The following is a 104,223-nucleotide window of genomic DNA, read 5'->3' on the forward strand; positions in this document are numbered from 1 at the left end:
GAGAGAGAGAGAGAGAGAGAGAGAGAGAGAGAGAGAGAGAGAGAGAGAGAGAGAGAGAGAGAGAGGGGCCAACCTGTTTGAGTCTAACTGCCAGAAATGAGGAATTTGACTAATTCTTATATGAAAGCCACATGTCATCCTCTAGTGGGAGCCTGCAGAGAGAGAGAGAGAGAGAGAGAGAGAGAGAGAGAGAGAGAGAGAGAGAGAGAGAGAGATAGGGAGAGGGAGAGAGATCTTGGCGAGGTTTCATGTCGTATTTTACCTAGTCATTATTCTGGTCAGACATGTTAGAAGTTACTGTAATGTGGATTAGTCGTGCACTGAGATAATTAATTTCAGGATGATCTACAATGGCTGTCATGTGGCGACCATGTATATTGGACTATTCATGATGAGCTGGCCTGGAGTGCAGCACATTCTCCATACAGCAACTCCTGAAGTATCGTAAGGAATTTGAACTTTCAACAACGATTTCCTGAGTTATATGTTCAGACTGTTCTGTCCCCTACAGAAAAGTTCCCCATTACTCCAAAGTAGCACGGGATTTTGAACACTATTATAACGAACGATAGGTTACAATTATAAGGCTGTGAGTGTTATGGGTTGTTAAAGTGTGTTTGGGGGTGACTCAAGTTGTCCCTCCTTAATGGCCATTGTGCAATTGGTTGTTGGTGGCCAGACACAGGAGTTTTTGCCTGCAGAGGGGCGGGACGTGTTTAAAGTTTGATTCCCACTCTGCAGTAAATTAGAACACAGCAGGGTAATGTCTGTTTATTCCAAATACAGCTGCAAGGGCCTCTCTCCTACCCACCCTCCCTCCCTCCATCCCCACAGCCCTCATGACAGCCTCAGTATCACCTGGACCAGAAGTACACACACAAATAGAACCACACAAAACACGCATTATGCAAACTGCATGCACTTGCATAAACAAACAGTCCAGCGAACACACGCACAGCACGGGCATATAGTACACACACAGGGACAGACAAAACACACTCAAACCAACAAAAAGATGCATGCACAAACACACGCACGTGAGCACGTGGACACACACACACACACACGCACGCACGCACGCGCGCAGCGCGCGCACGCACGCACACACACACACACACACACACACACACACACACACACACACACACACACACACACACACACACACATGCAGGGATGCAAACACTGCATTTGAAGACATACATAACAATAGACATTGTGGAGTAATTGATTGACACCTTTTGTGTTCTGTGCACAAATACAAATTGGTAATTACTAATTACTAATTGGTAAGTACTAATGGTACTTTACTTTCACTGTCGATTTCTATTGAACCAAAGGATTATTTAAATTTTGGTCCATAATAAATGAAAAGATGATGCATTGTTAACAGGCAAATCTTTAAATGTATAATACTGTAAGTGTATAATTGTATAAAACATACAATAATTTTACCACGATTCCATTATTTGTAGTTGTTTGTTCCCTGTTTAGTGGTGTAAAAGGCTGGGTTACTGCTCCAAAGTTGAAATAAACCATAAGGATTGTAATATTCGTATTTCTAGAGGTGTTGTGTGTAGGCCTATGCTACACTCTGGTGGAGGGTCAAGTGAAGCCTGGCTGGTTTATACTTAGTCGTACGACGGTATCCCGTGCCAAAAATAGCCGTTCTACAAGTGCACCACCTTATACTCACGCGTAGCATGCACCTCTACGCGCCAGAGCTTGAAGATCTGTTATTCTAGTCGAGTGAAACTTACACACTGGCATACGACGAAGTCTAAACCGGTATTGAAGCCAAGCCAGCCCCTGTCCTGGTCACATTAATAATCAGTGTTTGTCTCCATCTAGTGGCATAACATGAACAGTGCATTTGACGACCGTCAGTGGCTGCGGGGACGCGCCTTCCTTGCGTCATGATGCTCTGGTAGTTTCTACGTGCGCGCTCACGGGGGAATCCTGTGATCTTGTGCGTCAGCTGTCAAATGATGCACACACACACTCACACTCTTCTGCTATCGTCTCCTCTCCGGCAAGCCGTGTAGACACGGAACTAACGGAATAGAGGTTGTACCAGGACAGGACAGGAGAGAGGAGGGAATGGAAACTAGCACGACCTTTATCCAGCTCGCTCCATGACCGCTGCGAGGTGTCAGTACTGTCGCCGTGTTGTTGTCACCAGGTGGAGGAGAGCCGCAGTACCGACGCACGCACAGGTTTCCTGGTGGCTGGAACGCCAGGGTCTTTAGCCAAGGCTAACCTTAGCTGTTAGCAAGAACGGTTTTCAATGAATTAATTGTTGCCACCCAAACGTAGCGTCGGTGGCTAACTTGCTAATATAAAGCTATTTCACATGTATGCGTCGCGAGGAGAGGGGAGCGTGCCCTGTGTGGATTCTGTGGAACTGGTTCTGTGTATTGATTCGAGCCCTGGCTGGCCAGGCTAGCATGACGGGCTTCTGACGCTGCGTAGATCAGTACGGTAGGTAGCCACACGGGGCTTGCTTGGCTCAGGTGATAGAAGAACATTTGGGTCGCAGATCAGATTCATGCTCAAATAGATATGAGCAGCAGTTTCGCAAACGACGCCTCCGTCATAAGCTCTGACAACAACAGGGGTTCGTCGGTCACGGTCAGCAGCAACAACAACAAGGACTGGGACTTGAGGAACCACGATGGGTACTTGTTCTGTTACGAAAAGGCCATGGGAGAGACTATGCAGGCAGGGATGCCCTCCGTCCAGTCGGGACTGGACGGGCACCTGCCCTTACTGCATGGCCGACACAGTACCCCTCCCAACGGGTTGATGCTCGGCTTGGACGAGGCGTACACGTCAGGGTGTCACAGCCGGAGTGCAACCGCAACCTACCTCGACGACACCACCAGTCCTCTGGACTACAGCCCAGACGACGGGAATAACTCCGGCCCGCTGTTCGAGAGCAGAAAGAGGACGAGGTCCGCTGGTTCAAGAAACCGCTATAATGAAGTGGTCACAGAACTCGGTGCTGAGGAAGTGCGGTGGTTTTACAAAGAGGACAAGAAAACGTGGAAGCCCTTTGTCGGACACGACTCCCTGAAAATTGAGCTCATGTTTCGTAAATTCTGTGAGCTAAACCCCATCATTGCCAAGCATCCAGGTACTGCAGCAGACTCGGACGCATGTAGTGGAGAGGAAGACCATGCAAATGGAACTGAGAGCAAAGGCCTTAATGGTTTGGAGAGAACTGAATCGGTGCCTGTGGAGACGAGAACTAGTAGTGGGCATGGTAGTCGTGGTGGGTCCCTCGACTCCTCATCGGCTGTCTCTTCAGAAGAGAGAGAACTTGATGGAATCAAAATCGATGTAGACCGTGTGTGTGTAAGGGGAGGGCTGTACGAGGTGGATGTCAGAGAAAGTGAATGCTATCCTGTTTATTGGAATCGTAAGTATCAAAAAGCTCTTATTGCCAACTGCCAGTTTATGGCAGATGTTGACAGAATCGTTTCTATAATCTCTAATTCCAGCTGTGTACATGTTTTCTCCAATGAGATGGCTCTACAGCATAGCTAGAGATTACAAACCCACTCCTGAGACTACAATGTATCCATGAAATCACTCTAACATCAGTCACTGCACCTGACTGTGTCCATAATGCAGGACATTCCATGAATATTGAATAGCATTTAACTTTTTTGAGTGGTGTAAACCACTCCTACAACTGGCTTTTGTGTGCATAAAAAAATGACCATGGTTGCTATGTTCAAAATAATTTCTGACGTAATTAAATCACACCCGGGTGAACTGGATGACCGTAGCAACCGTGGTCATTTTCTCTGCGCAAAAAAAGCCAGTTGTGAAATCACATCCAGGTGTGATACATACATTTATCAAAAATGATAGCTTTTTTTACTTAACATATTTTGTGTGATTTCATTACGTCAGACATTACGTCAGACCACAGCTGATCATGCTATATAAAACCTTACACCACTCAGTTCACACGGGTGTGATTTTTTACCTTACTACTACCTTTTCGCTGTTGCTTTTATCCCGAGTGTTTAGGGCAGTGTTCAACGTCTTGCTCAGGTAACACTTAATCTGGACACATGGCTCAGATGTAGAGTCAGACGAAATGCAAAACTTGTCATCCTAGTCACCTTGTAGTACTTGTAGAACAGCACTCACCCTATTGGTTGACCATAGTTCATGCCTCACACTCATATATTTCACTTTGTATGAATACCTAAATTGTAATAGACTTTTCTGTTATCGGACAGTCAAATATCTACTGAGCCACCGTGGTATGCATTTGATGTAGAATACTGCAGCTTGGCTAGCACTACATTATTCATACTGGTTGTTAAAGATGTCGACAGTACATGTATGAATTAGTAATTTGTAAAAAAAAAAAAAAAATGGCCCACTGGCCCCTCTTCTAAACATCGACCCAGTCTGGCCATTAATTCTATTTGAGCTCAGCTGAGACATGATGCTAACTAATTCACAGAGATTTCCAAGAAAAAGCAGCCAAAATGAAAGAGGTGCTGATCATGCAGTTTACTATAGATATAGTGTCTTGGAGATGTCGACCTCCCTAGGGGATCTATCATGATCGGACTGAGCTGTTTTTGAAAGTAACATGATAAGACAAACAATTATTTTACTGGCTTGTTTTTCTGGTCAAGTAGCTATATACAGGTAGATGTAAAGGTAGAACTTTCTCTTGAGTCAATACTTGACTTGTATTACTACTATAGCAGTAATGTGTAACCGAATAATAGTAAACACTCACTTATCTGAGGCCCCATCTTCTCTGACCAGAAGTCATTCAGCAACGTAACATACCGGTACATTGATAAATGATTGTCTATGTACATGAAAGCTAGGGTAAGTGATATTCTTTGCTCAAAACATTTGTTTGTTAAAAGTTCTATATTTTGATGGCAGTCATTGCTATAGAGTGTTTGTTCAGTAACAGGGGTCTCTCCAGCTTTTCAATAAACAGAAAATACATTTTCAGGTGGGCTGCCAATTTTAGCCAATTATAATGGATTGCATTTTTATAGGGCTTTTCTATGCACTATGTGCTTATTCAAAGCGCTTTACAATGGTCCATTCATTCATACATTGGGAGGTGAAGCGGCAATTTGATAGTGTTCCAGTTCTAATTTGGACTGCTAATTTCTTTATCATTAAATCTAATTTCACTAAGTCCTAAATATTTGCTGTTCATTTAATAGCCTGGTTGCCTGATTGCCTTGTCTGCCTATTGTCTGTTCTACAGAGCAGGACAGTATTCCAGTGATGAGGGGGCAGTGGTTCATCGATGGCACCTGGCTCCCATTGGATGAGGAGGAGAGTGACCTCATCGAGCTGGAGCATCTGAGCCGTTTCCGTGGGCAACAAATGCAAGACACCTTTGAGTCTGACGTGGTTGCTAAGACTGTTGATAGCAAAGAAGGTAAGAGCCATGGGAGACTGGGGCTTGAGTAATAAGAATCATATTACTAATTGGTTAATTGCTAGACTGTATAGCAGAAAACTACCTAATGTCAATTATTTAATACAGTTAAGCTATAAAGTACCTGCTCTTTATATAAGAAGAATATACATTTTTCACTTTAGTCACACTTTAACAATCCATGTTAGTGGATTAACTAACATGGATTACCGGTATTAGTAATCCAGCCAGGTAGCCTCTCCTTAAGGAAGCATACAGTATATGCACTGAAAATTTAGGAATATCAACGTGTGTCAAGTGTTCCCTAACAGATCCATTTTGTACTCTCTCAGTTAAATGGACACTCAGGATTCTGCTGTATGTAATGTAGTCCAGTGAGTTGAAATAAAGCAATGTAATTGTTTTAGAGTCCTTGGTCAACCTGCTTGAGAATGAAAAACGTTGTGGAAATAACTTGTGACGAATGTGGCAGCACTGTCTGTGGCATATGATACATTCATTGTAACAGGAAATTAATGCAGCAAGTATTTGTATTGTGCGTGTGCACATTTCTTTGTCAGCCTCACACAAAAGGGTGTGGCACTGTAAGTCTTTGTGTAGCAGGGTTGATTCTGGCACAGTGCAGCTGACTGTAGCCCTTAAAAGGTAAAAGAAGAAGCAGTCTGCAGTCTTCTGAAAGTAGTTATATTTGCAGCCTCTTGAGAAGGCCTTCTTTAGTGATTAATGTGTGAGTTTGTGAAAATGAGGCAGATATGTACGATAGACATACTGTAGAGATTGGTGTGTTAAAAAAGAATGCATCTGTCATATATAATAGTATGTTGCTTGCAAAGTCCCACATTTGAATAACCCACCCTTAAATTAAATAAATAACAGGCTGTTTTTAAATTGTGCCTATACCCTGAGTTCTGGATAAGCCTACCTGCAGTCTCCCATTTGATTGTCTATGACTGCATTCCAACATTTGCATGCCATGGGTAAGCAACACGGCCTGGCAGGGATTTGCACTTTTCTAGTTTATATATAAACTTTCTATTTTTTCCATTTCTTTTCAAATGTGTAACGTTTTTGTTTGTTTCATTAGATAATTATGCACATTGTTGATAAAGATGTTAATTATCTGGTATAATTAAAAACATCACATGTATTTTGAGTGCATTAAAAAATAACATTTCAAGCAGTACCCTTAATGCCTTTTTAAATGAAGCCAAGAGCAGAGCAGAGTAGACCGGCTTCAGTAGGTTGGCCAGTCTCTCCTGCATTATGGCCCTTATGGCCCTTCATGTTATGTACTCACAGCTGCTCTCCCTTGGGGCAGAGACACCTCCCTCACACCGGATCACATGAGCACTGCAGTCAGATGGAGAGGTCAGCACCATTTTATTTTTTAAGAGAGCGCACACACACAGATTGTAAAGGCGTGAGGCATACACATATGCAGACATAAACACTGAGTCACACACTACAGGAAATATGCTAGGCCTGCAGAGCATTTGAAATATGATGCAAAGTCATGCCAATGGTCTGTGGGCTGCGTCACATTTTCATAAAAGGCCATCTCCAAATAATCAACACAACACTTGTCCTTGTCCACGACTCTACACTGTAAAAGCATGAGTGCTAAATTAAATCTGATGGTGTACGTATGTAACCAAACATTCTCACAGTACAAATGGATACTGAGGATTTGACTGTGTAGATTTGACCTTGGCCTGCCCGTTCATCAAGTCAGCATAATGCTCAGGCGCACCTGCTGCTACAACATTGTCATTCATCTTAACAGAACTGATGTAATCAAGGCAAATACAAGGCTGAAATATTGGTACAATTTTGTATTTATATATTTAGTGATTCTTTACAATTGGTAATGGTACATGAACCGACCAACCGAGTAACATTAGTCAGTGCAGCATATCTTGTGAAGAGCGAAGACACTTGACTTATAGAGTACGTTGAGTTATATCACGTCCATCGACATCAAATGGATGATGTATCAAACCGTTCTTCTGCAATACTGAAGTAACCCCCCCCCCCCATGTCTTTCTCTCTCTCTCTTCCTCTCTGTCGCTCTCTCTGGCTTTCCCTCCTCTCCCCTCTATATGCCTCAGCAGCCAGTTTAGATGTTAAAGCTTAATGAGGCAGAAGGCATATGGCAGGCATGCTATGCATTATGTGGGTATAACATCATCGTAATGGAGGAAATTCTTGGGGGAGATGAGCACTAGCATAGCCTGTCTCCTGACGATCCAAGATGACTTATTTTCGGACTGTTAAAGAAACTGGAACACGCAAGAAAGGAGTGACGGTCAAGGCACTTTAGACAAATACTGCCATATTAGTGATCGTTGTATTCTAGTAGGTATTTCACCCTCAATGTATGAGCATCAACAATTGTGTTCACCTTCACAGCTGTTTCGTTCTAACTTGAAATGTTAATTGGTCTTTATAGGTGTGTCTTCACCAGCACTTTGACATTTTGGCTTTTACATTTGGACTTGTGATGGTGTCTTCTAACTAAGTTCCTCATCAGAAAATGTCCACCTATATTGGCCCCCAATTATTATGGTTTGCTAGTTCCTTTGAAGACCAACTGCTACAATTTTAGAGAAATGCCAACCATCGCCACAGATGTTGGTTGAGAAGCTTTCACAGTGTTTTACTGTTTTTTCTGCCATTCTCTTTGAGCAGAAGTGGAAATATCCCCTCTTTGTACTCCAGCAATGTTAACTGTTCGCTCAAAGGCCTTTGTTTAGTGACAAACATGTAGTGTGAGATTGGACAGTGTTGCACGTGTACACACACACACACACACACACACACACACACACACACACACACACACACACACACACGTGTGCAAACTGTCACTAAATAAATTGTAGTCTTTGTCTTTGTAGCCTCTCTAATGGGAATATTAGTGAATGTAATTATTGCACATGTAATTACAACAATTGAATAATCGGAGCACATTTTAATTCTCTGAAGGCCAAAGCATCTCTATGGAACATAAAACACTGTGGCTACATCTATATGCATGTGCATTCATCCCTGATCCTGAATGTGAGAATCTGAATCTATCTATTGTGCACCCGAAGCAGCATGAGACTTGCATGTAACATTTTGCTGCCGAGAGCAGGGTGACCCTGAGGCGTGTGTTGCGTTTCGTGAGGGCCAAACACTGCAGCACCCTGTGGCCAAGCAGGCAGGCACATTGTCACGTACTGTATGGCATGCAACACAGTAGCAGATAGGGGAATGGAGTTAACCAGGGCTCATCTCCAATCCTGTGACAGATATGGCAAGCCAAACTGGTTATTTATTCTTTCAGTATTGCTACACTCGAGGCATTTCAGTAATATACAACTTCATATTTATCTCACCCAGCACATTTATTGTGGAACCTGGTATCAATGAGAACGATGTTCCACAAGCCCCATAAATCAGGCTCCAACTCTGATTGCTAATGGGAACATCACTGATCACTCCATTGATCATGGTTCAACTGGCTTGATCTGACTTCAGGACGACCCCACCAGTATATAGGTTAAACCAGAAACGGTGCTAGAAATACACTGCAAGCTAGCTAGAGGCTTCCACACTGATGAGTGACCGTTTCTCTGTTATCCAAATGATGGGACATAGTAATGAGGATTTTGCTAACTTAGATAATGGATCTATATGGGTACATTTTTACTCCAGAGTTAAATTGGGTATTGCAGATAGTTGACTGGCTGTCAGGGTTAAGCTTGTTTATGGCTCGGTTCAACCGATATTCATCGATATTTCCACAACTTATTACTTACTAACACTGCTCTCAGCATCTCCTTGTCTGCTTCGTGCCACTGCTGACATTTGCAAGTCTGATGTCGATGCAATCCCTGAGCGAATCAATCAGTCAGATTTTAGCTGTACTCATTCGGAGTGAGGTTTCTTTTCATTTGATTGTCAAATTGCTGATGGTGCCTTCTCCAATGCCAGGCCCCAGGTCCCCAGTCTGACAATGCATGTTTTGAAAAATGTTCAGTCTACAGTTTATAATTAAAATAGAACATGGTACATTTTGACAATGCAAGACATGGTACTATATTATTATAGTATGTGACATCTGCCTATTTAGATATTTCACCCTGGCCTGAATTCATGAAAACGTGAATGAAACTACTTCTGAAACGTGTTCGGTCAGTATTGCAGATCTGCACAGGATCTTCTGTAGCGCCATTAGTCGAATATCATTTCCAAGTAAGGATTTTGAAACAAATACCATAGTTAATTAACAGACAGTTAATTGTACTCGGGCCTGCCCTGTATACAACAAAGAAATTAATTTGTTTGCAAGATTTAAGAATCTACACATACTAGTTAGCTATTTTGTTTTTACAGGTCTTGAAATTGTCACACCAGTATGTATTGTATTCTTACTACTTTGATAGCTTTCCTGCATTTTAAAGTGGTTTGTAGTTTCCAGTAACTGACTCTCCTGGAAGCTTGTTTATCTATTCATAAATTCAAATGTTTGTTTCTTTTAATAAGCCTTTTTTTGTTATTGCCTAAAGTATTATCACATACCCTACTTTAAGTAAAGTATTTATACATTTACCTAATGTTCCACAAATTAAAGGCAATAGAATCAGGAAATGCAATAAGTATAATCCAGACGCTACCTCAGTCATCATCTGCATATTTCATCACTGACATATTTCAAGTAGCGTTGCATTTTGGGTGTCTTACCTCATCTTCATCTTAATGCTAGACTAAAATTAAGGCCTTGTCTTAACATTATTTGTAACAGCATCCTGTTATAATGATCTAAAGCCACCACCTTTTGTCCATGTTGCTGGACGTTCTCCGTGTCCAAGACCTTGAGTTACCTGATAGCAGCGCTACTTGATCGATGGCTCTGTCCAAAGTGATGACATTGGTAGCCTCTGTGACTGACACCACAGCCATTCCCATTATACTCACTGTTTATTGGTTGTTAGTTCTCTCCCACCTGCCCCCTTTCTACCTCCCCTTTCTGTTCAAATGGAGTGGATATCAGACGAGTGCTAGAACAACATGTCACAAGCGCAAACGCTGTCAAGGTACTGTAAAACGCCAACATTTTTTTTTCTTTTGCTATTGTACTGCTGCTGCAGTATATTAGATCTGCGCACAGCCTTTTCTCCCTGTAGATTTTAGCTCTGCGTGAAACTAGATCTTCTTCCTGTGGCTCATACCTAGCACAATCCATTTAGAAGTAGACCTGGGCCCAGTGAGACATGGTTCTGTTAGATCTGGATCTAGACCACTAGACCTGGGCCCAGTGACACATGGTTCTGTTAGATCTGGATCTAGACCACTACCCCATACCTCAATATTGTCGCCAAACTGGGCCTAGTTGCTTGAAATACTCCCTCTGTGCTGTGGCTTGCTGCTATTATTGCAACCGGCACACAAAAAACGGCCATGTATGGTGACATGTATGGTGAGGGGAAGTCAATCACTTCTAAACCCTTAAACATACCTCAAATAAATTGATCTGAGCTAAATAATCTGGTTCTCCTAAAAGTGTCCCTATTTTACCCATCTTATTCTCTCCAACCCCAGCCCGCCTTCTTTGTCTGTCCATTCTTCCCTTGTTTCGCAGTTTGACCGTGTCTTTAATGAACCGTTATCAACAGCTCCTTCTCTGTGAGCAGTGAACAAAGCTCTCTGTTGAGAGGCAAACGGAGGCGGTGAGCAAAACAGAGAAGCCTTTGTGGCCCCTGTTGCACCCTGACATGTTGCGCCGTGTAGAATCGGCATCTTTGAGGTCTAGCAACTGTCCCAGTTCTGGGTGCGCTAGACCTCATCAAAATGGTCCGAGCGTAGTGGTTACAGAGGCCCATTGACCTAGCGTCAACAACAGACTCCTGCACAAGCATGTACAAGACACATTTTGGGGTGATTCTCATACATTCTATGTGCCATTCTTTAAAATTGGTGCCACTTAGGTGCCACTTATACAAATATGACATTAGTGTACTACTGTACTTCATCCAATCTGACATTTATGTGGAAAACAGGCAAAGTATTTGATAGGTCTTTTCGAGAAAAAAAAAGAAACCCACAAGAAGTCTCAGCAGTAGCCCTAACAATAGCCAGTTTCAGCTCAGCGCATTTGTAAATAATGGGTAACGTCCTAGTGATAAATCCCCCTTTCTCCTCAGCCTTGTTCTATCTCCACTTCCCCATTTCACCTTGGTTTTGCCAACTCCTCACATCTCATATCCCTTCCCACTCCCATACTGTACTTCCTCCGCTTTGTTCCTCCCTTTCTCTCCGTCAGACTCTTTCTCTCTCTTCATGTCTCCCCTGCCTGTACGTATGCCCCTCTGTTGTTCTTTAGGCCAGGGCCGGAGTGTTAGAGAGAGAGATGCCTGCGTGAACCTCTTTTACTGCCAGATCCAATCACACATTTCTTTTGATCCATTTCCCCCCTGTCCACTCTCCACTTCCTCCAACAGCTCTCCACTGCTTCCTTGCACTGTAAAATGGGAAGTGTTTTTGTACTGTACAGCCCCCTTGGCATCACTCCATCTTATTGGATACATGTTCCACCAACCTATAACTCAACATTCATTATTCATATGTTTGGCCAACTGGATAAGCTTCAAGAACAACCCCCAACATACAGTACACCCAACTTAAATATGTTATATGTTTCAAAGACGACCTGTTTTACAGTGGACTCTCAACAATGGGCATAGCTCATCAGTTTGAAGTGGCTTTGTTTGTCTTTTCACGATCATCCATTATCCTCACATGACAACAAAGTGGACAGGTGTCATCGTGGTGTTGTATGGCTGCTGTCCTTTCCCAGGCCACTTTAATACTGATTGAGACTCATCCCAAACTCAGTAGTGAGAGGTGCTTTTCTTCTCCTCGGAAGCTACCCCCCCCTTCTGCTACTGTAGTACCAATGTGTGCTGTGTGGTGGTAGATTATGTTATAAGCATGTGACTAATCTTGTTCTCAACCGGTTTTCCGGTTGAGAAACTGCAGTGATAAATGAGAAATGTGTGACGTGTGAGGAATCTTTCCCCGCAGGTTTCTCCAGTGTAATGGCATGGCATTGTCGTGTTTTCTGTATTTTCTCTGACCAAATGTAGCATTTCGATCCTAAATCATTCCAAATGTGGGGATGTCCCCAGCATTCAAAGTTATTATTAAATGTGGGGATGTCCCCAGCATTCAAAGTTATTAGCAAGGATATCTGCACAAGCTGTTGCATTTAGATGTAATCTTGACATGATCAAAGGAAATGAGAGCAGTGGAAGGATTCCCATCTGTATCATTTAACACTATATGACCAACAGTCAGTGGATACCCTTTCTAATTGATGGTGTTAATTATCGAGAAGTAGAAAAAAATTGAATCCCACGAATTTACAGCATTTTATTGAGCAACGTTCAGACCTTCATCAGGCATGAGCTGTTAATTCTCACCTATGGTGGCAGCGTAAAGTCTGTTGCATCTCAGATCCTAATGAGACGTGCATTTGCATTCAGATATAACCCCACCGGTTAATGTCTGGATAACATCCAGGTTACAATGCATGTGTGGAAGGCAATACATTTAATTATCCCCTTTAGTCCAGTGAATGATAATCAGCTGAAGATCATTAAAGTCGGACACTTGATTTTGGGCGTTTAAGCCTGTATCGCTTTTGGAGTTCCAATTCATACCAAACCAATACCATCTCTGTATGGGGGAGCGTGGGGGGCACAGATTTCAGATTTTATTGAAGGGATAGCCCCAGCCCACAGGGAGATTGTCATTCTGTGACTGGAAACAGCCTTCTGCTAAAACAAAGCACACAATTGTCAAGAATGTCATTAGCATTAAGATTTCCATTCACTGGAACTAAGGGTACTAATTACAATTAGAAACATAAATTAGAAGGGGTGTCCACTGCCTGACAGTTTATGATGATAAATGATACTTTGTGGTCTGAGAGGTAGTATCTGGTGAGGTAGGTAACATAGTTTTGTTGGTCAAAATAGAAGCTTCAAGCTTCAAGCTAACACAAAGATCCCCCCCCCCCAAGTTCCTCACCGTGCTTTAGGCTTTTCATGTTATCCCCTGATTGATTCAGAACAGTACAAGGAACCATACATGATGTCAAAGGCTCCTGGTCACCTATTGTACTGTCCTGCGAGGGACAGTGAGGACAAGCTACGGGGACAAGAGATCCTCTCAAGTCAACCACTTTCATTTATTATGTTTTTCTTTTTCTTTTAGTATGAAATAGTGTCTCCTCTCCAGCCATACCTCTGCTCTTATTTGCCCTTGTTGCTGAGTCCCATCAGGCAATTTACATTTTTGACTAGTTTAATGTGGCACTAGCACAACATCTCAAAGTACTGCGCTAGTGCCATGCACTAGGTCTGCAACTATTTACTAATTCATTTATTAGCGATTATTTTATCGATTACTTTATCAGTTAATCAAATAATCTTGAAACACCTTCTTATAATGACAAAAAAAGAAAATGTATATATCAATGAATCAACGCAAATACATTTGAATATATCGATTTGACTAAATCCATTAATGTTATTAACCACTTAAGCCCTATACGCCACGGTATCGCACACAAATAGGCAACAATATGTTGTAACGCATTGTGAGCTTGCCTGCTTTTTTCTGTATTTTGGATTTATGTTTATTTTTTAGAATCGATTAAATCCTTTGAACTGCTGCGTCCCTCTGGCACTATGCTTCTACACTGACAATGACCAAGCAATGATGGACAAGCAAGAGCTGAAATATGCTGATGTGATGTTACCGTGTGATGTGTGTTTTATTTCTGATGATGCAGATCAATGCTCCCATCTGTATTTGATCGAGCGTCCCCAGGCTAGATACTGTAGATGTTAAGCTTTCACTATGTTGTATTTGATTCAGAATGATATATAGTTTACGTTTACAGTTTTTGAATGTGTTCTTTCTCTCTACTCTCTACTTTCACAGGGCCTCATTTGTTAAAGGAATGATCACACAGAGACGCATTGCTAGCAACACTTTTTAGTGGCAGTTTATAGACGCACATAGCCACATAAAGGTTCAAATATTGTGAACTTTTCTGTGCTAGGCATGGAATCGCTCCATTCCTTCCTGTTTTGATGTCGGTATGTGGTAGAAACGGTGGGACAATGACTAATGCAGACTAGCCCTGTCACAAAATTATATAATCGCCTAATCACAATTATTTGAGATAATCGCTTTTTTAAGCTTTTTTCTTTTGCATAATCGAAGATTAATATCTTTTCAAACATTTAAAAAAATAGTCAAAATAACAGTCCAGTATTCATGTTTTTTATTTTATTTTTTTGTACCGGTATAAAGTTATTAAATTATGTAAGTTATTTGTCAAACAGCCCTAGGTAGGAATGGTGGGACAATTGCTATTGCAGACAATGTTTATATTATACTGTCACCGTGATTTGTTATTTCATCACCCGGGTTCCGCATGCACGCCTGCTCCACAGGCGCACAATGCTGTTTTGACTAATGCAGTGTTTTGCCATGGTGTTTTTGAAGTGTCTGCGCCTGTAATGACGCATCTCGGTGTGATCACTCCTTAACTAGCTCCCTCACCTATTCCCTGAAACATCCATCTCTTATCTCCATTTACCAATCTGTTCCCCCCCCCCGCAGCTGTCCACAGTCTGAAGCTGAGTCGGACCCATATCGACTGGCACAGTGTGGATGAGGTCTATCTCTACAGTGATGCCACCACTTCCAAAATTGCACGCACGGTCACTCAGAAACTGGGCTTTTCCAAAGGTCAGTCAACTGCAACTATCACCATTCTGGGCAAAGAGCACCCTCCCAGAGTAAACTATATGATACGAGTCTGAGATGAAGTTACCATTAAGGTGATGAATATAGCATGTTTGATTAGTCAAGGTGTAGTTGCACTTATATCTGTGCAAATTGAATGTTATCGTTTTCAGCGATTGAATTAAGTGAAAATTAACTCACAAGAACCCACTGCAGCCTACTGCCCATCTGGCATTTTAAGCCTGGCTCAAACAAAACGTATAGAAAAGACTGCATTTACAATTTGACAACTTAGGTCTGAGTTGAATTCATCTTTCTATATAAAATGGATTACTCCGTATCTCTCTCCAATCTGCTGCAGCCTATTTTCGCTCTCCATAGCTCCCAGATTACAAGGAGAATCTGGCTTTGGTTATCTCAATCTTCCCTGACAAACAAATCTCCTTACTGCCATCCAGACAGTAGCAAATCCCATTGGCCCCCGATGCTTTGGCATGCAGCACATGACTTTAGTGAGAGACTGTGGCCATGCGTTCAGCCCTCTTCTGCAATCTCAGCCACACGGGAGGAGGCCTACAGTTGTAGTCTCAGCAACTAAGTCGTACTGACCCCTTTTAACAGGGCATTCCCTTTCCAAAGGGGTCAGCCTAATATTGTTTGCGGTTTACATATTGTCTGAATAAATGTTACGTTCCTGAGATCTATGGGATGCACGTGCAGATTAGACACATCAACGGCATGCGGAAACAACGGTCAGACATGCGGTCGAACATGCGCTGCTCCGTGCTTTCGGTTAGGTTAGGGTGTGAGGTTAGGTTAGGTCTAATGACAGTCGGACCAATATTATGTCTAAACTAAAGCCTGTACCCAAGATCTATATTCTTTATTTTGATAATAAATATAAAACTAGAAGCCTGTGGATGGTCGAGCTCTAGCACCAATGGGAAAAAAGTGTAACGCAGAAACCTGTGGCCTATAGAATGATGTTACCATAGGTTGCTGTTTGATGACGTTGCGTAGAGTGGTCCTAATGGGCAAAAGAGGTGGCTGAAATGTGCCTGAATAATGTGCCTGCCCTGAACGTTTTATATTAACTGTACAATATGTGAAGACATTGAGGGCGGGATAATAAGTCCCAAGGCAGAGTACTTATGAATAGACTGGGGAAAGTTGGGAGGCAATTGGAGTGGCGGTAAGCTCGATCCTAGCAAACAGACACCACGTCGACCCTATTCTGATTCTGGTAGTGGGATACTACCTGAAAGTCATCAGTCTCGGTATACAATATATCTAAACATGGATTGTATCATCAAAGACATAACCATCATGCAGTAGAGGTCTTAAGTGTTCCTTCTCACAATGGTCCCCCAGCCTCCAGCAGTGGAACACGGCTGCATCGAGGCTACGTGGAGGAGGCCTCCCTGGAGGACAGGCCCCCTCAGACAACACACATTGTCTTTGTGGTACACGGCATTGGGCAGAAGATGGACCAAGGTCGCATCATCAAGAACACTGGCATGTGAGTGTCTCTACAGTCCCCCACTTCATTCAACCTTCTGTCACAGTCGCAGCTGACATACGTACTTCTGTTTCAACTTAGTAAGGGTATACATTTGTCCTCCAGCATAGGGATCGTGTAAAAAAGGTTTTTGTAATTTTTATTTTTTTTAAATCTAGTATTCATTTCTGATCGTACATTACATAGTATAAAGCATGATTGCCCTGCCTTTTTCCCAGCATGTTGTTTACACTTGGACCACATACGATCTATTCTAGGCCGATACAACCACACTAAGAATGGACTTTCTAAGGAATGTAACTATAATGTATTAGTGTACTACTGATTGATAGGCTATACAGGAACACATGATAAACTCATGACCTGAGCGCTAAGCCTGTAATGACAATATTTTCTTTTTCACTCTCAGTTCCTCTGTCTGTTTCTCTCTTAATATATATTTCTTCTTTCTCTATCTTTCTATTTCTATCTATGTGTATGATTGTATCTGTGGCTGTGGTACTCCACCTCTCCCTTAATGACTCAGCACATGCACACAAATCTCAGTACTATCTTGTTGCCACCATACTGAGCATGGAATGTGCCACAATCTTATCTTATTTCATTTGACAAAAATGTGCGCCAGTTCAGATCGCAAAGTCGTAGACAGCGACTAAGGAGAAACTGCCGTTCCCTACTGGACTTTCTGTTCCTCATACGTCACTGGCTTCCTCTTTGGCTTCCGCTTTCTGTTCCTCATACGTCACTGGCTTCCGCCTTGCATTCTACCAGTTCTATCTCCACACACGATGGCACTCGCTCCACGCCCCTATTGCGACATTAATCTGTCCTCTGGCACCAACATAGACTCCTTTCACCATCTTCAATGTGCTTGCATTCTTTTATTTACTTTAATTTTGCCAATAGTACCCCCTCCCACTAGCATCGCGCCTGCTTCTATTTCTGAAAGCTGCCATTAGTCACTCTGTACATCTAATAACGTCTATTTCGCTTCAGAAGCGTTAACATTGTAACCTTGACGCAGCATAACATCCAAAATGATCCCAGAACGTCTGCGCTCTGTTAAATGCCGCGGATGCCACCTACATTAAAAAAAACACACCCGTGTGAACTGAGTGGTGCAAGGTTTTATATAGCCTGATCGGCTGTGGTCTGACGTAATGTCAGTGACCATGGTAACCATGCTCACCTGTGCACGGACACGTACACAGGTACACAAACATAGATACAGACAAAGCTGGTTGTTGGAGTGGTTTGCACCACTCAAAAAACAGCCTTTAGCAATGGCCCACGAACAGGTACTTGGCTCCTGTGTTTCCTTCTTCCGATTAGCTACGGCCGATCACATGACACGCGCGACACAGTGCAAGGCATGATGGGAAGCAGAGTTCTTTTTTCCCCCTTTTTTTTTAAGTTGGAGGTGCATGAACCTCTAGTAATGTACACTACTGCCTCCCCAAAATGTGTTTTTCTAGTTTCTTCATCCTACACTGTTTGCCATTCATTTACAGTTTGTTGGATGTAGTCCTTCTGACTGGTTCTACCAATCACTGACTGACTGATAACATTTGTATCACAAATGACTTTCTGAAGCTATTTATGGAACTTAAGAAATTAGATACTATTTGACACATACAGGTAATCACCAGTACACTGCGAATGTTAAATGTGTCCTCCTTGTGTCGACACAATTTTGTAATGTGTTTGAATATTAAGTGAGTTTGATGCCCCCACCTGTTCCAACCAGCATCTTTATGACGTCAATCAATTCAAGCATTCCTCCCATGACATTTTCAGCGTACAATCATTCCAGCTGCACACCCCTTGCCTTTGGTTCTCCTCCCCTCCCATTCATTCCTTCCTTCCGTCCATGCCTCGCTTTTGTCTTTTGTCCTCCCCTGCTATCTTAAAAATAGGGTTTAATCTTTTTGACAAACTCTTTCAATAGGAGATAATTCACCTGTTCACTGTGAGGACTGAGGAGTCCACAGGGTTTCCTAGTAATGCAATTGCTAATGATACCAATGACATGGTGGAGAAAATATAGCCTTACCTTTAAAAATATATGTACATCTCTTCTATACTGGAAAAATCACTGCAGATTAAACATATTCATATTATAGTAATAGTTATTATTTGTACTAGATCGGTGCCTGTTGGGCACTGGCCTACTTGGAACAATGCAAGTTGGAAATGAATGCCCATATTATGCCTTTTATACCCATATATGGAGTTATTTGTCAGGCATGCCTAAATATGGAGTCTATGCAGATGTCAGAACACTGGATTCCACATAGACCGGTGTAGATGATCAATGGTCACTGGACACTGTAATTTGCATAGTAGTAGCAGCACAAAGCATACAGGGTAAATCCTTGTTATTCTGTGTTACAAGGTAAGCAACTTTTCCAGGGGATTAGACCAGCTAAGCAGGCAAAGTATACCAAGTCAGGCCAGCTTTTGACACTAAGCTTACTCACCACTCCCTGTGGATTACAGAGAACAGCCCTCCTTCAGTCACAAAAGGAAATATGGTCCATGGGCTGCCATGTCTAGCACACACCAACCCCTCCCAAACCTGGTCCTTTCCTGCTCCTTCTTCAGAACTCTCTGACCTATTGTTCCCTCCTATGTCTCTCACCTACTTTTGTCTGGAGCACCATTCAAAGCTTCCACTACCCCAGCCTCTATCCCTTAAACCAGGGCGTCTTCAATGTTTTTCAATTTCTTTTGACCCCTTAGCTGAGAGAGAGATGAAGCAGGGACCCCCACCCCCCCAAATTGCATTAAACCTTTTAGCTTGTTGACAGCACTTTCATCAGTGTTGAATGTTTGTCTGTCTGTTTGTTTGTTTACACATTATCTTATATATTAATATGTTGGATTCATGTTAATGTGTATTTCCAGACATTTAACCACCTAAACCCTCAATACTTAGGAAACTTGACCTTTGGCTCTGTGCTTGGTCTGCTCTTTTTTCCTTCTACACCAAACTACTTTGCCGAAATAGGGCTGCGTTGTGAGCATGTAGATCTGCTACTTTTTGGCTAATGTTTCCCTCAGAATAGGGATGCTAGGGTTCAAGTGGTTGATGTAAAAACAAACCAAAAGACATACTATCTCACAAAGATGTGGCGGCCCAGTGACTCCCTAGTCCATACATGCGTTCTGTTTGTTTATGGTTGTTTCTTCCGCTTGTGTAGTAATGCAGTGCATATAACAGAGTTCCCTGGGCGTTTAAAGGAGGAAGGAAGGCAGTTCATCCTTAGCTGAAAGGAACGTGTGAGAACCATAGTAGATCATGTGGATATTACTAGTTGTTCTTTCCGTCATAAAGCAAACACCGCTCCCAGGATTGACAAGAAACAACAAACACAGTGAACTGTTCTGCAAGTGGTTTCCAGGTCAATCTCTGTAGAATGTAGTCTTATGTTGTCTCAGAGAGACAACATGGAAGGCTCTTGGTTGCTGTAAAGCTACACTGGAAAGCTACACTCCACATCAGAAGCATCAAGGCTGCACTGCAGTGAAATCGATCTGTGCCATGATGCCAAGAAATCATCATTTCACGCTGATAGTCAAGATATGGGACGTGTTATTCTCCACCAGAGGTCTGCAGTCTCTGCAAATTCTTCACCTCAAGAAGTCTTATTCATAACAATGTTACTTATGTTCAGTAGAAATCAGGTTGGGGTGTTACGTTTCTCTGAAAGATGATTTAACGGTTCCATTAATGATGCTGAGATATAGAAATATAGAAATCTTTACAGTCACTGGGAAAGTGTAAAGGAGGCAGTGTTTGTGTTTATGTAACATCAGACATACATAGTAAGTCTTGTCAAAGCCTGCATTAGCCTGTATCCCATTTGCAGACTAGTTCACTTAAAGGCCAATTTCACTCTCCATTTGCCCCTGTCAACAGCTGCCACTTTCCTCTCCTGCTTGTATATTTGGTGTATCCTGGAAGTGAAACGCTGCCCTATATGTATACAAAGGACTAGTTGCAGGCAGCATAGCATCCTAATTTGTGTGGACTGTTTTGAGTAGGATGCTGTATCCATGAGCAGTAAATGGACCCTCTCTGCCTGACAGTCATTAGAGAGAGCAAACATGCAGTACATTATGCTCTCTTGTTGACCTGTAGCGGGGGGATTGTAGAGAGATGAAGCACTCAGGACCAGGTCGTCATTATGGTGCACTACAGATACCATAGAGATCTAGCTATGTTACTGTGAGACAAAACAATGAGCTCCATAGAATAGTAAAACTTGTTTTTCTGAACACTGAAAGCACCAGATGAAGGTCTACCTCCAACATAAAGTGTGAGACCAACAGTATATTATTGGTTTTATATCATCAACAGGCAATGCCTAATTTTGCCTATAAGAAAGGATTTAGCAACAGCTATGGTGTGCCATAGCAGTCGGGGACTACTTTCTTGTAGAAGTAGAAATAACATTTTAATTAAAGACGTTTGAAGTTTTCATTGGGACTTGTCAGTGATTATTTTGCATTTAGGATTTACATTAAGCCCTAACCACACCAAAGGGTCACCATGCAACTCCTTGGGTCCAAACGGTTGCAAGGAGTTAACGCTAAAACCGTCTTGAACCTTTGGTGTGGTTTGGGCCATTGAATTCCATGCGTTCAATCACTTGGGTCAACGTGCAACAATACATATCACGCCGCAGGGACAACGCTAAAACCGTCTTGACCCTTTGGTGTGGTTATGGCTTTAAACAGGGTGTCCTGAGCGCCTAGGGCATCCTCCTCAGGTACTACAGACGGTCTGCCAAATTTTACATTAACCACTTGAACCCTAGTATCCCTAGTCACCCCTATTCACTGAAAATGGCAGATCTACAAGCTCACAATGTGCCGCACTGAGATGTGCTATGATCTTGTAGATCTGCTATTTTAGTGTAGAGGGAAAATATAGCACATCAAGTGCAGATCCAAAGGTCAAGTGTGCTTGACTGTGCTGTGGGTTTAAGTGGTAAATGTCTGAAAACCCACATTAACATGAATCCAAAATATTACTAGAAAAGAGTGTGTAAACTAAAGTGTAAACAAAATACATTGATTTATATTAGATAGTGCAAATATTTTAATCTTTTAATGTGTGTGTGTGTGTGTGTGTGTGTGTGTGTGTGTGTGCGCGTGTGTGCGCGCGTGTGTGCGTGCGTGCGTGTGTGTCAGGCTGAGGGAGGCGGTGAGGAAGATGGAGGAGAAGCACTACTCTGAGCACAATGATGAGCATGTGGAGTTCCTGCCTGTGGAGTGGCGCTCCAAACTGGCTCTGGATGGCGGTTAGTATGTGTGCACTAGGGTGCTGTTCCTCAACCAGGGATCTGGACCCTACATGAGCCCATGTCTGTTTTTTTATGTAGTTAATCATTTTCATCGATTTATACAATCTATTGAATAATATTTATTAATTATTTGTTTAAGTCACCTTACTGAGCCTGTGGCCTGATAGGTCTCCTGTTTCTGTAGCGTGAGGCGTCTTGATGTACAACTACACCCACTGGACATGATACTAGTTAGTATGTCGCAGGGACTAACCGCCAAAAGTGAGGCATTGGGTCCCATTTTTAATCTCTTTGAATTTAACCCCTACCTCCCAAACTGCTCCTCATTACTGATAACTTGAAAAAGTAATTAATAGAATTATCATTGATTACTTGAACAAGTAATTGATAGAAACATCGCTAAGAAAATAATCAATAGTTGCAGTCCAGTCTGGGCGCGTCAACACACATGCCGGACGTGTGTCCTGCCCTCCTCGAGATATTGCTGAATGAGCAGAGCTGACATTGTTCCATTGTATCATTTACGAGGCAACATGTGAAAGCCTGGGAGATTTAGGGCAGGTTTTGTTTTTGGAGCTGCAGGCAGTTTGATGTTTCTTACTGACTCCATAATTGTCCTAAAATTTGCCTAGATATAGGCATATAGTCCTGTAATTATGTACAGTGGAAGTAGAAGTTAGTTAGTTTAAAACTGCAATTCTGCACTCCAAATGCTTTAAAAAAGCATCTAAGAACATCTTTAAGTGCCCAAATAGTTTGGAACTTGCAGATTAATGAATAGACGACAATGTAACATTGAATTCATAACATGAAATGTTTTGGGAACATGGGTGTGTGCTTGTAGATACCGTAGACTGAATGTTTTGGGAACATGGGTATGTGCTTGTAGATACCGTAGACTATATAACATGGGTATGTGCTTGTAGATACCGTAGACTATATAACATGGGTATGTGCTTGTAGATACCGTAGACTAACATGGGTATGTGCTTGTAGATACCGTAGACTAACATGGGTATGTGCTTGTAGATACCGTAGACTAACATGGGTATGTGCTTGTAGATACCGTAGACTAACATGGGTATGTGCTTGTAGATACCGTAGACTATATAACATGGGTATGTGCTTGTAGATACCGTAGACTCCATCACTCCAGACAAAGTGAGAGGACTGAGAGACCTTCTTAACAGCAGTGCCATGGACATCATGTATTACACCAGCCCCCTTTACCGGGATGAGGTAAAAACACACACACACACACACACACACACACACACACACACACACACACACACACACACACACACACACACACACACACACACACACACACACACACACACACACACACACACACACACACACACACACACACACACACACACACACACACACACACACACACACACACACACACACGCACGCAGTACAGCACAATATGTTCCCAGAACATCCTCCTTCAATCTGTCTCAGTGTTTCTTTCTGCTTCTAAAAGCCTGTTCACTTCTCTGTTGTAGATCACCAAGGGCCTGACGTCAGAGCTGAACCGACTCTACTCGCTCTTCTGCTCCCGGAACCCCGAGTTCGAGGAGAAGGGTGGCAAGGTGTCCATCGTCTCCCATTCCCTGGGCTGCGTCATCACCTTCGACATTATGACAGGCTGGGACCCGGTGCGCTTCTGCCTGCAGGAGCATCACGCCATGGAGGAGGAGCTGGACCTGCCCTGGATCTCCTACCAGGAGAAGCACCTGCTGGAGCAGCTCCGCCTCACAAGGATCAGGTAAGGGCAGTTGGGTGAACGGACGGCATGCTAGAGTCTGAGCCGCTTAAAAAGGGTTAACATACTTAATGTAAGGCAAAGGACGGAAGCAGAGAAGCATAACTCAGGGATTTATTTGTATTATGGAATCAAACCATATTCTCCAGTGCTGTTAGTAAAATAACTAATGCAGCTGTCACTGAACCCATTTCTCAGTGTATTCGGTGGCTTGAAAATTACGATTTATGTGCTTCTCAAAGTCCCCACTTAAACTGATGGAACACAAACTGTATCAGAGCATCAAACTGTATCTGAAGATTTATGGAGACCTTGGGGAAATAATTATTTTGTAGATGAGGCGACTCTGACAAGTTCTGGATGTCTTGGGGTCACAAGTGTTGATATGCAAGTAACTGTGCCATGATGGATAAAATGGGTTGAATGCTGTAATTTGATTATTTATTGTTCTTGTGGCTGCAAAAGGAATAGCCTCAACAAAGATGTTAGTGAACTAAAACTATAATAGGAGGCCACTAAATATTGTGTTCACACTGTAACGCTCTTGGTTTCTATTTCTCACAGGTTACGAGAATTGGAAGATCAACTTCTTGGCTTGGAGGCCACTAAACCATCAACACGTCCACCCCTCAAATTTAAGGTACAGCTTGCGCGGTCGCATCAAGGTGTGTGAATTCCTACAATGCCACTTTCTTACAGAAGGATAAATATAGACTTGTGGCATACTGAGTGAGTCATCTGAATTGATGTTGCTGAAGCCATAGACGTTAGAGGGCGAGTTTGGAAAAAGCTAGAAAGCATCCCATACAAACAGAATTGCAGGATTGAATTTCAGTGCTATTTCTGTCTACTGTAAGAGTTGGTTGAGTCCGTACCAGAGACTTCTGTTTTAGATGTTTCTTAATGATTTCCACAGAACACATCTCTTTTGTTTGCCTCTTTCCTTTGCCCATCCATTGATTTTGTTTTAAGTTTTACATTGTGGTTTATTGTCTCCACCAGGCCGAGAGAGTATGTTTTGCACTCCGTCCGTGTGTGTGTGTGTCCTTCCGTCCGTCCTTCTGTCCGTCCGTTATCAGCTAATCTCCGGCACCGTTGGCCCGATCAATGCCAAACTTTGCACACACACTCCCTGGATGCCAACGATGAACCTCTGCCCCACATTTTCCAGAACGGCCTGTTATAGCGCCACCATGAGGCAGCTTTTCACATTGTTTACCTAAAACTGCACCGATCTGCGTGATACGTTGCATGCACACTCCCTAGAGGCCAAGGACAAACCTTTGACCTGCATTTTCCGCATCTGCCTTTTATAGCGCCACCAGGAGGCCGACTTTTGTAAAACACATTTTTTGATATTACTCCTCCAGATTCTGTCCAAAAATCTCACAAATCGTTACACAGTATCTCTATGGTCATGTGCTCAAGTCGGATCTGTCCGATATTTCATATTCCATCCTAATTGGCTATAATAGGCTTTCACAGTTTGCAAGATTGCCCCGTTTTGAACAAAAGCCTCAAATCATGAACGCAGCATGCAATTTACGTGAAATCTTTCACACATTTTCTTACTAGGCTGAGGAATATATCCCACCCTTTTCACATTGGCCTGTTATAGCGCCACCAACAGGTTGATTTTTGCAAAACACATTTTTGGAACAAAATGCTTAAAAAACATGTTTATATTAATCCTAAACATTTTGCCAAACATCTCACACAGTCCTATCCTCCTGGTGGAGACCTGTGCCCAGAAGGGCACTTTTTCTAGTTTTTACTCTTGTCTTACTGTGTGTGTGTGTGTGTGTGTGTGTGTGTGTGTGTGTGTGTGTGTGTGTGTGTGTGTGTGTGTGTGTGTGTGTGTGTGTGTGTGTGTGTGTGTGTGTGTGTGTGTGTGTGTGTGTGTGTGTGTGTGTGTGTGTGTGTGTGTGTGTGTGTGTGTGTGTGTGTGTGTGTGTGTGTGTGTGTGTGTGTGTGTGTGTGTGTGTGTGTGTGTGTGTGTGTGTGTGTGTGTGTGTGTGTGTGTGTGTGTGTGTGTGTGTGTGTGTGTGTGTGTGTGTGTCAGGTGGAAAACTTCTTCTGTATGGGTTCACCTCTGGCAGTGTTCTTGGCCCTGAGAGGGATCCGCCCAGGGACAAGCTGTCACCAGGACCACATACTGCCTACCTCCATCTGCACCAGGCTCTTCAATGTCTTCCATCCCACGGACCCTGTGGTCAGTCTCCTTGGCTAACCCTGCCTGTGCCTACGCAGCAGTGCACTATTGCTCAGGGTTACTATAGCAGACTTTCTATTTGTTTTCTTTTCCATTGCTGACTTAGCCCACACAGTGTGTTTTTTTACTTCACCCTTCCTTTTATTCTTTTTTTCCCCTCTACTGAGCTTACTAGCTAGTGTTGCAATTCACTACAAAAAGGTCTGGAAACTCCTGCAAAACAAAGGGAAAACAGTGCCTCTTACTACTAAACTGAATGAGGTGCTCCTACTAAATATAGTAGTGTATATGACTTCTTCCGACTAACTCCTCCTGGCTAATGTGGTAGAGCGGCCATTTAAGAACCTGAAGGTTCCCAGGTCGATCCCCGCTCCTCCTGTCTTGGTGTAAAAGTGTCATTGAGCAAGATGTTGAACCTGGCCTTGCGTAGTTTCCGCTGTCGTTGGTGTGTGAATGTAATGCTTAAAGGTAACAAACATTATCAAAGCAAACCTGGACATTATTAATATTGTGATTGTGTTTCATCCTGCAGGCCTACAGACTGGAGCCCCTCATTCTCAAGCATTACAGCAACATTTCACCTGCCCAAATACACTGGTAAGAACTTAAATCTCTTTCAAGGTCATGAACTTTTCAGTTAATGTACTGACCTCGCTCTCTTGGCGCTGATAAATCTGCACTCCAGCCTATGTAAAATGACATATTGCATAGGCCCGCAGCAATTGGCCAGTGCGAGCCCTCGTCACACAAAACTCACTGAAGTGTTTGACCTTTTTCTATTTATTTTTCTTTATTTAACAGGTGCCATGCACAACAGAACTATTACGCCAGAGCTATTTAGCTAACTCTGCGGTCCCTGGCCAGGAAGATGTTAAAAATAAAACAAAAATATTGCGTTGCATTTGATAACTAAAATCGCCTGGCTGGTGATTGTTCCTTTTTGTAACACAGTTATTATATGATGCAATCTAAGATGTCCCAGGGGCAGTGACTCTATACAGACACGTCAGACAGTTAAAAACAATACAGTTAACAAGGTTTACAAACAATTCATCACCTATTAAACAAAATCATGCATTACATACATACTCATCTATGATTTTCACATGGCTGTAATAAATGTCTCTCTCTGTATCTAAAAAAAATCTGTAAAAATTGTAGTATTGTCAAAGATCCACTTACAATCTCATAGTTATTTTGAAATGATTTTCATACTGTATGTCATCATTAAACCATAATTTATTTATTTTTAAGCTGAGCTGAGCTGTGTCGAAGATTATGCCAGTGCAATAAATTGCTATAGGTGTTAAATATTTTGTGCTTTCTCCATCAGGTTTAGTGCCACCTCCCCAACACCATATGATGACATCCGGCCTGTCTTCTTAAACCCAGTAAAAGACACAGCATCAGACACAGAAAGCATCCCCAGCCCCAGCACATCCCCTGTCCTTCCCCGAAGGCACTATGGAGAGTCTATCACCAGCCTGGGCAAGGCCAGCATACTGGGTAAAGCTCTTTTCAATGGCATTCAATGTTTGTGTTAACACAATGTTTGTGTTTGCAAACCCTCAAAGCTGGACATAAAAGGGGCAACAAAAATGTAGTCTAGGCCTTTTTTCTTTTCTTTTTTTTCTTTCCTTTTTTTTGTTCATGCTGAAATGATGCAATTGCCATTGATGTGTTATGACTCCCCGTGGATAGTCACTGATGCAGACAGTGGGTGGTGGAGAGAATGACATCTCTTTCTAAAGATTGAGCTCACTCTGTAGCTGAAATAATGTCTTTGTGACTAGATGACACAGTTACAACCTGAGATCTCTCTGAGATCATGCAACAAAGGCTGCTAGTTCACTAACTATTAGACTAGATGACACAGTTACAACCTGAGATCTCTCTGAGATCATGCAACAAAGGCTGCTAGTTCACTAACTATTAGATGAACACCTGTGTCTAACATGGGGTGTGTCCAGGGTTGCTTTGTGTACACTACAGCACAATATCATCACAGGGTGTCGCATACTAATAGTTTGTATGCTGTATCTGCTGTAGATTTGTGCCAGCATAGAATAGAGATGTTTAGAGATGTTTAGAAGACTTAAGCAACTGGACTAGATTTGATGTCTCCTTATGTGTTTTTTTGTTATTGCCGTTTGTTTATTATGCTTAATTGCTAACCTTTTTATATTTTCAAAACCCATAGCACCCGGCTCACCTCTGTCTATCCACCTTTTCACCGTCTCTCCCTTTAGGAGCAGCCAGCATTGGAAAGGGCATTGGAGGCATCCTATTCTCTCGCTTCTCTCGCTCCAACAGCCAGCCCTCTGTATCTCTAGTGGAGGGAGGGGCCACGTCTGAGGGGGAAGAGCAGAAGAGGACAGACAGCCAATCAGCATACGGGCTCTCCACAATGGCCCAGTCCGCCTCCACCATCACTGACGCAACCTGTTAGTTTACCTACATGCTCTACATTAAATATTATCGTATCTACAGGAAAAACCCCATTTGTTATCTGTTAGAAATTTACCATGACATAAACTTGAAAATGACCTTATTTGAAATTGTACGTATTTTTGCTGGGTCATTGCCCTGTCGTTAACACAGCCTCTGTCTCTGTCTTCCAGTGGAGCTTGAGCGGCGCATTGACTTTGAGCTCCGAGAGGGTATGGTGGAGAGCCGTTATTGGTCAGCGGTGACCTCACACACAGGCTACTGGTGCTCTCATGATGTAGCCCTGTTCCTGTTGACCTTCATATACACGCAGAAAGAGATGCTTCCTGAACCAGCAGATGACAACCTGGAGCCTGATTGAGGCAGCATGTCTCACACACAAACACTTTCTCTCTCTCTCACACTTACACACACACACTTGAGCCTGGTTCATGGTGGAAGTGCGCGGGCGTGTTCCGCCGCCGTGCTGTGCACGAGCTGAAATGTTCATACTCCCAGTGCATGCCTGAAATCTGTGGGTCGATAATCACTGTCACTAGGAGTGTTGCTGTAGTGAAAATAGACAAAACAAATACCTCTAAAGACGAATCAAATGGTAAGTAATTTCCGGTTCAAACTGTGGGCTCTAGAAAAGACAATTTCTTGTTTATTGCTTTAAAACACAAAGGAAGACTATATGACATGAAAGCGACAGGAATATTCTCTTCGTTTTGTCTCACATACGTAGATAGATGAAGAAATAATTTCATTATCGTAGGATGTCTGCAAATAGTTTTGACAATTTAGGGCATTACATTTCTCAATCTTTTGCACATGCAAATAAACACATGGCCCTAGTAGAAATGCAAATAGTAATAATGCAAATAGAAATAGAATAAGATAGGTGGAAGCTAGATGTAAAAGTGTTTCTCGGCTCTTTCTCATGTATGTAACATGGATCATTCGTGACAGCAGCATCAATGTAAATAAGCCAATGATAATTGATGGGATTTGTCACATTAACATGAATGGACATCAGTCAGAGACTACAATATATTACAGAAGTGCTTTGCAGCTATTAACTTGTTATTTACACAAATACTTAACCATAGTTTTGCGGTAGGACATAAACATGGTCTACATTTAAGCCTGTATACAGCTCTAATGGTGGATTGGCAACACCCAAAAAGTGTCTCAAAGGCTGCAACTCAGGTCCTTATTATGCTTGCATATAACATTCATGCACATTCAAATTGACATTTGAAGTCACAAAATACAGACTGTTCTTATTCTGCAGCTGTCTGTGTCAGGACAACATCTCCAGATAAAGTTTCTATATCAAATAAAACAAAAACAAAAAACTAAGTGAGTCTCAGACAAAAACATACCAAATTTCCATTTTTGGGGGGATAAATAAATAAATAAAATCTATTGGTCCATATCACAATACTTTCATGACCTACTTTTATCACTTTGCTTCAGTAAAAGATACAAATCTTTCTAGGATGTATGTCTTGAGATTCACTTCAACTTTGGGTCTACCACCAGTCACCAGGTGGTTCAAAACGTTTAAATGACATTTGTACAAAGCATTCAACAAGCGTTGCGAGCCTCCTTTTTTTTTAATTGAACTTCTGTGTTTCACAGCATGGCTCCACGCCAAAAAAGGGGGATATACAAATGTATCACAAACACTTGTTGAACCAATAATTGATTGAGGCACCAAGGTTAATTAAGGTTAGGAAGCGAAGACCGTACGGTGGACTCCATGTGGACTCCATGTGGATTCCCTGGAAGGAAAGAAACATGCGCAATTGAGACCAAGGAAGCTGAACGCTAAAGTGTTGGCTGCATATAGCCCATTGCGCATGTTTTTTTTCTTCCATGGAGCAACATGGAGTCCACCGTACGGTCTTCGCTTCCTAACCTTATTTAATTAACCTTACCAGGCACGCAACCCCCTCCGTGACCACTGATGATGTCATGCTCGCAAAAACAGGCTGCACAGGGAAGTATGAACCAGGCCTTACTGACGCACGCACATACACCTTGCTTGGCATTTTTCCTCTCTATCTCTGGTTTTAACCTTTAACTCCTGTGAATGATAATGACTCCTACCTGTGCTCTTAACGCACGCAGATGTTTCTCTGTATTATGGATATACAGATTTACTCACCCCAAGGGTGATGGTGTTGAATCAGGCACCCCTAAGGAGGTGATGCCTGTGCCATGGTTCAGCCCTGCCCAAAGTTATCTCACCTCTCCCACAGACTCTGCATGGAGCTTTGTGATGCACAACACTCAACGTCCGTCGGTCGACCTCGCCGATGCTGTCGGCTCCATCTTCATCCTTCCACGTTTTCTTATGAAATGACTCCGGTAATCATCTGAAATCAGAGACTTGAACTAAATCGGAACTTTTGAGTGCTGCTACACCTCATCAACATTGTTAGAATGCAAATACAGATACAGCAGCCTTTCGAAGGTAGTCAATGTCATTTATGTCAAATATTACAGGAACACTCCATAACTTTTCAAGCGTATTTTATTAAGTGCACAGCTATATTTGTCCATGATCTCTGTATCGCTGCAAGAACTTTCTCTCGATCAATCAGTGAATACTACAATACACAGAAGAATGCTTCATTCTAGCTAGTAGACCTTCAATGAGAGGCAGAGGTGCAGGCAGCTGTCACTGCTGCCTTGGCTGAGGGAGAGATTGCCAGAGAGGAAGAATCTATCTTCTAAGGTCACAGGAGCGAACTCGCAGCCATACATTTCATTCATGACATGGCATTTGTTCTAACAGCTACAGAGAGATCAAGTTGGAAAACAGCAGAGTGCTCCTTTAATATATTTCCCTTTTTTATATATATATATATGGCATAGTTTTATTCTTTCCCTTTAAATATTTTGGAGGGAAATGTATAGTAAAGGCTGAATAAATAACCTGTTTATTAATTTTTACTTTTCATTTCTCAAGAACATGGTATTTAAGTGTTGAGTTAGATTATGTTTTGTTTTGTTAGTTTTTTTTTTTAAAACCATTGAGTGACTTTTTCCATGTCGCTGTCATTCTGGAATAGTGTAACCAGCAATTCAAAAGCCATTTCCTTTTTTACATATAATAAAACACTGTTAAAAGTTCACTAAAACGGCACTTATTTATGTAATTATTTTTTCAAAGTGATGTGGTGCGCCAATTTTTATTTTACACTTTCATACTGGAAGTGTCTGTCTCTGAGAGAACAATAAGGTTTGACACCCAAAAGACATCATAATTAAACTCTATATGAGGTTAACAACGGGTTCATACTGTATGACGGGGTCATGTTCTTTTCTCAGCTTGAGCCTTCACCATCTATGAAACCTTAATTTATGATGTCATGGAAGACAGTTTTAAAGCCTTGCAGGAGTAATTTAAGCAGCCATAAAAGCTTGTAAATATATTCTTATTTTCTTACAGAGGAATTTATAATTCGAACAATGAGACAAATTTTCATCTTTCTATGATGTGGTCTGAAAAGCTCTTGTCTGAATATTCAGTCATATATGGTCTTTTCTTCACCCAGAATCCACACTTCAAACCATTTTCCTCTGTTGAGACATTATTGGAGAGACCTTTCCGCACATGTTTACATTGATATCCAACTAAAATGAATAAAACCACCATAAAACTATTTTTTACAAAAACAAAAATAACATACTAAATCAAATTTGCTTTCCGCCCCCAGTTGGCTAAATTTATGATATAAACTTGGATATTTTCTTGGGCAGTAGGGCTCCACCTAGTGGTCAATTCTTTTTTTGTTCTTTTCGGAATTAATCTGAATAATGAATAGCTAAAGACAGCTGGGAAATATGAAACTTGCCTTAGAATTAAGAGGGCATTTTACAGTAAACGGCTAGTAAAGGTTTAATGAGGATTGTTTTCTGCATGCTCCGGTTGTTTTGAAATTTGTTGGAGACAAACTTTGAAAAGTCATAGACGTTAATCGTGACAGTATCATGTTAATGGTAAATAGACATTAGAACAGGAAGATGTTGTAAAGGGTGCCAACTGCCAACACACATCTAAGAAAACATTTTATGTTCATCGCTTAAGAATCTAAAGTTAGTTAAAACAAAATTAGTTGTTAGTGGACTTACTATTTTTCTTTTTCTTTTTTCAGTGGCTCTAATATAATCACACAAAGTCTGCATGACATACGGTCTTTGTGGAATTGTAATTGTCAAATTTAATTATTGTCAGTGTCAAATGTTATTTCTTTACTGTTATTTTAATGTATTTTATTGTCATCAAAGCCTAGCCTGATTTGATATGGTGCAAGCCACTGCTTTACTATGTCATACTCAGTCAAGGGCTGTGGAGTTGACCACCAATGAATGGATTCAATTTATTGGTATTTAATGCACTTAGGAGGACCACTGCAGATACATGCATGTGTGTGGTATGTGATATGAGAGGGGACCCAATTGTCTGAAGAAAACCCAGATCAGACAGACTTTTTTAGAGGACTATACAAGTGGCTGGGAAGTTGTGAAACATATTTGAAAGGAGAGAAAAGTATATACGTGGAAGTGTTTCTGTAAATGTGATCCTTGCTCATACTCATCAGCTATGAATGGCACAGAATGCTTTAGAAAAGGCTCTTGTGTTGCATTTATTTGTTCAGGCTGTAAGTAACAAAGCTATGGCAGGTAGGAGGTCAATGAGGTCAATGATTGTAGCTCTTGTTTCAACATAAGTTGTTACACAGAGCCAGGCATTGAACTGACCTTGAGGACCTGATATGTTTGTCCTATAATGCGAGCACCTCTGCTACATACATTTTTATTTTAAATGGCACTGTTCCATTGTTGGAATATGGCTGTTTCCTAAAGTGTGTGAAATATGACATTTTTAAATCAATACAAATCCTCACAAGGTGTTAACCCTCAACTATTAATCAAGCACAGAATCCTAATTATGTTCAGTTTCAACTTGCTCTCAGAACTTTAGCGTCTCGTCTTTTAACTGGATGCAATAAGAGGGCAACATCATCTAAACATGTAGAGGATTTGTTTTGATTATGCATATTAGCATCTATGGTGCAGCTATGTAAGTTCTTGAGGTGATGAAGGGTATTCTGTCCTCTGCTTAAGGGCATAAGTAAATGTTTGCTGTTGCAAGTATATTCAACATTGTGGGTGAGAGCACGGCGAAGCCACGGGCTGATTGAGTTAAAATCAGGTGCTGTTATAGTTTTGTCTGCAGTTAATTTAAATATTAATAATGAATCTTTAATTTCTGTTATTTTCTTGAGGACTGTTACTTTAATATTGAAAGGATGTGCTGGAACGTGTTTTAATTGTTTGTCTCTAGAGCTGCTGTGCAATAACCCATGCCTGTAATGATTCAAACTGCCATCTGAAGCAATGTATTTATTTCCTTTTATTAAAACATTTCTTTTCGATACAATGACTACTTTTTCTTCTCAGAATATTTGTTAGGAACGGAGTAGCAGGATATTACAGAGACATTATGAGGCAGCTAGCTTTATAATATTCAGGATTATTTATTTGGAGAACAATAGAGCTGTTCATCTAAACCTTGGATCAAATTCTTTCCGAGGCACCCCAAGGCATACATGAATGACAAAGCTAATTGGTAGTGCATGAATAAGCCTATTGTAACTCTCCACCAGTCCACCATGGTTCCAATATGAGATACTAATGCAGTCATGTAACATCTGCAGATGTCAGGCTCACAGATGGGACCAGTTATATTGTGTATTCGATTCTGCTCTTCTGTGTTTGGCCAGTAGAGGTCAGTCACCAATAGGGAACAATGGCCCCATTTGACCATCTGCTGCTTGCTGCCTTAATAGTTCATGTCCATAGATGAGTGCTTTATTGTGACAGTTAGCAATATGCCCAGCTGTGGTCTTTTGTTTTGCCAATTGAGTAGCAAATGGGGGGATACATGTATTTTGACAGTGTGTTACTAACTTACTGTTGATCCTATTATATTATCATCCAAACTAGATGCAGTAGGCTAATTGCATGTCTACTATTTAACTTACCATACACATAATAGGTTTTCTGAGATCATAAGGTCACACACACACACCCACACACACACACACACACACACACACACACACACACACACACACACACACACACACACACACACACACACACACACACACACACACAGTGACAGCCTCTACTACGTTTCTTGTCTCCTTCCCTCAATCTGACTCCCCTGCTCTGCATCTGACTCTAATGTTTACCCTGCAATTAAAACACAGCCTATAAAAGGCAATGGGTCCGCTGCCAGACACTGACGAGGGGGGTCAGAACTGCAGGGAGAGAGGTTATAAATTGCTTTGATGCAGACCATAGTCTGAAGGCCCAAATTCCTGGGCTTGGAAGCCTGGAGCTCTTGAGCTGGAGGCTTGAGACTTGGAGCTAGTGAGTGCACCAGGGGTCCAAGCCAGAAACCCTGATGATTCATGATTCTTCATCACCGCCAACCGTCCAGTGTGTTCTGCCTCTGCTGTGAGGAGTAATGCAATGGAAAGAAAGGAGACAGCAGCCTTTCTCTTTTCTTGCCAATCTGGCCATTTGTATACGTGCTTTTGACTGTATTGGATCATAAATATTTCATTCTCCATCTGAAGCAGTGCAGGAATTTGTGGCCTCTGGGTTTCTTGTTCTGTTTAAAGTAGAAAGATGTGAAATTCCACACACTGATGATATGTCATTCCATTGTTAACACAGATTACCAATCCTCTCTGTCTTCACAGATATGGGTGATTTACTGGGCTTTTAGTTTTCGTTTCATGCCTGGAGATCTTCTCAAACCATTTCAGGGGATAAACTTGTTGACCCCTGCGAGATTGTTTTGCTTTAATTTGTTTATTGATTAGATTAAATGGAAGACGCATGCAAAACTATATTAGTTTAACATTATATTTTTTAGCAAATCATAGAGTTACAAAGTTTAATACAGATGCAATCTGTCTGATTTTGGGGCCATTTTTGTTCTATGCCTGGAGCTCTTCTCGAACCATTTATAGTATGTTGGGGGTGATGATTAGTAATTAGTTTATTGGTTTATAATGGAAGACTGGTGTATTTACATTAGTATAACAATTGTCTTTAGTTTTAATATTCAGCCTTTTTACACACACACACACACACACACACACACACACACAACATTAGATAATTTGTCAGAACATTATTTAGTGATGATATTAAACCCTTTATTATGGTGATTTATAACTAGGCTGAATGCAGTGGCACTGCAGTTCAGTTGCAGTCTCTCTCTGCTTATTTCCATAAAAGGCAGTGATATTGTATGTTCTTTTTCCTTTTCTCCAGCCCCAAATTGTTGATTGTTCTCCTTGGGGAGTTTTGAGAAAATGGGGAAGAAAACAGAGTCTATTTGTGGGCATATACTGTCGAACATATGGCTGAATTTCTGGAGACGGAGAGACCCACGTATAGACCACTGACAAAGAGGGGGACACATCACACATGGGCAAACGAACGAATTGAAAGAAATAAACCACTGTTCTCGACTCGAGTCGTGCGCAATATTCGTGCGTCACGTAGTAGAGGTTTTAAGAATAAAGTGCAGGGGGACAGGGGGAGCCACTAGGCTCGCAGTATGAAAGGAAAAGTGGGATTGGAGCAGTGACGTTATCTGACTGCTGGAAAGAGGGAGGGAGAAAGAGGGACGGCTGGACTCCATTAGCCGAAGCCTGCCTGCCTGGGGAAACAGTTTGGGATACTTCACTTCACCGAGTTCTCTGGGATACTTTTTCTTTCTAAAAACCCTCTATACATGAATTAAAAGGGGGGAACCTGTTGGTTATCGCAACGTCGACAGTTTGAGTGGTTTTTGTGTTTGGCTTGTTGCATTTGTGAAGGTGAGTGGACAGATTTACATTTTCGCCCTCAAAGCGTAGCGCGTACGCTGGTATGAATTATGAAAACATTGAGTTTTGACGTGGTTTTTCCCGCACTTTAGCAACTAAATTAAATGTACGCGTCTGTTGATAGCTATTTTGCAAACGTATGCGTGCTGTTGTCCAATTTACACACACTCTGTCAAACGAACTTAGTCTTTGAATGACCGAGCAGCCTAGTCTACTCAGTAGCTCTCGTTTGGCTCTGCTTACGTAATTAACTTCTTTGCCTATTTGTAAGAGTACGTTTACCGTTACTTTTGAACAGGTGAACAAGCACATATTTGCTTATGACAGGAATGACGTCCTCATTGAACTTTAGCACGACCAGGCCTGGCCTTTGTTCAGTTTTGTTATTGATTTGCGTGTTTTGAGATCGGTCGCTCTTGTTGAATCAAAGCACGACTTACACACCAAAGATACATTTTTACTTTCTGCCAGTACGTGTACAAGTACACGGGCACGTCACGTCACATTCCAACTTAATGATAGGCGACACGGTGATGTCTTCTAAAATAAGATTATGAACCGAATCGGTACACAACAAGCCTTGCATGAGTCTGTCTTTGAAGAAGGTCAACGGGTTTATAGTGACCCGGTGTGATTTATTTTCCTCCTTTACTAACTTTTTGACAGGATGGCGTTGGACGGGATTCGGATGGCGGATGGCCACTATGCCGATGGGACATGGGAGCTGAAGATGCACGTTACCGACCTGAAAAGGGACGTGTCTCTGAGGATCACTGGGGAGATCCACATCGGCGGCGTCATGCTCAAACTCGTGGAGAAACTTGGTAAGATGTCAAAGCAGCTGCAATGCTGTATACAGTGTATTTATGCAGGACATATTTGTCAATTTGTGCACCCTCTGCAAAGTTAACTTTCTTACATTGTGACGTTCTGGTGTTCATTTTAATTTATGAATTAATTCATAAACACTCACATTCTCACACTCAGTGTGAGAATATTGATCTAAGATGATTTTCTTATGATATGCTTGATAATATGGTTATGGGTTATGGCCAATGATATGTTTACCCTTGACCTCTGCTCATAACGTCCCTCACCCAGCTGCGACAGGTTAGTGTGTCAATGACCGGCTGTGTTATCAGTTCATATTTCTGACTGAGGCTGTAAATTCCTCTTGCAACATGGTTACTTACTTCTCTGACAGCCAACGTAAACATAGCTGTTGAATGCACAACTGAATTGTCTCTGAAACATGGAGAGCTAAGGTTTCCATTCAATTGAGCTTCTCAAACCTTTTCATGGAGATGATGCTTTCAGTCAGGAATGCTTCTGTCATTCATTGTCTGTACTACTACTGATGATATGGTGTCTACAGTAGCTACAGCAAACTACTACTGATGATATGGTGTCTACAGTAGCTACAGCAAACTACTACTGATGATATGGTGTCTAGTCTACAGTAGCTGGAATGGATTGACACCATGCAGGAACAAGAAGACTTATGAATAAAATTCCCACTTTACCAATGCGCTCAGATGTTTTTTAACTTGCCCTTTTTTGCCTTTCATTTTTGCTCACAGCAACAACAAAAAAAAGATGATTTTATGATTTTACACAGTGAGTGTCAAAATTGACCCATAGCATCTGTGCAGGACCCTCTTATGGTCCACTAGTGCACTCTCTCCATCTATATTCATGCATTCACATTTCTGTGAAAATCAATGCACTTGCACAATTTTGTGGTGTTAGCCAGCTCTTTCTAGCCAGCTGAACAGTGAGTTTGTGTACAGCGGATGCAGAAAGGTCAATGGTGGCGACAGTGTGCTTCAGTGAGTGACAGTGTGCTATGGGTGGATGGCACCACAAATGCTCAACATTCCTGCAGTGCTCCAAGGTTTTTTTTTATTCCCTGCCTGTGGACCTGTTTTTAGCTCTCCTGTTAAGAGCTCCACATAATTGAGGTCTTTGTTCTCTGTGGTCTTCTATGCTGAGCAGCAGCTAGGCTAAACTAGGCTCATATGCAACGTTGTCACCGCATGTGGGCCGCCATGAATTCACTGGACTTCCCACTACAATTTGGTTGTGCAGCGTTATGTTTTTGTGCACATGCATGGTTTCTGTTAATGCTGGACTTCAATCTGAAGGGTATCATATTTCTTAATGTATTATTTATTATAGGTTGTGCTTAGTTGTCAGAGTGGCTATTATCATGTAATAACTGTAATGATGACAGTGTAATATGTTTTGTTTTTTATTTATTAGGGTGTGTTTAAAATTGCTAAATGGCAATTAAATACATTAGCTGCTGCAAAGATGTGAATGTTACATTGATGTCAATAAGCTCAGCTGTAGGTTTCTTGAAACAATGAATCATTCATTTCTAATGGCTAGTGACTCTTCTACAGGCTTTTCTTTGTTTCTTTTTGTGTCGTTTATGGCAATGGTTCCCAACCTGGGGTCTGTGAACCTCTAAGGGGCCACCAGAATGCAGAATATTTATGGACACTTGGACAGTTATGGAATAACTAAATCTTATCAGATAGTGATCCCTGAAACTGCATCTCATCAAACATGGGTCTGCAGGCTGCATATATTTGGCGGTCCTTGACACTCACTCACTTCATGCCATTGGTTTGTAAACTAATGGCATGAAGGCCCGGTTGTGAACCGGTTCGGTTCTTAGTTCATGAGCCAGAGCTCCAAAATTGGAACGTTAATTATGAATAGAGTGTGCAAAACCATACCTACATTAAATTGTTTATAGGGTCAATATAAGTTAATATATGAAAAAGCTACTACTGTGGAAGGGTTATCTTATATTAATTGACTTATATTGATCCTATAAACAATTTAATATAGGTATGGTTTTGCCCACTCAATTCATAATTAACATTTCATGGACTAAGTACCAAAAAGAACTGAACTGTTTCCCAACTGGTGGAAAAGGGGCAGAAGAGAACATGGTCATTTTGGTAAAGGTCATCATTTCATTGACACATCTTATCTTTGGCTGCTTCAAGCCAGTTGATTTCTCCTGTTGCTTGGAGTCTGCATGTCGACTGTTGACAAATATTTGGATTTGTCAAACGATATGTTGTTGATCACACAATATTTGGTTCATTTCCTTTCCTTATGGGTACTTACTACTTAGATAAGCGCTATATATATATATACTGGTACATTTGAGCTATTAAAATATCAAGGTATTTTCACCATTGCATGTCATGCAGTGAAAGATGCTGTTTGTGTATTTCTGCTAAATCTTTGTGCCGGTCAGCTGGTATCTCACATTCATTGGACATTTCATTTGACTTCTACCTCCCTCCTGTCTTGAGTCAACAGGTTGTTTTCCATTGTAATCATTAACCCAGGCTTAACATAGATTTCACACATGGCCTCAAGATCCTCTGTGTTAATTTAACAAATGTAACAAAATGGACCCGTAAAGAAATATAAATGAACACTGTGTACAATGTCTTTGTTGTGTTCAACCTGCAATGAAAATATGTTGCTTTATCAGTATTATGGTCAGAATAATCCAGCTCTGCTCCTAGTAGCACATTGTGCGTGGACTGTCAGACACTGTCATATGAGCACCATGTGTATCACTCCACATGATAAAAGATTCCATTATTGAAAGAAACAGAATGCTTGTCATATTGTGAGACTGACTGGTGTGTGTTTTTTAATTTGAGGGATGAAGAGAATAACGGACGTGACAGGAAAACATCCACTTCTCCAGTGACACCCTCTTCTGTTAGTGTGGGGAAAAGCATTAAAGCTGCAATCTTGGACTTGAACTTATTTTGTTTAACTCATCTGTATGGTTAGGTGGAGTTTAAGGCAATAACTAGTACTGTGGTGGTTGGAGGTGGTCTTTCTGCTCTTCTATTGAGAGATTTAGACCTTGTGGTCAGGTAGGAAAGGAGTGGTACTGCCTGAAGATCAATGTGCAATATCTCCACCTGGCCAAGCAGGCGTTTTGTCTCGGTGCAACAAAGTTTGCCTTCCGTGCAGGAATCCTGGGTTTGTATCCGGAGTAGGACATAATGTTATGGAATGCAATGTTGCACAGTTCAGAACAGCCCCCCCGAACAGCACCGGTTGGAGGCTACACACTGTTTGTGTACACATGCATGTTACCGTGGCAATGTGCACAGGGACACGTAGATACTGTAGATCACCACACAGTATTGGCAGGCGACTCCTTCGTCCCAGACAGGACGTCCTGGTGCAATAATAACCATCTGTGACCTTCTGTCTGTGTGACAGTCTCTCTCTCTCTCACACACACACACACACACACACACACACACACACACACACACACACACACACAGGACATTGGTCCTTGTCATAAGACAAGGACCGCTGTAATGTTCTCTGTGTGGCTGTGTGACATTGTGTGCATCAGTAGGTGGGTGTTTTGCACACGCATGCCTGTGTGGAACATGCCTCAGTCAGCAGCAACAGCCCCTGATTGGGTTGATGATGGATTGTGCTATCCGGAGGAATACATAGTAGTATTTGTGCACGAGTATCCCACACGTGACGAAGGGTTGGGTTGGTTGTGTGTGTGTGTGTGTGTGGGTGTGTTCCTCTTCCCACATCATGATGTGTTCCGATTCCAGCTTCCAGCTCTTCCTGTGAGCTACAGGCCTTCTGCTCCACATCGCAGGCCTCAGTTGGCCTTCTTCTGGAAATGAAGTAACCATTTGCAACCTGGTGTCCTCTTTTAGGCATATTATTATAGAATTATGAAAATCCTTAAAAAAATTGCAGATCTACAAGCTCACAATGTATCACAGACACAAAGCGATGCGTTACAAGCTTGTAGATCTGCTATTTTTGCAATTATTGCTCAACATAATTGCGACATTCGATAAAATAGGGCTTAAGTGGTTAAATAGACAAATGCCAGGAAAGCACTTTGTAGTATATCTTTATTGATCAGTGTCCATTTCCCCCGCAATGCTTCAGAGGAGAGCAGTATTTAAGCTCAACTGATTGAAATCACCCACCACTTCTCTCTCTCTCTCGCTCACTCTTACCTCCCTTGGTAGTGTCTCCAAACTTTTCTCTTGTGCCAAATTGATTCTAAAAGCCTATCCCATTAAGATGTGGGAGAATAATACAAACATTTTTCAAATGCCATTAGCTGTTGGGAGTTTTATTTGATCAAGAAAAGCAGTCCTCCTCAATGCTCTGGTGCTTTTATCATCAGTTCTGTTTGTAGGCTTTAGGTTTTGGTGTACATTACAGATGCTTGAGTTGGAAAGTTGTTTCCCCCATATGCCTACAGCAGTCTATGTACATCAAGACTATACATCAAAAACTGTTCTCCTAATTGGGTAAACCTACTAGAAGTACCTTGTGATTCCCTCCACACTCCTAAATCATTTTAACCGCCGTGGCTTTTTCCAGTCATCTGTAAAGGACCCATATGGTGGTCTGCCGTGTTTAGCCAACTGTTTGACAAAGCATAGTTTGGTTTATTGTCATGGAAGCTATTGGATTTTATTGGTTTTATTTTTGTTTTAAGTATATCGTTTTAATTCATGTGAAAATGGTCCCTAAAGAAACCAAATATTTTGCCAGCATTGACTCAATTATTCTGCAATTATTACTAATACTGAATAATAATTTTTTGCTGATGTTATAATAACTATTTTTGGGCATGTTTACATTTACTCCATTAAAAAGATATGGAGAAATGGGTTGTTTATGTATGAAGCTGCAACGCCAACTACACAATCACATTGTATTGATGGCAGTATGGTCCTTTTTAAAAATAATTAATTTGTCTACCGTTAACTCTTGTTGCTCTTTTATACAGTACCTCAATATCCCCCCCCCACCATAGATGATGATTACTGTCATTTCGGCTTGTGATGATCAAGGAACTGTAGCTTAAACTGCTATTTCATCTGTTCCAAGGGTAAGATTAGAAAGGCCTTAAATATAGTAGTTATTGCAGTTGTTGCAGTTAATGCAACCAAGTAAAGAAAATGTTTTGGGAGATAAGGGCCAGCATTTTGGTTTAACGGTGATTCTACTGTCTCTGTTCAGCCTCAACTAGACAGCTGAGGAGGGGGAAGTGGCAGCGCTGTGCTGGGCAGAGAGTGAATGAGGGGAGGCTCTGAGAGGGGGAGGAAAGGGAGGATCTGGAGAGTGAGGAGTGTGTAGGACCAGTCAGTCTCTCTCTCTCTCTCGCTCTCATCGTGACGTACCCGCAGTGCTAGAATTCCATAAAAGTCTTCGGTGAAGCAGGAAATGACTTCCAGGGTTTGGCATGTTGTTCTCTGGTCGCTGCCGTCATCCCTGGATTCCCTGCTGCCTGCTTCATCTCTCGCTTGTCTCTCTCACTCTCTGTGTCTTTAAACCCTGGATTCCCTGCTGCCTGCTTCATCTCTCGCTTGTCTCTCTCACTCTCTGTGTCTTTAAACCCTGGATTCCCTGCTGCCTGCTTCATCTCTCGCTTGTCTCTCTCACTCTCTGTGTCTTTAAAGCTTTCTCACCTTTAACACAGTTTCTACTACCCATTTGCGGAAAAGTTGATTTATGGTTTTTTTCCCCTCCATTATTTTCTCATTAAAAATACACAGACACAAATGGATAAATAATTGATACCGTCAACTTACACAGCCTCGTGGCCATTCCCTTTTACATAATTAGCAAAAATAAACTTCCTCTTTTGCTTGATCAGCTGCCAGTTTCCATTAGTGTTCCCCTGGTTCAGATCTATGTATGTGAGAGTTCCATACATGGAACTACACCAAACAAATTGGTCAAGTGAGATTTTGAAAGCACATGTGGTCGTTTTACAGACAGGAGCCAACAGTTTGTTGGCTGCTGCTGTCTGTTACTGGCCAACCACACAGATCTTTCCCTAGATGTCGGGGAAAATGTATATTTCACATTTGAGATGACCTACATTTTTGCATTGGTAGTTGTATCGATTATGAATGGCAACCCATAATCATTTTTCTGGTGGGCTGTGTTAACAAGCCATATGGGAAATGTGTTTGCAGTTACCCTCTGACATTTATTTGATGTGTGTTTAGGACCGTTAGTCACAAGCATTTCCCATAGAACGGAAATGTTTAATTTGGTTTGGAGAGCCAAACATCAACAATATTTCATATTGTTGATATTTCATTATATTCCACTCTGAGCGACTAGTTAAAAACGTTGTGGTACTTTTGTGGTGCCCTGTCTTACGGTAGCCATGTCTGCTCTGCTGGAGGTGGTGCTGGCTGGCGGCTGGAGGAAGATGGCCTCTGTTTGACAATGGAGCACAGGCTTCGTTAGGAAACCGACGTGATTTAACACAGGATGCTTGACTTCCTGTGGGCTTTTTTTGTATGCCTTGTCCCTCCTGCCTTCCCTCCCTCAGTCTCCCTCTTGCAATGTTCAGGGGCCTTTATTGAAAATGATGATGCCTTCCCAAGAATCTGTTGGGCTGAGGGAAAGGAGGGTCTTCTGTGCCTTCAAAGAGTTGGATGAACAGATGAGATAAGCCTCTCTTTCCTCTGCAGCAGTGAGCAGTGAATAGCTCTCTGACATGTCTTGCTTCAGGAGAGTGGTGACTTTCTTTGTTAGGGGAGCTGTATGCAATTTCTCGTCTTTCATATAATCTAGTCATGACGAGAGGTTCAGAATTCAGATGTATTGCATTACCTTGTTTTACGAGAGTCATTGATCATGAGCGTGGAGCTATCCCTATCCCCAAGGTTTCACACTACAGAGTGAGAGATGGCCTGGTCAGTACGATGGCACTGCTTTCTAATCTATCTAATCTATCTAACAGGAAGTAGTTAGCCTAAGTAGTAGCCCTGCCCATGCCAGAGCTTTCCTGTTACACTGGCAATATCCTGCTGTGATTTAACAGCTACACACTTACACACACGGACAGGAGCCCCCCCCCCCCCCCCCCACACACAAAAAAAAACCCCAAACAAATTCTTGTCAATTGAAAAATGAACCTGAAATTGTGGTTGAAAAACGTACAACTTGCCCGCTGTTCATTTTCTTGGAAGGTTCCTTGTGCTCTAAAAACAGGCAGGCAGATTTAATTAGTTATGTTTGGCATCTCAAACGCGCAGTGAAACCAATTTTCGCTGGGAATCTTGGACTGTTGTCTTTTTGTCCCTCCTCTCCCTGTAGCAACAGGAGTTGTCAATCCTGCGAAGGGAAATGTCAGAGCACTGCATTGTTGTTGCAACACCACACACCTGCAGGCCAATGGAGTAAAGTGATCTGGAGTTTTTTGTTTATTTTTTCAGGCCGAGTTTCATTCATTTTAAGTCTTCCCTCCCCTCAGCCTGTCTCTGTACTCTTTCCTTTCACACTTCTATAGCAACCAAATACTAGGTGTTCATTTTTTACAACCAAGGTTGGTATACCACAACAAGCTTCTTGTAAAAGCAGTCATTTGGTCGCAGAGTTGGCAAAGATAGATAGAACTGATAGAAAGCAGATGCATTTAGCCATTTACGCCAAACCTCCTGTACCTGTATACTGGTTCCCTCATTTCTCAGTGTTCCATAATATGCACATGCCCTGCACTGTCTCGGTTATGTTCTTCTGGTTCTAATAGTCTAGGTAAGGCATAGCTCACGTCAATTTCTCCAATGTATAGTCTGTGGTCTGTGTGGCAACTGCCAATATTTACCTTGGCTTTAGGCCTACCGAGAGTCTAGCTTGCAAACTGGAATCTTCCCTCTAACTTATAGAATCTCCTTAGATCCTCTGAGGAGAGTAGTATGGGATTGAGGGTAAAAAGTGCTGGCTATGAGGGGAAATTTAAAGAGATGGCGTGGTGTGTCACAGAAGGATACAGGCTACCTATCCTGTCTCCATGTCCTCAGGGATGCACACATACAGGACTGGCTTGCAGGATGGATGGATAGATGCAAGGATAAGTAACGTCTTTCTGCTCCATTGCTCCATCTAAGGCCAGGAGTTGCAGAGTAATGTAATTACTGCAAGGATCGGTGAACACCTAATTGTATAAAGCTGGGCCGGGGCGAGCCCCCCCTATTGTTTTGCTGTGTTTGGATTATGACACAAATGGATACAAACTATCTCTCTCTGAGGAGGCCCTAGCTAATAGCCTGCTAGCCTCTCCTCCCAAAGCCTCAAAGCAAGAGTTACTGCTGTGCTCCTCCTTCCGAACAGATTGTCTAATACATTTTAAAGTAATGACGCTTTTTACAGCCTAGGCGACCTTACGGGCTTATGCAAAGGCTAAAATATAATTTAGATGGCATGTTATGTAGACATATTTGCAGAACTGACATCCTATAATGGGTATAGCCTAGTTTTTGAGGGGCGCTGGCCCCTCCTATATATATATATAGGTTTAATGTTCGTCTTCAGTTCAATGTTTGTTTTGTAAACTCCATTGACAATGAAGGGAACATTTACGTCAATTGTCTCTTTATTGTTAATGGTTCTTTGTTTACCTATGATCCTAGATTACTATTTCTATGCATTTGATGTATTAGCTTGTGTTTACCTTGTTTACCGTAAATCGCTCTGGATTAATTTAGCATCTGCTAAATTCCCAAGTGCAATTGTTTTCCGAAACAGAACGGAGCGCTATATACTTGGCCTAACTAAAAAAATCGTGATCTGTTTTTTTTTAAATCCCTGCATACAACCATACTATTGTCCATACTGTTGTGAACTGGGGCGGCAGTGGCTCAGGAGGCAGAGCTGCTGTCTTGAGTCTGGTTTCCAGTTCCATTCCCTGGATCTCACATCGGAACAATAGGATTTAGGTGGAAAATTTGCTTGGTTTATGATGGTGTTCTGTTACCATTGGTTTTTTTTCCTGCATTCAACACAATATAATTCCTCAATATGGAGGCTAAATATTGTTCTCGAGACGTACAGAGCTGTATAAAAATGGACACAAAAGCAATTAATGTCCGGATCTATTATATTTTATTTTATTATCTTATAATAACTATTATACACGGCTCTCCAATCCTCTATAGTCAGCCAAGGAGGCTGACGGCCGCTTTATCCCTGGCTGTAAATCTTATCCCCTGGAGCTCTCAGGTGAGCTGGGACTTGGATCATTGATTCTCCCTCACCAAAGCTCCAATGGTACCCTGCCTCAAAGGGGGAAGCCTGGGTTTTTCAAGGAAATCTTGGCGAGGCCAGGGCTGGAAGACAGCCCTGGCTCCACCTCTAATCCCCATGCAGGCTGCTGATGGACGAGCATTGCGTTACTGTGATTGTACAATATCTATGCTGCAAAATAACATATGGCCTGTGTGGAGTTTGCATGTTCTCCCTGTGTCCCCTAGGGTAGGTACCCTCACAAAAAACATGCCGTAATCGTGGTTTCTATACTGACTCCCCCTGGTCAGCCGTGGCGCCTGTGGAGGGGAAAGGAACTGGTTGGAATAACGTGTTCTTTCCATGCGTTACATCCTACTGGGGAAACTCCCCCCTGTCAGTTGATAAGAAGAGGCCTGCTGTCCTCATGCATTGAAGGAAGCATGAGCTCAGTTTGGGGCTCTCCCCAGGTTGGGGAAATAAATACAAAATGACACAGACTTACCAGAGAGGCCTTCAGTCCAGCTTCATAAAACTGTATTGTCTTTATGCACAGCTATGTCATTTCTCTTGGTTGTCAATTTAATTCTGTGGAGTGTATTTTGATCAACTTTATGAACCACTTATAGCTGGACAATACCCAAAGTGACTTCCAAGCTCAGTTTCCTGTTTGTGTTAACTAAGTATTCTTAGTATATTTTGTGTGTGAATGGGTGAGCTTCCCAGAGGGAAGGACTGTAAGATGGTATGCCCCACAAGATTGACAGGATCAATAAGTCGGTCTGTCCCTTGGCAGACTCTTTTGACAGCATTGACCGTGTGTGTGTGTGCGCGCGTGTCAGCAATCTGAGAACCCATCGTCAAAAAAAAGGAAAAACAGAGCCCTCTTTTCCTTTGAATTCTGTCTCAAGAGACTAGCGTGTCAGTGACACAGGTCACAGCCAGGGTGAACTCCTGTTTCTCATTTCCCATAGCCTAAAAGGCCACCGTGACCTGGGTCATTTCCCATAGCCTAAAAGGCCACCGTGACCTGGGTGAGTGTCCCTTTTCATACATGCAGGATAAGCTAAAATTAGATCTTGAAAGGTTTCAGATTCTTCCTCTCCCAGGAGGTTTTGAGTCGAAAGGCTGTATATCTTGCATATTTAATGTCTTTGTGGATGATAAATGGTTGGTTGGTCTTCGATCGCTTATTGGAAGGAAGCTGAACAGCCGTATAATAGGCACTGAAATAAGCTTTGGCTTTGCTAACCTTGTTCAGCTGTGGGCCTGTCGATGGAAGGCACTTAACTGTGCAAGGGAGGCGACGTGACGGGAACGGAATAAAGGAAAAAACTTAGCCAGGTCAGGGCAGTCAATAACTACTGATCAGAAAGAATAATGTAAAGGGCTAGTTTTACCAGAATTAGATCATGCACTATCATGGTGTTTTTGGACACTGAAATTGGAATAAATGCTAATGCTAGTCAATGTTTTGGGCCATTCACTACATGACCGTCTTCACACACTATCTGAGCATCATTTCCCCCCCAGATAGCACTTTATGTAGACTTAGATAGCATTTTAAACAGACTTATAGCATGTTATGTAGACAGCACTTGTCTACATAAATGTATTATCATCATGACTACTTGTTGCTTCAGTCATTGTCTTCAGTACAAGCACGGTCGGGTGCCATTGAAAGCACTGTATCAGCTTTCAATCTGTTCAGACCCTGGCGTGACCCTGTACCTGCCATACAGATACCGTCATTGCTTGTCTTAAAACATACATTGGCTTGGTTTTGATATTATCTACCTTCTGTTGCAACAAACTGTGAGTGTTTTCGTGCTGGCCATTCCCAGTAGATCTAATTTAAGGACAATGAACAACAGTTGTCTAATCTCTAATGCATCTTCACTTGTCGATACCGGGCCGGCCTTCACCCTGTGCAGTCTAGAAGTATATTTAGGAAGAGCTGCCCTTTCATGTTATGTACATGTGCCTACTATATGTGTATGACATTGACATGGAGAGAGAATGGAAAAGCAAAAGGGAGCTGGCGCCGTCTTTGTTGTGTGTAAAAACATGGTTAACATACTGCTGCCCTCACAGCGTCAACAAACAAATCGCCACGGAAACGGCATGATCCAAATCACTGGGCGGGCAGGATTGATTTAATCAGCTGGTGGGTGAAAACCTTAAGTTATAACCCTCATATTGCAGCTATACTGCTGCTTCGGAGTCAAACATGTACTGTAATAAAATACTAACTTATCCTTCAAAGAGAGACATTGAAGAGCCGTTATACTTCATGTATTAGGCTTGGAGTGTTTTTGCTAAAACCTGCTTCCAGACATCTGTCAACTATCACAGCTGTTGTTGATGTTCTACAGCCTTGTGGTTCAAAAACAAAGGTCACCCAGGGCCAGTAGACATGGAATTGGATGGGATGTTTAAGCATTCTTGTTTTGTTGCCATGTCATTTCTGCACAAAAGTGCACTGTCACGTCGGTCTAGTCAGAAATATTTTCTCTTCATTCATAATTAGATTTAGTGTTTTTTTTTTTTTTTTAGGTTCATAATATATGGTGTCGCTTCACCATATTTTTGTCTCTTTGCCGTTACGACCTGTTAAAGTTCCATCCTCTGCTCATCTTCCAGTGTTCTTCCTTAACCCGCCTTTTCTTCATTTTCTCTCTCATCTCATCGCTCGTCCCCCCCCTCCTCTCACAGACTGGCCTCCATAAACATGGCTGTCAGCTAATGTAAACACTCCATCTACTCCAGCTTGGATGGGAAGGACGATAGAGAGAGGAAAGAAGGGTGACAGAGAGAGAGAGAGAGTAAGGGAAGGAGCGAGGCAGGGAGAGGGTTCACTTCAGATTATGCAGTTTATTTTTTTTAATTTTTTTTACATCTGAGGTAGAGCAACATGCACACTGTAGTACATCCTGACCATTCCCACAAAGCTGTACTTTTTGTAGTAGTTAGTCGGTAGTAGTTACTTTTAGGATGTTGGGGCAATTACGGCTGTTAGTGTTTCTACTGTGGTGCTAAACGGTGTACAGACTAGGGGGACTGGGATGGGAGCTGTTATCCAAGGCTGTGCTAATGGCTGCGGGGGATAATAGTGAATGAAATGCACTCCATTTGACAGCACTTATGGATTAATATTGCTCATTAGAACAACACGCATGTACACACACACACACACACACGCCCCAACGTAGCTGAGGTAATGCAACTAATGAATGGATAAACATACCCTCCTTCCCATTTGACAGATATTGCATGTGTAACAACCCACCACACACAAACCCACCCACACACAATCTTCATCTCCTCTTTCACATGCCCACAGAGGTCATAAAATATGATTTCCTTCTCCCTTCCCCTCCCCTCTTCTTTCCATCTCTAGCCCCTAACATACACATGCGTACACACACACACACACACACACACACACACACACACCTACTGAAGGACTGTGGGTCCGCATTTAATGCACCCAATTACTTAGGCCCTGGCCTCATCTGGATGGTGCATTACGTCAGTCCTGGCAGGCTGTATTTTTAGCTGGGAGATGCCATAGGCCCTCTGTCCCTCCTACTCTGCAGATTGAATTACCAGCCTGTTATTGAACGAAACCAACGGATGGCCAGCAGAGCAGCAGTCATCCAATCACATTGTCAGGCAATTGCCTGATGTCACAACGAAGCACATTTGGAGGACCACAGCCAGTGAGGTTTGGCGATGGGCAGGGGAGAACCACAGAAGGGAAAAGGTTGTTGGCAGAGTGGTGAGACATGGAGGGGGGTGTGTGTGTGCGTGCGTGGCCTTGTTTGTGTTGGTCACACATCATGCGCATATACAGAAGCTCCTATAGGACTATAATGTGGACTGTGGTCTGGTCAGGACACCAGCTGCCAAAAGTTAAATCTTGAGTAGCTGCACCGCAACACTCTCAGACACCATAAATGACTGGCTTGTAAGAGGAAAAACTGTGAGGAGAGCGCTATGAAAATATGCTTGGGTCTATTTTCAATTTTCCTCCCCATGCTCCCCTCTCATTATTTCGGCCTTCGATAATGGCTTACACTTTGGGGAGCAGTTTCTGTGATGGAAGCAATGAAGTTGTACTCTGCACAGCTGAGACATCAGAATGAACTGTTGACAGCTAGACCCCATGCTGTTGCCACACACACACACACACACACACACACACACACACACACACACACACACACACACACACACACACACACACACACACACACATTCCTCAGAAGAAAGCCAGGAATGTTGTCAGTCAGATGCCAAGTGTTTGCCCCAACACTCTTAAGCTAACAGCTTGACAAACAACTCATTATCTTCATCCTAGCACTTCACAATGGCATCTGAATTTAGATGCTGCTCTTTCTTTCTTTCTTTGAAACGTTCCTCTGTCCTAATCCAAAGTGTAGGCTAATCGCCTGGTCTCTATCTTCCCCTGCAGAGCTTTGGTTTGCTTTGCTTGTTTACTTCTCCTAGGGAGACTTTCAGTCATTCATCACCCTATTCATTTCGGCATCAGAAGGGATCAGCAGGAGATCGTCAACGCTTATGGATGCCCCTATTTATGTTGAGGTCAGGGAAAACAATAGTAGGACATGGAAACGGAAGGCTATCAGAGTTACCATGGCACCCTGTGGTTGATTGACAGCTAGCAAGAGGTCAACATGAGGTGACATTCCAGATCAGCATGCTGTCTTTAATATAGTTTTCCATGCCTTTCATTAAAAGTGTCAGATTATTGTACATTGACAAGTGTCTTGTGTGCTATCCCCCGGGCCCCGGCCCTATCTAGTTGGCCTGATACTGTAGCTAGATAGTTTTTGTAGCATCCTTGAATCCAGTTAGTTGGTTTGGCTTCAGAGTAAGAGGTTTTCAAGATTGTCCCAGAAGTTTTGTCCTTCTCTGTATAACCAGGACCAGTGGTGGTGAAAGATTTCCAGCATTGAAACAAGAGGTTGGTATATTTTCCTCAATGAGGTTGACTTCATGGCTTACAATATTGTCCCAATATTCCAACTACTGAGAGTCGGCACTTGTAGGCCTATATGCTATATTGCAGGGCTATTCAAATGCGGCCCGCGGAGTGCCCCCTATTGGCCCTTGGAATAATACAAAATTAAAAAAACGTCTTTTTTAAGAGAAAGTTACAGGTATGATGTGTGCGATATATAAAGTGCTATATTATCATGACAGTAATCCTAAATTATTTTCTATCATATTCAAGGCTTTTGGAGAGAAATTAGACAGACTCCTGTGTGTGTGTGTGTGTGTGTGTGTGTGTGTGTGTGTGTGTGTGTGTGTGTGTGTGTGTGTGTGTGTGTGTGTGTGTGTGTGTGTGTGTGTGTGTGTGTGTGTGTGTGTGTGTGTGTGTGTGTGTGTGTGTGTGTGTGTGTGTGTGTGTGTGTGTGTGTGTGTGTGTGTGTGTGTGTGTGTGTGTGTGTGTGTGTGTGTGTGTGTGTGTGTGTGTGTGTAGCTAGTGCTCGTTGACGCTCGTTCTGTCAAATAGGTCTATTCTAAGGTATAGCATATACTTGTATTGTATAGACATATCACCCTGTGCTCATACGGTGCACAAATGTATTAGCCTACATAAATCTTTGTGTTTGAACACAAAATGCATTTGTAGAATCCAAAAAATGTCACGCTTCGCACGCACGCTGTGCGGCCCTCCACACACAATCATTCTACAGTTGTGGCCCCCAACCTAATCTAGTTGAATACCCCTGCTATATTGGTTATTACTTGTTACTTGCGCAAGCAGAGCGCGCAAGTAAGGTGGTCATGCGGTCTTTTTCATGCGTATGCCGTGGTGTATATATACTGATTTTGAGAGTGACGTAATGAAGATATGTATCAATGCCGGGGTATAACTGGCTTTCGATGGTGACTTAATAATGATATGTTTCAGTGTCGGGTGGATTAAAGGTAATGTCTCTATGTATACATGTATGTAATCTGAAACCTATCTTTATTACATCACCATCGATAGCCAGTTATATCCCGGCATTGATATATCTTCATTACGTCACACTCAAAATCACTATATACTGTATATCACGGCACGGCATACGCATAAGAAACCCATCCGACCACAGTATAGTACTTTTCAACTTACATATACATACATACGTTACCTGTTAGCTAACCAATATTGAAACATATCGTAATTACGTCACCATTAACGGCCAGTTATAACCCGACTTACAGTCAATGTTTTACAGAGAGGCTAAGATTTGAAAGTTCGTAGCGGTCGACAGTAATTGCACGCTCTGCGCAAGTAGGCACTCGACAGAGTACAGTTATAGTTATAGTTGCTGTGATATGGTTACAATTATTATCAAAGTGAATATGCTGTTAAAGCCAGGGTCCACTGCTATGCCACTATGCCATGTTACACCGTTTCCTGTTTCTTGTTGAATTTTGGGATATTTTCCTGTGGTAGTGTGTGGTATTGTTCTTTTAAAAAACTTAAAATATACATATGGTGATGTTTGTGATGCGGTTATGAAGGGATATAACACACCTCATCCTGAGCACGACCAGGGACATGAGCTAGTATGACCTGAGCACGACCAGGGACATGAGCTAGTATGACCTGAGCACGACCAGGGACATGAGCTAGTATCCTGAGCACGACCAGGGACATGAGCTAGTATCCTGAGCACGACCAGGGACATGAGCTAGTATCCTGAGCACGACCAGGGACATGAGCTAGTATCCTGAGCACGACCAGGGACATGAGCTAGTATCCTGAGCACGGCCAGGGACATGAGCTAGTATCCTGAGCACGGCCAGGGACATGAGCTAGTATCCTGAGCACGACCAGGGACATGAGCTAGTATCCTGAGCACGACCAGGGACATGAGCTAGTATCCTGAGCACGACCAGGGACATGAGCTAGTATCCTGAGCACGACCAGGGACATGAGCTAGTATCCTGAGCACGACCAGGGACATGAGGTAGTATGACCTGAGCACGACCAGGGACATGAGCTAGTATGACCTGAGCACGACCAGGGACATGAGCTAGTATTGACCAGGGACATGAGCTAGTATCCTGAGCACGACCAGGGACATGAGCTAGTATCGACCAGGGACATGAGCTAGTATCCTGAGCACGACCAGGGACATGAGCTAGTATCCTGAGCACGACCAGGGACATGAGCTAGTATCACGACCAGGGACATGAGCTAGTATCCGGAATACGCAGTTCCAGTAAACACACAATAAACAGAGTAATACAGAATTTGAAACCATTTAGACTAGGGGACTTCTCCCAGGAAAGAATGACTGAGCAAACCTGCGTCAGTATCCAGACACAGTGACTCAGTGCTTGCAATGAGAGAGAGAGACAGACAGACAGACAGAGGGAAGCTAGATTGAGACTGCATAGAGGGGGGTAGAGGTGATGAAGGGGGTGTGTGGGTGGAGGAAACTGGACACGGCTTAAGGAAGTGCCTTCCTGGATGAATGCCTGAGTAATGACATCACTATTCAGGAGAGCATCTAGTAGTAATACACAGAAATATGCAATCTGACTCACATTTTCAGTTATTCTGTTCAGTAACAAACTATTACTATTAATTTAACATGTACTATGTATGACTAGTGTTATGTAGTGTAATAGGTGGAGTACAGTACTGATTCCTGGTGCCACATACTTGCATACTAACTTATTGCATACCAGACAGTGATACCACTCATATACACACAAACACTAATGTCCTTTGCTCAATAATCAAACATGGCTAGGGTTTCTCAAATGTTTTCAGTCTCAGATTCTAAAAATGATAAATCTAGTGAATGACTTTGAGACCCATGACCTGCTATTTTGTTTTCACTGTGTATTTATTGTTTCGACGCCAATCTTAAGATATTGAGCTGAATGTTTGCCATTAGTCGGATCAATAGATATGCATCATCAAAGACACGTGCTGCCTGATAATGGGTCTAAAGGAACACTCGGTCTCTCGTAAGGCAGGGGATTTAAGCATTTTCTGCTCATCCTGTAGGCTTTGATGGAATTCATAGATCAAAGCAGCTGAACCTAAGTACACAGCCCACTGCAATACTGCATTTATAGAAGTCAGCGCAAGGTGATCTACAAAACAGCTGCTTTGAGTTCCTCAAATCCCTGCGGTTTTCACCTTCCTTCTGAAGTTGGACATACAGACGCACATGCACACGCTGAGACCCCAGGTCCATCCCCATTGTGTTGAGCCCTTACCAAGCGGAGCACTGGGAGCGGAGTTGGGTTTTGGGTGGCATGTCTCTGCTTTAGAGGGATCATGGCTTGACTGTAGAACAAAGAGGGATGTATGAACCTGATATCCCTGCCGTGTCACGCAAACAGTAACCTCTTTCACACTCTCTCAGTCCTCCCCCCCCCCCCCCCCCCCCCCACCTCCTCACTTTGACTTTACCCCCTTGTACCTCCTTCTGTTTCGCACACACTCTCAAATACGCCAGGAACTCTATGGAATCCCCTCCTCGAACGTGACCCCCTGCCCGGGAGGGACATATTGGTGATGTCAGGTCACTATAATGTAGCATGACACTTCTAGAGGGCTCTGCTTACACGTTCATTGTCTCTACATTCCAGCGTGTTAAAGCCCGTTGGCAGTAGCTTGGTATTGGCATATATGAATAGCAATCAGCATTGATTTATAATCAATCTGGATCAAACATAACAGGAGCCAGGTAAGTGTTCTGGGCTCCATGATGTGACACTGAATTGATTAATTTAATACTTATTATTATATCAACATGATATTATAATAAATATAGGATTGTGCTATCCAGGTGTCCAAGGTCAAGGAGTTAAACTATGTTCTTTAACTCTTCTATGTTCTTTTAGTTTAGTTTTGGGTAGCGACTCGAGAACCTTTATCTTATGTCTTTTGCTAGGTAATGCCACATTTTTGTGGCAGCATAGTAGAATGCTACCCATGTTTTAGCCAAATTAATTATGAATTGTTGGTGTCCTAATGTTGATAAAACAATGAAAACCACAGATGGCATCATTGTAGGCCCCCCATCAACTCAGGACTTGTATCTTCCAAACTTGAACGCCCCCAGTCGGCATCAAGCATATAACCAATGATAACATGGTGCAATGATGCAATGATAACCACTGTACTCTTGTCTCCACCTCCTAGATGTGAAGAAGGACTGGTCAGACCATGCTCTGTGGTGGGAGAAGAAGAAAACATGGCTGCTGAAAACACACTGGACCTTGGACAAGTATGGCATCCAAGCCGATGCCAGGCTCCTGTTCACACCTCAGCACAAGCTCCTGCGTCTGCAGCTTCCCAACATGAAGCACATGAAGGTCAAGGTGAACTTCTCTGACCGAGTCTTCAAGGCAGTCTCTGACATCTGCAAAACCTTCAGTAAGTACAGTAACATGCGTGACTTGTATAGGACGATATAGGATGTTAAGAAAGGTCACTCAGGCTGTGCCTGATTCCCAGTGGGTGAGGAGTGAATTATGAGTGAAATACTGTATGACAATAGAAAGGAGGATGGATAGGATCAGGAATGAGTATATCAGAGGGACAGTGCATGTTGGATGTTTTGGAGATAAAGCCAGAGAGGCCAGACTGAGATGGTTTGGACACGTACAGAGGAGGGATAGTGAGTATATTGGTACTAGAAGGATGTTGAGGTTGGAAGTGGAACTGCCAGGCAGGAAGACCAAAGAGAAGATTTATAGATGTAGTGAAAGAGGACATGAAGTTAGTTGGTGTGAGAACAGAGGAGGTAGAGGACAGGGTGAGATGGAGGCAGATGATTCGCTGTGGCGGCCCCCTGAAGGGAAGGAGAAGACCATAGAATGGAGCATGGATTTTGTGCTCAAAACCTTCATTCATTTGGCATGCTCATATCAAACAAACACTGTTGGTGGATGGTGTCGCCTCCTCTGATGGGACGTCCAGTAAGTAATGGGTCTGTTGACGTGCTGTTGGAGCCAGAGACCAATCGTTCTTACTGCTGTTTAATAAGCAGAGATTATCACTCTGACTCAGCCACACACGTGCACAAGACACAACTGTGCACATGATAAACATGTACACTGCGCAACACGCACACAACTGTCCATGTACACTGCACTAGAGGTACACAATTGTAAATGTACACTGCACTAGAAGCACAACTATTTATATACAACATGCATGTGCCCAATCTTTCTTTCTCTCTCTGACCATCGCTAGTCTCTCGAGACGTGACTGTTGAGTCACGTCAATAAATTCAAAGGAAAAGAGGGTGCTGTTTTTCCTTGATTTGCCGAAGGGTTCTCAGATTGCACCATCGCTGACTGTCTTTTTCAACCTTCCAGCCCATATTAAAGTGCCCATATTAAGTGCCCCTCCTATGGGCCGAGTGGCTGAGTAGAGGTCCAACAGGTCCATTATCAATATTTTCTATCAACTGGTACCCTGCCGCCCTGTCAGAGATGTGAAAGGTCACTCAGTGGAGCACAAAGCCCCCCTTGACCCTGTAACACACCCACTTTTCCTAGCTGGCTCCAGATTCTGCCCCTTTGCCCTTGCTCCCCAGTCACTGTCTCAAGTAGAACATCCAGGTGTGAAGATCCCCCCCCCCCCCCCCCCCCCACATTGGCACCTTTCCACAAGGCAGAATTTTGCAGCTCCAATAAAAGGGGTCATGCTTTTATTGGCCTTTTTTAAGGCAGAAATGGCCAACTATGCAGTTCCATGAAATGAAAAGAACAAATAGCAGATTCAGTGGAACATAAATACACAAAGATTATTTTTCAAAAGGGGAGGTAGTGCAGGGTAGAAGCACGTTGCGCAGCTCTTGGTCTGTCCTAGTTTGGAATGTGTCTACCTCTTCTGTAATAAATCTATCTTAGCTCCACAGAAATTCAGGACAAATTGCTTTTGGCTGACTTAGTGCATGCCGGGATGTCGCAACATGACTTACGGTAGCGATGAAGGCCCATGGTAGTGTAATGCATCACTACTAACTTGCATCACTAATGCACTTACCTCACTTTTACTCTCCCCCACAGTCACCAAATGGAAGAATAACTTTTATTCTCAGATTAGCAGGAAATATTCTCCACACTAACTTGGACCTATGTCATATAAAAAATTTTTGTCCAACTGGTCTACGATAACCTGACTCCGCCAGCTGGCAGCAGCAATGAGTTCCTCCTCCTGCTCCCATCTGGTCCCACTGGGCAGAGACCATGTACTCCGATCAAATACTGATCAGAGCGTTATGTGGCCGCTAGAGGCAGGATCAACGCAAGACTGATGACGTATTGAAGCGCTGCCACAGCGCAAATATAAACGCAACCTAACTAGACTACAACTCAAAACTATTATGGAGATATCAGATCTTTGTCCCGCTGCTTCCGGTTCATCGATTCTGCTTCAGAGAGACCAGATCCAGGCAGGAGGAGGGAACTTGTGAACACAATACTGCCGCAATCTGGCGGAGTCGGGTTAGGTCTACGACTCTACACATCTTTATCTTTGCATTATCCCTTGACATAAAAGGTGGTTGCACACTGGACGCGTTTTTCGGAAAACTGATGGAGAAAAGCCGCTAAAAAATCAGAAATTGCGCCCGGTGTGTAGGGACCTTAAGACCGTTTTCCTGTGTGCTTCCCACTGACTGGCCACAGTGGCCAGCAGCCTGGTTTTTACTTAGTTGCACGCGGGTGTTGTGTACCAAAAATAGAAGATCGACAAACTCACAGTGTGTTGCGCTGTAATGGGTTGTGAGCTTGCAGGTCGTCTCTTTCCGATTTGTGACACCCTCGAGCAACTAAATAAAACTCAGGCATGAGAGCTGCTGAGCATGGAGAGCCAGAACAGACTGTCCAACTGGCCTTCACTCCAGACAGGGGGAGAGAGGAAGGAGATGAGATATACTACTGGGAAAAGAGGCTGATGGAGGGAGAGGGAGAGAGAGAGGACGGGAGACGGGAGTTTCCTCTCAGCTGTGATAGTAACTTCTCTCCTCTTTCCTCGATGATTGATTTCAAGGGGCTTTTCACTCTGGACTCTGCAGTTGGTCTTGCAGAAGCCGTTTCTTGGTGCAAAACAAATTCCAGGTTCACTCCTTCAGTGTGGGAGTTGGCAACCTTATTTCATCGTCTTCGTCGCAGTTCCTCTTTCTCGCTCCTGTAAATATACACAGTATAACACTTCATGAGCTCTGTGTATGCACACACATATATTCAGTGTTAATATATTATTCACAAATTATTTCTCATCTCTTTTTCTCAATCTCTCATGCATTTCCCCGAACCTCTGATAGTGAATCTCCTACACACGAGCAGAGCTTACTGTACAGTCCCTGCTGTACCTGCTGCTCTACAGTAAGTTAGATGGATCAAACCAATTATCTCTGCTGTACTTCTCCCATGTCCACTGCAGCTGTGCTTAGTCTCACCCCTGACACAGACACGGCCCATCTGGGCCAGCTGGGAATGGGTGAAGACTCCACAGAATATATACTGTACTGGTACTGGCTAAGATCACTCGGTTACACTCTGACTTTGTACTGTGATTTCCATTGGCAGCCTTCAGATCACGCACCGTATTTTTTTTTGCCTCTAAGGTATTTCCCCCCCCTCCTTTTTGTGTGCTTTTTTAAAGTCCAAAGATTTTTTTTCTGTTATCATGGTTTAAATAGAATATTAAATCTGTTTGCATAAAAGGCAAGGCATTTAATGGGGAAATCAAGGAAAGGGCATTTTAAAAGATGCATCTGTCAATGAGTCACATTTAGCCATGACAACCTTGACCTGTCTAGACAAATTGGACACTTCATTTCACCAAACACAATTTAATGTGCGTGTAACCTCACAGATATACATCCACACAGGAAGGAACATACAGTACACACAACACACAGTCTTCATCACCAATGACAAGCGCATGACACTGTGGACCTAGGAGCTTGAGGTGTACAAAGTTCCACTCCAAGATGCAGTAAAAATGAACATAATTTATGGATAATGGCAGTCACACTGCTTCCACTTAACCACAGTGTCCTGTCTGTTATGCACCATGTTCTGCCTGTGTCCTGACCTGCTATGCCCTCGTTTCCAGGATACTGTAGGGGGACAGGAGCCATGGCAGTGGTGCCATTAGTTTGCAGAAGATGTTACCGGTACCTGGAGGCAACAGAGGAGAGACTAATAGTTTAAGACAAAAAAGGCCAGGGATAATGAGGAAAGATGAAGCTCAGAAGACTTGTTTAATCACTTTCACCCTGGCATCCCTATTTTGTGCATCCCTATTTTGGGCATTACAGTTGCAGATCTACAAGCTCACGACAGGCTAGTTTTGAATAGCTAAAGTATAAAATAGGGCTTAAGTTAAGGGAAAGGAGGACAGCTGAGAAGGCTACATAGTAAAATGGGGTAAATGTTGCAAAAATAAACCAAGATGAAGGCCAAAAGGTCCATTTTCACTCTCAAACGAACTACTTACTACTCGTACTTACTCCCCTCCCCCATCTTTCCCTCTACACCAAATCTCTTCGGCAAAAAAAGCTGATCAATTGTTTTGTGGGTATATGTCATGAACCTCCACGTGTTAGGCTCTTCTGGTGAAACTCCTGGCTGTCAGGTGAAAAGAAGAGCTGCACGTCTATTAGAGGAGGCAAGTGGTGGTCTACGCCCTCCCCTGACCAACAGTGAGGATTGGCAGCGACAGGGGACTGCAGTATAAGCAAAAGAAAAATCGCTGTAAGCTACAGTAATAGGCGTTGCGTCACAGTGGTCCACTTGATTTATGGACCATCGCCCGCTGTGGCCTGCTTGACTGGCCCAAGTGTCTTGGCCACTGTTTTCATAACACAGAAGTGTGGTTTTGGCTAACTCCTAAATTGAAGATCATTATTTTTCTTTTAAATTGGATTTCATCACAATGTTGGAATGGGGAAGAGATGCTCTTACACTCGCTAGGCTTAAAAGTAGAATGTACCACTTTTTTTGCTGAGTCATGTTGGTTCTTCATACTGACGTCTAGCTCTCCTTTAGTACTAATAATAGTGTATTATTTGGATTAGTATTTACATTGTCATCAATTTCCCCATGAACACAGACCCCGTGTTGTAGATGATGAGTTACTTGTCGGTCCTTTTATTGTTAATCAATCCACCTCAGAACAAGATCTTGATTTAGCACCCCAGGATATTGACCGATCAATTACACTCACAGCCGTACACACAGCTTAAAATCAAACTCTGCTGATGAAGTGATCTGATAGAGAGAGGCGATAAAACCACCTCTTCTTAACTTTTCTCACCATGTAGGGTCTCTGTCTTTGTACATGGTAAACCACGGTGTTATAAAATTAGAATATGACGGTGTTTGTGATTCCTCTGTGGTCGGGTCATACTCACTCCAGTGAATCATGTGTTCCACGGAGTTAGACCAAGCAACCATTGCTGGCACTGAGTCAATCCCCTCCCCTCTCCCTTGGCTGGAAGCCTGGCCACTGCCACAATTCTGGAAGATGGAAGATAGAAGATGTTCTGCAAGTAAGGCTAATTGTGTAGGTGTGATGTGTGTTGATGGAAATCATTTCTATGAGCTTTTGTAAACCCCTGAGCCTTAGTCTCAACTTCTGCCCCTCAGCACAGGTTTTAGTATGTGAGCCAGGTTATTATTGCCATATTTTGCATGTGATTTATATCTCCGCAAATGTACCAGACCACTCTTGACTGTTGACGTTTTTATTTTAACTTTTATATTTTATTTGTTATAATAATATAAATACTTTCAGAACAGGGTTTTATCTGGTCTGCTCTGCATCAGATTTAACTCTTCTAATAATTCATTTTTGAAAATACCTGAGAATCTTACTATGCATGACGTTATTCAGCAATATTGTCCCATCACCGATTTGGTCTATTCTACCAATATTGCACTGAAAGGATTGCCATTCAAATGTTATTATTGAGAATGTGACTTAGAAAAACATAAAACATTATCTCCGAAAACGCGTTTATATATATTTTCTTTGAGAGATGGTTATTTGATAGTGAATGATGCTGGAAAGCTACAATACTATGAATCATCATTGTCAGATCTAGCAGAGGGTGTTAATTTACTTACCAATTATGGGCATTGGTATCACACCCAAAAATACATTATATCGTCCATTCCCTACCCTCAAATCCTGTAATCAGCCAAGCCATCCTCACTAGATGCATCATTGATGTATGCCCTATAGATTCCAGCACAGTGAGCACAGTTGAAAATAAGATTTCCAGGTCAATTTCTGCACGCAAAGGCTTATATTTATATAGGGTTATATTGTAACACAGGATTTCATTGTGTAGGTGGCATTGACTTGAGATCACAGGAATGTGTCATGAAAGTGACGTGGATGTTTGACATTGTAGTAAAATGCCACATGCCTCTGCAATGCCTTGGCGGAATACAAACATGTGCTCACGCACACAGCCCAAACACTTGGCCATGCCCCATGTTCACGCAGCCCAACGTGGGGCTAAAGCTAGGCTGAACGCCTGCACTCACATGGCTGTATAAGGGCACAGCACTTGTGCTACAGTCAGTATAGAGAGAGTGGGAAAGAGGGAGGAGGAGGAGGGAGAGTGTGAGCGCCCATCTGGTAGTCCTTAAAACCTCTGGAATGCTTTTGCTTTAGTTACACAAACTAAACAAGCAATTCTCGCCAAGCCAAGAAGTCCTGTCTCCTCCTTAGGATTCAGACTCCTCTGCTTTTTCTCGTTCTCTCTTGATAAATGTCTCTCTCTTTCTTGCCATCTCTCTCACCGTTCCATATCTGTTGGAAATTGACCTTGCATGATCAAATTTGAATGGCCTCTTCTCTGTAGATGACAAAAGTGAGTGCAGTGAAATAAACTTTCTCAAATATCAGCCACCTCCCTGATTGGTAGAATGGAATTCCAAAAGAGAGTGAATCCAGCCGAAAGGCCCAGCTGTGCTTTTCGACTCTGCTCATCTGTCTGTGCGGACACATTCTGGCAGCCTCACCCACTGCCTCGCAGCCGCCCAAAACCCTGTCCTAAAGCGTCATTACTGTCACTGAGGGATGGATCCTTCATTCCCTGTCCTAACGCATCATTACTGCTGCTGAGGGATGGCTCCTTCCATCCTTGACTCCTCAGCTTCCTTGCCTCCTTGGCTTCCTAGCCTCAGAGGGAGGAGTGAGGAATACATACTATGAAACCTGGTGTGTGTATCGGACTGCATATTATAGTGCTTACACTGTGTGTAGCAGATTACAGTTTACTGTAGTTGTCGCATCTCACCTGTCTGTCAAAGGATTTGGTGGTGTTTTGACATGGGCAGTGTTAGTGCCACTAGGGCATTATATAATGATAGTTATCAAACACTGTTTTCAGGTCTGAACTCTGAACCTCTTAACCCATTTAGACCTGAAAACAAAACGCCTGCGGGCACCGAGACTAGTTTGCCACTGATGGCGTGACAGTGACAACTCCATAATGTTTTGTCTGTCCCTTTACTGCTTCTGATGAGCCATTTGCTCTTGCATCGTTTTCGCCACTCTCGAGTGTGTGACTGACTGTGAATGGGTGAATGTAATGCACATCATAAAGCATCGTTGTCGATAAAGGTGCTATAGAAATGAAGACCATTTACCATTTGGGCTTTATAGCCAGTATTAGATTTGTGCACAGCTGTTCATGATTTTTACCCTCCTCTTTCTCTTTCAGTATCTCGCTCTCCTCCTCCCTAGCCTTTTACTGTCTTTGCCTTTCTCTCCCTTCTTGACCTCGTTATTCACTGCAGTTAGAGATTCCACACTGTGTGTGTGCATTTGGTCCTTGATACTGTGGTTTATTTGAAGCTAGTAGTTGAAAGAATCCTAAATGATGACTTTGTTGACATATAGTGACACGTCTGCTCCTCTTGGGGTCAGGGTGGCTTAACACTGTTGCTGTGCAAGGTACTGTTTATGTGACAAATCAAAACTTTGACGGACTCTCTCCCTCTCTCTCCCTCTCCCTGCCGTCCCACCCTCTAGATATTCGCCACCCAGAGGAGCTGTCACTGCTGCGTAAGCCTCGTGATCCCAAGAAGAAGAAGAAAAAGCTGGAGGAAGCTGAGGAGCAGGCTCTGGAGATGGACGGTCCTCTGCTAACCCCTGGATCAGGTAATATCAGAGGCCTGGAGCTCCTTCTGCTCATGAGAATCCCTTCGCCTCCTACCACTGGGAATAGGATTCGTCCAAAGCAAAAACTCCATATACAGTACTCTGTGATCGGCCGATCGGTCTCCAAATGACTCGATCTGTGATCGGCAATTTACCCTATCTGGAGAAACCGATCTTCAGATATATAGTATAATATCATTCTGCATCTTTGTGACAGGCCTAAACATTCTCCCCTTCCTCACCACACACAGGAACAGTTTTGACGTGGGTTTACTTTTTACATATAATTTTGGAAATATTCACACACGTATTTACGCACAAGATCAGTATCGGCCGATCATGAGAGAACCAATCGGTGATCAGGATCGGGATCGGTCCCCAAAAACCTGATAGGAGCATCACTATACAGTAGCACAATATATGGATAGGGTTGGCTAATCCAACTCTGTGAAATCCTCTGTATTGATTTTTCCATAACACATTCAGAGTTAAAGGGATATTTCACTTTCACATGAATCATTTTTCAATTATTCATGTCAATTTTTCAGCAAACATACATACATACATCACCGTAACCTAATCAACATTAGTTAGACTTTAATATATTAGCGCCCCTCACTTCACACGGGCGTGATTTTTTTAAATCTGCCTCAGGTCTACATGGGTCAATGTCTGCAACAGGTTGACTAGCAGGTTCCTCTGATTCTTTTTTCTAATTGCCCCTGTGGTTCGTAACCACTAAAGCTGCAGATTGCTGCACCCTGTCTTCTACTAGTGACCAAATAAGAATGTGTGAGTTTGAGGCCGCTGCTGTGGAGCTGCAGACCTGGCTCTCTCCGCTCCTTGGCAGGGTGGACGAAGAATGGCTGAGATTCCACACATAGTTGGTCACGCTGCCATTTTAAACCCAAACCAGGATACACACAACTACAGCTATACTCACTCCTCCCTACCTCCGTCCCTGCACCAGTGATGACACGGTTACAGCCATGTGAGTAGAGAGCGGCAGGACAGGACAGGCCATGTTGCTGTCTCATTAGAGTTAGCATTATAGGGGACACTCACTCACTCACTCAGTAACTTGCTAACTCTATAAGGCAATGTGAATGGGGCTCATTGTCTGGTTTGGTAGAGAGTGGCTGCCCCTCCCCTGCCCTGCCCTTCTCCGTCCTGTGCACAAGTTCTCGACCCTTTCCCCACAGACTGGAGTTTTATCGGACCTCTGTTTAGAGCTGCACAGTGAGAGTGAACCAATTGAACCATATGGACCCACAATGGTCCGTCCTGGACCCTCTCAGAGTTATACATGTATAAATGAACACTTAGGATTTCACTTAGGATTTGTTTTTGTGCACTCCCAAATGAACTGCAAGCGACATAATGTGAAAACACACTATATAGGACTGCTCTAATGTTTCGCTAAAAACTATATTGCACTGAGCCAAGAGCAGAAGGAGTTAAAGTCCATGTTTATTTCAGGAGTTACCACGCGACATTCACACCCTGTGTTTTGTCTCTTCTCCATCTCAAGGGTGGGTTTCATTACGGTCTCTCTGCATGCACTTCCCCTCAGTCTAGAAGTGAACTCCTGCCACCCCCAGTGCACCGCTTGAAAAAATACACTGGTTTCTTCTCTGTGGGTGATTGTGGTCACGTTACGGTGGTGAAAAGGAACAGAGCATCAAGAGGAATGTGCAGAATCTGTTTTCCTGTACCGATGTTGTACTCTCCCTATCGCTCTCGTCTTCTCCCTATCTCTTTTTCTCTGACTCACACACGACACAACACATGCATACATACATGCAGTCACACATCCTACCGCCCCCTCCCAATGAATCACATGCTATAGTAGACTGTATTTCATGGTCAAGTTGCAGAGAGTTATTCCGTCCCCCTGTGGTGAAGGGCCTGGCCTCTTACCCCGGGTCTCCTGATAGGAATCACAAGGGCCAGGCTGTACAGACAGGCAGCGACGCAATCAGCTCACTGCCTGATCAACCAGAACCACTAATCTCACTGCTGCTGTTTGTACCTCTACACTCCACCCCACAGAGACCCAGAGGCAGACCATATTATTGCAGTCCTCCTCGTCATGTTTGTCCGCTCCTAAATCTCCGTTTTTCCTCTCTACTTGTAGATTTTATATTTTTGAGCCCCTCCTATATTCAGCTATAGTGTATATTTTCATCTTACACAAACATTAAATTGACAATGAATGGAGAATTTACGTCGTATCTGGACAAGCAAATCGGCTATTTTTGTCCTACACAAATTCATTGACAACTAGAAAAAGTGCCCTTCTGGGCACAGGTCTCCACCGGGAGGATAGGACTGTGTGAGATGTTTGGCAAAATGTTTAGGATTAATATAAACATGTTTTTTAGGCATTTTGTTCCAAAAATGTGTTTTGCAAAAATCAACCTGTTGGTGGCGCTATAACAGGCCAATGTGAAAAGGGTGGGATATATTCCTCAGCCTAGTAAGAAAATGTGTGAAAGATTTCACGTAAATTGCATGCTGCGTTCATGATTTGAGGCTTTTGTTCAAAACGGGGCAAACTGTGAAAGCTAATTATAGCCAATTAGGATGGAATATGAAATATCGGACAGATCCGACTTGAGCACATGACCATAGAGATAGTGTGTAACGATTTGTGAGATTTTTGGACAGAATCTGGAGGAGTAATATCAAAAAATGTGTTTTACAAAAGTCGGCCTCCTGGTGGCGCTATAAAAGGCAGATGCGGAAAATGCAGGTCAACGGTTTGTCCTTGGCCTCTAGGGAGTGTGCATGCAACGTTTCACGCAGATCGGTGCAGTTTTAGGTAAAACATGTGAAAAGCTGCCTCATGGTGGCGCTATAACAGGCCGTTCTGGAAAATGTGGGGCAGAGGTTCATCGTTGGCATCCAGGGAGCGTGTGTGCAAAGTTTGGCATCGACCGGGTTAACGGTGCCGGAGATTAGCTGGTAACGGACGGACGGAAGGACACACACACACGGACGGACACACACACGGACGGAGTGCAAAACATACTCTCTCCCCATGCCTTCGGCCTGGTGGAGAGTAGACAATGAATGGATGATGTACAATGATAAGAGCGCCACTTCACACGGGTGTGATTTTTTTTTTGTTATATGGAAACGTATGTCTTTTGCACACCTGAATAAATGTCTTAGTGACAGATGCGTAGGTAAAGTAATCTAATCAAAGACGTTTCTTCGAACATGGTCTTTGACGGAAACGTTGCGCTATTTAGCAAATGTCTGACCATGTGCGCTGCTGGGCATTATCACTTTTCTTAGACTCCAGGCTGTGCCATTTTTTAGTTCCAAAACCACAACCTCCGTCTTTAGGTGGGTCATTTTAGAAATGCCAGTCCTGTGTGCAACAGAACGATACTTAAATCTTTACAGTACTGCTCGTTTTGAGTTTGAATGCCATGTTGGTTACTAATCTCAGCTGTTCCTATGAGTCGAGACTATGTTGTCAGACCACTCCGTCCCACTTCGCCTGTCACTTCTACTGCGTCTTTTATAAATAATTAGCCCGTCTGTCAGTATGGAGAATGACATCCCTTGGATATCCAGCAGTGCACATCTGTGCTGCAGTGTATACATGCAGGAGTAGGTCACATTGACCAACACCCTGCCCTGCCTGGGTTTGTAATCAGCCACGTTGGGTTTGAATGGATATGAATGGGTGCATGGAAATGATGGAGCCACGATTGGGCAAACTGAGTCATCCGAGGCTGGCAGTTGCTGGCCGTGGAAACATTGCACCTCGTTCTTCTATTTTCCTGTATTCTCTTCTCTTCTCTTCTCTTCTCTTCTCTTCTCTTCCCTTCCCCCTTCATCTTTCTTCCATTGCTTTTCTTTACTCCTTCCCTGTCTTTCTTTCTTTCTCTCCTTCCATCTTAGCCTCTGAGATAATATACATCGGACCTGTCAAAGGTAAGCTGTCCTCTTCTGTCCCTTAATGTTTTCTGCACTGCTTCCTCTTTCTCCGCCTCCCTCTCCTCCTCCAACCCTCACCCCCCCTCTCCTCCTCCAACCCTCACCCCTACAGCTGGAGTGCTCAGGGTCACCTGACAAGCTATAACCTTAGGAACCAGCTGCCGAGTCACCTGACTGCTCCGACAGAGGAAGTCAGCTGATTTTTGGTGGTCACATGACAAAAGCTTTGCCTCCCATCAGAATTCAACTTAAAGCTCAAAACGCCCATTATAACTTCCAGAACAAGCTCATTGCTCATTTCTGATGTTTGTTGTTTTGCTGGCCACTTTGAAGCACACAGGAGCCATAAATGTTTCCAAAGGAGGAGAGAATATAGATAGATATGTATGTGTATATATATATATAAGTTTTTTTTTTTTAAATAATTCGCTTTATTTTACAGTACCATTCTTATTATAGTGTACTGGTAATTTGGTGTCTTTGTTGATATTGTTCTATTGTGAGGAGGACATATTGTACTGTATGAAAATCGGACATTCCCTTTCTGTGTGTTGGGACTGAGAGCTAGCTCTCAAAAGCACTGACAAAAATAATCTCTAAAAAAACGCATTGTTTTGCATAGATTGGTGGAAATTGTCCTGCTCGCAGAACTCATTGGGAAGTGTAAAAAAGATTTTCACATCCTCAATAGAAGAATAAGATTCTCTTTAAATATTGACAGATAGAAAACTGCAAGATAGTGGGTATATTGGTCATAAATTGTATCTCAAAAACACACACACACACACACACACACACACACACACACACACACACACAAAACGCTCACACACAAAGAGACACTTTCATTTGTTGAATCCCCCCAGAGTTTACATCAAGCCTCACAGCCCAGGGTGGTCCAGCTTTTTCCATGTAAACCCTCTACCACTACCACTCCCCCTGTGTGAGAGAATTAGGGAGTCGAGGCATGTTAACATTCTCCATGTCTTTCACCCTGTGTTGGACTCGGTCAAACGGATGGGGAGTGAGAGTAAACGTGGGATTGCCTCGTTGCCTGTTGTTGTCTCCATCTATACTTTTTCTCTCTGGATACTTGGGATTCCTCCAGAGACCATAGGGGACATGGGAGTACTCTCCATGACCTGATGAACTCTGCATCAGAGAGAAGCCTTGAAAGAACCCTTAAACAGCCTCCCCAAAAAACTTTCCTCTGGGGATGGGTCGCCATGGCCTGGACCCTGTTCTCATGACCTACACGCGCACGGGCGTGCACACACACACACACACACACACACACACACACACACACACACACACACACACACACACAGGCTCACTTCCTGTTATTAGTAAAAATATGGTTTGGTCACTGTTGCTTCTTGACCCAATACACAGGGAGTGGGGGTATTGGTCAGTGTGTGGCCATTCATCTGGGCCAGAAGTACTCCATAGAGCCAGCTTCTGCTTGATCTTGCATTTATTTATCTATGAAAAGACCAAATCTACAGTTAATTTATATTGCCGATAGCATGACGCAACAGTCCACTCCAGAACATTATCATTTTTAGGCACCTTATCCACTTAAATCTAAACCCTATATACAGTACTTAGTAGACCGATGTCCCCAAGTTATACACACTTCCTTTTTCCCTCCTTCCTTTCGTCAGCTTGTAGAGATGCTATTTTCATCCAATATCTGCCTATTCTTGGTGAATGTTTGCCTATTATGACATGCCCAGAATTGGGATGCTAGCCTAGGATTCATGTAGTTAAATAACGTGTTATATTTATAATGTACAATATATAGTGGGTTATTTGTTGTTCCGTGCCATTTTAAAATCCTTGTGTCCTCGCCTCATCTCCTTCCCTCCCTCCTCCCTGCGGCTGGTTGTGCTGTAATTTGCTGTGTGCAGTGCAGTCTGCAGTGCAATGCACTACTGCAGGGTTTTCATTGTGAACAAATTGATCATATTGTGTGATCATATTGTGCATCATCTGCATGCCTGACGTGCATCAATCTTGCTATCAGCAGAAAGGACCTACTGTAGTTGAAGCCACTCATTTGCAAAGGGCTCGCTGGTAGTCACGCTGTTGACCGCAAGCTGATGTGACGAGGTTGCAACTGTGTGTGCTGTTGTGAAAATGCAACTATCGATTTTCTTGGCGTTTATTACTTTTTCAAATGATCAATTCGTCGTGTATTTTTGAGTGGTGCAAACCACTCCAACAACCAGCTTTGTCTGTACCCGTGTACCCGTGTCTGTACCCGTGTACCTGTACGTGGGACCCAACAAAAATTAGCATGGTTGCTATGGTTGGTGTGTGACGTCACTGACATAGCTGATCAGACTATATAAGACCTTGCACCACTCAGTTCACACGGGTGTGATTTTTTTTTTATAGATCAACAAATCAAGGCAAATTACTTTCTTTGCTAAAATAACGCGTCACAAGCTTATGTAGATCTGCTTGTATATCAACACTTTTTTTTCCTGTTGCACCCCTAGCAGGCATGTGTGTTGGTATTGGTTGAATTTAAGAATGCATATTCCTCTGCAAGATAGTTTGTACATTTCATGACAAAACAACTAGATATAGCGTGAAGTGTGAATTATGTTGAACTGACTGCTGTGTGATTGGTGTCAAAATGACCACTTCAGTCCACCACATCATGTGACTAACCACTGACCGTATGTTCAGTCCACCACATCATGTGACTAACCACTGACCGTAAGTCCACCACATCATGTGACTAACCACTGACCGTATGTTTTCCAGGGAGCATCTACTCCAGCCCAGGTCTGTACAGTAAGACCATGACACCGACCTATGACTCCAGAGATGGAAGCCCCTTGTCACCCACCACCGCCTGGTTTGGGGACAGCCCCCTCTCGGAGGGCAACCCCAGCATTCTCGCCGTCAGCCAGCCAATCTCCTCGCCCGACATCTTGGCCAAACTTTACAAGCATCATTCCCTCCTGGACAAGGCCAAAATCAACCAGGGGTGAGCCTTACTTCAGTGGAATTCATGAAATGTCCCATTTGTGGAATGCAACGCTGCGCAACTGAGCCTTCACACTGTGTTTTAACACGGTGAATGTGCATTGTGTCTTTGCAGGTGGTTGGACTCGTCCCGGTCCCTGATGGAGCAGGATGTGAAGGAGAACGAGGTCCTGCTGCTGCGGTTTAAATATCACAGCTTCTTTGACCTCAACCCCAAGGTACGACCCACAGACCCTTACTCAACCCCAAGGTACGACCCACAGACCCTTACTCAACCCCAAGGTACGACCCACAGACCCTTACTCAACCCCAAGGTACGACCCACAGACCCTTACTCGATAGCTGGATAGTTCTATGGGTGTACGGAGGCTAGTCCTGGTGGTTCACAGGGCTAAAGAATGTACTACTACTACTACATACACACACCATGGGTTCAACAATGTGATCATGGACTCATGATTTGTGTTGTGCTCCCACATAGCTACAGTACAACCACCCCACCCTCCCTTCCCTTTCCACTGTAGTACTGTACACTATCTAACAAAGCATACAATAAGCTTAAAATCTTTTTAGAGGATACACAGTGATGACACAACAAAAACATATTTCTCTGTTGTTCACACAGCAGACCACATGATTCTCTATTGTTTTTTTGTTATTTTATTTTTAACCTGAGGAAAGATAATTACTGTGTAATGGCATCTCACTGATGATTTTAGGTTGGCCAACTAAAAGGTCCTTACTTTTCTGTTCATGTACTTGGAACTAAAGTAGTGACGCTTTAAACCCCACCCATCTGATACTCCCAAGGGGGATAGAACAAGCACAAAGAATTTCACCTACACATACAGTTGGGTGCCACCGATATTGTCCCTTATCATTTGACCCATTTAGGCCTGACTTAAAGAAATCCTTCTAAATCCTCCAGTTTTCTGAAATAAATATTTTCACGATTTTTCAAAAATAGCAGACCTACAAAGCTCGTAGCGCGCCACTCGGTGGCGCGCTATGAGCTTGTAGATCTGCTATTTTTCAATAGCTAAATTATAATGTTTAAAACACCAAAAGGGGTTCCCGCCCCAAAATGGGTTAACTGTCCTTTTGCGCAGATCACGCAAACCTCAGCAAAAAGAAAAGGACAATATCGATGGCCTCCAACTGTAGGTTGTGTGTCCTCCTGTGCATGCAAGGTGAAGGTTGTGTGTCCTCCTGTGCATGCAAGGTGAAGGTTGTGTGTCCTCCTGTGCATGCAAGGTGAAGGTTGTGTGTCCTCCTGTGCATGCAAGGTGACTTGGGTTGTGTGTAACTGTTCTCCACTCGTCCCTGCAGTATGATGCCATCAGGGTGAACCAGTTGTATGAACAGTCCAAATGGGCCATCCTGCTGGAGGAAATCGAGTGCACAGAGGAGGAAATGATGATGTTCGCCGCCTTGCAGGTAAATAGACGTGTGTGAGTGTGTGTGGGGGGAGGGGTGTGGGTGTGGAGGTGGGGTGGGGGTGGGTGTGCGAGTGTGTGTGTGTGTGTGTGTCTGACTGTGCATGGATGGGTTCAGCAGTGCATTGTCAGTGTCTGAGCAGTCTGAGGACCTGCAGTTCCCTTCTCATCAGGCAAATTGCCTTTTCAACCACAAGCTAATGAATTGGATGGGCGTTCAGCCCAGAGCTGAGTCTGTTCTGCTGTGGTATGCATACTAAAAGAAAGTTGGCTATTGTTGCAGAGAGAGCTAATCAGGGTATTATCGCCCATCCTCCCTGTGGGCTGCTACAGTATTACAAGGCTTTTGAACAAAATGTCCCCGGTGAATTATTCATTATAGTTAATTTGCAGAACAGTAATTCACTTAGCCCCACTCAATTAAATGGAGTATATTATAATGTTATGAATATGAACATATACTACTTTAACTGACTGATCCACTGAATGGCCATATAAGTGTGAAAATATTTAAATGACGCGACGGGGACCCCGAAGAGTCCCGTCAGCTTAGCGGTTTAGCAGATTTGCCCCCTGGTCCGCCCCTTTCGAGGGGCGCTAGCTCCTCCAATGCATGGCTTTAGAAGATTACGTCATGTGGCACCACGTCTATGGACATTTTAATGTTTGCTTAGAGCACTTAATGATGTAAATACCTGCCAGCCAAGTCTATAGGACTTTAATGTTTGTTTAGGGCACATATGTGGCCAATATAAATACATCTTGTGACTGATTCCGTTTTATACAATAAAACACACTGCATTCATGTCTTGTAACCTATATAGTGGCAGTGAATCTGAACTCGTGTGGCAGCCACAGTGGGCGCCCCTCACTTCACACAAGTGTGATTATCTTCAATCCGACAAATAATTTCTTGTATTGTTTTGGTTGCAGATTTCCTAACACTTTTCTAAAATGAGATCTAGTCTTGAGGCATTAAGGAGCTTCTAACTTACAGTAACTGTGTACAGCAAACGAAAAAACATAAAGCCGGCCTGGGCCAGCCGAGCGGTCCAGGCACCTAGGCTGGTATTCCAGCCTGACAGCGTTTTGCGGGTTCGAGTCCCGATCCTGACGACCTTTGCCGCATGTCTTCCCCCCATCTCTCTCCCCCTTTCCTGTCATAATACTGTGAAAATCTATCAATAAAGGCAAAAAGCCCAAAACATATCTTTAAAAACAAAACAAAAAAAACAAAGCCTTATGAATTTCTATAGACAGACATCTGGCCCACTAACATGAGTGCCCTTCAGTAACTTCAGCTTTGTTCAAAAGTTCAAAAATCAAGCAGACAAGCACATTTTATATGAACAGTGTAACGTAATGATAGAAGATACATGCACAGAGTTGAGGGGAAAGGGGGGAAGTGAGTTAGAAGTGAATGAGACCCTTTTGCCCCCTCAAGTTGCACCCTCAGTCTGGGGGTGCTATTTCCGACCGTCGTAAAGCTTGGGTGCCAAGACCTGAGGACGCCACCCTGTCCTCACCCCTGTGGTAATTATAGAGCATCTTGAGCCACTGGATGGAGACCCTCAGCACAGACCACCCACCTCTACTAGCCTGAGACCTGCTCGAATTCCTCAAGTCCATGTAGTACACTCAGAGGTGTTAGGTGTTTTTCATCAGAGGATAGTTATAATTACACCTACAGTACAGTAGCTGGTTTCCGGTTTCCCCCTCATGAGGCGCTAGCTAAAAATGCTAATCAGAATGGTGTGTTTAGATTAGCAGCTAGTCTGTCGCTACCTGTCTGTTGGCACCGTGCCACCTCTCTATTTCAGTTGGGTAGTATGAGGCCGATGTTTGCGACAGCTAAGATTTCACCAGCATGGGTCTGAAGGGGTGTGTGCAGGGGTGAGCCTCACTGAGAAGTGATTGTCTGAATGTCTGAGTGTTGTAGCTGGGTGACTGACGTTAGCAAGGTATAATCTGTGTCAGTGTGGCTTTACTGTCTTGGCAATTAATTCAAGTGCGTTAATCAGCCATTTAGTTTGTCCTGGACTATTAGAGAGTGAGAATACTTGGCACACACACACACACACACACACACACACACACACACACACACACACACACACACACACACACACACACACACACACACACAATAAACAATATACATAGACTTGACAGGCATAGACATACTGCCATGGAGAACCCTTTGTTCCACATTCTGTAACCTTACCTTGCTATAGCTTATGTCTTTCTCTCTCTCGCACTCTCTCTCGACAGCTGTTCATTCATATATTGGAGGGGGATGGTGTGGGGTTGACATTATAAATACCATTTGTCAACAAGTTGTATTTAGTGTCGGTGACTCACGCTAGGAGGAAACCATGGTGAGATCTCCTGTAATGGGAGGATCATGGCCAGTTGACTTGCTATTTCCATTGTTAGAAAGAAAAAAGTACAATTCCTAAAACCCACAGTATCGCCACAGTAAAGACAAATGTATAGTTGATTACAGTTGAAAGATGCGCTGAGAATGTGTTCAGAGCCTCCTACTCGTTTCCCCTTCTAAATCATTGACTAAATCCCCTCCCTCAACCTTCATAGAAAAGCCACTTTCTCACAGATCTCAAAACGTCTGGTTTTGTCTGGTTTTACATGGTGCATACTGGCACCATTTGCAAGCATAACCCCTAAATGAGCCCTCAAGTATTTATGAGGTGATTATCACAGAGCAATTCGCTTTATATGAAAAGGTTTAGTGGTTGCCCACCGGGGACATGCATAGCAGGAAGCCCTATAGAAATCAGCAAAAATGTCGAATAAGGCATTTGACGAGCTGGCAGAATGTATCTCAATCACTTGTTTAATGCCAAGGACTAGTGATTTTATTACTAGTAGCATTCATATAAGGCTGGTTAAGAGAGACATTCACAACAGAAGGATGCACATTGGCAATATGTAACTTATCCAACCCTGTTGTCTAATTTGTCCTTATGCCATTGTACTCTTTATTATTATTATTTATTTGTATTTATTTTTTCGGACGGTGCATTATTAACAAATTAATGGCACGGCTTTCGGTGTTGCTCGACGGTTAACCAACAGTGGCCGGGTTGATTATCTATATTTTCTGAGTTTGTTATTGTGAAGTGTTTATAAAATTCTGTATAAAAAAATTCAACAGACCTCTTTTTGTCTTTCTCTTCCTCAGTATCACATCAACAAGCTGTCAATCATGTCTTCAGACAACCACATGAACAACAGTGAGAAAGAGGTGGATGAGGTGGATGCAGCGCTTTCAGACTTGGAGATAACCTTGGAAGGAGGGAAGACCTCTAACACGCTGGTATGAACAACATCCATCGATGCTACAGTTGGAGGCCATCGATATTGTCCTTTTCTTTTTGCTGAGGTTTGCGTGATCTGCGCAAAAGGACAGTTAACCCATTTTGGGCGGGAACCCCTTTTGGTGTTTTAAACATTGTTATAATTTAGCTATTGAAAAATAGCAGATCTACAAGCTCATAGCGCGCCACCGAGTGGCGCGCTACGAGCTTGTAGGTCTGCTATTTTTTAAAAATCGTGAAAATATTTATTTCAGAAAACTGGAGGATTTAGAAGGATTTTTTAAAATTTTGAGGTCAGGCCTAAATGGGTCAAATGATAAGGGACAATATCGGTGGCACCCAACTGTAGATCTTCTCATCCACTACAGTGAAGTCTTTAAGGCCCTGGATTAGATGAAACAAGCTTGTATCAATGTATTTGTTCCACTCCCATATACAGTAAACACGAGTCCCACACTTCCAACTATGAAGTGTAGTGAAATCACAATCACACAGCTATTTTAAACTACAGATTCATGAACCAGAATTAGAGACGTCTTCTTTTGATGGTAGATATATCCAGCACACATACTGATCCAATGGCAGGGAGCTATATTATGGCTACAGTGAGACATCACACTAACTTTGCATGGGTCGCTTAATATAACATTGTTCAGTCTGCCCCGCCTGGAAAAGTTACATTTATACAGAATTTCACAGGAAGTTGCATAAGCAGTCTTGAGTATTATTTAACAATGACTTGGGAAACCTAGAGTCAGAACTGAGGTCATTGTTTTGGTTATGTTTGACCACCATGTATTTGTTCATAGCAACATTTATTGAACCGTCCCCATGGCTTTTGTTCTTCTCTTTCTCCTAGGGTGACATCACATCTATTCCTGAACTAGCTGACTATGTCAAAGTGTTCAAGTAAGTCAGAAAACAGAAAACCACTAATTCACTTTGCCTCTGACTCTGAAGGATGTAGCACCTATCAGGCAAAATCAGGAAATATTTTCTGGCTAACTGGGAGAAGTGTTGCCTGTTTTGCATCAGCGTAATGAGGGCGGATTGTTTGCCAACAAACATTTGCAAGCTGAGATTACATTTTAAAGTTTGGTTTGGGGAAACTCATCATCACAATGGGTCTTTTTAAAGCATATTTCATTTTTGGATCGTAGTCCTTGCTGACAGGCAGGTAGCCCTTGCTGACAGGCAGGTAGCCCTTGCTGACAGGCAGGTAGACCTTGCTGACAGGCAGGTAGCCCTTGCTGACAGGCAGGTAGCCCTTGCGGTTTGAAAGTCTCCTAATGTATATAAACTGCAGGTGGTATTATGTCCTCTATAATGGTCTCTGTTAATGTTCACGCCCAATGCTGGCTCTTCTCCCATTCATCATGCTGACTTGGCACTAAAGCCTATAAAACATTCTCTCCCTTCCTCTCTACTGCGCTTACTTACCGTCTCCCCTTCCCCAGCATCTCTCTACTTGGCTCTCTCTACTGTGCTTATTTACTGCCTTCCCTTCCCCAGCCCCTCTTGGCCATTGAATTAGAAAAGATGGGTTTTTACATTTGAGGTTTGACGGCTCTCTGTGTTGTCGTATATTTTCCAGGCCTAAGAAACTGACTTTGAAAGGCTATAAGCAGTACTGGTGCACGTTCAAGGATATCACAGTTTCCTGTTACAAGAGCAAAGAGGAGGCACACGGAACACCTGCTCTCCAAATGAATCTTAGAGGTACAAAAAACATTACACACACACACACACACACACACACACACACACACACACAGGTTACAAGAATGAACACAGGTTAAAAGAATGCACCACTTTTTTTCCTCTTGACATGAGGATGTGATCCATGGTGGTGTGTGTGAAGAATGGGTGTGACCTTTGACCCCTCCCTCCCTCATTGAACTGTGGCTTTCCCTGCATAGGCTGTGAGGTAACACCAGATGTCAACATCTCCGCTCAGAAATTCAACATAAAGTTGCTAATCCCAGTGGCCGACGGCATGAACGAGATCTGGCTTCGGTGTGATATGGTGAGTTTTGCACACCCTGGAGTTGACTTCCATACAGTATATCCTACATATAAATAAGGAAACCTCTGCCTGTCTGTCACTCTGTTCCGCATGGTTCTCCTCAGTAGCCTGGATCCAGCCCAAAGACCCCGCCCACTCTCTGAGTGGACTGCATCTCTTGGTCTGGTGTTGCACTGTGAACCTATAATTTCTTCGGTACAAAAATGTATTATCCAATGAGAATCGGTGGTGGGGGTGGGTCTAACGAACAACCAATCAGCGCCGAGTCCCGTTTTCAGCGGCATCACGCAGCGCAACACACAGAGGAAGGAGGGGAAAAACAACACCAATGGCTACTGGTTGAGGGAAATTCTAATCCCCTCCCCCTTGAAATCGCTCAGACAGGAGACAATGTCAGACTGAAGCTTCAAGAAAGCTACAGTCTGATAATCAGGCTCAGTGGGTTGGGCAATTGATCTGAACTTGCATGGCATTGACCATTAGCACAAGCAGACAGTGACAAAGCTCGTTTTTCACTTTCCCAAAATACAAGCTATAAATGTATTAATTTATGTTGGGTAGCCATGTAATAAGGTGATTAAACTCTGTCAGTGAATTATCTCCCGACAATGACCACCTAGCCAGATATTATCCCTTTACATAATGTTTAGATGTTGATGACGTAACATAACTCATTCAACTCTCTCACTTCCCCCTTGGCTCTCCACAACAGGAGAAGCAGTATGCCCACTGGATGGCCGCGTGTCGCCTGGCCTCCAAAGGAAAGACCATGGCGGATAGCTCTTATAACCTGGAGGTGCAGAACATTCTGTCCTTCCTCAAGATGCAGCACATGAACCCTGACCCCCAGTATATCGCCGAGCCAATCACCACCGACATAAACCCAGAGTGCCTGGTGTCCCCACGTTACCTTAAGAAGTACAAGAACAAGCAGGTAAGTCCTGAGAAAGAGTTGCAGTCAAGAATGTTGCCGATGGTGCATGGCGAGATGGTGGATGCTAGTCCCACCAGCCACAACCAAGTGACGCATAATAATAAACTAGAATAGCAGGATCGTAATATAGGAAAATGGTCTACTGGTTAGCTGTCCTGTAACGAGAAGGCCACAGGTGTAATTCCCACAACAAAAGAATGTCTAATTATGTGTCAAACGTGTATTGACACCCTGGATAAGAGCCACAGCTAACAGACTATCACATGGCCAGCCATGTTGCTCTTATATCATACACAACAGGGTGGAGTTTCCCATCCCTGCGTGTGACATAAGACCAAAATAACTACTGTGTGAATGTGGACAATAAATAGTCTGAGATGTAAAACATGTCAACAACGTACCAGCCTCATTTTGGGCGTGGTGGAGTTTGTTAATGTGAGCAATAGGTAAAATAACATGGAGGATATATTTAATGTACTGATCTCTAGAAGGAGAGAAAAAGTCGGCTATGCAGCATTTGTGTGTTTTTGGGGGACGTTGTTTACATGTTTGATGGGTGGATAATGGGGGTGACATGAAGAAGTGTCTGGTGCTTCCCACATGGGTGCCTCCTGGCATCTGAGTTGTCTTGCATTGGAATGTACCCCCCCCCCCACTCCTCCCCTTTTCTCCATTCCTCATTCCCTCCCTCTCTCCGAGGGGAAACCAGGACAGCAGACAATCCTCCCAACTTGCTTACACAAGTGGTGTTTCTTATGTCAGACTCCGACCATGCGCTTAAACGAAGGCCATATTGTGTTTCTCGTCTCCTTTTGTTAATTCTGATAAAGAAAAACACTAGATAGACAGGGATTGGGCCCCATGGGCTGCTTCTACCCATGCATCGTAACGTCTTCGTAGATCAGTAGTCTCACTGGTCGGGCAGCAGTGGCTCAGGACGTTGAGCAGCCGCTTGGGAGTCAGAAGTTTCCGCAAACCTTCAATACTCCTAACTAACTGCTGGGTGCCTGGCATGGTTTACTTGCCGTCTGTGTGTGAATAGGTGAATGTAATTATTCTGCATATTGTAAAGCGCTTCGGAGAATTGCAATATTCTCCGAAGCATCAGAGGTACAGTATATTTGCCGATTACATGCCACCATCTGGTGGCTAAACTCAGTACTGTTGCCAGATAACAGGATAGAGGGGCAGTCTTTAGCATATGCTCTCGGAGCCTAGTTGAACCGGAAGAAATTGTGTGGTGCAGGGGGCGTCAGTCCACAGCGTCATCTCAAGATGTAAACGATGGTTTTCCACTCGCGAGGTCGGATTAAAGAAATATTAAGCTGTAAACATAGTCCTTTATCTCAATCTGAGCCCTAAAAATGCTTTAGATGGCGTGCGTGTGCGAGGGCGATTTTGGATATTCGATGACGTCACAACATGGGTGCCACCGGAGGCTAGCGATGGAGGGGTGCATACGTTGGTTAGACATACTAACAGTCCGACAGGCATTAGTCGCTCCCGACATGCGTGGCCGGTTAAAACTCACCCGTGGTTCCTGACTTGCGTGGAAGGTTAAGACTAACCTGTAGCAGGTTAAAACTAACCCATAGGGCGGGGCTTTGCTAAAGGTGAATTGCGGGTTCGGCATAGACTGGGTTAAGGGACAGACTGCAGAAATCCATACAGTTGGCACTGTTGAGCCATCAGTGGCAAACCAACAACACATGCGCCAGCATATTTCAAAATATAGGCGCTAGAGTTCAAGGTTCAAGGTTCAAGTTTATTTAGTGTCCCCGAAGGGCAAATTGGGTTGCAGCATATACGTACATTAAACAATGAGACAAGTACACATAGACAACAGTTCACATAGCAGATCATACCAAAGTACAGAGTGCCAGCAGAGATGGCAGATTTTACTCTGAAAAGCCCCGCCTTCCGTTCCCCCCCAAAACCGGGAGGCATAATCTTCCATTCTTATCGCCCGTCTCTCTCGAAGCGTTAATATTCCAAACGAGGTGTGTGTGTGTGTGTGTGTGTGTGTGTGTGTGTGTGTGTGTGTGTGTGTGTGTGTGTGTGTGTGTGTGTGTGTGTGTGTGTGTGTGTGTGTGTGTGTGTGTGTGTGTGTGTGTGTGTGTGTGTGTGTGTGTGTGTGTGTGTGTGTGTGTGGTTTAAAGGGAAGGAGGGTGGTGATGGTGAGATGGGTTTGCCTCCCCTTAGCTTGCTCACTCAGTCTGGTTTTGATTTGGCTGTATAGGAAATATAGAGCTGCTAGGAGGGCTTGTGTGTATGTTGGGGGGAGGGGGGTCAGTAGGATGTTGGTAAGTGATGACTCAGTACTTTTCTGGGACTGGGCTGTAAGTATAGCCTAACATGTTCTGGATATCTGCACATGAGACTTTCACAGAAGATTTTACTGTGTAAGAAGCGGAAGACAGAGAATGATCGTTCTCTCTGAAAAGACAGGGAGTGTCATTAAACAGGAAATGTTTTGGAAGGGATGCATCACAAACAGCCAGAGGGGTGTCTGCCACAATTAGAATGTTTTATTAATGTTGGCATGATGGAACCATTAGTGTTTTCGGAATCGTTTGCATGTTGACTCAACAGCAGGAAAACTCTGAGAAACAAGTGTCAGCATTTGTGGTTGAATGTGTATGAGCGAGACTCAAAGCACTCAAATTTGTACTCTTAGTGGACCACAGTCAGAAGCGGCGGTCTCTCGTCTCCCCCAGCCTGTGGGGAGGTGTCTGTCAGTCTGTCTGGCTTGGCGCCAGTCTTGGTCACAAACCCAGTCCAATAGTGGGTATCCCCAGGCACAACATGAAAGTCCAGCTTTCAGCAGAGTTGTGTGTGCGTTCGTGTTTATACGTGTATATGTGCATTTATGTGTGTTCACTCATGCACAGAAGCACATGTACACCCAAGTAGTGGGTGTGGGGGCATCAGGAAATGAGCCGTGCCTGGGAATGCTGGGCGGGAAAAGAGGCTGAGAAAAGCTTCTTGCTTCTGTCAGCTGTGGGAGCCGTGCAGGGCGCTGGCCCACTCCCCTTCTCTTTCCCCTTTCTTCCTCCTTCAAACTGCACTTCCTCTCATCGGACTCTCCCGAGGCAACTTCCGTGCTTCAGTTCCCAGTGGATACACACAGGAATCTTTCAACCAGGAGTAGTTTGGTTTCTAGCCAAACCTACTGTACTGTATATCTTTTCATACAAGGATACAAACTTAAATGAAGGCAGAAGGCACAGGGATTGGAGGCTCTGCAGTTCCTTTATGACTCTCTGGTAGTTAGTGCCATCTTGTGGATGAACAGGGAATTACTGCATGTGACAGTGCTTCTCAAATGTATTGGCTTCAGTAATCAGTACCCTATTCCCATTTCCCAGGTGTCTGAATCCAAGTAGCCCATTTATCCAAATGCTTAGAAAATAGCAAGAGAAAACCTACTGTTGCTAGCATCTGATGAAGCCTATGCAAATAACCCACCTTTTGAAGAATATAACATTAAGAGTTGCAATTCGTAGCTTTTGAGCAATTTTATTTTAAACTGTGGTCATAACCGTGGCCATTTCAGTTTTTTTCAATAACAGTTGTGCCAGTCAAGTTGTTGATGTATGTTTAACTTAGTGGACTTTATAGATCAGCAGGTCCACTGAACGTTTGTCAGTCTTTTATCATTAAACATGATATATTTTTCCACTTTCTCTCACATACAGATGTACCTGCACATATCTTAGGCCTAATGGCCTATGTACCTCATTTGAGAAACACATAGGATATACAGTTATTATGCTAAATGTTGCATTTATTCAGCCCCTCTATCCAAAGTGGTGTGCGTTACGCCAACAATGAAGGGTGCTCCACTGCCGATGGTTGGGTTAGGACGGCGCCTGGACGGCATCACCAATTCGCCCCCAGTTCATGTTTTGACGCCGTCAGAAGCGACGCAACAGTCAGTGGAGCCCTGTCGTTAAATTCACCCATTCACACACATTCACACACTGATGGCGGAGTTAACAATTATGGACTTGAGCCAACATTATGTTCATGATACCACTTCTAGCACAGTTAATTTCTTTATCAGGAGAGTTGGGGTTTTTCCAAAGCCTAAGAGTAATGTAACAGCTATTTTCAAACATCCAGCCTGTGCATGAATGCCGATTCATGCACACTGCACAGGTCCCATGTTCAATTACTCTATGGAACCGATTGTTTTGCCACCTAACACTGTCTACTGTCTACTTGCTGTTACAGATGACTTAAAGACACTGCTGCTCTGCTTTCTCTGAACACTGCATGACCCTTCAGGCCTTCGCTGACTTGTTTTTCCTCATTTAGCATATTTACAGTTATGACCTGCTCTTTCCTGCAATATTGTTCTTAATTTCTTTTGTTTTATTTGTGCTTTCTTTCTTTTTTTTCTACCCCTGTGCATCTCTTTACCTCCTGTGTTATCCTTCCCACCCCCTCACTTCAGCCAGGCTATATCAGGGACTTGGTAAGTTTAAGATGTGTGTGTGTGTGTGTGTGTGTGTGTGTGTGTGTGTGTGTGTGTGTGTGTGTGTGTGTGTGTGTGTGTGTGTGTGTGTGTGTGTGTGTGTGTGTGTGTGTGTGTGTGTGTGTGTGTGTGTGTGTGTGTGTGTGTGTGTGTGTGTGTGTGTGTGTGTGTGTGTGTGTGTGTGTGTGTGTGTGGTTCTGAGCTGCAGATATATGCATGTGTCTGTAAACACAGATGTGTGGCTGTTTTACTAAACCAGAAATAGTCCCTAGTAAACCATACTGGTAACACTTGCTATGCATCCCATGTTTATAACGCATTATGAACACACTTATAAGACATTATAATCTTCTCATAACCATGTATAATTATATTTATAAGCGCTCATAAATAACCTTAATCATAACACATTATAAACTTTATTATAATGAATTATAATATCAAGTATTATACTTCATAACTTGCTTTGTATGCCATGTTTATAACGCATTATAAAAAATATTATAAGACATTTTCTTTATAATAAATTATTATAGATGTTAAATCTATGTTAAATTATTATAAAAAGTTCATGAACTTTATCATAACACATTTTGACTGCGGAGTCATATTTTGATGGAAGTGCATCAACTGTCAAGTATTAGGATGTTGATATTCATATTGTTCATCTTTAGGGCCCAAAATCACACCTCAGAAGGCACAAGTGTCTATTTCAAACAGACAGGCAAATCGACCAATGACAAAGCTTCTAGGAAAATCTTTGAATGCAGATTGTGGCCCCTAGATGTGTCACAGAGACTACATTTTTTTGGGAGCATTTTACCCATTGCTGGCTGTCTGAATACCCAAAAAAATAAAAAGGTCATTAAAATTGACATATTATTGCTTATAGCAGCTTTAATAAGTCAGTAAAATAATAAGCTTTTTTTTTTTTTTTTAGATTTTTTTTTTTGCGGCTTACGCCTTTTATTGGTTTTTGAAGGGACAGACAGTAGGCTGACAGGAAACGGGAGAGAGATGGGGGAAGACATGCAGTAAAGGCCGTGTCGGGCTCGGGAGTCGAACCCGCGGCACACTGCGACTGGATTACCAGTCGGGTGCCCAGACGGTTACGCCACCGCCTGGGCAATAATAAGCTTTATAATGTGTTTTGATAAAGTGTATCATTAAGTACTTTTATAATGCGTTATAAACATGGAATACATAGCAAAGTATGAAGTATTATAATACTTGATATTATAAGTCATTATAATAAAGTTTATAATGTGTTTGAGAAGAATCTAATATATTATAAGTGTGTTCATAATGCATCGTTATAAACGTGGGCTGCATAGCAAGTGTTACCAAAAAAATGGATAGTACTTTATCTCTAGTTTTCAGAAACACCACCTTAGTATTATTTTATTTTTCCTTTTGCTTCTAACACATTTCCTCCTTAGTGGAACTTTAGAGCCTTATTGCTTTGACAAAGAACTAAATTGGAGCTGTCCCTAACACTAACATTGTCATATAGAGTATCTTGATCTTGGAGAGTGAGGTCACTTTACATGTCTGTGTTGGGCTGATCCCATTGAGTCAGAGGTCATGGCTCAATCGGTCAAGTAAAAGAAAAAACACACACACACACACACACACACACACACACACACACACACACACACACACACACACAGAGAATGGTGGGCAAAGCTACTATAGCGCATTCATTTTAGTTTGGATCATCTGCACTATCTTTTCAAGTATGTTTGTCTTCTGTTGTTGTGTGAAGTAGACCTGTATTAAGGTAGCACTTTTGTTATGGGCTGACCCTGGGTGCACACCTGGCTTAATGGAAACAGACAGCCTGTGGTGTCCTCAAGTCAGAGCTCAATGGATGGTTTCTGGGTGGTGATGGGGTGGCTTTGCCCTTTGTTAGTTCATGTTAGTTATGGGTTCCACAATTTGAGTGTATAGACTAGTTGTATTCATGTGTGTGTGTTTGTCAGATTTCAGCCCGCATCCTGGAAGCCCACCAGAACGTGGCGCAGATGAGCCTCATCGAAGCCAAAATGCGTTTCATTCAGGCATGGCAGTCTCTACCGGAGTTCGGTATGACCCACTTCCTTGCCAAGTAAGCCCCTTCCTATCTACTCAATATGAGATTCCTTTCTTGCGTGAATGCATGTGGTGTGTGCGCATGAGTGTATTGTGTTGACACAGACATATTTTAACACTTACACGTTTACAACCAATTTGAATGATTCACAGGTTCTATAAGGAGAAGAAAGAGGAACTGATTGGCATCACCTACAACCGTCTAATCCGGATGGACGCCAGCACAGGAGACGCCATCAAAACTTGGCGCTTCAGCAACATGAAGCAGTGGAACGTTAACTGGGAGATCAAGCAGGTATTGAATGCTTGTATTGTTTTTCCCCCTGTAGCATATTTTATAGATGTTCTTCACATCACTCAGTGTTTTAAGGGGCTTCTTCCGAAGTTAAAGTGGAAATATTTTGATTCTGATACTGGTTCAAATTGCTCAAATAAGCACCTTTTCAATACCCTAATAATATCACTACCATGGTCAGACAATTCTCTCAAAAGGAGACAATAAATGGGACAAAGAATATCCAATCAAATTGGTCTCTGATCTGTTCCATGTGCTCAGGTGACTGTAGAGTTTGCAGACGAGCCCAGTTTGTCATTCGTCTGTGCTGAGGTGGACTGCAAGGTCGTACATGAGTTCATCGGAGGTTACATTTTCCTGTCCACGCGCGCCAAGGACCAGAATGAGTCTTTAGATGAAGAGATGTTCTATAAGCTGACCAGCGGCTGGGTCTGAGTTACTCTGGGCAACTGAACGTGGTCAAAGGTTTGTTGGGCAAAGTTCAAGTGTGGTGCTTGCCTTTCAGAGGGGAGGGAGGGTGGGAAAAGATTATATGGGTTTATTTTATTCTACTATTTCTTGGTCTTTTATTTTTTTTGGAACTGTGCTAAAGAGCCTGGAGTGGCACCACTATTGCCATGGCTGATGCCATTTCTATTGTTTGTTTTTGTTTTTTGGCCTGCATTAGAGCTGAGAAATTCATTTTTTAAAAACACTAATACTCTGCTGAGTGCAGTCAGTGCAAATGAACTCTGAACTCTTAATGTGGCCTAACCCGACGCTAGCAGAGGCTGCACACAAACAGGACGTTTGATGATGTTTCTCCCACAAACCCTCCTGAGTCTTGACTCCGTTTCCCAATCTCCTCCTTGTCCTCTATGCCTCTTTCTGGAGTGAAGCTCCCCAACCTACATCCATCACAACCTATCAAAATGAATGCCAAGAGGCCTTTCAATCCCAAAGACTTGTCTCTCTCTTTCTGCCTTCTCTCTTATTGGATAGAGGGAGCTGATGTCATCTGACTGTAAAGCCTATTAGCTATAACTATGTCATGACAGTAGTCCAACCAAACAATGTTATGATCCATCAAAGTTTCTTATGAACAATAATGTTATTTATTGATCCTGGTGGGTTTTTCTTTTCTTTTTTCCCCTTAGTTTTCACTCTAGTAAGGTGCTGCTCATGTTCTCTGGTTATTTGCATTACATATAATTGCGATCACTTATGTTATCTTACTCGTAGCCTGTTGATTATTTACACCCCAGCACCACCACACAAACCCACACAAACACTTAAAACACAATCAAAGAAACTGTCTACCTTATCGATATGAAGTCGTGATTGTTAATTATTGTACAAGTGTTCACTCAGTCCAATCTGTCCAATTTATGAAGGATTCTCACTTTTCTAGTTCCTTAGTTCACATGAAGTCACACGTTCAAGCACTTCGACAGTATAGAGATGGTCCCTTTTTATGAATAAGCTGTAGTGAAATCAGTTTTGCCTTTCTTGTTTTCTAAGGTCTTTGAATGATGTCCTCTGTGTTGAATAACTCTGGTGCGCTTCGAGAGTTTGAACAGAATCTTGTTCCATTTTAAATTAATGTTGATAGTTAGCATGTCTGCGTAAACACCACATTTCATTGTACTGGGAATGAATGTCCTGCATTCTTTACCATGGTGACGCTTGCCAAAAACAACCGCCTTTCAAGAATATCTTATCTTATTTGTATTTATTTTTATTTTTTGAGTGACACTGTCATAAGACTGAACATGAATTAGGCATTACCATCCCAAATACAGACATTGGTTGTCTTTTGTTCAACGGATGAGAAATGTGTTCATCTTCTGGCACTACATGTTCCAGAATAAAGTATATTTTACTGAGTCAATTAATTGAGATTTCAAATGAAGGTTGCTAACAAGAAGCGTGCCAAAATGGAGTAGAATTCTGTCTGTCATGTCTAAGGCTGTACCCACAGAGAGGACTGGATTTGGAAACCCTCAGCTAAGTACACTACAAATATAGGAGGGATACTATAATCTTAAAAGTACCTTCTTTTTATTACACCATATAGTATTATAATTCCTTTCATTGCGCACCAGCAAAATAGGTCAGCAAGATGAATATGCAAAGTCTTTTTTTCTTTGTCCTCAGTATGAAGGATCAGTAAATGAAGTATTAGTTTTTGTAACTAATGTAAAAAAAAAATACACAGGTTTTATAGAATTGTACAGTTATTGTTATTATTTTCAGGGTGGGGGGGCTGAGGGTTGAACTATTTTTTTCTTTTTTTCAAAGCCATGTCAACATTGTACACGTAGTATGAAAATGTGTGCCTGCCAATGTTCTGATCTTATTGAGTTTTTAGATGAAGATATATATGAAGATAACACTAGTCTCAAACTCCAGGTTCATAGGATTTCATGAAGATTTCTGTCCTCGCACTACATATATTATAATTTCTCGAAAATATGAATAGTATGCCTTTTCACTGTGCTTTATTTTCTTGTTGTTTCTCTATTACCAAGTGTATGTATTTCATATTCTGTTTTCTATCCAACTGTGGCACTGAGTTGCTTTCTGGCTCACTCCTTGAACAAACAATGAAATGTATAATTGATTTGTTCAATGCCTTTTTAGAAATATGAAGTCGCTAATGTCCATGTTTTATCATGATAGAGGCATGTCATTGAATGATGGTGGTATGAAGGAGACCCCCATAGCTTAGGCCCTGGAGTTTGAGACAAACCAGCAAAAATGAACTGAAGGAAGAGGAAAAACAAGCTTAGCCAATACAGTATATTGTTTTTCCTCTGAATTTGGTCTTTTTTGCTTGCCTCCAGTGTCCAGAACAGCAGTGCATGGCCTGCTGTTTTCAGACTGTAAAAATGCATTTATTTTAAAAATAATAAAAAATACTTTTTATTTAAGCAAGGTTGTCTTTCCGTTCTGCTTTCTGTGTATCAGGGCTCAGGGTGTATTCATTTTGGTGTACAATTTAGAAATGTAATAGTCCCTCTTATCCAGGTCGACTTAAAAAGTGTGATTGCGCAAACGTCATGAACTCTGGTCAACCAACAACATGGTATCACCAGACAGTGGCCTTGTGGTTAGTGTCTGCCCTGAAACTGGGAGGTCGGGGGTTCGATTTGGGGTCAAATCAACTAATGATTCCCAAGCGTGGCGCACGCTGCTGTTCACCGCTCCAAGAGATGGGTCAAATGCGGAGAACAAATTTCACTGCGGTAACGTGCGTGACTAATCGTACGACTTTGACTTTGGTAAGCCGTCCAGTAAACCGAGTGCCAAGAAAACCAATGTGACAAAGTAACTAGACTAGGACTTTGTCTTAACTTAAATCATATTGGGATGTGATTATTTTTAAATGCCTTTTCATACACTTGTTAAGCACTTGAAACACATTTGCTCCAGGTGCAGTTTCAGCATCTCCACCAGAGGGCAGTGCACAACCATATGTCCATCCCCATGCGCCTCCACCAGTCCATATACAGTAGGCAACCTTCCAAACTTCTTCAATGGGTCCCTGTTCCTAAAGCTGACGCATTTACCTGGCATCCTTAGGGAGAAACCAGATTGACGAGGTGATAACTCGAAGAATGCCTGCAGAGCCTCTGTTTCTATTCCCAGGCTCGTCTAGTAGTCCATTCTTCTGTGGCGATGGCGTTAAGCCATCCACTCTGTCCGTCTGTCACCTGCTGATGTGTTAGCATTAATAGAGGAGCAGCTCCAACCACAGACCATGGTGGCACCATGCCGAGTGACAGCAGGGTTAAAGGAAGAGACTGGCATCCTTTGTGTGTGGGCTGCAACAAGTTGGTAACTAGAACTGTGTGGTGGTCAATGGAGCATCACAGTGGCTGGGGTAGTTCAGAGGAGATGGTCAGACAGCCTCTCATAGTGATGTAGTAGTTATCTGTATTTCTATGGAACATCTTAAAACAATTCAAGGATAAATACCAAAAACATGATAACCCTCAATCCACAAAAGCTATAATAAAATGCCAGTAAGAAGCCTGAGGCACAGAAGCGACCTCGCCCTTTAGGCCCGCCTGGGTGACTGCAGACTGCTGGCGCTTTGGCATGGGGGGTCAGATCAACATACGGAATTAATTCTGTACTGGTCATATATGGAGCCGCAGCGTGTCTTGAGTGTACAGGGTTTGATGAGGTCAGATCAACATAAACATATGGAATATCAGAACAGGTCAGGTATATATTTGGAGATCAAAGGGTGGCAGCGGGAGCAGTGTCTTAAGTGTACAGGGTTTGATGAGGGCCCAGGTAGGGCCAGGGCCTTAATTTTTGGGCCTGTTGAGAACTCTAGTTTTTGCCTGCACAGGGATCTCCATACATCAGTGATCTTCAATCCCTGATGATGTCACGTGATGTCATGACCATATATGGTCATGCCTGGGGTGACCAACCAACCAACAACTAACTGACTGACTGACGGGAAATGCACGATTTCATAGTAAATGCGACCTGCCGTCGCAATAAAACTGATAAATCACAGTTCCGTTATACAAAAAAAGTAGTAAAATTAAAAAACGTAATCAAACTACAGATTAAAATGTTGTAAGAGCGTATTACGATTTTACAAATCTATTAAATCCATTGAGGGGAGTTGACAAACCTGAACCATGGGGCAACCTGGGACTGAGCTAAAATACATAGATGTGATTATTTGTCAGATTCCAAGTTACACTTTTCTATAAAGACAACTCTCCTATTCACTTTTAAAAATAAATATCTTTTGAATTTGACCGTCGGGTATGTCGTCCTGGGCTATAATGCCCCATTTGAACAGCCTCTGCTCAGCGTTTGAACTATAACGAGGTGAGTGGGTGGCATCCATCGCTGTGGGAATAATGAATTCTGCACGAGTATGCAGTTTGATGTTGAACAAAAATCTACATTTGAATAGCTACACAACCCTTCAAAGCACATACCTATAATATCTCTTCTCATAGCTGTGTTCTATGTTATCACACAAGCCACCTCCTACACAGTAACTCTCAGAGTTAGAGGATTTTACTGCGTATAATGGCTGTAACGCATGATATTCCCATAACCTGCTCCGGTGGGAATAGACCTATTGTGTCCTACAGCGTGTATGGGAAGTTGGGACGTCTCCATCCTGGAAGAGAGTGTTTACTCCACCTAGTGACGTGGAATTCCACCGACCTCTTGGGAGGAGGCGGTGGATAATGATGACCTTAATGATGACCCTTTATAGAAAAATGGAGGAAGAGGGGATAGACAAATGGAATGACATCTGCTTGACTTGATGGATTATGAATGTGGCATCCAGGAAAGTCGAGGAAAACGGGTTTAAGTCATACGCACCCCATCCAACAGACACAAAGTGGCACCTGCTGGCATTTAAGACAAACATCCTTTTTAAATATGAACCTGTACAGGGTTCACTTCCATGGAAATGTCACACAGTTGAGCTTCCTCGTACCAGGACAGGTTCATGCTATTTTAAAGGTCATGGGGATGACTATGGTTTTGTTGAATCTGTGGATTCTTTCTGCTTCTAGCAATGCATTTGCCTGAGAGAGGCCATAATGCCTTTGCAGGCAAGCCGTGACTGCAGATAACGTTTTTTTTTTTTTTTTTTTTTTCTCCTTATTCCTCTTGTAAATTTTTTGAGCAGTATGCCTGTTTGTTTGGAGCACAGAATGGTTGTAGCATGACCTATTGACCCCTTCAGATCATTTGGGTCATTCATAGTGAGCAGCTAATTGGGGACGCATGGAGTCAAACACAACCACAGAACCACTCGGTTCACATCTCTCAGAGCGAAGCAAAACGTACTTTGCGTATAAAGCTCACTCAGTAAGTTGTCACCATTCTTTTCCAATAACTACTGTTGGCAAGTGACATACTTAAGACATTTCATGTTTTTATGATGCAGTGGTCAATTTAATGGTGATGTCAGAAAGAGATGAGAATCTGGAATATTTCCATAATGGTCTCTGTCATTGCTCTTATTCATTTTGGACACCTGGGTGAAACAAAGAACAGACTCTCAAAAGTTGATACAAGTAAAATAACTTTTCACCTTATTTCCAATAGATGCTGCAGTGGTTCCCTAATGTGAGGGTTTTAAGCAACAACATTTGGCAGGCTGATCATGCACAGCTTCATTTTCCATGCCAGTGGAACATTTGATTTTTACGCTCAATTCTCACCATAACTGTCAACAAGAGTGCGCACATATGGGATAATAACTCTGTGAATCATCATTCCACCCAAATTGCTTTCCATCCCTTTCCAAATGTTAACTGGACATTTTCAATAAAATGTCTTGACCAAAATTTGTTTCTTGGCCTGTTGGATTCATGACTTTTATGTGGAAGTATGTGTTATTGTGATCATTTTAAATGTAGTTGCATTGCCATGGAAGTCTTGATTGATTGATTAAATACTTTATTAATAAAATCACAACAAAAAGGATTAATTTCAAAATAATATACTGCTATGAATGGTGAAATAAAACATGTTTTTGGTTTCTTCCTGAAAGCCTTTGAGTCAAAAGGCTCAGTCGAAATACACCACTTTAGCGACATAACCCTACCCCCTCCACTAACGCCTCCCCCATTATCAGCTGTGGGCGAGGCTCAAGTTCAGGTGGGTGGGCTAAGTTGAAAACTTAAATGAACTGGTGGGTGTAGCCACATAAAAACATAATTTGAACACTTTCTGTATACCTTTTGAAAAAATCTTCCTATATAATCATAGTACCTGATGATCATGTTTTAGGGGGGCGGAAATCACGGCACTCCATCTTTAAGTTAAGGCACTACCTGTTTGTTAGTCTTTGCCCATTATATTGCCGTTCAGGACACAAATGTGCAGAAATTATAACCTGATGTCATGCATGACATCTCAGGGCTGGCCCTCCGGGTGTTCTCTCTGCTGATGAGGTTGTGTCACATGCTCTTTTATAGAGATGAGATGGGGTTGTTGTGAGCCAAGACACTTGCATCATACTTGCAATGGCACTTACATAGACAGCTCATCCGTATTGTACAGAATGCAAATGTGGCGTACAAACTGACCAGGGTGAATATGTGCATATTATGCATGCATGGTATTGAGCACATGCGTGCGCAGCACACATGTTCAAGGGCCAAGTATACAATACCGTATTGTGTATATTGTGCAATAGGCTATTGTCTAGGCTCTGAGTCTAAAGCCTAATTTATACTTCATTGTGCAAGCAGACAAAATCATGCTGTGATGTGATATGTGAGTATAAATTATAATAACAAAGTCTTGCAGCTTGTGTAATATCCTCACGGTGCTCTACCTACATTTTGACAAACACTTAGTATCCAGCTAGTTTTGTTTGCTGTGGGATCTTTTTCTTAGTTAATCCACTTTTCCTTGGGCACCTTAATTGCTCTCAGCCATTGTTGCACAACATGGGCTAATTTGCATCACTTCAACCACGAAAGCCGATTTGCTTCAGCTAAATCTTGTTTCTCAGCAAAGCTAACACAATTTAAAAGCCTGCCATCATTGGTAATACAGAGGTGACGAGTATTGGCTGAACAGGTCTGTCCCTGAGGCATTGTGGGAACACATGTCGGTCGCTTTGTTGACTCATCTGGGTCATTTTTTATCGAACTCATACACGAGGAAGGATCAACAGGAATCCACCACTGAGAACACCCTATTTAATAAAATGTTTTGTTTCGTTTCTTATGGCATAGATATGGTTCCTATGGGGCTAAGAGCCATCTACAAAATGGCTGTCTATGTCTGTAACCTATGATCTATAGATTACTGAGGCACTACACAGTCTCTGTGTTTAATGTATGTTTACATTGGTTACTGACTGTAAGTTGCTCTGGTTAAAGATTGTCTGCCTACATTTTCTGTCTGTCTGTCAGTCTATATCTATCTGTCTGGGGATTATGTTGCAAACCATTGCCCCAATCAGCACAAAATTGCTTGTGCATGCTACTTTTTGGGGGGGTTTTTTGTGATGAATCTCAGGTTGTCTGGTATCGTCAACATGACGTCAGAGATCCATAGGGAAGATTGTGATTCTTTTATAGGCCATTTTAAAATACATACTTTTGTATTATTTTCCACAACGATTCTGTTTGTCATATTGTATCTATGTACAGGTAGACCAGCCACGCCATTGTGCTAGTTAAACTGAGATAAATGAGTGTGCTCAAATGACTTTGTTGGGGCAATGGCATTAACCAAAGATCTACTACCACCTCTGACCCCCCAAATCATGTTTAAGGGCCTTGTTGTTCACACTGTTTCCTGTTTTATGGTCTGTGTATTGCCTGTTTGACCTTCATGATCACATTGCAGATCTTCCCATACACAAGGCTATAATAAGACGTCTAATATTGAATCCCAGCATCCCCACTGCTCACTGGGACCACCTCTGTATGTATGTATATTCTTAATGCCTTGTAGTGGTATGGCTGCACAGTAAAGTCCCCAATGGTAATTTATCTTTTTTTGAGTGGTGCAAACCACTCCAACAACCAGCTTTGTCTGTACCCGTGTACCTGTACGTGGCCCCACGTACATGTGAGCATGGTTGCTATGGTTAGTGTGTGACGTCACTGCACCACTCAGTTCACACGGGTGTGATTTTTTAATTAACAGTCCGGATTTTACAGTGAATGAAAATGTCCCTGTGTGTCACGGCTCATTCTGCTTGCAATAAAGACCAAATTGTACTTTGGAAAATAGAGTTGGATCTTGGCTCCCTGAGACACGCCGATGGTTCTGTTCATCGATCGGCTAAATTAGCCGCCTCTGGCGGTTATCTGGCAGCAAAGTAATAAAATGGACCGGATGAAAGAGGCTGCTGGCAGACAGGGACATGATAGAACAGGGGAGGGGAGAGGACACTCGGAGACATGGTGACTAATGGTGAGAGTGGCCTGAGCGCCCCCCAGCTTCACCAAATCACAGCATCCATATTCTGGGGGGGAACAATATTATCCGATCTACAAGCTCACAACAGGTCTCGTTGTGAGCTTGTAGAGCTTGGGTTCGATGCCCGCTGGGGACGCTGTGGGCGCTGGGAGCGTGTGCTCTCCTCCACGTCATCAGTGCCCATACCCGAGGCGGGGTTGGCCAAAGGGCCTTTCTGTGTGGAGTTTGCATGTTCTCCCCATGTCGCCTAGGGTAGGTACCCTCACAAAATACATGCTGTAATCCTGGTCTGAGTGGTCTCTAAACTATCTCCCCCTGGCCAGCCGGGGTGCCTGATGGAGGGGAAAGGAACTGGTCGGAATAACGTGCTCCTTCCACACGCTACGTCCGGCCGGGGAAACTCTCCCCTGTCAGGTGAAAAGCAGCTTGGACTCCTCATGCATAGAAGGAAGCATGAGGTCAGTCCGCTGCCCCCCCAGGTTGGCAGAGGAAGTGTACCGCCCAGGATTACATTAGATAATTGACACTGGGTGGGTTGCAAAATTGTGGGATAAAAAAATTATGTGAATGAAGCGACTAGAAAGATCTTTTCGCCTTTGAACACATTCTACTAAAATGGAAAAAGGTGCATATACACGTGTATATACTGTAGCGCCAAGTGCTTTACATTCACTCACATACCAAGGAAACCATGCAACGAGTCAACGACACTTCGACACACGTATTGTTGGCAGCCTGCCGGAGCCTGCCGGAGAAGACAGAGATTAAATGTTTTATTTCCTTCAGTGGCATAACATAATGCACAGCTAGGTGAGGGGAAATATAAGAGGTTGAACAGAACTCGAATCCATGGGGTTTCTCACAGTTATTAAACTGTGAGATGAACCATCCATTCCATATGACCCTCCCTTTGTTGTGCACTATAGTAGCTGACCTTAGGTAAACAAAATGGCAAGAAGATATTAGCCTAATGCAGATACTGAAGTCAAGCCCAAGATGAAGACATTTCCTCATGTGAAACTTTCCTGCATCTTGACAAGACGAGTTTCCTCTCCTCTGATATTTTCTTTCAGGACCACTGAGCTTCACAGATGGTGGCAATTGTCTGTTTAGTCATCAACTAATCATTCAGATTAGTAAGAAAAATAAGTAACAAGTAAATGTAATTTAGTCTTTAGACTACAGGGAAATCATATCTTTATTAGAGGAAAAAACTACTGTCATCTTTTCTTTTTTCAACAATGTATTTATTTTCCTTTTTTACACACAAATGACAATACAAATATACAAAAAAAACAACAACAATGAACAGTACAAGACAATTACTGATATAAAGAAAGCAAAACAACAATAACCAAAAACAACAAAACAAAACAAAACAAAAACAACAACAGCACTACTCCTCTTCAGCTCCATCCATTAAATGTGACAAATTATTGTTCTTTATGTATCTTATAAAACGGCCCCACACCTCCTGAAACATTTCTTGTTTGTCCTTAAGAATGTATGCAATCTTTTCCAAAGGTAAACATAAAGACACTTCCCTGAACCACTGTGTAATACTTGGTTTGTCTGGCCTCTTCCAGGTCAATGCTATCACTCTCTTAGCTTGTAAAAGACATATATCTATAAACATTTGTTCATTACGCTTTATCTTGTGTCCCTCCGGATATAGACCGAGCAGGAAGAACTTTGGTTCTGGTACAATATTTATTGACAAAATCTTCTGTATTTCCTGCCCGACCTTTCCCCAAAACTCCATCAATTTTGGACAGGACCATAGACAGTGGAACAATGTGCCTCTATCTTCACCGCATCTGGTGCATACATCTGGAATATTACAATTATACTTATTAAGTTTAACTGGTGTGATGTACACTCTCATAAGCCAATTGTATTGTAGAAGTTTTAGACGAGTATTCCCAGTCTGGGATTGAGCTTGTGACTACTGTCATCTTTAGTTAGTTGTCCATAGAGAAAAATACTGTACTGTTTGTTAAAAAAGTGGAAAGGGTAATTGGTTTAGTCAAAGAAAAGACTAATGGTGCAGTTTAAGGGATCGTACATTTTGAAGCTTTCTTTGAAGGATTCACATCTCCAAATTGGATTGAAAGCTAATTCCATTGCTTATTTTCAGAGCACACCAAATGATTGATCTTAATATGAAACGAAAAGATTTATGGTTCATGGATTTGTTGAACCAGTTGAAGAGTAAAACATCTGTCTTTAAGTATAATACTCATAACAAAGTCAAACACTGATGGAGGCAAATGATTGTCAAGCATCATGTCAATAAAAAGTAGCAGCAATTTTATTGAAAATATGTATCTTCCTACAATGATAGAAAGTTAATATTATATTGTAATACATTTTTGGACTGTTGTGAATAAAAGTGAGACAGGAATACGAGGGCAGAGACGGGGGAGATATGTGAGACAATATAGGAGTCGGATTCAAACTTGGGTCCTTGCATCTGAGATGGTCCGATCGAGCATTAACTGACCCATTGGATTGGATTAACTGACCCACCAAACACCCCAGGTGCACCCCATTATGTTTAATCCCTGTAATTTTACAGGATTTGTTGAGGAACACACCGTCCAGTGTTGGAAAGGTGCTGACCACAGTGAAGATACAAGTGTTATGGAAAGCAGTATAGCCCTAGCCACAATGCAAGACTGTTTTATGTAGTATCAACTACTAGTATCTAGTAGGTAGTTAGGTAGGTAGGTACCTAGTATCAACTATCTACTACCAAGGTTTAGACATGACAAGTATTCTTCAGGAAGGGATATACAACATTAACAGCAGAAGAGAGAGGCAATTCCAGATGTATGCACCAGATGCGGTGAAGATAGAGGCACATTGTTCCACTGTCTATGGTCCTGTCCAAAATTGATGGAGTTTTGGGGGAAGGTCGGGCAGGAAATACAGAAGATTTTGTCAATAAATATTGTACCAGAACCAAAGTTCTTCCTGCTCGGTCTATATCCGGAGGGACACAAGATAAAGCGTAATGAACAAATGTTTATAGATATATGTCTTTTGCAAGCTAAGAGAGTGATAGCATTGACCTGGAAGAGGCCAGACAAACCAAGTATTACACAGTGGTTCAGGGAATTGTCTTTATGTTTACCTTTGGAAAAGATTGCATACATTCTTAAGGACAAACAAGAAATGTTTCAGGAGGTGTGGGGCCGTTTTATAAGATACATAAAGAACAATAATTTGTCACATTTAATGGATGGAGCTGAAGAGGAGTAGTGCTGTTGTTGTTGTTTTTTGTTTTGTTTTGTTTTGTTGTTGTTTTTGGTTATTGTTGTTTTGCTTTCTTTATATCAGTAATTGTCTTGTACTGTTCATTGTTGTTGTTTTTTTGTATATTTGTATTGTCATTTGTGTGTAAAAAAGGAAAATAAATACATTGTTGGAGAAAAAAAAAGAAGAGAGAGGCAAGTCATTGACCCATACACCAATTAATTTCAAATACAATAAAAACAGATGTAATCTGATCCCTGTAATGTGTTTCAGCAGACATGGGATCCTTAGATGAACTCTTTCAGCAGATGACACATCCAGTCTGGATGTAGGAATACCTGCATTCCCTTCTGGATGATCCAGAAGGGAATGCAGGTATTCCTACACATTGTGGTTCTGCCTAGCACAGCGCTCTCTAGAAACACCTTATTTGTATTACCATGTTCCAGTTTAACATGCATTTTCTGAATGCAACATAACTTGATTACTCCAGGTGTACTTAAATAGATTTTGATATTAAACAGTGTGATTTAATTTAAATTCAAACGCACTCAGGCATCGAAGCCTAATTTGAACACGAGCAATTAAGTTTCAAGCAGGCAGAATACACCAGGCAAAGTCGAGAAAACAGCAATGGTGGCTCAGCCAGCTGTGACCACATGCTTGTGAGCCGAGTTATCCAACTCCCATCATGTCTTGCATGTCTCCCCTCTCGCTGCCCTCAGTGTATGTTCTCTCTGTACACACACTCCTGCCTAAAATACCAAATAAAGAGAACAGAATTCAATAGTTAAGGTATTCACCTCAGAATGCTTCACCTCAAAGGTTGGATGAGTGTGTATCTAATGTGGATAGTTATGGGCTGTGTGTGAAAGATATTGAGTCATGCCCCTGCAGATAGAATCAATGGCGGGTGCAGGGTCTAAATAACTTCTTATTTCACACTACTAAAGGATTGAACATGAAGGTGTTGAGAGTCCTAGATCAGAAACACGCACGCACGCACGCACGCACGCACGCACGCACGCACACACACACACACACACACACACACACACACACACACACACACACACACACACACACACACACACACATACAATATTTGACAAGCTCATTCTAAACAAGTTCAACCTGCCTGGTAATAGATTGATTCAACAAACTGATGCAAGAGAAACAGTGTTGTTTGATGTCCTTAGTTTGAGGTGGACTAGACATGCAAGCTGGAATACATATACACTCTCTCTCTCTCTCACACACACACACACACACACACACACACACACACACACACACACACACACACACACACACACACACACACACACACATACAATATTTGACAAGCTCATTCTAAACAAGTTCAACCTGCCTGGTAATAGATTGATTCAACAAACTGATGCAAGAGAAAATAACAGTGTTGTTTGATGTCCTTAGTTTGATGTGGACTAGACATGCAAGCTGGAATACATATACACTCTCTCTCTCTCACACACACACACACACACACACACACACACACACACACACACACACACACACACACACACACACACACACACACACACACACACACACACACACACACACACACACACACACATGGGTGTTAACTATAGGCAAGAATAACACATGGCTCTCCTTATAGTTCTGAGACTGTGCTTCTGTGACCAGTGTATGAACTCCTGATTTTTACACAGAACACCGAACTGTATAAACAACGAACCCCACGAATAAACCGCTTGAGTATGGAGAGAGAAGGAGAGATGAGGAGAGTGAAAGAGAGAGAAGAAGGCAGAAATAGAGAGATAGACAAAAAGCAGAAGCAAGTTAGAATGGCATACTGTAGACTGAGGGACTGGAAGAGAGAGAGACACTAAGAGAAAGAGAAAGAAGAGGGGGGGGGGGGGGTAACAATCTTGTGTGTGTGTGTGTGCGTGCGTGCGTGCGTGCGTGCGTGTGTGGCAGCCATCTGGCTGTGTGAAGAGATGAGAGGCAGCTGCAGGTTGAACCAGAGGGTCCATGATACTGTTATGCTCCTCTTTCATCTGATCTCCATGTTGGCCCTGCTCTCCACGGGGACTGGGTCGTCTTGTTCTCCCTCCACAAGCACCTACAGCACAGCGCCATTTGGCTTTTTGCCTTTATTGATAGATTTTACAGTATTACGACAGGAAAGGGGGAGAGAGATGGGGGGAAGACATGCGGCAAAGGTCGTCGGGCTCGAGACTCGAACCCGTTACACGGCGTCAGGCTGGTAATTACCAGCCTAGGTGCCTGGACCCAGGCCAAGTAGAGGGGTCTGGAAGGAGAGAAAGATGGTGCGTGGAGAGTGGAAGAAAAAAGGCGGGTGGACTGTATAGGAACAAGGGACGCCTTCTAGACTGTGGCTCAGGAGGTAGAGCAGGTTGTCCAATGATCCATGGGGCGGCGGTTCGAATTCCGGCTCCTCCTGTCTACATGTCAAAGTGTCCTTGGGCAAGACACTGAACCCCAAATTGCTCCTGATGTGCTGGTTGGTACCTTGCATGGCTTCCACCGCAATCGGTGTATGAATGGGTGAATGTAATGCACAATCGAAGCGCCTTGGATAAAGGCGCTATATAAATGCACCATTTACCATTTAGATGATGGAGTGAAATGGGAAAGGGTACTGAGCAATTGTTACTTTTGCACATTTGTCTAATTGGTGTTTTCTTTGTTCCTTTCAGCCCTGACTCTAAGTCTATCAATAATGACTTCTCCTGACATTCATCCAGTAATTTGCCATTTCCAATTATCCAATCAGTCTTGCCCTCTCCCCGGGTACCAGTGGCTGGCACCAGTCAATCAGCTGACTCGTCATCAACCCCTATCTAAATGTATCTATGCCAGTGGGCTCACACTCCCATTTTGTTCTCTCTTGATTACTGTGGATTGTTATGTGTTAGCTCTTTTTTTATATAACTTTGAAGTATGGTCAGTCTTGCCAAAACAAATATAGCTCATATCCCGGATACCATACAACTCCATTGTCCTAAAACCTGTTAATACAAGTCCCAGAGCCGTATTATTGTTTTGGTCAGCAACGTTGTGATGAAACGGGGCATTGTAATTTTTTACTATAGGCTATATACTGTACTTTGCTTATTCAACCTCCCTTCCCAAGCATAAGCATTGCCATGTAGAGATTCTGAAAGGGCTCACCATTGCTTCAGAAAGTTGTTTTATGAAAAGATACGATTCCCGTTTTTATTACAGTTAGAAATTATGTTGACAGCCTGGACCGCTGGCCTAGCGGTCTGGACACCTATAGGCTCCATTACAGCCTGACGTGTGTCTTCCTGTCTCTCTCCCCCCTTTTCCTGTCAATGTACTGTATACTATCAATAAAGGAAATTATTTGGTGGACAACAATATAGAGCTCTATGACTTCCAGGACATGAGCTACCGTATAATTGTGTTCTGGCAACATGAGCCAGACTAATATAAATAGGTGAAGTGATGACAAGTTTTTTTTTAAATTATACTTAAATTTATCCTTTTAGTAATCCACTTGGATTTTTAATCGTGTCCTCAACACGGGAAACTAAAACAAAATCTACTGCTCAGCCAAAAAGGAATCCCCTGGGGACTTCTCTGCTACAGTACAGATCCACCCCCCTATTGGGAAGTCCGTTCTTGAAGGAGTTGATAAGTTATAGTACTTTGTGTGTAAGATTGACCCTTAAAAAACACTAGGTAAGAACTTAAGAAGTAGATGCCAAACCCTTGGCCTTTACATGTGTTAGTTGAAGTATCTTGTTTCCTGTGATGTTTTATGATGTATTTTTGTATTGCCTGTACTCTCACTTACTGTTGGTGTGAGTGTTGTAAAGATTGTAAAGAATCACTTCACTGCTCAAATCTTGATTGCACATGTCTAGCTGTTTCTTTCTTTCATGTTACTCACTCTGTTAAAATATGGAGTGCACATAACTCATGCCATGTTATACATCTCTAATGCTAAATATAACTGCTAAAGGGTAAGACCACTTTTGTAGAGGTCCATTGACTTACATAGTACGCTGAAACAGCTCTCAACGTCACTCTTTTAGTACGTAAACAAACACACAAAAAATGTGGCCTGGGCCGTGGCTCAGCGGTCCAGGCACCTTGGCTGGTAATCCAGTCTAGCAGTGTGCCGTGGGTTCGACTCCCGATCCCGACGGCCTTCACCGCATGTCATCCCCCCATCTCTCTCCCCATTTCCTGTCAGCCTACTGTCTGTCCCTCCATAAAAAATATAAAATAAAGGCGAAAGCCACAAAAAAACAACACAAAAAATGTTAACTTCCTGTTGACGGACTGGATCCGTGGATCTGCAATCAGATCTTCAAATAGTAAAAACAGGAAGTTAAAAATGTTATTAAAAAAATAAATAAAACAGCATGGTGATGATTGTCTGAATCAACTTTGTTTGTGTTTGTTTACGTACTAAACGATTGACACTTTGAGAGTTTCAGCGTACAATAAGGAGCATAATTTGAATTATCAATTTCTCCACATTTAGATTTACATCATGGCAAGGTAACTACACAACCCAAACCTCTACAAAAGTGGTAGTCTGGCTCTCGTCTGGCACGATATATTTTGGCTTGACGTGCTTAACCTATCTATTTGTACCGACTGAATCTCATCTGCGTAAGCATACCTGTAGATATACTTGTGACGCCATGGTCACAAGCCTTATCAGGATGCCCAATGATACGAGATGCAACTGTTGTACAACTCATCTACATTGCAAACATCATGACATGATGCTTTTTTGTGTACTTATTCATACACTCTGTTCCTTTCTGTATCTCTTATGACTCATATCTCCTCATAAACTTGTCATGTGATACTGCCTGCCTGGTGTCATCTTGTTCTCCAAGCACGCCTCTCAACTGAACTGAATCATCACCCCTTAATTACAGTAACACTCTTAGGGCCATAATATCAGCGGCCGGGCCAGCTATATATTTCATAACAGAGTCTTTAAAAAAAACACTTTAACAGAAGTACAGACTTAAATAAATAAAAGACCAAAATACTGACATAAGATCAGCTCAAGTACAGTGAATAGTTAGTTATAAATAGTTTTCCACCTTTTCCATAGGATTCCAGACCTCTGACGCATCTTGGAAACATCTATGCAAAGCAAAGACCTGGAGGCTGTTCTGGAGCGTGGCGTCAGTTATTAATCCAAAATACTGTTTTAGTGTTGCATTGAGCAATGACCACTTTCAGACTTTTTACAGGATTGTTGAGCAATCTTTCTGTTGACTGTTTTCGAAACCTGGTAATGCCATAGAAACCTTGACCCGCTTCCACACAGTGTTATGCTTCTTTCATCAGAATCAGCTACTAGCCAATCTCTCCCTACAGAGACGCAGCTGCCTGAATTCCCAGACTCTCCAGCAGGAAACGACTAATGCCCCCCTCAGCCTCCTGTACTAGGCTGTTTGTAGTAGGCTGTTTGTCGTGTGTGCGTGCGTGCATGCGTGCGTGCGTGCGTGCGTGGGGATTGGGACAGTATGCATGACAAAACCATGTGACACTACTCTCTCTCCCCCCTCAGCTACTCTCTCTCCTCAACTTGACAAAACTGACTCAACCGGTACTGCTTTAGCAATGTTTGGACATGCATAAAGACTGTTTCCTCAGGGTCTATTTCTTCAGTGTCTGATTGGCTATATTGCTGCCTCTATAGCACTGTGACTATAGCAGCAAACACCCCACTGCAGATTCACCACTTACAGTTAGGTAACAGCATCTGTAAATCAAAGTGATAGTCTGGAGGCAAGGATATAAAAATACTCTCAGAAGACTAAGAGCAAAACTTTTCAATCCTAAATCCTTGAAAGGAAATCCTTCCCCATGACAAACCAGATGTTTCACTGTAGCATGAAAACACAAAAGCAGACAAACTGTTGTAAAATGATCCCAATGAAGCGAGAAGTGAGGAGTTAGGACCAATACTTTTTTGATTACTAGACCACTGCATGCCAACTGGCAACTAAAACCTCTGTAGGTTCTTAATCATTTCTTGTATTGTGTAAATCACGCCATTGCCCATTACTAGAACTTGATGGAATCGGGAAAGGCAAAGGCAAACCAACTACCAACTAAATGATCTGCTTCTTCAATGGAGGAGTGTACCTGCAGCTCTCTAATGATGCTAGTCCATCTGCAATTAATCAGATTGTTATCAATTCTTTACTGAGGCATATTCATAGTACAACACTCAGTCTGACTGTCTGATGTAGGGACATTATGCTATTTTGTGCTTGTAGTGATACATAGTGATGCTGATGCTCATCATGGCATATTAAAACTACTTTCTGCAGTACACAAACTGCTGTACATCCCAAAGATGGTTTAAAAACCAGAGAAGTGATCTGTTTGGTGTATGGATTAGTGAATCAGTTCACTGGTTAGTCATTTATCATGCATATTCTGCAGTACCGTGTGGTTTAATGTAATCTGACACGTTACATCTGCTACTGTACTTGCACAGCTGCTGTTTTTATTTAACTTATGATAACTGATTCATTCATCATTGTCCATGTCATTGAACAGCCGGTAAGAGACAACAGACTGACAAACTTTTCTGAGGTGAGGCACAATCGTCTCTCATCCAGCAAGCCAATATTCTCACACGTGTGCATGCTCACACAGTGTGTGTGTGTGTGTCAGTGTGTGTGCGCGTGCACGTTCGTGTGCATTCCTATGGCACAGCATGCTGTTGACATGGTTAGGAGAACAAAGGATACTATAACTCTCAGTT

The 104,223-nt window shown here is 42.7% G+C and overlaps 2 protein-coding genes across 6 annotated transcripts; both read left to right on the plus strand.

The window, feature by feature from the left end:
- Positions 1-1,957: 1,957 nt before the first annotated feature.
- LOC306942491 (phospholipase DDHD1-like) lies at positions 1,958-33,328 on the plus strand. Of its 2 annotated transcripts, none has more exons than XM_079528412.1 (13): positions 1,958-3,421; positions 5,264-5,440; positions 15,122-15,250; positions 16,619-16,766; positions 21,966-22,075; positions 23,211-23,317; positions 23,596-23,858; positions 24,420-24,495; positions 25,918-26,067; positions 26,600-26,664; positions 27,401-27,573; positions 28,323-28,511; positions 28,689-33,328. In XM_079528412.1, the coding sequence occupies exons 1-13, from the start codon at positions 2,563-2,565 to the stop codon at positions 28,874-28,876; spliced, it is 2,634 nt and encodes an 877-aa protein (XP_079384538.1). In that variant the 5' UTR covers positions 1,958-2,562; the 3' UTR covers positions 28,877-33,328. The 2 variants fall into 2 exon arrangements, with proteins under 2 accessions (XP_079384538.1, XP_079384537.1); XM_079528411.1 differs by having other exon boundaries at positions 1,959-3,421; positions 28,317-28,511.
- Positions 33,329-36,175: 2,847 nt separating this feature from the next.
- On the plus strand, positions 36,176-88,162 carry fermt2 (FERM domain containing kindlin 2). 4 transcript variants are annotated; one of them, XM_079528937.1, is made up of 17 exons: positions 36,176-36,419; positions 37,095-37,252; positions 55,693-55,926; positions 63,562-63,690; positions 67,609-67,641; positions 70,423-70,648; positions 70,763-70,865; positions 71,977-72,084; positions 75,286-75,420; positions 76,281-76,330; positions 77,016-77,140; positions 77,341-77,447; positions 78,160-78,381; positions 82,841-82,861; positions 84,847-84,971; positions 85,109-85,250; positions 85,512-88,162. In XM_079528937.1, exons 2-17 carry the CDS (start codon positions 37,096-37,098, stop codon positions 85,683-85,685), a joined length of 2,091 nt encoding a protein of 696 aa, XP_079385063.1. In that variant the 5' UTR covers positions 36,176-36,419; position 37,095; the 3' UTR covers positions 85,686-88,162. The 4 variants fall into 4 exon arrangements, with proteins under 4 accessions (XP_079385063.1, XP_079385064.1, XP_079385065.1 ...); XM_079528938.1 differs by lacking the exon at positions 82,841-82,861; XM_079528939.1 differs by lacking the exon at positions 67,609-67,641.
- The last annotated feature ends 16,061 nt before the right edge of the window (positions 88,163-104,223 follow it).

Source organism: Electrona antarctica (assembly GCF_951216825.1).
Source record: "Electrona antarctica genome assembly, chromosome: 18".
NCBI classification, from domain to species: Eukaryota; Metazoa; Chordata; class Actinopteri; order Myctophiformes; family Myctophidae; genus Electrona; species Electrona antarctica.

What these genes read in the sequence shown, in the direction of transcription:
- LOC306942491 (XM_079528411.1), top strand. Translation starts at nt 2,563, where the DNA reads ATGAGCAGCAGTTTCGCAAACGACGCCTCCGTCATAAGCTCTGACAAC. An exon ending in TCCATCCCACGGACCCTGTG is followed by an intron (nt 26,068 to 26,599) that starts GTCAGTCTCCTT and finishes TTCATCCTGCAG; the next exon opens with GCCTACAGACTGGAGCCCCT. An exon ending in TCACCTGCCCAAATACACTG is followed by an intron (nt 26,665 to 27,400) that starts GTAAGAACTTAA and finishes TTTCTCCATCAG; the next exon opens with GTTTAGTGCCACCTCCCCAA.
- fermt2 (XM_079528937.1), top strand. Translation starts at nt 37,096, where the DNA reads ATGGCGTTGGACGGGATTCGGATGGCGGATGGCCACTATGCCGATGGG. An exon ending in TCTGCTAACCCCTGGATCAG is followed by an intron (nt 63,691 to 67,608) that starts GTAATATCAGAG and finishes CTTCCATCTTAG; the next exon opens with CCTCTGAGATAATATACATC. An exon ending in TCTCCAAATGAATCTTAGAG is followed by an intron (nt 77,141 to 77,340) that starts GTACAAAAAACA and finishes TTCCCTGCATAG; the next exon opens with GCTGTGAGGTAACACCAGAT.